This window comes from Pyrus communis, chromosome 17, assembly GCF_963583255.1.
Source record: "Pyrus communis chromosome 17, drPyrComm1.1, whole genome shotgun sequence".
NCBI lineage: Eukaryota > Viridiplantae > Streptophyta > Magnoliopsida > Rosales > Rosaceae > Pyrus > Pyrus communis.
The window spans coordinates 20,469,779-20,612,049 of NC_084819.1; the positions used below are offsets into that span (position 1 = coordinate 20,469,779).

Here is a 142,271-nt window from a genome sequence, read left to right on the forward strand (position 1 = left end):
TAAACTCCACACAGAAGCCCATTACGATAAAATGTCCTAAGCCCAGGCCCACCTCATACTACAGCATAACCGCCTCTGCTCCTTCGGATCCTAACTGCCAAACAGACTGACTCCGTCCGCCACCCACTCCCACACCACCACGTGTACTCTTCCAATTGGCCCCCTCACCAATACTCCCGCCATTATAAATTTTCCTCCCATAACCGCACTTCGCTAACGTTCCCGATCAAATTCATGAGTCTTGCCGTTTCCGATCGAAAGAGAGAAAATTTCAGAGCAAAAATGGCGGCAGTTCAAATGCAGAGAGTCGCATCTCCACCACCGCAATCGGTTGAGGCGCCGAAGAAGAACAGAATTCAGGTCTCCAACACCAAGAAACCACTCTTCTTCTACGTCAATCTCGCTAAGGTATATTTTTATTTAGTTTTTCCTTTTTATCTTCTTGCTCGTTCGTTCAGTTTTGCAATGTAATTACATGCATCTGATTAGCTTAATTTTCTGAGATCATAAGAAAAGTATGTTAAATTTTGTAGTAACACCGAGAGATTAATTGTCTTTCGGGGTATGATTGTCTTTTTCTTAGATTTTTTTTTGAGTATGATGTTCACACGTCAAATAGGAGAGGTTGGTAATAACACGTGGCTGTATGATAATCACATTGAAATGCTTTTCGTGTTTTTTGAGTAATTTTTAGTAAGATGATGACACCGTCATTTATTGTCTATTCATCTGTTGCTAATATGAGCGGATAATTCACACCGTCACTTGTTGGTAATATGAGCAGATTGATAATGCCATGTGGTTTCTCGTGTTTTCTATGCTTGTGGAGGAAATGCAGGAAATTTGGAAAAGGGAATTGAAATTTAGTACAAAAATAAGGAAGCTCAATTGTAGGGATGATTTTTGTTGATACTTGGTGAAGAGAACATCTATGTGGTCTTATTGTGTAGAGTTTTTCAAGCATATATTGTTTTCTTGAATACTAATTAGATGAATTTCGGTAAGAACTGCATTTCGTGTTTACGTTGTTTTTCTTTGACGCAGAGGTACATAGAGCAGTACAACGAGGTTGAGCTCTCTTCGCTTGGGATGGGTAAATCTTTTCGGAATCATTTCTCAGTATCTATGTTCTTGTTTAGTTTCCGAAATAGTAATAGCGTGAAGAAGGAGAACACTTTATATAACTCAGCATGCTTAGCCTAAAACTAGTTGAATTACCAGACCTACACGATTACTTTGACAAATTCAATCTTTTTACGCAATAGAGATGAGCATAACCGAAAATTAGGGATGGCGGTGTTACGCAAGTAGGCTGGAGATTTCATGATTCTGTAGCAACTCCAATACCAGAAGCTCTAAACAATTTCTTATTGACTATGCTTCCAATCTTCGACCGCCCACTCAAGCGCGAAAATTGAGAGTTCCTTTAGTTACTATGGATTTTCATTGAAACAAATTTATGGCAGCCAAGTGAAATTTGTATTACTGTGAACTTTGATGTGAAGCCTGTGATTATGTCCTGCACTTATGTTATTACAGCAATCACCACGGTTATCACTATTGCGGAGATTTTAAAGAACAACGGCTTGGCTATCGAGAAGAGTAAGAAATCTGCACTCTTAACTCGAAAAAACTTGCAAAAATGTTATAAAGGTAGTTGATTTGGCTATCTTTGTTTGTGGGATTGCACAGAGGTGTCTACATCTACCGTTGGAATGAAAGACGAGAGTAAGGGTCGCCTCGTGCAGAAGGCTAAGGTTGGTTTCTTTGGTCGAGCGTCTTTAAGTTGATGAAACATTTTATACCAAGTTTCCACCCAGCATCTGATATCGTTTCTGTTTTTTCTCTTCGTTTAAACTTCAGATCGAGATTGTGCTGGGGAAGTCTGAAAAATTCGATGCCATAATGCAAATGAATGCTGATGTACTTGCTGCAGACTCGGTGGCGACCGAGGGAACAAAAAAATGATAACGAAGCAGTTTCCGTTGTTGCACATTCTTCCTTCACTATCTGCAGAATTGTAAAGATCTTCTCTTTTTGTACCGTTTCCTTCTCGAATGTGTAAATTTTTCATCTTTTTCGCGCATAATGTTGTTCGTTAAATGAAAAATTGGGAAGAAATTTTACTGATCCGACCTGTTTGATATCACGTGCGATCTTATTATTCGTGTACATATATGTGACATAATTTAGACGAAATAAAATTGCAGAACAAACTTTTATGGAAGTTCTTTACACGTAGGCCACAACGAAGCTTCCAAAAGTGGACTCATAAATGCATATAACTTAGCATCTAAGTATTTTTCATTGTTTTATATCTTGCATTGTCTCGTTTGAAGAAATTAGACGCAATTTGTATTTTTGAGGTTATGAGTAGACATTGACTAAATTTTCTCTTCGAAAACTGCTTGGCTGCCATTAGTGATTTCGAAGGTTTTATCAAAACCTTCTTCTTCTTCCACCGCTATGTATTCATCGGAAGTTTGACAATGTCTTCGTATGACAATCTTATTAGGAATCTTTAAAGCTTTGATTTTTGGCTCTTCTTGTAATATTTTGCTTGAGTTTCGAATCGATTTGTTTATTTTCAGGCTTGTGTTAGACTTTTTGTAATTTAAAATGATTTCCGCCTTGTCCTTTCATTTCCTACACAATTATGTTTATTTACGTCTATTGATTCCTCTTTCATTTCTTCAATCTAAAAGCAAAAATAAACGAGGTGTGTGGAAAGACAAAAATGTAGCGTAGAAAATTAAATCACTTTGTTTCTGTCTCTTTTCAATTTCTTATTTTCAACGCGCCATCTCTTTTAAATTTGCGCCTAGTATTTCTAATAGAGCATAAGGAAATCTTTAAGATAAGAGATTCCTTTTTATTTATATATTTATTTATTTATAAAAATGAGGATTAGTTGTGAGATCCACACTACATCGAACTTTAACAATGGGAACCGTCTATTTTTTAAGTTGCACCTCATAGATCATCCTTGCAAAATATTAGTCAGTTCGGAAATGTTTAAGACATCTAATTGGGTTCAAAGAAATTAACAAATACTTTGTTATATAAGAAATAATGAAATTTTATCTTGATAATTAAATATGCAAATGGTTTCAGATTGAATTGAATTTTTGCAAGAATGATCTATGAATCTAGACTTACAATATAGAAAATTTGGATCGTTAAAATTTGATAAGAAGTGAACCTCACGCTTAGTTCCAATTTTTTGAAAAAAATGAAAATCTCTTTGCATAAAGGCCTGTAGAGCATAAACAGCCCATTTTCCTAATTTGGGCATATTTGTTGATAATGCATGAGCCGTCGCTCTGTCTTCTTATCTATGATTTGTATGTTTGAGGCAAGGGCTGCTTCTTCTTCTTCTTATGAGAAGAGGGACAATTGATGGTAAGTAGGGGTGGTTCGATATGAGATATCGAACTGAAACTAGTATCCTGAATCTCAAACCGAAAGTTTTCGGGACGGGAATTTGAATACCAATCCCAAACCAAATTTTCGGGAATCCCAAATTTTGGGAATCCCGAAATATTTTCAGGATTTCGGGACAAATCGGGAATCCCAAATTAAAATGTGAAATTATGATTTATTCAAGAACACATTCATGAACTAGAAATGTCATTTCATTCACACTACCATTTAATCGAACACTAGCATGCTTGACTGTTTTTATCAGAGTCAAAATTTAAATTAATTAAACCTTTTTGGCAATCTGTTGGGAGACAAAAGAATCAAGCCTTATGAAATCATCAGTCATGACATCAGCAATAATAAAATCCAAATGAATATCAAATAGAACATGAAAAATATGCAAGTTGTAGGGCATTCCAGGTTGTAGAGTATGAATTAGAAACTACTAGCATCAATTATAAAAGAATAATATATATAATATATATGTATAAATATACATATATAATAATTAATAATATATATTTTCAGTTTGGTATGGGATTTCCAAAATATCGAGAAGCTAATCTCAAATCCTGTACCTAAATTTCGGGATTGGTTTGGGATAGCATCCCGAAAATTTCGGGAATTTCGGTGGTTTGGGATCGGGATTTTTTCGGTTCGGTTTGGGATTTTCAGGAATTTTTTCCACCCCTAATGGTAAGTTAGGTTGTTCATCTCTTCCGGACCGAAGAGGTTATAAGAAATTTAACCATGTTGATGGTCATAGTCGAGCAGATTTACTAGCTTTGAGTATCGAATATGAAACCTTTAACCTTTTTTTGTTTATTGAGGAGTCACAATTTGTGCCCTTACCACTTAACCACTTACTATGATTTTTAAATAGCTTGTAGGAATTACTTTTGATTATAAGTGTTTCTAAGGAAAAGTGCTTATATCATAGATATTTTTTTCCTTGATTATCTTAAAATGTACCTGTTGACCCTAAAAATTACAAAACCTATGTGGCGCGCAGGCCGAGTAACTAATAAGCTAACTACGTCCTTCGGTAGAATGCGGGGCGTGCCAACTCGTCGGCCGAGCCTGGCCGATGAGTAAAATTTGTTGATGTAGCTTTGAGCGCGTCGCTGACTTCTTTATCTTGCGATTGCGACCGTGGAAGGAACACTCTCGGTCTCTGGGTTCTACAGCCTGAAGACAAGGTTGCTAATTCTGCGGAGTTCACAAATCGTTCGAGCCCGATTCGGTCACTGTGATTATATTCGTGAGAGTATAAGCACGTCGAATCGAGACCAAACTGTATGGGCACAGGTACTCGAACGTGATGTATGTCTTGATGGTAAACGTAGTTCGGCCGTCGGAATGCCAAACCCTGAAACTCACTTGTGAGTATCCAATCATAAAACCACTCGGCGACCAGTATGCCGAGCAATGTAATTCGTAACACCTAACTATGCCGAGAAGGCTAGCAAGGTGACCTCTGCCAACAAAGGTTCGAAAACCTTTCTCGACCGAGACTTGGATAGGTAATCGGTCGACCTCGACGCAGTGCTGTTTATCCAAACTGAAGATGCTTCTCGGTCGGCTGATTCTGCGGCAGCAGTGCTGTTTATCCAAACTGAAGGTGCTCGCCGGGCGCTTCCACAGTGCTGTTTATCCAAACTGAAGGTGTGTCGGCAGGAAAAGAAAAGGAAAAAATCTCAAGGTGTTGAGAGGTTTTGCGCAGGGCAATTGTATGCTGATCTGAAAGTCCTTTTCTGTTGCATGATTTCTTGTATTTATAGTGTCCCATTCCTTGAAAACCAATTCTGATTTGGATTGGGAATCCTTGCCCTATTTCGCCTCTAACTCGAACAAACCTATTCCTACTGGGATTCTGAATTTTCCTTCTTTTCGAGACTCCATTCCTTGCCGGTCGAGACTCCTGGTCGCACTAGGACTTCCTCGACCTCTCCTATTCATCCGGACCTCTTAGGATAGGATTTGGCCGACCCTGCCAGCTGATCCGGGATTTATTATTCGGCCCATATTATCTATCATCACCTTGAGCCGAGCACATCCTGCTGCTCGGCCCAGCAATAATATTTTGGGCCTAAACATTGCCCCCTCGCTTCTGAGGTCGCCGACCGTTAACTCTTGGTCGGACCTCGACCTTGAAGAAGCGAAAACGTTTATTGCTTTTTTGGACTTTACTTCCTTAATGACCGTTATTCCTGTGCATTTATGAGGCATGATTGCACTTTCCTCGTTGCCCCCAACGCGTGGCCACGTGTCGATTCTCCGCCGCTCTTAAAACTTTCAATCGTGGGCCTCGAAACCGTGCATTAACTGGAATGTCTTATCTTCATTAATGCCTTAAAACTGGCGTCGCACGCAACCGTGCATCCTGGATTTTCGACTCCTCGATCCCCTCTTCGCAGGTTCCCAAAATATCCGAAATGATTGAGCCTTTCCCGGTTAAATTTCCCCCCAATTTGAACCAGTGCTTTTCGAAACCCAGACGTTTGATATTCATCCTGAAAGGCCTATAAATACCCACATTTCTGCCATTCGTATCTTACGCTTTCAGAAACTCCAAAATCTCCAATTCCTCATCCTTGTTCGCTCAAATCAAACCTTCCAGTTCTTCATTCTGCAATTCATTTCTCCAGTTCTTCCAAATCCTTCTCCTACCATCTCTATAATGGCCTCCTTTATCTCGAAGCTCTCTGACGAGATCAACAAATGCAAGGATTTCATTGATCGTAGCGCCGTTAAGACGCTGCGATTTGAAAATGACATGGCCACCACTCACAGATTTTGGGCCCCCTTTTTAGAGACGAAGTGCCGTCGTCTGTTACTAATCTTCTCAAGGAGTAGTGCCTAACACCCCTGCTTCAAGGGTTTGACTGGTCGAAATGGTGTTTGGCTCGGCCTCAAGGAGCTTGGCCCTCGACCACCACAGCCTGGGCCGCCTAGGTGAACCGAATGAGGTCCTTCTTTGGCGAGGAGTGGAAAGCCCTTGGTATCTATGATGCCATCCTGCTCTCGACCATGGAGATTACCATGGACAAGGAGCTGCTTATGGCGGCCCTGACTCTATGGTGTTCGGCCACCAACACTATGGTCCTTCCATTCGGCCCCCTCGGCCCCACGGTTCTCGACATCTCGGCAATTCTTGGGACTTCCCCATCCGGCCTCCCAATCGACGCCGCTCTCTCTGGATGCCCTTCCCTTCTTGACCTGAAGGCGCTTTTCGACGAGCGAGCCGTCGAAACGCTCGGCCGAGGCGACCGGGAGACTTCAAAAGAAGAAGTTCAGAAGCTTTATAAGAACTTCTTCAACTACAACACTCTCATCCTCCATTTTGCTGGCCGGGAATGTTGACCCTAAAAATTACAAAACCTACGTGGCGCGCAGGCCGAATAACTAATAAGCTAACTACGTCATTCGATCGAATGCGGGGCGTGCCAACTCGTCGGCCAAGCCTGGCTGAGGAGTAAAATTTGTTGATGTAGCTTTGAGCGCGTCGCTGACTTCTTTATCTTGCGATTGCGACCGAGGAAGGAACACTCTCGGTCTCTGGGTTCTACAGCCTGAAGACAAGGCTGCTAATTCTGCGGAGTTCACAAATCGTCCGAGCCCGATTCGGTCACTGTGATATATTCGTGAGAGTATAAGCACGTCGAATCGAGACCAAACTGTATGGGCACAGGTACTCGAACGTAATGTATGTCTTGATGGTAAACGTAGTTCGGCCGTCGGAATGCCAAACCCTGAAACTCACTTGTGAGTATCCAATCATAAAACCACTCGGCGACCAGTACGCCGAGCAATGTAATTCGTAACACCTAACTATGCCGAGAAGGCTAGCAGGGTGACCTCTGCCAACAAAGGTTCGAAAACCTTTCTCGACCGAGACTTGGATAGGTAATCGGTCGACCTCGACGCAGTGCTGTTTATCCAAACTGAAGATGCTTCTCGGTCGGCTGATTCTGCGGCAGCAGTGCTGTTTATCCAAACTGAAGGTGCTCGCCGGGCGCTTCCACAGTGCTGTTTATCCAAACTGAAGGTGTGTCGGCAGGAAAAGAAAAGGAAAAAATCTCAAGGTGTTGAGAGGTTTTGCGCAGGGCAATTGTATGCTGATCTGAAAGTCCTTTTCTGTTGCATGATTTCTTGTATTTATAGTGCCCCATTCCTTGAAAACCAATTCTGATTTGGATTGGGAATCCTTGCCCTATTTCGCCTCTAACTCGAACAAACCTATTCCTACTGGGATTCTGAATTTTCCTTCTTTTCGAGACTTCATTCCTTGCCGGTCGAGACTCCTGGTCGCACTAGGACTTCCTCGACCTCTCCTATTCATCCGGACCTCTTAGGATAGGATTTGGCTGACCCTGCCAGCTGATCCGGGATTTATTATTCGGCCCATATTATCTATCATCACCTTGGGCCGAGCACATCCTGCTGCTCGGCCCAGCAATAATATTTTGGGCCTAAATAGTACCTTTTTTACTCAAAAACATTTTCAAGTATTTCCTCTAGATGAAAAAATGTTTTTAATTGTTTAAAAGTGCTTTTAGTGAATTTAAAACTCATAAAAATAGTTTAAACCAGACCATTAGTTATAGGTTATTTATTTAGGAAACGATGTTAAGGAATCCAGATCCTTGTTGGATCCTCTTTGTGAAAATTTCGAAGATTCATGAATCGTATCTGTTTATCGTACATCATGAAGTCATAAATTATTTTAAATATTTTTATTTAAAATTAAAATTAATATCATAATTTACGATGAACAAATACGATTTACGAATTTTTAAGATCCCACTAAAAGGATTCGAAGAGGATTCTGTTGAGATGTTAAGGTCACTAAATTTACTAAATGACGTGACAATGTATGTATCAATATTTTACAGTATACTTAGCAAATTCGTGGGGTATAAATAAAATCATATTTCCAGAGCCACAGAAATCGAACCCCAAACCCCATCTCTCTCTCTCTCTCTCTCAAATCAAGATAAATCACTCTCTCCCTGTCTTTCTATTTTCTTCAACTCTGAATCTCTCTCTCTCTCTCTCTCTCTCAAACCCCTTGGAAGCCTAATCCAACTCTCGTCGTCCTCTCCAGCGATTCGCCCCTTTCGGTTTCAGACTACTAGGTTTCGCGCTGCCACCACCAGTTCTCTTCCCTACCCATGTAATTTTTCATGATTTTTTTATTTTATTTTATAGTTTTGTGTGTATTTCTTTTCAAATTTCTGCAATTTTCTATGGTTTTAGTGTAGTATTTGCTTGATGCATTTCTGTATACAAATTGTCGATGTTGGTTCGTCATTGGGTTTTCTTTGTTTTGTGATTCTGTTACTTTAGGGCTGTTTTTTTATTTTTATTTATTGAAGGAAGGGTTTTTGTTCTTGTATTGTGAAATATGTTTACTAATTCATGGTTTCCAGACAGGTTTTCGATTCGGAGTATTTTTCTTCATTTGGGTTTGTTCATATTTTTCATGGTGATTTTTTGTTTCTGTTATCATAATTTTCTTGGTTTATGTTTGATATAATGCAGACAATTTATGGCTGAAGCTGATAAACTCTATGGGGAACTTGATGGAGGTGAAGTACCTGTCACCGTGGCTGAAATCGATGATGAGATTGAGAATGCACAGCCACTGGTAGAAGACCAGGCTACGGCTCTGGACCCAGCTCCAGAGCTGACGGAGGCCAATGTACAGGGGTATGAACAAGAACATGGAGTGACATTTGCACAAGAACAAGAAGATGCACTTGCACAGTTCCAGGCACAGCAGCAGGAAGATGCACTTGCACAGTTCCAGGCACAGGAGCAGGAAGAGGCACTGGCTCAGTTCCAGGCACAGGAGCAGGAAGAGGCACTGGCTCAGTTCCAGGCGCAGGAACAAGTAGAGTTATCAGTAGAAGTACAAGAGGAGGAGGCGCAATTACCTGAACAGAACCAAGAGCCTCATGAAGATGCTGCTGTGGCTGGTGGAGGTGAGAAGAAGTGGCCTGGATGGCCAGGAGAGAGTGTTTTCCGGATGCTGGTTCCTGCGCAAAAGGTTGGCAGTATAATTGGACGCAAAGGGGAGTTCATTAAGAAAATAGTCGAGGAGACAAGAGCTCGCATTAAAATTCTTGATGGTCCCCCAGGAACAACTGAAAGAGCTGTAAGTTTCTACTAATAACCTGTATGAATGAGATGTAGTATTCTCTTTGAAGTTTCAACGAATTTTACGTAGTTATCTGCTTTTGGTCACTTGGTTTTTGTCATTCTCTATATTGTGCTTTCGCTTTGAAATGTATTTGAGCATTTGTAGTTCCTATCATTTAGTTACTGGACTAAGTTTTCCGTGAGGGTAAATTTGCTATATATCGTAGTTGAGGAAAGCTTCCTTGGTGGCTATAAATATCTGATTGTTGTTGAGATTGCTTAATGTTTATAGTTTGATGGTTTGACCTCTACATGACTATTACAGAGTGTTGCATGCACCAAGTATAACAGTCATGTGGTGATATACCATTGTTGAAATGACCTAGGGAAAGATGAAAATGAAGTTCTTGACTTTCGACTCTAATTGTTACTATGAAGATCAATCACCAATATGATCAGTTGATCTATATGAAGTTCTTCACCTTGTTGAGTTTAAAAGCTATAGGTTGATAGTGTCAATTGATTTAATAATTACAGGAAAAAATATAAAATAATTGTCATCCTAGATGGGCAAAATAGTTATGAGGCACAATGCAATATGTTAGATTAACGTACACATTAAACGAAATCTTGATTAGTTTGACTAGAAATATAATTTCTGTTTCATAAAAAAAAAAAAAAAAAAAAATTAGGTTCTAGTGTTTCAATTTGTGTTCTAAAGTAGTGATGTTCTCATAGTTTAAATGTGTACTATGGTATAGATCTTTTAGGAGAAGAAGGTGCTATCCAAATGAAAAGGAGTCACTATATAAGTTTTTCGTAATATCTAGCCCTGTTCTCTCAAAGAGTCTGAAAATCAATGAAATTATTGAAGGTGTGAGGCAAATAATAACAAATGTGATTCAACTCTAGAATTCCTTTTCTAAAAACGTTTAATCAAAAGAAGACATAAAAGAAGCGGTATCACAAGAATCCATAAAATATGAATACATCCATTTATTGTAATAACAACAATGAATGTGTGCAGGTTTTTCGTGCAAACATTAAGGCAACGACTCAATCATCAATAAGATCCCAAACTTGAAGAACAAAAGGTCCAGATGGAAGGGATCAGCATTGAGCATTACAAATTGCTGAAAAGTTGATCTGAATAAACACATACACTATTCGAACATTTGTTCCACAAAGCTCTGCATTATCTCTGGTAACTTCAGAACCTGGATGATTGATGTCTTGCCGCAGATGATGTACACCATAAAAGAAATCAATAATCCTTAATAACGTGATTCTTAAGACTAATGATAAATTTTAAGTGGCTTATAAACTATCCTACATATCTTTGAAAACAAAAAGCAGTATAACTAACCACAGTCAATTGTCAGAGTGAATCAGTTAGTTATACGTAAAAGCTTGTGCATAACTGCTAAGCTGTTGTTTTCCCCTAGTAATTTGTCAAAATTGATCTCTTGTAGGCCAATTATGACCATATATAGAAGATTTATATTTGGTTGGAAGATCCTACATGGATATGTTCAATGCATACCTTTTGGTTTATAAAATGGTTTGATGTATCTGAACGCTGTGTACGATTTTGGCTGTCCTTGTTACCATTCACCTGGTCCATGTTTTTCCGTGTTCAGTTTTTACATTTTTGCCAAGGAATTGTTGATTTGTTTGTTTGTTTGTTTTTTTTTTTTTTTAATATTTTTTATGAAGAAGAGTATTTTCAGATGTGTGTATATGTCAGAGGCACTATGTTATGGTAACGGCCAGTGTTTATTCTATGCTGATGGTGCTTTTTATTGCGTTGATTAGGTAATGGTTTCTGGCAAGGAGGAGCCAGATTCTTCTCTGCCCCCAGCAATGGATGGCCTTTTGAGGGTTCACAAGCGTATTATTGATGGTTTGGATGGTGATTCTTCTCATGCTCCACCGGGCATGGGTGGCAAAGTATCCACAAAGCTGCTGGTCGCAGCTTCACAGGCAGGAAGCTTGATAGGGAAACAGGGAGGAACTGTTAAATCCATTCAAGAAGCATCTAACTGCATAGTTAGAGTTCTTGGATCAGGTAATTTTCATTGTATATTGAATCTCTTATGATTTACAATTTTTCCGATGTACTCTGAAACATACACAGATATCTGATCTTAGTGTAAGTTCTGAAAAATTCATCATGAGACTACCTAGCTACTTGTCTTGTTACATATAGTTTTTCTTCAGTATAACCAAATAAGGCTTAAAAGTTCATCTAATGGATATAAGATTAAATATTTAGTGGCAGTATTTGCTGAGGGCGGCATTCACCGTTGCATTTATGGGATACAACCCATCACATGATACATAGTTCACAAATAGTAAAAGCTGAAACTTTTTCTTCTTTCTTTACTGTTTACTTTCTTTAGTTTTGCATCTCTATTTTCAGCTGGACATTGGTAAATGTGTCCTCTGCTCGATTGCTTGACCTTTTGTTGAATGATTTGGTGCAGAAGACCTACCGATTTTTGCTCTTCAAGATGACAGAGTGGTTGAAGTAGTGGGTGAGGGTGTTGGTGTGCACAAAGGAATTGAACTAATTGCATCTCATCTTAGGAAGTTTTTAGTTGACCGCAGTATAATTCCAATATTTGAAATGCATGTAAGTCTGCCTTGTACTCTCAATTGCAATAAGTCAAACCAACTCTCAACACTTATGTTTGATGAAACAAATGATGCTCCTTATTTTTTATCAGATGCAAATGGCAAATCCTCAGATGGATCATGGGCCACCTCATCAAAATTGGGGTCCACCTCAAGGTCATCCCCACAATGCTGGTCATGGGGGTCCTGGATATGGGCCGCCTAATCCCCAATACATGCCACCTCCTCGGCAACTTGACAATTACTATCCACCAGCTGACATGCCTCCACCTATGGAGAAACAGCCTCATCATGGTATATCGGCTTATGGAAGAGAAGCTCCAATGGGTTCCCACCAGCCATCAAATGCTCAGTCCGCACCAGGAATGGTCACACAGGTTATACTCATGTTTCTTTAATTCATTGCAAACTACATTGGTGTTATCAAGTTCTTTCTTGTAGTCCAAATATGTTCCTGATGATGATTTTTCTTATTTTTGCAGATCACCAAGCAATTGCAAATTCCGCTGTCATATGCTGATGCTGTAATTGGCACAGCTGGTGCAAGTATAAGCTATATTCGACGCGCTAGTGGGGCAACTGTTACGATACAAGAGACTAGGGGTGTACCTGGGGAGATGACTGTTGAAATCAGTGGAAGTGCTCCCGAAGTTCAAGCAGCTCAACAACTGATACAGGCAATGCTCCTAGTCCTGGCATTTGATTCTTCTATCTTGATCATGCTTTCTGGCTTATTACATTTTTGTGAGGTCATAATAGGAGTACGGGCAAACGTAACGTGTTTTATTGGGTGTTCTGTTGTATAGTCTTTCGTGCATTAGCGCTGTTAGAAAGCTTCTGCTGTCGGTAGTAGTTGATATACGAGCACATTTCTGTTAATACATGCATTCTAATTTTCTGTTAGTACAGAGACCTTGACCGTCCTTTGTTGGTTGGTTTACAGAATTTCATGGTTGATGCTGGAGCACCGCAGCCGACTCCAACTCCTGGCTCTGTGGACCAAGGTTATAACAACTATGCAACTCATGGTTCGGTGTATGCATCTCCCCCATCTAATCAAGGACATGCAGGACAACATGGGGGCTATGGCTCAGCCTACGGCTCGCATTATGGGTACTAGACGGGAACTTCTACTGGGGTTTTTTTGTAAGAGTGAGACAAATCGTTTATCGGTGTGACTTAGTCGATCACATAGTAATTCTGTAGGGCAGTTGTATTGTTATACTGTGAATTCCCTTCTGAAACTTTGATTTTGAACTAGTTAATGTCAGATTTTCGGTGTTATTTAGGCCGGCGAACCGTAGTGTTGAGCCGATTTACTCTGAATTCGCCTTGTTCTTAATTAATGGACATGCTCTTATTAGTATCTTGGCACATTGTTTTCCGGTTGATGCATTCAGGAGAAGCCGTCATAGTTTTAGCATGTAGCTGGGAAGAAAAACTACTAAAAAGAATGTGGCTGGAAAATGACATAAAAATATGTTTTATGTTGTAATGCGACGGTGACTCTTTTGCATAATGTTGTTAAAAGTACGATTTTTTACCATTTATCAAGTCTACTTAAGTGTGTTTTAGGAAATTTTTTTGAAATGTGATATGAAATCGTACCTATTTTTTAATTTGTCATATAAACTAAAAATTTAAGTAATTTTTCATACCAATTTTCTGAAATCATTAATTTGTCATCTCAACCTACCTTTGTTAAGTTTTTCATTCAAAATAAGTCATGTGTTGTGTTCAGAAGTATTTCTATAATTTTAACAATCCACTTCCTTCTATTAAGTTGCATTCGATCAAAACAATTCTAGAGTGTTTAGTTTAGCATGTCATGAAATCAAATTTTATATGGGCTTTGTAATATAAGAAATGAGTTGAGGTTTGGTGCCAGAAAATAGATTTGTAGATGCATATACGCTGCTCGAACACAACGATTCGGATGAAAAACCTCGAACACAAAATTTAGGAGTTTTATTAAAGAAAAGTAAAGAACTTGTAAAAAGATCTTAAATGACAGAAATAATCTTGAACACAAGTCATGTGCCTTGCACATGACTTATTTTGGATAAAAAACTTAACGGAATTAGGATGAAATGACAAATTGATGATTTTAGAAAGTTGATATGATAAATTGAAAAATGTGTACAAGTTCATATGACATTTAAATTTTTTTTTTAATATAAAAAAAATCTAGTAATCCCCGAAACATAATCAAAATGCCACAAAAATTACGATGGTGTATGCAAAACTTTGCTAAACCGATTGAAAACACTCGTTGATTTTGATAAAAATGAAAATTTTCAGTTTTCGCATAATCTTTTGCATGCACAAAAGATGTAACCACAGAGAAATTCCGTCTGCTTGAGCATCTAGAATTTTGCAAAACTGAGTTAAAAACTTCGACTATTTTTTTTACAGATTTGTGGACGGTAGAAAATACACTATAAAGTTTTGGCATCTCTTTTTAGTAAAATCATGTTGGAGAAAGTTTTCCTTTGACAATTTTTCTTGGTTTTCCCACCAGAAATCCATGATGCTTGTTTCAGACGTTGCACTATAAACGCATGGATTATTTAATTATAATTACTGTTCAGAATTATTTTTTACGGTTGCCAATTTGGAAGAGCTAGGGTTTCTGTCTGTGTCAAAGTTTCAATCTTCAACCCTGATTATTCCAAGTACCGACCCAGATTCTCTATGTTTTCTGCCTAAACTTTTCATTGCTTTTGGAAACTAATTGATTAATTAAGCTTTGATACGGTGTTAATAAATAGCTGGCCAACATATTACATAATCCTTTCAATTAGAGGTGTTAAATTAATCTATTTAGTTGTTAATAAGTATCTGTTAAGACCCGTTTAATTGACATCAGTATCATATACAAGTGAGATTGGTAGTGTTAGTAATGTAAGATGAAATCAAACTAAACTTAATGAATATCTATTAATAATTCAATGAGTTGATTTAACACCTCTACTTTCAATTGCTAGTGGTTTAGTGCTGTATTAGTTGTGCTTAAAGTAGGATTTTAATTTCAAAAACCGAAGACAATTGGAGCTGAAATACCGTAGGAATCTTTTTAAAACATCACTATACCCTTTTTGGAAAAATATTGAGAAAGTTCTTCCTTCATTAGGAATCTAAAAGCAAGCTTTTTTCTTCATATCTGCAGGAATCTAAAAGCAAACTTCTCCCTTCATTTCTCTTTAAATTTTCGTGCATGCAGACTATAAATATCGCTCTCTCCATCTTGCAATTACAACATAATTTTAGAAATTGTCTTCAGTCACCACATCTTTTCCGTCACTAATCCGCTGTGTTTCCGTCACTCATATTTCCAAAACTTGCTCCGTTTTCGAATTTCACATATATCAATGGGAAATAGACAAGCAAAACAGCAAGCATACGAATTTCCGGCCTCTACTGCTCCAAAAGTTTCACTTCCGAGTCATAATCATACTCGCAATTCGAAAAGTAACCAGGTCAAACTACCCAATGTGTCTGGAGCTGAAGCTGCACAGACTGGAATGGCACGAGTGCACAAGGTAGAGATGAGAATGGAAGACAATGATGGTGCATTTTCTGACTACATTAACCGCACGAAATTCAAGATCAGTGCTACGACCTCCAATGCTGGTATCGAGAAGGCTGCATCCGCAGCAGATGGTGTTTATGAAACAAAGCAAGAAGATGATGAATATCATATGTTTACGGATTTTGTTAATCGCTCTAAGTCTAAGATTAAAAAGACCTTCAGCATCGGAAGCAGAAACAACATCTCCTTTAAGAAGTAGGAGACTCAAAGTCTACAGCCATATGCGCGGCGTGGTGATTGCCGGCATGTTCACGGATTGTGTTCTTTCTCTCTATCTCCCTTTTTAATTATTTCTCATATTTTACATGTTACGTGATGTTGTCCCATTGTCCTGTATGTTTTATGAGTCAATAATGTTAAATTATTCATGTGTTTCTAAAGCCAATGTGCTATTATAAATCTGCTCTTTTCGAGCAATCTTAGAGAATGTATGTAACGATGATGTTTGAATGAAGAAATATCTTATCGATTTACGCACATAATTAGGGATCTTTAATTATGCATACAAATCATGTGATTCAGGAAAATGTGACTTCCTAAAAAGTGTAGCTTCTATGCATTGCAGCAAGCTTCAGAGTTTTTCTCTAAATTCTGGACAATTGGCATATGATCTTCACCTCTTTGAGGAGAAATTTTTCATTGTGACCTGAACAACCTCTCTCTCGAAAGGCTACAATTTAAAAGGCGAGACTCCTCTGCATCTCTATTTTTGTACGCGCAAATTGGACCGAGATGATAGACACTAAATCTAACCTAAACTACATATATAGGGTTGATTCCATCAAGGCAATAAAACATCTAAATAGTATTTTACCTTATACGCAGTTGCTGGATGTCCCACTTTTATGAAGAATTTATGGGCTGGGAATATGATTCCCATACATTAGTTAATTTCTTCATGTATTTTTCAGTTTTCGAGCAAGGATCGCAAGGACATGCTCTCGAGATTTCTCATTAGTTCATTTCCCAACCTTATTAGTAGCTTGGCACATTGTTTTCCTGCTGATGCATTCGGGAGAAGCCGTTAGACTTTTAGCATGTAGCAACTAGCATGGAAGAAAAAGTTCAAAAATAAAAAAATAAAAAAAGGAATTTTACTGAAGAATGATGTATAAATAGGTTTTATGATGATTTTGTTAGAGACTTGCAAAACAATTGGAAGTCGTGAGTGTTAGCTTACATTTTTATAAAATATGATGATTGAGTTTTTGCAAAAATTTAATATTGTGAAAATACTATGGAAATTACAACGGTGTATGCAGAACTTTGCTAAACCAATTAGAAAAACTCACAGATTTTGGAAAATATAAAACTTATTGAACTTTTGCATGCATGAAAAATGTAACAAACCATGTGATTAATGAAATAACCCAATTTTTTTTTTAATTTTTTTTTATCGATTTCAAATTAGAAAAAAGGAAAATCAAATAAAAATAATAGCGGGCCCCTTTACAAACCACAGAGGAATTCCGTCAGCTTTAGTATCTAGAATATAACACCGCCCTTTCGCAAAACCAATTAAAAATCTGACTATCTTTTACATATTTTATGAAAAATGTTGCTAAACCCACTCGTCGTTTCCTCACCAACTTCATTTTTCACCCACCAAAAAAAGTTGAAAGAACAACACTACTTTCACACCAACCGTCATACCTAAAATACCCTAATGTGATAGCAGCGCTTGACACCTCAACTCCGCTGCAGTGCTGCACCGATTCCCAACGCCCAACCCAAGTCCATAACAATCATAGCACCACCATGGCAACAAAATTCCTCACCTCCACCCATTTTCATGTTCCCTGCATAGTCTGGGTGTTTGAATTTTCTATGGATTTGAAGGATTGCAATGGAATTCAATGAGTGGATTATGTATTTTAAAAATTTAGAAGGAGGGGAAATGAGAGAGAAGGGAGGTGAAGCTAAAGATGAGGTTGGGGTTGGGATCAGAGGCAAATAAGGGCATAACTTGGTACATAAAAATATTATTTAATAATCAGTGGAGAGATAAGATAGAGAGGTGAGAATAATAGTACTGTGTGCGAAGGGTAGTAATAACATTATAAAATTTTGAAATCTTTTCAAATAAATGTTTTTAGTAAATCAAGTTGGAGAATGCCTATTTTCCTTTGACAATTTTTCTTGTGTTATTTAGCAGATGAATACATTGAATAGGTTGGTTGTTTCCCACAGAAATCCATGATGCTTGCTTTAGATTTTGAACTATAAAAACAATGGATTATTATTAATAGTGTTAAGAATTATTTTTAAGGTGTCACCAATTTAAAAGAGCTAGGGTTTCTGTCCGTGCCAAAATTTCATTCTTCAACCTGATTACAACAAGTACCATCCTAGATTCTCTATGTTTTCTGCCTAAACTTTTCATTGCCTTTGGAAACTAATTAATTAATTAAGCTTTGATATGATGTTAATAAATAGCTGGCCAACAGATTACATTATCCTTTCAATTTCTAGTGGCTTAGTGCTGTATTAGTTGCGTTTAAAGCACGGTTTTAATTTCAAAACCGTTGAAATTGGAGCTGAAATAACGTGGGAATATTTTCCCAACATCACACCCTTTACAAAAAATTTGAGAAAGTTCCTTCATTAGGAATCCAGACCAAACTGGCCTCTCCCTTCATTCCTGCAGAAAAAACAATTACCGTCCGGAACTTTGTCCTTAAATTTTCGTTCAAGCAGACTATAAATATCGACCTCTCTATCTTTCAGTTACAACGCAACCTTAGATATTGTCCTTGGTCACCACATCTTTTCCTTCACTAATCTGTTGTTTTTCTGTAGTTCAGTCACTCATATTTCCAAAATTTGCTCCCTTTTCGAATTTCTAACATATATCAATGGGAAATCGTCAAGAAAAACCGCAAGCGTACGAATTTCCGGCCTCTACTGCTCCAAACGCTTCACTTCCGAGTCATGATAATACTCGCAATTCGAATAGTAACCAGGTCAAACTACCCAATGTGTCTGGAGCTGAAGCTGCACAGACTGGAATGGCACGAGTGCACAAGGTACAGATGAGAATGGAAGACAATGATGATACATTTTCTGACTTCATTAACCGCACAAAATTTAAGAACAGAGCTACAACCTCGAATGCTGGTATCAAGAAGGCTGCATCCGCAGCAGAAGGTGTTTATGAAACAAGGCAAGAAGATAATGCATATGATATGTTTACGGATTTTGTTAACCGCTCTAAGTCTAAGATTAGAAAGACGTTCAGCGTCAGAAGCAGAAGCAACACCTCCTTAAAGAAGTAGGAGACTCAAAGTCTACAACCATATGCATGGTGGTGATTGCCGGCATGTTCACGCGGGGATTGTGTGCTTTCTCTCTATCTCCCTTTTTAAACTTTTGTCATATTTACGTCCTGGATACACAGGTTATGTGACGTTGTCGAATTGTCCTGTATGCATTTCTGAGTCAATAATAAATTATATCATTTTTCTTTCATGTGTTTCTAAAGCCCATGTACTATTATAAATATGCTCTTTTCGAGCAATTTTAGCTAATGTATGAAACGATGATGTTAAAATGAAGAAAGATCCCATCCCACAGGGATCTTTATTGTGCATATAAATCATGTGATCCAGGAAAGTGTGAATTCCTAAAGGTGTGACTTCTATATGCATTGCAGCAAGCTTCAGACAGTTTTTGTCCCAAACCCTTGACATTTGGCATATATTTCTTCACCTCTTCGAGAGGCTACAATTTAAAAGGCCAGACTCCTCTGCATCTATATTTTTGTATGCGCAAATTGGACCGAGAAAATAGAAACTAAATCTAACCTAAGCAACGCAGTTGCTGGATCCCATTTTTGTGAAGAAATTATGCGCTAAGAAGCTGGGCATATGATTCCCATCCATCACTTCAATTGTAGAATATTTCTCCTTTATGAACAGTTTTTTACCATTCAGCCAACGTGGTTTTGCCTTCGTTTCTGTTTCTATTTTTCAGTTTTCGGGCAAAGACTGCAAGGACTGTTGGGCTTAAAAAGAATTCACTACTTTGGAGATGTTTATCTCACAAAGAAGAATGTAATGCAGGGGAATTGATAGACAAGAGAAACAAAGAACACTCAAAGTATTACACAAAATTTTTATTCACTCACAAACTAATACAAGGGGAAACACTCAAACACTCTTAGAAGTTTTGTTGCTTCTTCTTTCTTCTTACTTGACACTCTCACTTTTTACTACTTGCTCTCTTGGTTGTTACAAATGGTGTGGATGCCTTCTCCTTTTATAGCCATGGATGGAACCTTGGAGAAGCATGGAAGCATCATGCTAAAGATATCTAGATAATTCCACTACCTTCCTAAGTTAGAATTATCTACACTAATCTTGTATGTTGGTGGAATCCTCACCATTCTTCTAGACTCTTCCACCAACTTGAACTTTGCTAGAATTCTCTAGCATGTGCAGGGATCTTTCTTTGCGTATGGGCCAGATCAATTATCTTTGGACCAAGACAAGATTACAATTCAACAAAGACATGCTTTCAAGATTTCTCATTAATTCATGTCTAAAACTTATTACAAGCTTGCTCAATTATCTTCTTACATACCAATGGGAAAGGGTTAGCATATAGCTCAAACTCAAAGCATTGTTGTGCAAGAAAATCTTCAGTTCTCCCAACCCAATTTATAGATTGGCAACAGTACCAACTCATGTTTCAGTGCTGGAGACAAGCAAGACTGAGGCAAAGATGACTTCACCAACAAGGTTCTCGCTGGGTCGAGTTGAGAAGCTATCAACAGTCCAAACTAGAGCCACAACTTATAGAACTGTAAGTTTGACATACAACGATGCATTATCTGACGACATTCATCGCGCATAAATTAAGATCCGAGCTATCTGCAATGTCAGCTTGTAAAAGATTGCCTCCAGACCAAGAGATGATGGATATTGGATATGATAGAAATAAAGAAGACAGTGCCTGAGTGCCAAAGATACATTTTTAAGATTATATAAATCGTGCAAAGATGAGGATCAGAAAGACATCAAGTCTTCGAAGCAGAAGGATTATCTTTTTCAAGCGAGAGTAAGAGAGTGAAAATTAACGAGGGAGCTCTAATGATTGCTGACAGGATCTTCATTTACAATGACAGCATCCGTAATGACTATGGTTCTACTTTAAAGTCTTGATGGATAACTTAGTAGGAATGGGCTTGGATAAGTCCGATTTCTGGCCTTAATTTTGTGTTTACTACTATTGGAATTATATTTACTTCCTCTACATTTACTAACACATACTGCAGGCAAAAAGCATATGGCTATCACACTTCAATTCTTAATTAATCCAGTTCTTGATTATTGAATTAGATTGATTAGGGTTGATGTTATTTCCTCTCTTTATTTTTCTATTCTTGACTTTTCCGATTCATAACTTTCTCCACTTCAAAACAATATGCCATCAATGAAGCTTGGCCATACTATGGACAAGAAAGAAAAGTTCAATGGAAGGAATGACGGGAATATTTTGGTTGCAAAGTTAACTACTTAGAACATTTCCAACCCGTGGGTTAAAACTTAACATTTTTAACCCAGAAAATTTATGTTTTAACTTAGAAACAATTTTTTTCCTCCGACCATTATGGGTTAAACTTTTAGCCCGAGATTATTAAAGAATGAATTTAGGATAATTTGTTTCTTGTTAAAGTAACATTTAAAAAACAAATTATGTAGACTATCCTAATTTAATTTTATGAACATTTTAACCTAAAAATATTTAGATTTCGATAAATATTGAAAAATCACTAAATCGGCACCATATGAAACTCGTTAAACACTACGAAAAAATATAAAACACATAATGTTTTTTTAATTACTTTAACTGTTGGATTTAAATTTGGACCGTTAGATTTCTTTATTTATTTATTTTTATAGTTGGATTTGATCAAATTAGTTCTTAGTCATTGGATTCAATGAATTTATAAATATAAAACTAATAAAAATATACACATATGGTGGGCTAGCCCCACTAATACAAGGGGGAATCCTGAGCTAAATTTGCCTTTGAAATGAGTTTTAGGTTTTAGCTCATATTTGTCCCAAGGGTAGGAGCAAGTTGGAATAAGTCTATAACCTAAAATTTGAGTTTTACTTTAAGGGTTGAAGTAGGTCTTAATGATGGTAACCTATGAGCATGCACTAGGTTGACAGAGATGAGTAGAATTCATCCATGCGAGGTGACAATATTGTTGTATGAGATGGTAATTTGTATGTTTCATCTTAGGGCTGCTAAATGCTAATGTGAAATTTCTAAGGAGTAAGGACATATTGATTTTGGCATTAGGGTAGTTGGGAAACATCTTTCTAGGAAGGAAATCTTTTCTGTAAAATCAAGTTAAAATGTCTTTTCCCTTACATAATTTCCCTTGCGTTCTAGATCACAAAATTTACTCATTTAGTGTATATTATTTGTTGAGAACAACAAATTTTAAACTATATACTCTAAACCACGGGTGGACACATTAACAGACTGCCATGGCGAATTGGTCTAACTCACAAATGTACCCATTTAGAGTAAATGAATAGGGGTTGGTGGTTTCCCAACCGAAACCCACTATGATTCTTTCGGATGGACTTAAACAACAAATTAAAGCTGTGCGCGTTATTCAACATAGAAGAGCTAGGTTTTTCTGGATATATCGAGTTTCGTTATTCAACCTGATTCCACATACGTACCCACCTAGATTCTGTATCTGCGCGCCTATATACTTTTCATGCTTTTGGAAACTCATGAAGCTTCATATAATGTAATACAGCTGGAGAACGTCATAACCCTTTCAGTTGCTAGTGCTGTATTAGGTGTATGTATGTGTTAAAGCAAGACGTTATTTTCCAAACCAAAGAAATTAAATCGGAGCTGAATAGCGTGGGAATATTACCAAACATCACATCCTTTACAAAGAAAAAAGAAAAGTTTTCCTTCATTATTTGGAATCTAGACCAAACTTCTCCCTTCATTTTTTTGCAAAGGAAATTAATTTCCGTGCAAACAATCACTCCTAGCTAATTACACATGCAGACTATAAATGATGATTTGTGAGCTATCCATCTCTCACAACTTAACCCCTTAAACTGTTAAGAAGTTTTCAGCAACAGTCTAGTCACAACACCTTTTTCTCCACTACCCATTTAGTCAGACAGTTTATCCTTTTCGTCACACTTTGATTGTGACTAAAAGGCTTCTAGCGTCTGTACCCTCATATTTTCAGAACTTGCGCCGGTTTCGAGCTTCTTTAGGATAGCAATGGGAAATAGACAGAGTCAAGATGGATCCAACTCCAAGAGTGCTTGTGAGAAGATCTTCAGCTCTCTCTGCTCAAATTTTCAGACAAACCAGCACGCACACCACAAACAATATTCAGTTCCGGCCTCTTCTGCTCCAAACACTTCACTGCCAACTCATGACCATACTAGCTTTTCGAATAGTATCCAGGTCAAACTGACCAATTCGTCTGGAGCTGAAGCTGCGTCAACTGGACTGGCACGAATGTCCAAGGCAGATATGAGAATGGAAGACAATGATGCATTTTCTGACTACATTAACCGCACAAAGTTTAAGATCAAAGCTATGTCCTCCAATGTCAGCATTGAGAGGGTTGCCTCCATAGCAGATGATGCTTATGAAACAAAGCAAGAAGATGATGAAGGAAACATGTTTATGGATTTTATTAAGCGCACTAAGTTTAAGATTAGAAAGACATCCAGCATTGGAAGCAGAATGAACATCTCCTTTAAAAAGTAGGAGACTTGCAAGGTCATGTTGAATAATGGTGTGGTGATTGCCAGCATGTTTGCTCTCTCTCTCTCTCTCTCTCTCATATTTCTGCCCTGCTTGTGATGTTATGAATTGTCCTGTATGTTCTTCCTGAGTTAATAATACAGTTAATACTAAATAATTTTTCTTCATGTGTTTTAAGAAACCTTAGTGAACATACTAAGTAATGACGGTAAAATGACAAAGAACTAGTCAGTTTTACTCATTTAGGGATCTTTAATATGCATAGAAATCATGTGATGCAGGAAAATGTAATTAACTGAAGTTAAAGAGTTCCTAAAAGTCATGACTTTTAACTTCGAAAAGGAAGGAATCAGATAATAAGTTTCGGATAAAAGGAAAGACTTGATTATGATTGAACAAACCAACACAATGTCTTAAAAGCTACAGCTTGATGTAACATATATACATTTCCTCCAATAAACTAAGATCCATCCTCAGGAAAATGACCGTATCTGAGCTAGTGTTTAAACAAATTTATCTCTAAAGTGCGTATTCATCTCCATTTTCGTGTGCGCTTATTGAACGAAAGAATATAATCCAAACTCAGCTGCAGACTTTATCTGATTCCATTCAGACAATGAAACATATCTATATTCTAGTTTGTCTCTATAATAATGATCGAGAGTTTGGAAACCAGTAGCAATAGGGTGCGCTTTACTAAGAAATTAGGGGCAAAATAAACTGGGAATATGATCCCATACATCACTAATTCATTTCCAAAAATCAGAAAGTTCTCCTTTATGAAGAGCTTTTTTTTACTATTTTAGCCAAAGTTTTCCCTTCATTTCTACATATTTTTTTAGTTTTCGAGCAAGCATTGCAAGAACATGCTCTCAAGATACCTAACTTCTCCACCTACAAATAAGTTTAAGGTCTCTCTTCTTTCTATTAAAGCCAGCGAAAAACACTTCTCCAGCCATTCTTCATTAAGCTATCAAATTATTTCATCTCCTAAAAACCAAATGGGAAAGAGTCAGCATAGCTCAAACTCCAAGTGTTTGTGCAAGAAAGTCTTCAGTTCTCCCTGCCCCATTTGTAAATTGACAGCAGCACCAGATCATGTTTCAGTTCCGGGGAAAAGCGAGCTTAAAGAAAATATGATTCCAACGAAAAAGGTTCCTGCTGAGCCGAGTCATGCCAAGGCTAGTTCAAAAGTTGAGAAGCAAAAGTCCAAACTAGTGCCACAACTTACGAAAACAAATAGGACAGTAAGTCTGGGTTACAATGATGCGTTTTCCAATTACATTAATCGCGCGAGACTTAGGATCCAAGCTATGTCCAATGTTGGAATGGAGAAGATTGCCTCCAGATCAACAGATGATGAATATGATGCAAAGAAAGAAGACAACGCAAAAGATGCATTTTCAGATTATATAAATCGTGCAAAGATGAGAATCAGAAAGACATCAAGCATTGGAAGCAGAAAAATTTTCTCCTTCAAACGAGAGTAATTAAGGAGAGTGCAAATAAACAAGGGAGATTTGACGTATGTGTTAAATAATGATTATGGTTATGCTTAAGGTCTTCATGTGAAAAACTTAATAAGGTTGTGTTGGTGATTTGAAGTGATTATCTTCCTAGTTTGTTTTCAAGCTTAATTACCGTATCATTACTTGTAATTTCTGTATTCCTCTGAATAATATGGTGGTTCATTTTGTTTTTTATTTGAGATTTCACTTTGTGGTTATAGATTTCAGCCTCGGGCGTTAAATCAAAATCTTCAGGTTGATTTTATTTAGAGCAAAGCTAATGTCTTCTGAATAATATAATGCCTAGAGAAATTTGGAACATGTAATATGGTGTGCTTGGTGGATTCCACTTCATTTAGAAATTAGGGGTAGAGAAAGCTGAGAATATTATCCAATCCCACACATCACTTCATTTGAAGAAATCAGAAAGTTTTCCTTTATGAGGAATTTTACTATTTCAGCCAAGGTTGTTCCATCCATTTCTGCATATATTTTTAGTTTTCAAGCAAGGATCAGAAGGACATTTGCGCGCATGCTCTCTAGTTTCTCATTGCTTCATCTCCTAAAGTTACAAAAAGCTTGTTCATTTCGATTTCTTGAAAAACCAAAGGCAAAGAGTCAGCATAGTTCAAAATCCAAGTATTTCTGCAAGAAAATCTTCAGTTCTCCTTGCCCAATTTGTAAAATGGCGGCAACAGCTTATGTATCAGCCGCACAGGAGGAAAGGAAGACCAAGAAAAAGATGCCTCCGCCAACAAAGCTTCTTGCTGAGCTGAGTCACACTAATGCTGTTTCAGAAGTTGAGAAGCAAATCCCAAAGTAGAGGCACAACTTACGAAAGAAATGGGACAGAAATCTGGATGACAGTGATGCATTTTCCAACAACATTAATCGCGCAACAATTAAGATCAGAGCTGTATCCAATGTTGGCATGGAAAATATTGCCTCTGGATCAACAGATGATGGAAATGATACAAAGAAGGAAGACATGGCGAAAGATACGTTTTCAGATTATATAAATCGTGCAAAGATTGTTGGAGAGTTGACATTTGTAATTAACTTAGTTACCTGTTTGGGTCCTTGTAATCAGGATGTAATTAGGATAGATATTATTTGGTGTTTCTTTCCTTGTAAATCAATCTTGTACAATATATATTTCCCTCCTTGGTGAGAAGAATAATATCAGAAAATTAAACCCCAAAACAAGCCCTAATTAGCATGGTATCAGAACAGAGATCCTAGGATTTCTGCTCAGCCCGTTCCCTCAAGCAAACTCGGCCCTCCCATGGAGAACCTACCACCACTCCACGATGGAAACAATTTCATCCTAACCGATCCTACCCCTATACTAAACACTACTACCCTAACTGACCCTACCATGAATCCTCCTGTTTCGAGTTCTTCCGACATGTCTCCGGAGTCTTCAGGTAATTATGGTTTTGTTTTTAATATGAATAATTGTGATTCTCAGTTCGATTGGATTATTGACTCTGGTGCCACATATCATATGACCTATGATTCTACTGATTTAGCTTGTGATACTGTTCCACTTCAATGAAATATTACTAATGCTAATGGTGTCACCTCACCGGTAACTGGTGCTGGCACTGTACACCTCACGCCTACCCTCTCTTTGCCGCATACACTACTTGTACCTTCACTAAAGCATAAGTTGATGTCTCCTGGCCAAGCTATTGAGCAATTGAACTGTTGTGTACTATTGCATTCAAAGTTTTGTCTTATTCAGGATATTCTCACAAAGGAAATAATTGGTCGTGGTACTAAGAGGGGGGATCTCTATTTTGTGGACGATGTCAGTACAGGACGGGTCAATCTCGCCTAAGGAGCCGTTGATCATAAACAGCATCAGATATGGTTATAGCATCGCCGTTTGAGTCATCCGTCTTTCAGTTGTTTATAGCATATGTTTCCGGATTTATTTGTTGGTTGTTCGGTTTCAGACTTTAAATGTGACACTTGCGTACTTGCCAAGAGTCACCGTGTTTCTTATCCGTTGAATTCTAATAAAAGTGCTATTCCTTTTGGTCTTGTTCATTCGGATGTTTGGGGACCATCTCCGATTACTACTTCATCTGGTATTAGGTGGTTTGTAATGTTCATATATGATTGCACACGGATGACATGGTTATACCTTCTTAAGCATAAAACTGATGTGTTTCTGGCGTTTATGACATTCCACACCATGGTTCAGGCACTGTTTTCTACTAAAATCCAGATTTTGCGTTCTGATAATGGTGGTGAATATGTTAATAATGATTTTACACATTATTTAACTAATCACGAAATACTCCATGAGACTACTTGTCCTCAGACTCCTTAACATAATGGGGTGGCTGAGCGCAAAAATCGCCATCTATTAGAAACGGCTCTATCGTTATTGATTGGGGCGGATGTTCCTTGCTCCTCTTGGGATGTTGCTCTTTAGATTGCCACTTACTTTATCAACCGCATGTCATCCAAAGTATTGAATTTTCTTACACCTTTGCAAGTTCTTGCTACATTCGTGCCTTTACCGTCCGTTTGGTGCTCCCACCGCGAGTTTTTGGATATGTTGCCTTTGTTCATCTACATAAAAATCAACGGACAAAACTTAACCCATGTGCTATCCGTTGTGTTTTCATGGGGTATGCACTACTTCAGAAAGGGTATCGTTGTTACCACCCTCCTTCACGTTGGATGTATACTACCATGTATGTTACTTTTTTTGAGTCTGAGATGTATTACTCTCCGGCTTCTTCCAACCCTTATCTTCAGGGGGAGATACGGCATGACAAGCAGGTTTGGACCATGGTTGCTACCACTGATCTTCTGTTGCACTATTAGCCGAGCCTGCAGTGGCTACGGTGCCAGCCCAGCCAACAGAACCACCATCCCTGCCCACAGAACTAGTGGCAAGCACGGCAGTGCCATCTTCACCCATGACAATAGTGCTGCCACTTGTCGATCTTGAGACTTTTACTGATATTACTCCCCCTCGTCTCAAAATATAGTACCATTAGATGACCATACTCCAGAGAATATTCCTGAGGTAAGATCTACTATCCTTATTGATGTATCTGATGTTCCGAATTATCAGTTACCTTTCAGGCACAACCGGGGAAAACCACCCAATCGATATTCACCAGAAACAACAAAGGGCTTTAAATATCCCATTGCCAACTATGTGTCATCACATAAATTATTAGAACCCGGCAAAACTTTTGTACAACAAATATCCGATGATAGCATACCAAGTTCATTGAAGGAGGCACTATCTGATGATCGATGGACCAAGGCAATGGAGGAAGAAATTGATGCACTTCAGAAAAATCAAACATGAGATTTAGTTCTGCTACCCCAAGGAAAGAAAAAAGTGGGATGTCGATGGGTGTACACCATCAAGTACAAAGCTGATGGGTCGATTAAATGATACAAAGCACGATTGGTGGCCAAGGGATACACTCAGACGTATGGTGTTGATTATACAGAAACATTTGCTCCGATAGCAAAGATTAATACGGTAAGAGTGTTAATTTTGTTGGCGGCTAACTTGGATTGGCCATTACAGTAATTTGATGTGAAAAATGTTTTCTTACATGGTAATCTTAAAGAAGAAGCGTATATGGATATTCCACCTAGTTATGCATCAGTTTCACAACCCAGAATGGTGTGTAAGTTGAATAAGGCATTGTATGGATTAAAACAATCACCTCGGGCATGGTTTGGTAGGTTCCGAATGGCTATGAGGAAGTATGGGTTCAGGCAGAGCAATTCTGATCATACACTTTTCTTGAAACGTCGAATGGGTAAATTGACGGCACTTATTATTTATGTGGATGATATGATTGTTACGAGTGATGATAAAGAGGAAATCTCAAGCCTGAAAGATTACTTAGCAACTGAGTTCGAGATGAAAGATCTTGGTGGATTGAAATATTTCTTGGGTACAGAAGTAGCTCGATCTAAACAGGGTATATTTCTATCTCAAAGAAAATATGTTCTTGACTTGTTAGTCGAAATTGAAATGCTTGATTGTAAACTGGTTGACACCCCTATAGTCCAAAATCACCATTTTGCCCTGCACCCTGATCAAGTTCCCACTAATCGAGATCGTTATCAAAGGTTAGTTGGGAGGTTAATTTATTTATCTCATACCAGGCTTGATATTGCATATGCAGTAAGTGTTGTTAGCCAATTTATGCATTCGCCGAGTGATGCGCATATGGGTATGGTTGAACGCATTTTACGATACCTAAAGTCTGCCCCAGGTAGAGGCGTCATGTTTTCTAAGAATGGTCATTGCCGGATAAAAGGTTATACCGATGCAGATTGGGCAGGGAATATTACTGATCGACGATCCACATCGGGTTACTTTACATTTGTGGGGGGAAATTTAGTGACTTGACGGAGTAAGAAACAGAAAGTGGTTGCTTTATCAAGTGCAGAGGTGGAATACAGAGGTATGGCAAAAGGAGTATGTGAGTTATTATGGCTTCGGAGGTTACTCAAAGAACTTGGGTGTCCTTCAATGTCGGCTTCAAATTTGTTTTGCGATAATAAAGCAGTGATTGATATCTCACACAACCCAATCTAGCATGATCACATGAAACATGTGGAAGTTGACATACACTTCATTAAGGAGAAGTTGGATGAGAATATTATTCAAATCCTGTTCGTAAAGTCATAGGATCAATTAGCGGACATTTTAGCTAAAGCTGTTGCCAGTCAAGCGTTTTACAACTCTCTCGTCAAGTTGGGCATGAACGACATTTATGCACCAACTTGAGGGGGAGTGTTGGAGAGTTGACCTTTGTAATTAGCTTAGTTACCTGTTTGGGTCCTTGTAATCAGGATGTAATTAGGATATGTATTATTTGGTGTTTCTTTCCTTGTAAATCAATCTTGTACAATATATATTTCTCTCCTTTATGAGAAGAATAATATCAAAAACTTAAACCCCAAAATAAGCCCTAATTAGCAAAGATGAGGTTCAGAAAGACATCAAGTTTTGGAAGCCGAGAGGTTATCTCTTTCAAAAGAGAGTAAGAAGGGTGAAAATATACTGCGGAGCTTTACAGTTAGCTTAGAGGATCTCAATCTACAATGACAGTTTCCATATTTATGTCTATGGTTCTGCTAAAGTCTTGATTAATAGGGTTGTATTGGTGATTCCAGTGATTATCTTCCTAAAATTAATTATTATCCTTTAAAAAGTAGGTATTCGAGATTTAACTTTGCGGTTATAGATTTCAGCCTCAGTTGTTAATTCAAGATCTTTGTTAGCCGGCAATTTGGTATTAGATTTTTTTTTTTTTTTGGCAGCCATGAGAAAAGTGAATTGATTACAATAGCTGTGATTTTCAGACTTACATGATCATGCATGAAGAACTTGTAGAACATGCATATGGTTTGAAATTAAAGAACAAAATTCAGCAAAGGACGATCATGTTCTACGACTAAGTGTTTCATTCACAAGCTGGTTTGGTGTCCAAGCTGCTTAAGCAGATTGCAAACGCTTGGAAAGAGGACAGCGGGTAGCGATCGATAATCCAAGGTGAAGATGTCTTTTTCAATCTTTCGATTCTTTCCACACTGTAGGATTCTCTCTTGCTCTTCAGCCAAAACATTGTGGGCGGATCAACAGCTGCCACAAGTTGGATTTTTTTAACAGAAGCCAGTGTAACACGTCCTCTAAAGTTAAGGTACCAGCGTTGTAGCTGCTCATGACACCTAGGAGGCTTAATTATTGTTCAACACCTGTGATTCTGCACCAGGGAAGCGTCACCAAAAAAGCATCATGACTTCAAGGAAGAAAGTGAATTCTTCTTGACTATAAGCTAGTTTAAGGTTCTCCCAGAATAATTTTCCTCCAGAAAGAAAGATAATTTTGAACTTTCAATTATTTATAATTAGTGGAATCACTATGTTTTCGCGCATTTGTAAGCATCACGAAATTAACAGATTCGTGCACATGTTATGTTGTGTAAAACTGATGGAGAGCATCTAAAATGTCGTCAAGTCTTTGTGTTGCGTGAAGCGTGCTTGCTAGATTCGTGAAGATAAGGACGCATTGGGTGGGAATATGATCCCAAACATCATATCACTTGAAAAATATGAAGAAGTCTACTTTATGGAGAATCTTAGCCTAATATGTTTCTCTATGGTTTCTTTCGTCCAACCCTTTAATTATTTTACCCAACAAAAGCTTTCTTACTTATATCTCTTCTCTTCCAAACATACAACAAAGTCTCCCGTTTTTTATTTAGCAAAGAGAAAAAAGTTCAGACTCCGATGGCGGGGGGTGAAAATTTTTTCAGCTCATTTGTCTGCTGTTCTACTCGTCAAGAACATGATGGTCATAATCATAGCTTCTTCTATCGCCAACAAGGCCCTGTCCCTGCTTCTCATACTCCAAAACCTTCACTATTAACCCACGATCAGAAAGCTAAGAAAGCTAATGATCATAAAAAACCCATGTCAGAGGTTCAGAAACAGGCTACCAACGATGGATTTTCTGCTTACATTAAACGCACAAAGATGAAAATCAGAACTCGGACGAATTTGGGCGGTTGGAATAGGAGTGCCTCTAACTCCAATTTAGATGATGTACATGTACATGTTGCAAAGAATGAGGATCATACCAGGGACATATTTTCAGAGTACATCAATCGTGTCAAGATTAAGATCAGAAAGACGACGACTGGTTTTGGAAGCAGCAGAAAGAGTTTCAAAGGAGAGCACGTACGAGAAACTGGGTAGCCTTGATCAGTAGAAAATGTTGATGAATCCTGGTATTAAATGTTGGTATTCCCCCAATAATTTGTTGTGAATTTGGTTTGTCAAAGTTGAGAATGAAAAAGTTATTCCTGGGAAATAGCTTCTTCAGCTCAGTTGTCTTGTACTATATATATACACTATAGTTTGTGTTCATTAGGGTTACCGGAGGCTTGATTTCTCAAATTCTCTCTGAATCTTACCCGTTTTCGGTTTAATGGACATGTTTTGTTGTGTACTTGTCTGATTTAATTGGTCGAGTTTTAAAATATTTTTCTCTTTATTTTGCATGCTTAATTTCATGCAACTAATCAAAATAATCAAATACAAAGTAATTTAAGGACTTTGACACGAGTGCGTAGCAACTTTATTGAAAAAAAAAAAAGTAAACTTCTTTAGCTGATGAACAAGGAAGAAATAGCTAATGAACCTAAAAATTAAACAGAATTTATGTGCTAGCAAATCATAGAGAAGCTAGCTAGCGAGGATTTTGAAATCAATGGTCACAGAACCTCATGAACTGAGGAGCGCCTGGTGTTTGTAGAGGGTACCATTTGTAAAGCCTCGTATTTTCAAGTGTGCATTCAACTTCCTCACTCATCCCTTCCACTTTTCGCCTGTGGAATTCCTCTTCCTCCTGCATGCATCTCTCCTTTTTGCCTACTTCCTCCTTGACAAACTCCGTACAGGAAGCCATCCTTTCGGCCTGCAGATAACTCCTCATATTCAATCATCTCATCCGCTATCCTTTCGGACAATGCCAGTAAATTCTAAAGCTCTGATTGGAACTCGGCTGTTCGATTGCTGACATAGGCTTATGAAGTTGTGAACCGTTTGATGACTTAGGAGATGAACGGTTCTGATTTTGACTTGGAAGAAAGTAGCTAACTAGTATTTCCATTTCTATATACGATTGGGACTAATTTTCATGGTTTGTTGCATCCACTACGATCTTCTCATATCGGTAGGTGCAGCAAATTTTGATTGGAAAATTGAAGTTCTTTAATCTTTGAGCACGTACGTAGAATACCAGCCTTAGACGGCCATATATCCATGGGTAACTACCAGACTATAATACCAATATTTTCATCATATATAATAGGCATAAAATAATAGGGTATGTGGCTAGAGATTTTATATTTAATTAAACGCTTACATATTTTCTAAATATTAAGGAATGAAATCGAATTATTAGTAGCTAGAGTTGAACCTTGTCATATATTTTAGTAGGTAATCCAAGGCCAGTATTATATAGAGAATAAGCAACATTAATACAGGTGATCCATGAAAATCCCTGTTGATTTCTATATAGATGTACAGGTGATCCATGACGATCCATGTTGATTTCTATATGGATTTAGCCATCAATACAAATCTATCACCTTCTACTCCCGTTTATATTGCATGTATCTTTGCAACCAATCTCATCGCACATCTTCTTCTCTCTCTCGCTCTCTCTCTCTCGTTCTCTCTCTCTTTCTCTCTCTCTCTCTCTCTCTCTCTCTCTCTCATGGCACCTATGAGTTATTCAACCTTTGGTGCAGTGACTATTCTTTTCGTTTTTCTTGTATTCCAATCATCATCAGCAAGTATCAATGGAGGGTTCAGCGTCAAACTTATACACCGAGACTCACTGAGTTCACCCTTCTACAAAACTCATCCAAAGAGCTTAAACAAAGCCTTTCGACGTTCCATGAGACAGACATTCTATCCAAACAGCGCACAATCACAAATAACAGCTGACAATGGGCACTACCTTTTTAAGCTCTCCATCGGAAACCCGCCATTGGATGTTTATGGCATTGCTGATACAGGCAGTGACCTAATATGGACACAATGCGCACCATGTCCCGGCTGCTACAAGCAGATTAATCCGTTATTCGACCCAACAAAGTCGTCAACGTATAAAGACCTTTCTTGTTACGCACAAGAATGTCAAACAATTGGCACTATTACATGTTCACTTCGACACGCTTGCAATTACACTTATGCGTACGGAAGTGCTGCTGTAACCCAAGGGATCCTATCGAAAGAGACGATTACCATAACATCCACCTCAGGGAATGCTACTTCTCTGGAAAATATTGTGTTTGGTTGCGGACATAACAATACTGGGACTTTTAACGAGAATGAAATGGGTATCATTGGCCTTGGAGGAGGGGACCTATCCCTTGTTTCCCAATTGAGTCCCCTTGTTGGAGGCAAAAAATTCTCATTCTGTTTGGTGCCATTTCACACTGATCCTAGCATTGAAAGTAAGATCAGTTTTGGGGAGGGTAGTGAAGTATTTGGAGACGGTGTGGTTTCGACGCCTTTGGTCACCAAAGAAGACAAGACTCCATATTTTGTAACCCTAAAAGGGATTAGTGTTGGAAATAAGTTTGTGCCTTTTAATTCATCGGGCGAAGTTTCTAAAGGCAACATGTTCATGGACACCGGCACGCCTCCAACCCTAATTCCACAAGATTTTTATGACCGTTTGGTGGCGGAAGTAAGGAGTCAGATTCCGATGACGCCAATTGGTGATGATCCAAGTTTGGGAACTCAGCTTTGCTACAAGAGCAAGACTAATCTGAAAGGGCCAATATTGACTGTGCACTTTGAGGGTGCTGATGTGAAGTTAACAACAATACAAACATTTGTTCCACCAAAAGATGAGGTTTTCTGCTTTGCAATGCAAACTGTTCCTTGGGATGTCGGTATTTATGGTGGATTTGCTCAGTCAAATTTCTTGATTGGTTATGACCTGGAAACAATGGTGGCATTTTTCAAGCCAACTGACTGTACGAAACATCAATAGATAAGTTAAATTACATAATAATAAAGGTTCTTTGACCACGATCGTTATCTAGTATTTCATGTTTCGTTTAGTTCTCGTTTTAAATTGGGTGTAGTCAAGGAGAAATTCTTGGGTTCGGCCACTTGTGCCATGTCACCAGTTCGGCCATTCTCACAAAAGAGGAAAATCTTTGTATATGATCTCACCCAACTCCACATTTCTCCCACTTGTTTGAGTCTTCTGCCCTATACGGGCATCTGCTCACAAGAATCTCTCTTATTAAGTGCCCTACAAAAAGAGCTGAGATACGAGCCAACATGTACAACAACAATCAAACCTTATCCTACTAAGTAAGGTCAGATGTATGAATCTTAAAACACCACTGCACTAGAGTTTGCACCAAATCTTCCGTTAACCCCAAGTACTCCAACATGTGTTAACAATATTTAACACTGCAAGACTTATTGTGCGTTGCCCCCATTGACACGGCAAAATCTCAAGTGTAACCAATGATAAAAACATCATGATCTCACAATCAACATTGAAAATTATTGGCGCTAGTAACATTCATATTATGACTGCAGATAATAAGCCTTGAGGCACATAAACTTGTACGAAATACAGCATCAACTAGCAAAGACTACATAACTAATTACCGATTTAACTAGCAAAGATTACATAAATAATCACAAAGCGAAAATTCCTTTTTAAACAAACGAGGGACGGACTCAGATTGCACACTAATAGCCAAGTAGTGACACAATCTATATGGGAGCCGCACAAGTCGTCCTAAAGTGGCCGGTTTGATTGCACCGACTACAATGCACAACTCGCTTCACACGGCCACGGTCTTCTGCTCGAACACGCTTCTTTCGCGGTCGTCCTGGTGGGCGGAGTGACTTAGGTGGGTTGATTAGAACATCAGCAGCCATGCTCGCATTTGGATCTCCCTCGGATAACTCCTTCCAGAGGGACTTGTCTGGAATAGGATGTATTGTTTGTGAGTATGTCTTCCGATAGGTTGTGACTGTGAAGCAGCTCTCGGTAAACCGATTGACTTGCTGCCGGCAAGATTTAAGTGCGGCAACGGCATGTGCACATGGCAAACCATAAAGCTGCCAGCCCCGACAAAGGCAGCAACGGTTTCGAATGTCCACTATGTTCGTCCCTTCATGGGATATAACTTCAAATTCAGCCTCGTTAGCACGAAGGACCTGATAAGTACGTGCACGCTCTTCAGCCTCCGCGACACGCCTCTCTGCACTGGGCACAAGAATCGATGTCCACTGCATACTGACCTCTCGACGCTCATTGAACCAAGTCATCAGCTGCCTTCTGATAAATTCCATCATCTGAATGATTGGAAGCCCCGACGCCTCCAATATCCAAGTATTTAGAGATTCAACTATGTTAGCTGTCAAATGCCCAAACCTTGTTCCCTCAAAATAAGCAGTAGCCCACAAGCGAGGTGGAATTCGCCTAATCCAAAATGCAGCATCTTGTGATATCTCTTCAATCTCCAAAATTTTTGCTTCAAATTCTATAACAGTGAGAACCTGAGCAGCCTCCCATAAAAGATTAACAAGCATTGTATTGTTAAACTCTTTGCGGAAGCTATCAATCAAGTGGCGCATGCAAAATCCATGAAAAGCAGTAGGAAAGTTTGCTTCAACTCCATCTACAATGCCCTTCTGCCTGTCTGATAAAATTGTAAGCCTAGGCATGTTTTCTGTATTAATCTCAAGCAGATTATGAAGTTCAGAAAGAAACCACATCCAGTTATCATCATTCTCTTCAGCAACAACCCCGAAAGCCAAAGGAAAGAGAGCACCATCACCATCAAAACCGGTCGCAAGAAGCAAAGTTCCCAGATACTTACTTTTCAAATATGTCCTATCAAGTCCAAGGAGGGGCCGACAAGCATTCAGGAAACCATAAATTGATGCCTGAAATGATATGAAGAGGCGCTGGAAGCTGTTATCATTCGGGCATGCATAAACAGATGCAATACTCCCTGGGTTTGTCCGCTTAAGCTGTTCACAATATTGTGGAAGCAATCGATACCCTTCTTCAAAGGATCCACGCATTGCAGCCATGATACGCTCCTTGCCTCGCCAAGCTTGCTTGTATGATAAGGTGATACCGTGAACTCGGTGAATCTCCTCCAGTATCTCCTTTGGCTTGTAATTAGGGTTCTCTCTAAGCCGTTGCTCCACAGAATTTGCAACCCATTGAACTGAGGCTTGCTGATGGCCAAGATGGGAAATTCCTCCACATGTATGATTCTCATGGATGGTCCTGATTGTGAAAGTTGGAACTCCGGGAAGCTTTGCAGCATGAATACGCCATGGGCATCCCTCAGTGGCACATTTAGCAGTGAAGCGAGTTTTGTCAGATTTAATAGTCTGCATTTCAAAGTGTAAGGCAATAGCTGTATCCCTCAATGCTCTCCGGCAGCTCTTGACATCAGGGAACTCTTGCCCGACTGACAATTCATAATTGGGATTTACAAGCGCCATACGGGCCTGAATCACAGGACTGGGGCTGAGTGCAACTGCAAAATCAGATTCCTGGATACTCAAACCATGGGCAGATTCTATCCCCATTTCATTATTTTGATCCATAGACAGTTCCATATTTTCATCAAGTTCTTGGTTCTCTGAGACAGCCAATTCATTGTTCTCTAAGACCATATTATGGTTCTGAGTAGAAAGAGGCATTTCATGGTCATCATGATTAGGTTTCTGATCCACACCTAACTCATTATCATGCCCATAGCTGTGATCATCGTTCCCTTCTTGGTCATGGCTTCCTAAACCCAATTCATGATCAGCATGCCCTAAACCCAATTCATGGTCGTGGGCCTGTCCCAATTCAAAATCATGATTTTGCCCAAGGCCTATGTTATGATTGTGGCCCAGTACTTGCTGATTCTGCCCAAGTGCTAAATTGTGACTTTGCCCAAGCATCAAATCGTGGTTAGCCATTGAAGAAGTCAATCACACTGTATTAAGTATAACAAAGACGGCAACAGCTTCGCAGCCTCCCAAAGATACAACCAATTTATAATTGGAAGCACTGCCTTTCAAACTGTACTAAAGCATGCCTACAAAGCACTATAACTACGGTCAGTAATGAATCACATACCTCTATCGCATCAAGCATCTACTCTAAATCCACACACATCTCCATCACAAGACGATATTACAATAAATTTGGAAAATATAAATACACACTTAGCAAGACAAACACTCAGCAATTTCTATACATGCTTGCACTTCTAAAACCTGCATGCCTCCAAAACAGTAACCAGCTAAAACCGTGACCAGAAACAATGTAATTGAAAACACAAAGATGCCAAGAGAAACGAGAGGGGGAAGAGAAAGAGTGCAAGAGAGGAAAGCAAGTAGAAGAAACTTATATATTTGTGCGCCAATTGTCTTATAATACCACAAAATATACACACACACACAACCCAAGCTATATTCTAAAAACTGCAAAATAGTACATCCACAACTTTGAAACAAAAAAGTGCCACGACATTTTACTTTGAAACATTTAAAACATCAGCTGTGGCTGTTGGGGATCAAAACCAATCAAATAAAACAAGTATCTCATCTGCTTGTGCTGTGAAAAGTATGAAAACAAAGGAAATCGAAAAGTCTAACCAAGCCCTGCACATTCAGATCTCTTACAGCATAAGCATCACTCGGGCGGCTCACCAATACCATGGCCATTAACTAAACCGAGCTTGCATTCTTTAAAACCAAAACATAATTTCAGCATAAAAATCCATACTTTTTACTCACCTGTTCTTCGAAAAAAAATTTCGATCCACTGAAAATAAGTACTCTAATTCAGTACCTCCTGCTTCTTACAAAAGCAAAAACCACAGAATGAACACATTTATTTTTTCAATCATCATGGACATCAAAGCCAAAGCAATAATCTTTCAACCAAAAAACAATCGTTAACCCCAAATTAACAGCAAAACAAGCTAAATTAACACAACCCATTAAAGAGCCACTCAAGAAATAAACGATCATATTCATTAAACTTTCAAAATTGAAAATACTCCAAACAACACAGACCCAATTAACTAAAAGCTCTCAACAGTGGAAAATCAAACAAAAGGGTACCTGAAATTTCCGAAAACCCTAGTTCCAGACCCAATTAAATCCTACAAATTCATCTTCAAAATCGACCCAATCAACAAAACCACGAACTGGGTACTGCTGAAAACACCAAGAATCCAAGTCCCGAGGCGATGGAAGACGGATAGAGCTCGAAAGTCGAGGTCTTGGAATTGCAGGAAGAAGAGGGACGGAGAGTGCAGAAAAGAAAGGGGCAAAAAACAGCGACAGTTTGAAAAGATGGAGTGGAAGGAAATTGGCGGGTAAATTGCGAAGAAAATCGTGAAGGGCAAGAAGGAGACGAAGAGAGATTGGGAATTACAGGGGCAGAAGAGGCAGTGTATGTTTAGGGTTGAGAAGGGAAATACAGGTACGATGGAATTGAGAAAAAAGAGGGCATTTAGGTCAAAGAAATTGGGAATTGATTTTTGGAATTACTGTTTTGCCCTAATTGGTTTATGGAGGATTTGCCTTTTACGGAAACGTCGGAAAGGCAAGCACACTCTCAAGAAAAATAAAGTAATTGTTGCAGTGTGAACGCGTACTCAATATAAACATTTGAAAACGTTATCGACATGATATATCGAATCACATGTACGGTCAAATAATTTGTACAAGCGGGTTATTAAGTGGTGTGATAGCACTTAAGGAGCTTATTGTAATATTTGATTTGTATAAATACGACAATTGATATGTCATTTGTTTTTGTATTCAATATGTGATGACTTAAGAAAAAACACTGGTAGAATATCTTATTAATATAAAATTAAAATGATGAATTGCTTTAATGATTAGGGTCTTTTAATTCAAATTATTCATCGTTTATTTTATTTAGTGAATGATTAAAATAATTTATAGTAGATAAACTCAAAGATAAGTTCTATCGATTTTTATTGTCACAAACAAAAAATTATGTTAATTTTAATAACCATTTTAGCTAAAAAACCAAATAAAAATTTACTTGTTTCTTTGATAATTTTGAGATAAAACAAAATTTCCCTGGGAATCTTTGCTGTTCATTTTTTTTTTTTTGGTGGGAAAATCCTTGCCGTTGATTCAAGTCCAACCGAATAGCCTATTTAATTTTTTTTTTTTAAGTTTTAACGCAACACTACCGTTACTGTTCATTTTAACAAAAAATCACATTTGTACTCTAAAAAATCAATCCTGATATTATTCACTTGCAACACATTTTTGTCATTTTCGTTAAAACTTTAAGTTTTTAAGTTTTTTTTCATTAATTTTTTTTCTTTCTATTTTTCTTTTTATAGAGGGGACCTTTGCGTACGGTGTCGTTTTGTCCTCGATCGGCAGCCGACATTTTGGCTTCTGTCCGTCGGCTTTTGTTTCAACTCCCAACTTTCGAATTCTTGCGATGTGGCACGACAAGGTGCGTCGTCAGATGTCGTAAAGCTTCAACCTTTGGGTTGATACTTTCGTCGCTGTCTCTCTCTCTCTCTCTCTCTCTCCTCTCTCTCTCTCTAAAATTCTCTCTCACCAAACCCGTTATTCCTTTTTTGGTGTTTGCCATTAGTTCTGAAAAATTCAATCATTCCATTCCTTTTTTTTGTTCCACCACATGAACAGGTCAGTTTCTAATTTCGTAGTTACCTGACCCAATTACAATAATGATCAGTTTTTTAATATGTTGTTATGTCATAAATATTTAATCTTTATATTATAATGTGGTCGATATTTGGTTTTGGTTAACGGAATTTGATTTCTGATCATTTTAATCAAAATTTCCCAAGTTATATATGATGATCTGAAATTTTTGTTGCTAATTGAATTGGGTTTTGGTTAAATATTGATTCTTTACGTGAACCGAGTTTCTGTTGTGTAAAATTAAATCTGCTTAATTAGATTGAATCAGGCCCTTAAACCTTCTGATGGGTATTGACATTTCAAGTGATCAAATTTAATTTCGAAATTAATATTTTGTTTTATTGCTTAGAATTAATCCTTGTGGTTGGTGAAATTGCATTTGGAATTTTCGATATGGGTTGTCTCAGAGTTTTCGTTTGATCATCTGAGATGAATTGGTTAGTGCTTGCTGCTATGAACTTGTGCTTTTCAGGCGTTGACCCTTAAAAGTTTCTGCTTTTAATGGAAATGTAAACTTTTGATTAGGTGGGTTTTGATCCTGTTGAGAAATGAGATTTGGGGCATTAGCAATTGGTTCGATCTGCATGTTATCGATTCTTTTGATTTCGGTTTTTCTACGAGAAATGTGGTGTGTGTTCTTAAGAATGTTCTGTTTATGAATGTCACTTGCTTCCCTTTTTGGTTGTTGGTTTAAGATGTTTCATTTTTCGGGATCATTTTGTTATGTTTAGATTGCTCCTTGCTGCCCTCTCAGCTAACAGGAGTTGTAATGCAGGCCTGAATTCCGGTGCTAAACTAGCTGTTTTGGTGATTGTTCTGAGTATCCCGAATCTCCCTTGTCCGTTGTGGGAGATGTTGCTGTATTTCACCTTGGATTACTGATTCCAATTTGAAGGACTAGTGTTTCCTACTCTGAGCACATGGCTGCCTCGGGGACTTCATCTGCATTGACGCAGAAAGCCCCCCGGGATTGGTCTGAAGCTTTGGTACACGCTCTTTTTGAATGGCTGCTGATTTCTATGCTGTTTGTTTACGCCATATTCTCATATGTTATTACAAAGTTTGCTTATTACTGTGGATTGCGAGCGCCTTGCCCGCTGTGTTCAAGAATTGATGATGTTTTGGGCAAGGAAAAACTTGGTTATTATTGGGACTTGTTCTGCGGAAATCATAAGTCAGAGATTTCTTCGTTGGTTCTTTGCCGTGCTCACAATAAGCTTGTAGATGTTCATGGAATGTGTGAAAGTTGCCTCTTCTCATTTGCAACATTTAATAGATCCAATGCTGAGACTTGCAGATTACTGGTGGGTAAGTTGGGGGATGATCCTAAATTTGATTTCGATCAGGACCCTTTACTCGGGGGTCATAATACTTGCTCTTCAAGGAGAACGTTGTGTTCTTGTTGCAATCAGCCATGGATTTCTCAGGGGCATTCTCAAAAGTTGATTCAAACAAAAATATTTAGCGCTGATGCTGAACTCGGTATGCCCCTATCTCATTCTATTGAATATAATCAGAAAGAACCGAGGAAGGCACGAGATGAATCATATATGTCAGCAAGAACCACTCATATGATAGAGAATGGGATTCACCCTATATCTCATGTCCGATACACAGAACTCAAGGTTAACTCTGATACTGAATCGGAAGTTCATTGTTCTGACAATGAAGATGCAAGTGCTTTGATTCATGAAAGAGACAATCCCAAGGAAGATAAATCAGCTCCGAGAGATCCAGTATCTGTTCTCAAGCCTTCAATTTTGGTCTCACAGACACAAGTTGATTCTAAGTCCCATGGTAGTACATCTGTAGCATCTACTGTTGCTATCGGCCATGGACTGGAGGAACTTAACTGGCAACAAGTTGGAAGCAAGGCTGATCTCCCTTCGTCAACTGCACCCATCGTTGACAATCACCCTTCATCATCAAATGCAATGAAACCCCCAATTGAAGTATCAAAACAAAGAAGTGAGTTCGGAACTTTTTTCAGTTTCCTCTTTTCCACATTGTCTTGATTTCGCTATTTTTTTCTCTTTGAATTCAACATATTATTGATTTTTGTATGAAATGCTTCTGCATTAAGCACCCATTGTTTACTGCTGTAAATTAACTTTACAATGATCATTCTTTTCTGTGGTGGTTTCTCTCAGTTGATATTACCGGAAATCATGAAATCGATCAAACATCTGTGGTGGAATCTGGGGAATTGTACAAGGGAGAAGTCAAGCCACTTACAACATCTGAAACAGGTTTGGAAACAAACCTTGTTTCAAGCAACGCTAATGAACAAGTAACCAATGTTCTAGACCTTGGTGATGCTTATAAACTTGTTGTTGTTAGTAAAGGAAGGCATTTGTCTGGTGTGGTTGCAGAACAATGGATTGAGAAGGACTCTTCTAAAGTTACCGAAGATTTGAAGGTCTTGCTGTCACAGTTGTCTACAACTCGAGGGCTTGAGCAATCAACAAGCGCAATGAGTCCGAGATTGTCTACAAATAGTGGAAGTGCAATGAGTCCGAGATTGTCTGCAAATAGTGGAAGCGTAATGAGTCCAAGATTGTCAGCAAATAGTGGTGATTTGAAAGCTTCAGATACTTCCAATTATTTTGGAATGCAGATGCATAACAAGAGGATCTCACTTGAAAGAAATGAGTCTGGGCTGTCTGTGGATGGGAGCATTGTCAGTGAAATTGAGGGTGAGAGTATGGTTGATCGATTAAAGCGTCAGGTTGAGCATGATAAGAAAATTATGAACGCTTTGTATAAGGAGTTGGAGGAAGAAAGAAATGCTTCTTCAATTGCTTCAGATCAAGCAATGGCCATGATTACAAGACTGCAAGAGGAGAAGGCAGCACTCCGTATGGAAGCACTCCAGCAACTAAGAATGATGGAAGAGCAAGCCGAGTATGATAATGAAGCGCTGCAAAAGACAGACGACCTTCTTGTCGAGAAGGAGAAGGAAGTACAAGATCTGGAAGCGGAGCTGGAATTTTATAGGAATAAGTATCCCAATGAATCGATGCTAGATAATCTGGCAGAGACAACTGGTGATATTCAGGCAAGGGATATTGGGGTTGTTCATTCCGAATCAAGCAGCATGGAACATAGTTCAAGTGTACATAAACATGTGGATAATGGAAAGCCTCATACACACAGCAAAGTTGAAGGAGCCACTACGACTTTTGGTGACAAGGATGGTAGTAGTGTAAAAGCCACACTTTTGGATTTTGAAGATGAGAAGATACAAATCTTACAGTATTTAGAGAAGTTAGAGAAGTCACTTTCTTTGTTCTCTGCCAATGGGGTAAACTCAGATTCGTCCAAAGGTGATTGTTCTAAAAATGGAGGTTCCCAAGAAAACCCTCTGTCAGTGCAACATGAAGTGTTTGTATCATCGTCAAATGACAAGGGACAGTGTGAAATTCGTTGCAGTGGGCCAAACTCTGCAGATCTCTGTCAAGTAACAGATTTAGCTTCTCTCCGGATCCTGAGTTCCAATATGATCAAGAGGTTGAAGGCACTGGAGGCAGACCGAGAGTTTCTTGAACACACGATTAACTCACTTAAACACGGTGAGGAGGGACTGACGTTCATTCAAGATATAGCTTCTTACCTGGGAGAACTACGACAAATCGGGATAAGAAGAGATCAAACATCAGCTTGAGTATGTAATGCCGTAACAAAAAGTGAGTTCTGTAATCAAACATCCTAGTCTTGCCAGCATATCTTATATCTCTGCGTTCCAATTTACGGAATCACGAGGATAGTAGAAGCTTTTTCCCTTTCACTAATATGTAAATTGTTCTATGTCAGGTGGCATGCTTACATGACATGATCTTCGAGAAGTTAGAAGGTGGGTACCTGTTTATCGAGTCTTTGGATTGAATAAATCGAAGAAGAATCAAGAGACAAAAGGAACGGAAGGACCAGAAAATGAGAGAACGGGAGTTTGAAAATCACTACCCTCGAAGATTTGGCGTATCATGTGTACAGTAATACTTGCCTTTTTTTTTCCCCCCAACAGTCAACAAAAAGAAAATAGTAGGATTTGAGTCCCTCCCTTATACTATACAGTTGGTCGTTTTTCTCCCTCCGCCCGCCTTTTTTGGGGTCTGAGACTGTCTGACATATTTCACATTTTACTTTGGAAATATGTAGATTTGGTGAGCTTTTTATTTTTATTTTTATTTCTTTTCCTAATTGAGTTTGAGTGGGAGTTTATTTGTTTGGTTTAATATACTTCTTTTTTTCACCATTTTTGGTTTTTAATTTTTAATGGAGTGGATGAGTGATTGAAATGTAAAACGGGTGAATATTGTGTGTAAACTGTCAAGTATCAATAAGAAGATTGATGTCATTCCATTTTGGGCAACCTCATATTTTTTTGACCTTTTATTTGTACCCATAATTTATTAATAATATACCTATTTGTCTCTAAAATGGTACCATTTTGTTATATGTAAAATGTACCCATTGATTTTTTTGTATGAAATGTACCCATTAGAGCAGTTCCACCGGGAGGTGGTTAGGCCGGTACTCAGCCAAAAAACAAGATTGGCACTCAACCAATCCACTCCAGCCCGTTCCATTGCTTGGCACCCAGCCCAAGCTGGTCTCCAGGCCAGCCCAAAATTGACAGATCTTGAGACCGGTCGATCTGACGTCAGCATGGCGTCGGACGGCATATGATGTCAGCCTTTTTTTTTTCTTGCGCCAGAGAGGGCGTTGTTGTGGAGGTGAGGAGCGGAGCTGGTCGAGGCGGGAGAAGGTGTCGGGAGGGAAGGAGCCACGGAGGGAGAAGGACGGGAGGACAAAGCGACGGCATCGGAGGTGTGGAGATGCAGGAGGATGAAGCGACGGCGTTGAAGGACAGGAGGTGTAGAGGAGCTTGTTGTTGAGGTTGGCTTGGGATTTGAAGGACAGGAGGGCAACGGCGTCAGAGGAGGTTTGGAGGCGGCGGTGGGAATGGATTATCTGTGCTGGGTGGATGGCGTGCAGGAATGGAAGGGAAGGGAAGTGTGGAAGATGGGAAAATAAAAATATTTTAATAATAATAATATTATTATTTTTTTTATAAAGTCAGAGAATAAAAATAAAAATATTATTTTTTATTATTTTATAATAATAAAAATAATATTTTAATAAATTGACTAGGCTATTTTTTTTAGGGGTGGAGATGCTTTAGCCTATTACTATTCACTAGAGTATATTACTATTCACTTGAGTGGATAAATGCGCTGGGTGCTGGCGCGAAGTCTTAGGGGTGGAACTGCTCTTATATAGAACATATCACATTTTTCTGTATAAAATGTACCATTTGTTTTTATGTAAAATGAATTGTATAAAAATTACCAATTTTTTGTATGTAAAATGTCATTAATATAAGTAATGACAAATCATGGATTTTATTTAATATCTCATTAATACAAATAACTACAAATATCAAATTTTAATTTAAAAATTATAAGAACCTACATAGAAATGTATTATTGCATTAATTTCAAAGATTTCAATCAAAAATAAAAAACCACAGGGTTTTAATCAAATAACAAAAATGAATAGAGATAGCATCCAAAGTTACAAAAAAAAAAAAAAAAAAAAATTAACTAACGAGTAAGTGTGAGGGTCACGTGATTTAAGTAAAAGTCCGAGAGGTGGGGTCGCACTATTCTACCTAGCGTTATTCATCCCTTCGAAGGGAGCAAGAACGAGGAAGACAGAGAGAGAGAGAGTGTGGAGGGAGAAACGGAGAGCGCCGCCGTGAGGTTTCGGTTTTCTCTCTATACAATGTTCCAACAGAGCTCTGGCTGCTCCGACTCGCTCTTCGCTTCGCCGGAGTTTGGGTTTAGGCCGTGTTTGGCTGCGCCGAAAACGAAAAACGCATTCTCCTGCTCCATGGAAAAGCACAAGCTTTTCACTTCTTCTTCTTCTCTCTCGCTCAAGCAGCAACCCCAAACGAAGCGCAATCCTGTCCTGGCCTGTCGAGCATCACGTGACCCTCACGTGATTACTGGGTAAATGTTCCTTTCCCGAAATTCGTTTCAGTTTATGTAAAGCAACAATTTTTAACTAATTAGCGTTTGAGCGCTCGTGCATTGTATTTGAATAAATATGTAGAAAATTTGAATATTTTGTTGTGCAGGAAAGATGATGTAGCTGTTCATGGAGTTGCTGATGTAATTGTTGGTGTTCTTGGAGGAGGCCAACTGGGTCGGATGTTCTGCCAAGCGGCTTCGCGAATGGCGATTAAAGTGATGGTCTTGGACCCACAAGAGAACTGCCCGGCTAGTGAGCTTGCCCATTATCATATGGTTGGAAGTTTCGATGATAGCTCGATGGTCCAAGAGTTCGCAAAGAGGTGAAGATTCTATGTTCTTGTAATCCAATTTTGTGTTGTGTTGTGTTGTTTCGTGTAGTTGGAAATGATATGTATGGAGTGTAATCGTATTTGTGTGGTAATTAGATGTGGAGTGCTGACTGTGGAAATTGAGCATGTGGATGTGGAGACGTTAGAGAAGCTTGAGCAGCAAGGAGTGGATTGCCAACCCAAAGCCTCTACAATCAGAATAATTCAGGTTTGTCTATTCCTTTTGATGTTGCTTTTTATTTTTCATCACCGCGTTAATGCATATGAAAGTTAGTATGCTACAATAGTAATCCATTTGGACAGATCGGTTTATGTACAGAGTTTCGTTTTTCTTGAGGAACATTCACATTTAGTCATAAAATTTTATCCTTGTATTGACACGTTGCACTAACTCGACATTCCATTTATCGCTGCATTGTTATTTTGTAGTGTGCTAAGCGTTGGCTCATGTTTTGAATGTAACAGGATAAGTATGTCCAAAAGGTTCATTTTTCGAAGCATGATATTCCGCTTCCTGAATTCATGCAGGTTTGTTACTCATTTATCTATCTGATTGAAGTATTAGCATACGTGATTTTGTGAATTTGATTTCTATTAGAGAGTGCAAGATTATGTATTATTTACTGTAAAATGTGGCTAAGGCAGATAGATGATCTTGAAGGTGCCAAGAGAGCAGGGGACCTCTTTGGCTATCCTCTTATGATAAAAAGTAAAAGGTTAGCTTACGATGGACGTGGAAATGCTGTTGCTAAGAGTGAGGATGAGCTTTCTTCTGCTGTGGCTGGTAATATGTTCATCAAAATGGATTGTTATTGGCCTTGATTCAACTAGTTGAGGCTATGTGGTTTTTATAGTTCTAACTTTGTTCCAGCTCTTGGAGGGTTTGATCGTGGTTTATATGTTGAGAAATGGGCCCCATTTGTAAAGGTTGGTTTCTAAAAGTTACTATGAGACTATAAGCATTGTTTGATGATTTACAATGCCACACATTAATCCCCAACAAAATACAATGCTTCTGAGTGAGTTCATAAGAAAGAAACTTCCTTACATTTTTGGCAATGTAACTGTAGGAGCTGGCTGTTATTGTCGCAAGAGGAAGAGACAATTCTATCGTGTGCTACCCTGTTGTTGAAACAATACACAAGTAAGCTGTAGATTAAGTTTTGAACTATCTGTCAGCAGCCAATCTTTGATCTTAATTTGCTCCAATCTGTTTATTTAGACGATAATATGCACATAAAGCCGGATGAGTTCATGCATGTTTGGGGATCTGTTTTGTAGGGAAAACATTTGTCACATTGTAAAGGCTCCTGCTAACATGTCATGGAAGATCAGAAAGCTGGCCACTGATATTGCATCCAGAGCTGTTAGTTCATTAGAAGGTGCTGGTGTCTTTGCAGTTGAGTTGTTCTTGACAAAGGATGACCAGGTAGCAATCGACCTCTCTTTAACGACTTTGCATTATGGTTATTTATTCGTGATCAATTGATTGACGTATTGGAATTTTCTCTTTTAAAAGTCTACAGCATTCAACTAAGTTATGCATGTATTTACTTCTTGTCAGATTTTGCTAAATGAAGTAGCTCCTAGACCTCACAATAGCGGTCATCACACAATAGAGTCTTGCTGCACTTCACAGTATGAACAGCATTTGAGGGCTGTTGTTGGTCTTCCACTTGGTGATCCATCAATGAAAACTCCAGCTGCAATCATGTACAATTTACTTGGCGAAGATGAGGTGACGTTCTATTCAATTCTGTGCAGATCACCATCTGTTAGCACTTATTTTCTGATTTTAGTTCTAAACAATGTATAGTTATCACTGTGGTCATGAAAGATAAATCAGTTAATCAAATGCTGATGGCCGTCATGCCTCTTTTATGCATTCAGGGGGAACCTGGTTTCCTACTAGCTCAGCAGTTGATTGGAAGAGCATTGCGTACTCCAGGGGCCACTGTGCATTGGTATGATAAGCCAGGTTAGATTCTGCATATGTTCATATTACATCGTCTTGTTTATTTCGGAGTCATACTCAAGAATCACCTATATTTTTATACTGTGGCAGAAATGCGGAAGCAACGGAAGATGGGTCATATCACCATTGTTGGACCTTCCCTGGGAAATGCCGAAAAACTGCTAGAATCGATGCTAAATGAAGAAAGATTGGATAGTCAGTCTGCAGGTAGTTGTAGTAGAGTGGTTTCACATGATTACAGGTCCTATGTGGTTATATGCATTAACCTTAGGTGGCTTCCTTATTACATCCACTAGTAAATTTCAAAAAATCACAAATCATTATTGTGGAAAATTTATTGTAAATTTGGAAGGGTACAAGGGGAATGAAAATGGTTGAACTTTATAAAGAAGTCTAGGGCAAGAAAGGCAAGGCAACCACACTATCGGCAATATTGATCTTGTATATTTTGTGGTGATTCCCTTCCTTGTGCCCGTAGCTGCACCCCTTCGAAAGACCAAACCGTATAGATTCCATTTTCATTTCATTGTACTTCAATAGTCTTGGCAATTTTTGAAATCTTCGTTATCTTCAAATTGCGTTCATGTTGCTTTCTTTTTTCTGGATGCAGTCACACCGCGTGTTGGTATCGTAATGGGCTCTGATTCAGATCTTCCTGTTATGAAAGATGCTGCAAAGATTTTAAATATGTTTGGAGTACCCAATGAGGTTTGCTTCTCACATGTTACTGTTTGCTGTCAAATGATCACCTGTTGAATGCGAGCTATGCGTTTAAGTACTATATGATGTTAATGTGATATAATTTACAGGTGAGAATAGTTTCAGCACATCGAACTCCTGAATTGATGTATTCTTATGCCTTGTCTGCTCGGGAGAGAGGCATTCAGGTCATCATTGCTGGTGCTGGTGGTGCTGCTCACTTGCCAGGCAAGTCACATAAACTGTGCTTCAAACAAATTCGTCTAGTGCATTATACATTCTCTGGGGTTAATTGAAATAACGCGTGAGTTTTGCAGGCATGGTAGCTGCCCTCACTCCTTTGCCCGTTATCGGTGTCCCGGTGCGTGCTTCTACATTGGATGGAATCGATTCTCTTTTGTCCATCGTGCAGGTACATATTATTTCACACTGTTCTGCTTTTTCTCCTATAAAATTATGCTTTGTTTCATTTTTCACTTCATTGCTGCAGTTTTCTGTACTCTGTTTGACAAGAATGGTATGTGGGTTCGGTTCTGTTGTTGCGACTATTGAGGTCTTATGACTTATCAGGAAGTTATTTTGTATTTGTGTTGATTATGCAGATGCCGAGAGGGGTCCCAGTTGCAACAGTAGCTGTAAACAACTCCACCAACGCTGGTTTGCTGGCAGTTAGGATATTGGGTGTTTGTGATGCCGATCTAGTATCAAGGTTGGGTTCTGTCACTTGATAAACACGTCTGGAGATTAAATTTTTATGTTCGGTTGCCTGCATTTTCTAACGAGGTAGTTAACTCGAGTGCAGAATGTCCCAGTATCAAGAAAACACAAGGGACGAAGTTTTGACAAAGGCGGAGAAACTACAGAAAGATGGATGGGAGTTGTATTTGAATCCTTGAAGTCGAAGAGACAACAAACATCTGTTCAATTTTTGGAGTTTCACTTTCTCTTGAAGTCCACAGTTTCCTGAATATGCTATCCAACAAAGATGTGCAGGAAAAAAGTATCCGACAGCTGATCGACGCGCAGTAGAATGAATAGAAGCATGTTGTTGAGGACGGAATGTTTTTGCCTACGAAAATCGATTGAGGTCAAACCGGGAAAGAAGAAAGAGGAACAGACGACTCCGGCAGGGGGGCAGAAGAAGCCTTCTATTGATATGTTTATGTCAGCATAAGATATGTAAAACCGTGAAACATTCAAACTAATCGATTGGATTTGCATCTTTAATTGCCAAAATCACCATCCCACAGCAAAAAAAAAACACCGTTTCATTAAAAACACAGAGACCTACATGACAACAGAGACATTAAGGACTACATGCTTTAAACGGAACACGTTACTTGCATCAGATACACCAAAACCTTCACCAAGATAACAACGTGGGAAGTAGCAGCAACGGAAGCATTACTAACAAGCTGTACCGCACGAAGGAATCAACGTCTTCAATTTTATCAACTCGGTCATTTATAGTTTTCCACAATTGTCCGACAGCGCCTTGTTGATCCTGCAGCATTCATTGCTTGTAATCGTAACAGTGTATTAAAAATGCGAGGACAGAGATTTCTAGATAATCATAACGGGAATATAAAAGGGCACCTCATTTTTCAGGTCACTGATATGATCCTGTCTGTCTGAATCGGCCAAGACTCTTCTTTCGTTGTCATTGACGGATTGATCAAAGGGCATCTTGATTTCAGCTCTGCTTGAACTTGTTCTCGAAAGGGCTTTGTAAGCTGAATCAGTATGTATTGTTTCCATGACTGAACCGAAGAAGTTCGTCACAGCCACCTAGAGAGAGAGAGAGAGAGAGAGATTTAAAAAACACGTTTAGCCCTCTCTCATATTGCTTAGGACAAAACATTTATAAAACACGTTTTGATCCATGAAAAGGTCACGGAAAGTTTCATTAAGAATAAAACAAAAACATTTGATTTTTGTCTTACGATAAGAGACACGCCAAACAGTATTATAGTGGTACCAGTTGCAGGTACAAGTGCTTATATTCATAACAAGAGGGATTACTAAAAAAAGGAAATTTATCCGAGTGTTGCCAACCCAAAAAAAGTAAAGAAACCAACTTGTCAACTGAAAAAAGGTAATGCAAGCAACTTCAGTAGCTTCAGATTGAGAAGACAAGTCTAAAACTTCAATACCTCTTCCAGGTGTTGCTGGTATAGATCTGTTCGGTAGTATGCGGTTGACATCAACAAGCTTGGGTTATAGGAAGTGAAAAGACTGAAAAACAACAATCAAAGGCCACAATGAATTTTGACTTTTGAAATAAGTTACTTACACTACAAAAGTTCTGTAAAATTTAAAAGACATGAAACTTATTCAATGAGAAGAAATATACCTGCTCAATGAAGCATTATCGTACATATTTAGCCTCTCAAAGAACGCAAGGGTGTAAAAAGTAAAACGATCCACAACTGAAACACCGACCTGTATCAAGCAAACAATGTGATCATAATTAGATGAAAGTCAATAAGTGGTATCTAATACGTAGATCGAATATGAATCAAGAACATGGTATAGCATTCTCAGCCAAATGAACTTAAACATTTATGTCAAAAACTACAGCATACATCTGAGTCCAAGTGATGCGAGTATGAGTTCTCTCCTTTCATGCTACTTCCAATAGCCAAAACTCCAGGTGATTGAAGCTGTAAAACTCAAGAAATCAAATTTGATTTAGAATAGAAGCATGTAAATAGAACAATTTCATCACGGATTTTAAGTTCCAAAACAAATGCAATAGGATAATGCTAAAAAAATTAGATACGTTTTTTTCTGAGAACTTCCTAAGAGGCAGACCACAAACCTGATTAAAGAGAGTGGCAGCTTGGCAAGTGTCCACCATTATCAGCAACTCCTTGAATCTAAAATTTTGACAGATTATTATTCAGATGAATTCAGGAGTGCCCAGTAGGAACGATCACCAAAATGGATAACACAATACGTACAACAGAAAAAAAGTGCCCCAAACTACCTCAAATAGATAGTTTCATAAGAAATGTGAACTATTGTATAAAATGAAAGAACTAGATGTAATTTTGTCATCTTATAATCATCTTCTCATTGTTGCCAAGATTGGAATGCAGAAAAATTCTTCTACAAATGTCAAAGGAAACAGCGGTAGAGCTAACAACTTCTAACCTATGCTTTTCCTTCATCTGTTTAACTGCATCTGCTAAATCAGGACTCTGGAGCTCTTCTGAGTCTTGAAATTTTAAAAACTCATCTCCTCCATGTCCTGTCATATACAAAAGGATGTGGCTTCCTTCATCACTCAAAAGACGCTTAGATCTTGGAACAGCATTCTCATGGCGCCCAGTCAATACACGTAAAAAGTTTTCAACCGTCACTTCATAACCTCGATAATCCACCTAATACATTCCAATTGGCAAGTTATTCGGAAAAAAACATTTATTCAAACTAAAGTAAAAACCTAACCAGGATAAAGAAACCTTACCTCAACATTATCTCCATACAAGTTGAGTCTGTGGTTCTCGTTGTTAAAAACTTGAGCAGGGTACTTGTTTCTAGCATTACAGGCCATGTCATCAGCCAGCATGAGTATTATCCTCTCATCAGGTATTCCAAGGCGCTTAACCGTCCTGTAAATCAAAAGAAAAAGGTGCTAAAGTAACTATGACAGAAACGAAAAAAAATGACAGGCAATATGATCTAGGAGGAAAAGACCTGTGTTCTTACCGATACAGGGATAAAGTGTTGGCCATGTGTCGATAATTAAACCTGAAGAAAGGCATTGGGATAGATAAATCAAACTGGCATCGTGTAGAACTACGAAAGCCTGGAATAGGTTACAGCTCAAGACTCATCACGATGATTAAGAGAATTTAGCGGCATATATTGATCCTTTCAAATAAAACCCTTAAGATGAAAATAAGAAACACTTCAGCTTTCTTACTGCTCCTTAATGTAGCCAAGACAAATAATCGCATATCTCAATTCAGCTTTCAAAAATAACACTGAATAGGTGAATAGCAACAACTCAATTCAGATTGAAAATATGAAATGCTGAAACATTATGTGGGTTTTATACAAGTTCAAACCTATAGCGAACTCGAATGAATTCGAATAAGGTGCATTTATACATGTACAACCTGAAAATAGCTGTGTTTCACCTAGAACATAAACTCATCCGAAAACGAGAACTCAAAACGAAATGGTTATCAGAGGGGCTTTATTTTTCTGCATGATGGTACAAATAGAGCAATTAAGCTAGAAATTATATAAACAAGCATGTCCAAAAAACAAAAATTTATCATAAAAATTAAGTTGCCAGAATAGAAAGAAAACAAATTTCGGAAAAGGGTATCGTTAATCACCAAAAACTATGAAATGGGCACGATTTATTTTACACAATATATCAAAATTCAAGCTGAAAACAGCAAATTTGAATGATTTACCAGAATCGAGAGGTGCAGACCAGAACAGCCCAATTGTTAGTGTGCATAGTGGTCTCGGAAGAAGAAGAAGCAAATGCCATGGACTTGCCGACGGTGCTCGGGCCCAGAAGCAAAAACGCCGCCACCGCCACTGCCGCCGCCGCCATGGAGTTGAAGAAAGTGCGCATCTTGCAGCGCATGCTGGAAATGGAATTCTTATGAATTTTGGGTTAAAAAAGAAAAAAGCATAAATCTTTGCCTTGAGCTCGTATGTAATCAGAGACCCAAATCTGTTAATTGCAAAAAAGCCTCGCCATCTGAGTAATTATATGTTTGCCCCCCGGAGATCAGCGGTCAGCATCTCACTCTTTCTTCTTCCTACTCTGCTTTTTCCCATTTTCTTTCTCGGCCGGTTGACAAGTTAAAAACTTGACCCGCCAAACCGAAACCCAACAAACCCGGTCCGAGGATAAAAAAAGCCGATCCGCGAAAAACCCAAATTAAATTTTACAGACAATTACATCTTACGCTCTTTAATTTTTGAGAACTTTAATGAAAAGCTCTCAGTACTGTTCACCTAAACGAAAAACCACATTTTTATATTAAAAAGTCGATCCTAGTACTATTCACTTTACCTTTTATTTTTTCCTTACCGTTAAAACTTAAAGTTTTCAAGTTATTTTATTAGTTTTCCTCCAATTTTTATCGCAACACACATTGAGATTTTAAAATCGTATTAAATCATGAATTTTGGTTGTTTGCTTGACTTGTAAGTTACACCAATACCCTAACGACAGAATCCAGATTCTCACCGGATCATCTTTGTGAGGATTCTAGAGATTCATGAATCATATTCGTTCATCGTACATCGTACGGTCAGAAATTATTTTAAATATTTTTATTTAAAATTAAATACAAACAATATCTGACAAAAACTGACTACACGGTTTACGAATCCCTATGATCCTCATTAAAAGTATCCAGAGAGGATCCTGTTGGACAATGACATTATTGAGGTATTGGCTTATCTTCAATCGATGTTTCATGTTCCTAAATGACAACTACAATTGGGTTTTCAGCTACAAACGAGGTTTCAAGGCAATGTAGAAACAGAACGAGACCATGGAAAGCATTCGAAACAAGCTAAACCTACTATGCACCGACATGGTTGTTTACCTCATATCTGACACACGAGAGACGATACACGGTAAATACACATTAGATACAAATCAGATTTAACAAATACATATTTGACTGTCAAGATACGAGTATCCGACTTTTCGAATAAGAAGAAGATATCTTGGTCGTGACTCTTCAATTCAACAGGATGACACTCTTCTTAGTCTATAGCTCGCTGAATTATCATTTCCAACAAGAAAAATGTTTGAAAATCTATGTCGTATGATCCCTGCTAGTGACTTGAGTTTCATTTAGATTTTTCTTTTTACGGTTTTAAGGAGATGTTCATGTATATGTGTCAGACAATGATTTTATATTAAAGAGACAAGCAGTGTAATAATTTATGTATGATTGTGAACTTGTGATTAAAGTCATGTTACTAAGTAATTTTATGAAAAACAAACTTGTGCTTATGTTTCTTTTGTTTTACACAAAAAAATTAAGATGGACAAACTCAAATTTTTTCGTGCCAACGTTTACGCAAAAGAGAAAATAAGTTTGCGAAAATCATTTTCTAAACAAAAAACATATTGGACGAGAAAGAAAATCCAATCCGTCAAAATCAGAAAGACCACGATTTCGATCCAACGGCACAAACGAAGAGTAACAAATTCTTACAATAGATCCGGACACACAAGATTTGAACGTCCCTTGAACATGAAAGAAGAAATGTGACCGTTAAGGAATGAGAAAGAAGACTTGGTTAGCAGCCACTAATTGGCGCGAAAACAGCGGAAAGCGAAGCGAAACAAGAGGTCCTTGTGAAGAATGTCCACTCCCTCAATCCACTCGATCCACATTCACTTCCCACACACACAAAACACACAGCAATCACACGAACAAAACTTTCCCACCTCGCAAATCGATCCATTTCCGTCCCCCATTTCGGTTTTCCTTCACTTTCTTGCCAATTTCCCGGGAAAATGGAGCTTCCTGCGCGTTGATCCGACATCCCTGACCCCCATCAAGCTTGATTCGCGTTTCGTTGCGAAAGTTTGATGCTTTCGAGAAAAAGGGTCTCTTTTTCTTATGGTGTCTGGTGGAGAGGAACACTTATCTGCTGGAGCTGGGAGCTGATGGTTGTTTGTTGTCACCCGGCTCAAATGTTTGATGAAAGTGCCTAATGAATTGATGAGCTTTGGATTGGCAGCTTAAAAGGATAAAATGGTATGTTGGGTTTCGGTTGAATTTTCGTAAATTTGTGAAAGTTTTTTTTTTTCTTTTTCTTGCTTTAATTTGTAGACTAGATCAGGTTCCTTAAATTCAGGTTGAAATGTACATGCGGCCGAAAACTCGTTCCAGGGTATGAATGATTGTTACAGTTTAAGGAACTTCACTTTGGAGTTTTGCTGTATATCGAAATTGGGTTTGTTAATTACAAATGATTAAGTTTTGTTTTTCGGTCAAAGATATGATTTAGTGCTTGCAATACAAAGCGGAACAATCGTTTAGTGTGTGGGTTAGTGCTAGATTGTGGACAGACTGGGAATCTGTTGCTTCTTCTTGAGTGAAAGAAACTCGAATGACACAATTTATGAGACAACTCTGAGTGAAGCATTGAGCAAGAGAGACAAGTGCACTTACCATCACACTATGCTTTTGGTTGTGGGGATAGCTCACATAGTCCTCATAGATAAGCAACAGAAATAGAACAAAGGCGTTGGCCACATAATAATTTTTCCATTTAGTTTTTGCCAGAATCCATATAAAAACGATTCAAATTAGTCTTCGGAAATGGTTATTGGTGAAATTTATGTTTGTGATGGCACTTCATCTGCATAACTAATACTATTCATTCTCTTATATCTTTCGATAGGGAACGCCAGTGAATATCATTGTAGGTTCTCATGTCTGGGTTGAAGACCCAGAATTGGCTTGGATCGATGGACAGGTGTCGAAGATTACTGGACAGGAAGCTGAGATCGAGGGTAGCAATGGGAAGAAGGTGTAAATCCTTTTACTGATACATCAAAAACTAATTTTATCACAACTGCAGATCAACCATTTCATCAGAAATTATTTTTATGATTTGGTCTTCGAAATTTGCTTATTTTACAAAACTTTCTAGTATTACATTATTGTACTCTAATGAGATTCCCGTTCATTTTTTTGGTGCTATTAAGATGGTTGTCAAATTGGCAAAAATATATCCAAAAGATATGGAAGCTCCTGCTGCCGGAGTTGATGACATGACAAAGTTATCTTATCTGCATGAGCCTGGAGTTCTGCAGAATTTAAAAACTAGATACGAACTTAATGAAATCTATGTACGCATTCCTCCCTTCATCTTAAAATACTTACAGAGTTTTTATTCAAATCGGGAATTCTTACTCTCTGTAATCCTGCAATGATATATGTCTCCATTGCTATCATGATAGACATATACTGGAAATATCCTTATTGCCATTAACCCATTCCAAAGACTTCCCCATCTTTACGATGGTCACATGATGCAACAATACAAAGGAGCACCACTTGGAGAATTGAGCCCTCATGTTTTTGCAGTTGCAGATGTTGCATATAGGTTACTTTCAATCCTATTATATATGCTATATATTGCTCCGTATATCAATAAACCAAATATTTAAAGTTAATACTTTAAACAAATCAGGGCAATGATCAATGAGGGAAAAAGCAATTCAATTCTGGTCAGTGGTGAAAGTGGAGCAGGTAAAACTGAGACCACAAAAATGCTTATGCGGTACCTTGCATTTCTTGGTGGCCGGGCTGCAACTGAAGGACGGACAGTTGAACAGCAAGTTCTTGAAGTATGATTGTTATCATACCTTTGACTAGTGTCGATATTAAGCTTCACTCACTCGATATTATCTTCTTTATATCAAGCTCTATAAGTTTCTGATGCAATTCTTATGGAGCTTATTTCTTTTCTGAGTGCAGTCCAATCCAGTTCTTGAAGCATTTGGCAATGCCAAAACGGTTAGAAATAACAATTCTAGGTAAGACAATATCAAGTTATTACATGTTAGTGTCGAGTTTGTCTTAATTTCAGCAATTATTTTACTGGCATAAATTACTTTTCCCGAATTATTATCATGTTCTGATAAATTCACATCGGTATTCTCTTTGTTTGGTACTGGTGTAGTCGTTTTGGTAAGTTTGTTGAAATCCAATTTGATAAGCAAGGAAGAATCTCAGGAGCAGCCATTAGAACTTACCTTCTGGAACGGTCTCGTGTTTGCCAAATCTCTGATCCTGAACGGAACTACCATTGCTTCTACCTTCTTTGTGCTGCACCACAGGAGGTAAGATCCTGTAGGAACAGTGATTTCGATCAAGACAATCAAAGTATTGCTGCAAATTTCTGTTCTTGCAACTTCTTGCTAATATTTGTTGATCCTGACAGGAAATTGATAAATACAAGTTGGCAAATCCTAAATCATTTCGCTATCTTAACCAGTCACGCTGCTACGAACTGGTTGGTGTAAGTGATGCCCATGAATATCTTGCCACAAGGAGAGCTATGGATATTGTTGGGATAAGTGCGAAGGAGCAGGTACAGCCTGTTCTTAATACCATTTAAACATGGAACCTAGAAAGACCGTCGTCTCACACCCCCTTTTTTCTGTCCTTCTCTCTTAGGAAGCAATTTTTAGAGTAGTTGCTGCAATTCTTCATGTCGGAAATATTGAGTTTACCAAGGGCTCGGAAGTTGATTCATCAGTTCCAAAAGATGATAAAGCGAAGTTCCACCTCAAAATGACTGCAGAGCTTCTCATGTATTTATTCCTTCGTGCTATTGCCCCCGTAGTTTGTATTCCAGATTGTTCACTTTTCATATTGTTATAATAGTGATGATAACATTACCTCAGGTGCGACCCTGATGCACTGGAAGATGCATTATGCAAGCGTGTGATGATCACACCTGAAGAAGTTATCAAGAGAAGCCTTGATCCTCAAAGTGCAGCTATTAGCCGTGATGGTTTAGCAAAGACAATATATTCTCGATTGTTTGATTGGTTAGTCAAAATCATCAAATTTACACCTGGTTTATGAAAAGCATAACGTAGAGTAAGGATTAAATGCTGATGTGATGCTAAGCTATTTCTATCTATGCAGGTTGGTGGACAAAATTAATGTCTCAATTGGGCAAGATGCTAGCTCAAAATCGCTTATTGGGGTCCTTGATATCTATGGTTTTGAAAGTTTTAAGACCAATAGGTAACAACTATTAAATATAATACCATAGTTCGAGTACTCGCATATCTGTATATATGTGCATTCTGTGTCTTTTTGAGTAAAAGAGAAACTGAAAATGCACTAATGATGACATTTCATATCCCTTATGCATTGATGGTATTCCGCAACTTAATTTTAGCTTATCATCCTGTGCAGTTTTGAGCAGTTCTGTATTAACTTCACAAACGAGAAACTACAGCAACATTTCAATCAGGTAAAGCCTCAGATCATGTTGAATTCTTTAGCTTTCTCTACTTTTATCTTTTAGGTTATTATTATAACTAGTATTATTTTGTAAATTAAGTTTTTCCTGTATATTTTCAGCACGTCTTCAAGATGGAACAAGAAGAATACACAAAAGAGCAGATTGATTGGAGCTACATTGAGTTTGTCGATAATCAAGACGTTTTGGATCTTATTGAAAAGGTTATTCCTATTCCTTCATATACATCTACCTGCACAATCAGCCACCTATATGTATACTTATATAGTTATACACACACATTCAGATGATAATGACTTCTCGAATATTCATTATATTCGGTCATATTAGTCTACAATCAACGTTTTGCTTACAAGTTTTCACATATGATGTTTCCTTGCACAGAAACCTGGTGGAATAGTTGCTCTCCTTGATGAAGCTTGGTAAGCTATTATTCTTCTGCTGTGAAAGTTTTCTCGTTCTTCCTTAAATGCAATGCCGTCAATGTTTTCTTGAGTTCATTCCTCCAGTGTTAAGAATTTATTTCAGAAATAAAAATAAAAAGTTTCAGCCAATGGCAGATTGGACTTGTTTTCTTTCTTTTTTTTTCGTTCTTGCTAACTGCTTGTCTTTTCTTTTCTTTTCCTTTTCCAGCATGTTTCCAAAGTCGACCCATGAAACATTTGCAAATAAGATATACCAGACATTCAAAACTCATAAGCGCTTTATAAAGCCAAAATTGTCTCGCACGGATTTTACCATCGCTCATTATGCTGGAGAGGTAAATTAATTACGAAAGCAACTATTTCTGAAAGTATGATACTTATACATTTTGGATTTTAACTGGTAAACACTTGCAGGTCCTGTATCAGTCTGACCAGTTTTTGGATAAAAACAAAGACTACGTGGTTCCTGAACATCAAGACTTGTTGGGAGCTTCCAAATGTTCCTTTGTGGCAGGCCTTTTCCCTCCACTTCCAGAGGAGACAGCCAAATCTTCCAAGTTTTCTTCGATTGGTTCTCGTTTTAAGGTACTTTCATATTATTTTGGTGAGCATGAAGGTCAATTTAACCCTAGATAATCAACTATCAACCTAAAGCTACATGCAAGCTCTCGTGTGGTTTCTTTTATATTCTGCAATGTCAATTTGTGCAGCAAGGAATTGAAACTTTAATTTTTCTCTGTTTTAAATGGTGCAGCTTCAACTGCAATCGTTAATGGAGACCCTAAACTCTACAGAACCTCACTATATTAGATGTGTAAAGCCAAACAATCTTCTAAAACCAGCCGTATTTGAGAACGTGAACATTATGCAGCAACTGCGCTGTGGTGTAAGTAAAAAGTGTTCCTTTTCCCTTCTACCTTCTTAAGAAAATTAATTTTAATTTTATTTATGTTTTTTTTCCAGCTGCTGCTGACAGTTTCCCCTTGTAGGGTGTTTTAGAGGCAATCCGAATTAGTTGTGCTGGCTACCCTACTAGAAAACCATTTTTCGAATTCATAAACAGATTCGGACTTCTTGCACCAGAGGCCTTGGAAGGAAAGTAAGTATTATCTCCTAGGATTTTCCGTTAAAGGTTTACTTAATATCTCAACTTTCTGATTAAACTTGGTGGATCTGCATTATGAGCCTGTTTTACTTGTGTGCAGCTATGATGAAAAGGTTGTGTGCGCGAAGATACTCGAAAAGAAGGGTCTTAAAGGGTTTCAGGTAAAGTGAGGTGTTCCTTGCAGATTTGGAGGCCTCTAGTAATGTATATAATCGTTGTTTCACCTAGTATTTCCTCCAAACTTTATAACATGGACATAATCTGCAGTAGGACTGACGCTCATGCATATGGACGATATAGGTGTAAATATAGCTAATGGTCTTCATCCATTCACATACTAATCGTAGAGACTTTGTTTTGCAGATAGGTAAAACAAAGGTATTCCTAAGAGCTGGTCAGATGGCCGAGTTAGATGCACGAAGAACTGAAGTACTCAGTACTGCAGCTAAAACTATACAGCGGCGTGTACGAACCCATTATGCTAGGAAACGGTTTATTGCACTGCGACAGGCAACCGTAGTTCTGCAATCGATATGCAGAGGTGAGCCACATAAAAAATGTATTAGAACCAATGCAGTGCTACTGAATTCTTAGAGAGTATCTTAGCAGAAGGATGCAGCTAATTTGTTTCTATGTTTGTTTGGTATTAACTTGTAGGAAGCCTGGCTTGCAGAGTCTTCCACGGCATGCAAAAAGAGGCAGCTGCAGTGAAAATTCAGAAGCACCTACGTAAACACCAAGCCAGAAAAACTTACAACAAACTCCATGTCTCAGTTCTAGTTGTGCAAACAGGTTTAAGAGCAATGGCTGCTCGTAAAGAATTCAGATTTAAAAGGCAAAGCAAAGCAGCAATTATTCTTCAGGTTGCATACAAAATATCCTGCAAATTGCATGATTCATTTTATTATTTAACGACATGAAACTTTACTGATTTGCTATTGCCATTGCCAAAAAAAATGTACATGAAAACTGCAGGCGGTGTGGCGTTGTCATAGAGCTGCCAAATACTTTAAGAGGCTCAAGAGGGGTTCAATAGCTGCACAGACCCAAATGAGGGGGAAAATTGCAAGGCGGGAACTTAGGAAGCTCAAAATGGTAAGCATATATAGTTTTCGGTGAAACAATCATCAATCTATAGGGTAGTGACCAAGATGAAGGGGAATACATAAAATTTACTGTATAGAGGACGGAGCATATTTTCTTCCAAATACTGCAAATTATGGCCATAAATTGTATTATGTACACTTACCCCTTTCTAGCTGACATTTTAAAATCTTCTTCTTACGTATGTTTCTCTTTTTTCTTCCTCTCCAATTTTCCGCAGGCTGCAAGGGAAACAGGAGCACTTAAAGAAGCAAAAGATGCACTGGAAAAACGAGTGGAGGAACTAAATTGGCGACTACAGTTGGAAAAACGTTTAAGGGTAATTTCTATATCTTGCAGAGTATTTCTGTTTGGCAGAGAAAATGCTGTGTGGACATCTGATGAATACTTTCTTCATTTCATGTCCAACCGCCAAAAACTACTATGCTAATGCATTGATGTACTTTCCACGAATGCAGTGAAGTTCGTAGATTATAATTTAGGTATTTTATGCATAAAAAATTCATGCTAAATATTCGTGTCATGTTTGCAGACTGACCTAGAAGAAGCTAAAGCACAAGAGATAACGAAATTGCAGAATTCATTGCAAGAAACGCAGACCAAACTTGATGAATCAAATGCATTGATTGTGAAGGAACGAGAGGCTGCAAAGAAAGCTCTTGAAGAGGCACCTCCTGTGGTTCAGGAAACCCAAGTTATGGTTGAGGACACTGCAAAAGTTGAATCTCTAACTGCAGAAGTTGACAGTTTAAAGGTAAGAATGTTCCGTCCAATAAACAGCACCTATAACACTATGTCTCGCATAAGTCTCTGGTTGCAAGACTTTAACATGTTTCGGACTGTTCTGTCATGTGTCATCGTCATTTATTTGTTCATATATGCAGCGACAGATTTTGATCTTTTCATTTAGTTCTTCTTGACCTTGGATTTTCTCTACCTGACATTGTCCCGCCTCACCAGGCCTCTTTGGAGTCAGAGAAACAAAGAGCAGAAGAAAATGAAACTAAATATAATGAAGCTCAAACATCAGGCGAAGAACGATGCAAGAAATTAGAAGAAACGGAGAAAAAAGTTAGTCAGCTCCAGGAAAATTTGACCAGGTAATATGACACCTAAAGCATGAGTTTTCTGATGCTGAGCATCAAAATGCACGGTGTCTTATGTGCATTTGAGATGATAATTACAAAAATTGTAATTATTGGAGAGACATGAATTACCAACTCTAATTTTCGTGATGTGATTTACTGAAAATTTAAACTTTCTTGATTAGGCTAGAAGAGAAGCTTACCAATTTAGAATCAGAAAACCAAGTATTACGCCAACAAGCTGTGTCCATGACGCCTAATAAATTCCTTTCTGGACGGTCCAGGTCAATTATTCAGGTAATTTTCAATGCAAAATATGGATTTCTATAATGTTCAAACGCTTAAGATTTTCTTGTTGTTTGATAATTGGCAGAGGGCGGCTGAAAGTGGCCATATTCCAGGGGATGCAAAGACACCTCTGGTAAGTTTCCGTTGAGCTTCAAGTATTAACCTGCAAAAAAGGCAATGTGATGCAGTATTTTTTTACCTTTTCACTTATGCTAATGTCCCGATGAAATGGATCAGGATCTGCATAGTCCTTCAGTAAACCACAGGGAGTCGGAATTGGAGGATAAGCCACAGAAATCATTGAATGAAAAACAGCAAGAGAACCAGGAGTTGCTCATTCGATGTATCGCACAACATCTTGGCTTTGCTGGGAACAGGCCTATTGCTGCCTGCATCATATACAAATGCCTTCTGCAGTGGAGATCATTTGAAGTTGAGCGGACCAGCATTTTCGATAGGATTATTCAGACCATAGGGAATGCCATTGAGGTTTCGAAATCCCATCCTTTAACCCTTTTGGTATTTTGGTTTTCCGTTTATTCATTACACAAAACGAACCTCTTTTAACATGAATACTACCACTTGGAATTCAGACCCAGGATAACAACGATATCTTGGCCTATTGGTTATCCAATGCCTCAACACTTCTATTACTCCTCCAGCGCACACTAAAAGCAAGTGGTGCTGCTGGAATGGCACCCCAACGACGTCGATCATCATCAGCTACTTTGTTTGGAAGGATGACACAAGTAATTCATCGTCTCTTGGCAATATTGTATATTTGAATTCATAGATCTTCAATTCCTCGGTTGCTTCACATTTTTTCAATTGTTTTCCTCTAGAGTTTCCGTGGAGCCCCTCAAGGTGTCAATATCTCCTTAATAAATGGTGGAATGAGTGGCGGAGTGGATACTTTACGGCAAGTTGAAGCCAAGTACCCAGCTTTGCTTTTCAAACAGCAACTTACAGCATATGTAGAAAAGATTTATGGGATGATTCGAGATAATTTGAAGAAAGAGATTTCTCCATTGCTTGGATTGTGCATTCAGGTCCATTACATTGTTCATCTACAAACAAGAAAACAATTTACTGATAAAACAAATTTGTGCTTCCATGATTTTTCAAGAACGAGTACTAAATTTGTAACTTTAACAGGCACCAAGAACATCCCGGGCAAGCTTGGTTAAGGGATCATCGCGATCAGTTGGCAACACTGAGGCCCAGAGAGCTTTGATTGCTCACTGGCAAGGAATCGTTAAGAGCCTCGGAAACTTCTTAAATACTTTAAAAGCAAATTATGTTAGTACTCTTCTACCTCTCAATATATCGATCTTTGCAGACCACTCCCTCTGTTGGTTAAGTAAACTTCAAGAGAAGTTGATTGTTACCACAGATAATGATCATACTCGCTTGATTTTGCAACGATCTCCCTCTTTCTCATACACACAATGTTCCTTTCTACAGGTACCACCATTTTTAGTTCGTAAGGTGTTCACGCAAATATTCTCCTTCATCAATGTTCAGCTATTCAACAGGTATAAAGTCTAAGCTCAAATTTGAGGTTTCCTTGTTTGCATGCTATTTAGCACTAAAATTTTTCCTAATGTCTTCCATGTATTTTTCCATCTCCACAGTCTTCTATTAAGACGAGAATGCTGTTCGTTTAGCAATGGTGAATATGTTAAAGCTGGATTGGCTGAACTGGAGCATTGGTGCTATAAAGCAACAGATGAGGTACCTTGAATCTAATTCCTCTTTTAGCTGTGCGATAACTGTTATACCAACTGACTGACTAAATAAACGAAAATGCAGTATGCAGGATCAGCTTGGGATGAACTCAAGCATATTCGGCAGGCTATTGGATTCCTGGTATCGTTCATTTATCATATTCCATTTCGACTGCGAGTGTTTACCTTTGAAAATGATGAAACGCAAAAAATGAACAATTAGTGAAGTTGTCCTGAAATTTTATGCTTTCTATTCAGGTCATACATCAAAAACCGAAAAAGACGCTTGATGAAATAAGCCATGATCTATGCCCGGTAAGTGATGTGTATCTAAGGATACACTAAACATCTTTAAGTCTAGTAACCTCTCCCTTGAATCTCAGTTGACACAACTTGTACTTCAACAGGTCCTCAGTATACAGCAGCTATATCGTATCAGTACAATGTACTGGGATGACAAATATGGCACGCACAGCGTGTCCTCGGATGTAAGTTTTTATGGATGCCATTACTCAACTAGGTTCGAGTCATCTTCGTCACAAGACAGTAAAATAAATTAGAAACATAACAGCAAACATGCATCTACCAACTCACTCACACTTTTTTTTTCAACGGTTCATCTAGGTTATATCGAATATGAGAGTGCTGATGACAGAAGATTCCAACAACGCCGTCAGTAATTCTTTCCTGCTGGATGACGATTCCAGGTTATGACAACGTTTAAACATGTCTTGGCCGTTATACATCCTTTCTTTATTGACTCCTCCTCCTCTTTACATCCCGTTTCACTAGTTTTTCCTGTCAAACTGATATGTTCGTGTTCTTCTAAGATCTCGATTACTTGTTAATTCAGTATGCGTAAAATGAGACGTGCATCAAGCATGCATTGTTTCACAGTGCTTGTTATCATTCCTAAACATAGTTGTTTCCATTTTTACTTATAAATTCTGGCCATACGACTGACGCTAGCATTTACACTGCAGCATTCCATTTTCCGTTGATGACATATCAAAGTCGATGAAGCAAATAGACATCTCCGACATTGAACCACCTCCTCTCATCCACGAGAACTCAGGCTTTAGTTTCTTGTTGCCGCGCGCAGATTGAGTCTCGGTCTCTCTACGATGAGCCTGTAGCTGTTACTGTCAAGTAGTGGATTTCTTCACTCATGGGATACATTATGGGGTTGTGCATTGTTCATGAATCATCAATTCTTTGCCCCACAGATTTTCTTTTGGATCCCCACCAAATGTAAGTTGAATACGACAAACGTTTCTCCGACCCTAGCAAAGCAGGGAGTTGGCTTGGGATCGTCATTTTTTGTTGTAAAACTAGCTGATTTTAGGGAAAGAAATTAAAAGCTTAGTGCATTTTTTTTTTTTTCATTTAATTAATCAAAATTTTCAACCAAACTTTGTTATGGTAGTCAATAATCTCGTCCAAGAACTACATCATGAACTTATAATTTCAGTTTGAACGTCTTTCTGGTGAAGATAACGACCTGAAAAAATGAATGATTTACGCACGTCCTTTTTTCTTTACATGCTCTTTTTTTTTTCTAGCAAATGGATTGGACAAATCAAACGGAGTTCGGTACTAAAATCAAGAACTGTGCAGAAGATAAAAAATGATGTACGGAGATAACTCTCTTTTCGAGAAAAAAACTTCACTCTTGTGGGCGTGAAAACGACTCGTTAGCCATTGCGTGCTCCCATTTCATTGTACAAATATTTTTTAGTTGAATTCTTCAGGTTCTTCCTTTGTTGGTCAAATAACTTAGATCTTTGAACGTTGAACATTCAGATAAAAATTAATTAAAATATGTCGGCAAGTCTGACACTTCAAGCATCATGTGATTTTATAAATGGGAACTTGGAGACCCAAAAATTGGAAGATGAATGAACAAGAAATCTGAATATTATTGATCCAAATAAAGATGCTCCATGTCCTTATCCATCTAGAAATTTGTTTTCAATTGGCCATTGGAGATTGCCTTAAAGAAGGCATAAAACATTTTATTTTATTTAAATTATTTATTTAATGGGAATAGATCCGTATTTTTTTTACATTATTTTTTATATATGTTTTTGTGCGGCCTCATTCTGTAATATATTTTAACAATCTAAACCGCTTATCTTTTAGAACATCATTCATGAATCATCCTTACAAAAAATTAGATAAATCCAAAACAATTAAGACATTCATTTGTACTGAAGAAAATGGACGAATATGATTCTACAAAGAAACCTTTAATCCAAAGGTCATCTAGCTTCAAATTTGAGTGAATTTTGGCAGACATGATCTTTGAAAGTGGACGTAAAACGTGTGTTAAAAATTATATAAAGAAAGTGATGCCACAAATCCGTTATTATATTTAATTTATTCATATATTTAAATTTTTTGCTACAATGATTGTTGCTAATCAGAGACAAAGTCAAAGATGGAAATGTATAATTTTGTCAGCATTACTAGAAGGGGTTGTGCTGTGACAAATTGTAGATTTACCGCAATATAGTATTTGGCACGTGGTCAAATACTAAGAAAAAAATCACCTCTAAAGTCCACATTTTATCCAAAGTGACAAAATTGCTTTGCTATTTCCATTTGTTTTATGACCATGCGTTATTCTATTTTAAATTTTGATATACGAGAAAGAGGTTTGAATCCGAATGTTAAGGGGAGCAATTACGCTTCCTTGATCAATTGGTTGAATCCTGATCTGTAATTTCTTCTATACCTTTTAGTGTGTTAAAAAGGAGTTGCGGGGATTGAAGAGGAAAATGAATATTATTTTCAAATTTTATCCAGGTTGAAGGTAGAGTTGCGGGGATTGGAAAACGATAACTTTTCTTCATGAGTATTTTTTTTTTTTGGTAATGGTATGTGGCACTTAGTGTACTAAAAATGAATAGTTAGAATTTAAAATAAAAGATCTAACACTCGGGGATTGGAAAACGACAACTTTTCTTCATGAGTATTTTTTTTTTTTTTTGGTAATGGTATGTGGCACTTAGTGTACTAAAAATGAATAGTTAGAATTTAAAATAAAAGATCTAACACTCATAGAAATAAAATAGAAACGTTCGTAGCAAGAGTGCTACGTAGTATTGAAGCCACACCGATAAGTAACGCGTATTTTACTAAAAATTGACAAAAAGTTAAATAAAACAAATTTCCTCTTAAGATAATCTGGTTCTTTGGTCTCTCATTTTTTTTTTATAGAAATTATGTTTGTATTATATATGAGAGTAGCTTATTAGAAATCATTGTTTGCATCACATGTCAGAGACTCAGAGAAGCTTCTTAGCAGAGATTTCGTTTTATTGTAACAAAATTAAGATAAGTATATGACGATAGTGGGCTTTATAAGACTTCTTATATTATTTCGTGTTTTATCATTGCTTCAGTATAGTCTTACATAATAAATACATATTTTATACGGAACTCTCGTACTTTGTTTGAAAAAACCACTCCCTGTACGTATATTATATATATTAATATACAAAAATATATAATATATATTTGATATGATGCTGCAAAATTGGAATTAGACTAAAATATTAAGCAGCCATTTTAGAACTTGTTGACCATAAAATATCTTCTGCTGCATATATCTTTAAATCAACTTCTTTCTGTCCTACCTCACTTTTCCACATTTGTTTCTGTCCCATAGGTTCCTTCTTCGTTGCTTCCTCCCTTCAAGAAGCTCCACATACTTACCCTCCATCTCTATCTATATACATAAATATATATATATATATATGCATGTGTGTGTATATATATATGTCAAAGCATATAACCAAGTAAACATAGATCACAGTCTTCTCTCTGTCTCTCTCCCCTCTTTCTCTCTGCAGAAAAAATGGAATCACTCAAAAATCATCACCAACAATCTCAGCCTGAGCAGAGCAAAAAACCCACCAAATCAAAAGCACCTATGATCAAGTACATCTCCAGCCCTATGATGGTCCAAGCCAGAAGTGCTTCTGAGTTCAGAGCAATTGTTCAACAATTCACAGGCCAAAATTCCAACACTGCCCTTGATGAAGATTGCACTACTGCTCATGAACAAGAACAAGCTAGATGGGTTACTTCTTCTAAATTCCAAGCTTCGAAACCCGGTACGATGATCAGGTTTTCGAACCACCCTCCGCCGGCGGCTGTTCTCGATCAGACGGATGAAAACAACTTATGGGAAGCAGTTGCTGAAAGCTTGAGCAGTTACCAACCTCCATGTGTTTATGTGTGATGAATTAGAACAGAGGACTGTTTTTGTTTTCTTTGGGACAGTTTAATGTGATTGTGATTTTCTAGTGCTCCTAGCAATTTTTGCACGTAGTGTTGTAAGCTTATGTTGTATTTCGGGTTTAATTCACAAGCACCTACATTTGCAGCGATCGCCACGTTGAAGAAAGTAAAAAGCTTCACATCGGAAAATTGACACACTAAATTATGATCTCCTATCTGTAACAAAACTTGTGTGTTGTGATAAACCCCGACAACTGATGTGTCGCACGTGTGACAATGTGCAAGCTAATTACAACATCAGACTATCAGTATTGATTAGTAGTGGACCGCTGATCCATCATCTTGAAATCCTGACACGACTCAAAGGCGGTTTTGTGTTAATATGGCCACCATATACATGGCTAGGAGGATCTCAGACTGATTGATTCAAAATAACCAACGAATCGAGCACGAAAATTTCGACATTAAAATGAAAGCGCATCAAGAAGATAGCCTACAAAAATTTACATGATATGCTACCATAACTGCATTGTCTCACTAAAAAAAAAAAAAACCATAGTTCAAGTTTTGAGGATAAACGCTCAAAGATAAAACACTAGTCCCTTAAGCAGCAAGTCTTTTTTCCCCCCTCTAATTTCATTTCCTCACCTAATTCCCTAAGTTCAGATGCTAACAGACCAAAATGTCCATCTTTTGCACCTCTTAATTCCCATCATCGGTTGATTTCAGGTAAAGAGTCTCACCCCCATCTCCGGGGTGGCTTCCAGAGCTCCCACCTCTCCCATCCATATCTTGCTTACTCCCGCCAGCCATCCTCCTATGCATGTCTTCTCCAGGAGAGCTGCGTCCATAATCACCAAACCCTCCAGCCCCAAGTTGCCCGCTGCCTCCAGCATTATTTCCCTCATTCCCGAGCATGTGAAGTCCCGCGCTTCCTCCAGCACTCATGGCAAATTGGCTGTGCAGGGCTTGTTGCTGTAGAGCTGAAAACGGCTGCTGGGAGTACATCATGGAAGAGCGCGCAGCCATGAGCGATTGTTGTGTCATCTGTTGAGCCGCTTGTTGCTGCATGTAATGCGCTCCTGGTTGCATCATACCGGTGGAAGAGTACTACAAAGCATTTCATAAAAACAATCAGGAAACATACAATTTTGGGACACTGAATTACGCGGTGATATGCCCTTCAAGTTTTTAAGTTCTTTGCAAATGAGGTTTTGTACCTGAGGATGCATGGTAGGAGGCTGGGGTTGAGAATCAGCAATGGCAGCCAGGTACATCAGATTCCGCTGTAGCTTTGCTTGGTTCCTGCAAGCAATTGCAAAAGAATTACTGACCTGTCTAGTGCTTTAAACATAACAATTCTGTGTTTTGACACAAGCTTAAGAGCTTGTCATAAGACTGAACCATCGTACAAAAGCCAGGCATGTGACAAGCTTATATCGGACTTTTACTATGCTAACAGGAAGAAGATGCTACGCCATCAGATGCAACCATGCTGTATCACAAAGGCATATATTGTTACCTATGTTCGTGCAAGTCAACTAAAAGAACTTTTCTGCACTCAAAAGTGGTTAAAAACGGCATCCATCACTTGCAGTAATTTAGCGGCATTCTTCAAAAAGAGACTTAATTTACGCTGCGATGAGAACTTACAACATGCTTCCTACAAAGTACATACTCAAATAGAAATTTGCCAAACTAAATGAATTCGTTAAAATCGACTGTATCCACTAAACTAAATTATGTGTGCTCATATTTCCAATATTCTACACAAGACGGTGTCAATTTACAACATTCAGCCACAAAATAGCACTCAGTGATAACAAAAGATATGCAAAGCAGCAGTTAAGTAAGAAATAAATGCTCACTCTGCACATTCATTCAGTTTCCCAGAATTTTGGCTCTCAACAATCTTCAAGATCAACGACTTGTTCTCGTCCAAGTACTGCAGTAAAATTTAATGAAAGTAATTAACAAAAGGATAACAAGAAGATAATACAGACCACAAGTGCAGTAAAACCAAAATGTTCTAAAATTTCTAGAGTAAGAAATGCACGATAATGCTAACAAACGGAGCCAAAATACGGTCATTACTAGTAGGTGGAACAGAACCAACAGTGCTACTCAAATTTATGAGAAAGACACAGTAAGGTACTGGGGCAAGTGACACAGTCCAAAAGACACTCGAAGAAAAAACAGACCTCATTGCTGTACAAAAGAAAGATTATTGGTCATTAGTTCCTATTACTACGCAAACTCTTGTAGAATCGACAAAAGAGCCGCACACTCACGTGATTCAGAACTGAAAACCGACACTGGAAACAGGCTCAATCGCAAGATGAAGATGTGACTTGTGTTAGAAACATTCAAGGGAACAAAATCCTGTGGAATTCGCTGTTTTGGCCCCAACTCAAAGAGAAGAACATGCCAAAAGAGTACCTTAAGCAGATTTCCTTAGTTTTAAACCAATCCATAGTTTCCATTTCGCTGAAACTACAAATAATTGATCTTTGAGTATGCTTACATTCCCTTTCTTTCTTAATTTCAATGCCCTTCCCAGACTAATTTTCTATTTGCAACGATTTTTTCGGTGCAACTCAGAAATCTAACTAGATCAGCTCGCTGTATTCTAAAAGGAGAACGATTTAAAGGAACTACCAAAATCTTCAACTTATGCCCTATAAAGTTGGTGGCACAGTAATTAGATTTTTGTTTAAAAATAAAACAAAAATCGAGATCTAATGGTTAAAAAGTCCGGAGTATCCTATAATTCGGAGCACCATAGGATTTCTGCCAAAACAGATTCACATAATATAAATGCAATCAGTAAGAATAAAGCTAAAAGGTTCATACTACTAGGGATGCTATCATAGATTTTTCGAGATACCGACTCGCAAATGAAAGAACAAAATATTAGTTCACTAGTCACAACTAATCAAAATAGAACCAAATCACCATTCTTTCACTCAGATTGCAGCCAGAAGGCCCCTAAATACACTCATGATATCGATTAAGCATACAAAAATGCTCGATGATGTGAGCTATTACTATTTCCACCAGATAGAACATGGAAGAAACAATATAAAGAGAAGAGATCCGGAGACCAAGGCTACCGGATCAAGTGATCCGGACCTTTCAAATTTTATCCAACGGTAAAAAATTACTACAGTTTTAAGAGATCAAAACAGGTAGGCCGTTAAATGAAATTTGAAAGGCCCATATTATTTGATCCAGTGGCCTTGCTGAAAGAGATTCGGTATAAATAACATAAGAGCAAAACAAGATAACCAACATAAAAGAAGCAAGATTGGGAGGGGAAATCGAACTCGGGACCTCGGGAATGCTCTTAAGCAACTAAAGCTGCAAGCGCCTTGTATTCTCAACACCCATTTAAATATCACTAACGTAACCGAACAGAAATATGGTAACAGAAAACTATAGCTTGAGGAGATTATGAATTGTTATGTGTGGGAAAATCAAACAACAAAAGCCCATGAACGTTCTGAAGCAAATATTAATCTGCATGAAAAAATGGGATAAAAGAAAGTGCTTGGATAAACCATATTAAAAAGCAGAAGAAACAAGCATTCATACAAGTTCATACAAACCAAAAAACAAAGAAAAATCAAGCAAGAAATCATTAGCCTATCAAAAATCCATTAGAGCTCAGAGGAAAAGGGTAAGTTTAATTCTTGTAAAATAAATAAAAGTGGATACAGAAAGTGGCAGGAGAAACCAAAAACCAAATGGAAATGCAGAAGCAAAGCAGCTGAAGAAAAAAAGAACCCAGCAAAAAGAAGAAGAAGAAGGAGGAGGACCTGCTGAATGTGATCAGTAGTGACGTTGTTAGGATAATAGGCTGCCATCATGGGCTGCATCTGCATCAGGTGCTGCTGCATCTCTCTTATATATGTCTACTACCTCTCTGCACTGCTCCTCTACCACAAACAGAAAGACACTTCTCTCTCTCTCTTTCTCTCTCTCTCTCTCTCTCTCTCTATAACTTTCTCACTCCTAAAGTATGAACAGGGCTTTTTTTACAGAGTTGAGAGGCCACACTCACTGCGAAGGGTGCAAGCAAATAGAGAGACAGAGTTTTTGATCGAGGGATACCTTTGCCGTTTCTTTTCTTCTATTTTTTATTTTTTTCTCTCTGTTCTTTCACCCTCTCTCCCCTTACATACAATGACACTACCACCGCACAGAGATATAGGCACAGAGAGAGAGAGAGCTAGTGGATTATAAATGATGGAAAAGCGTGCCCTTTTGGGGTTTTGCTTGGTTTTGGTTTTCTGGGTCAGTTTCCTTCTCTCTCCCCTCTCTCTCTCTTGTACATGTCGAGGAGAGAAATTTACAACCACCGCTAAGCATATAGCTCAAGTCCATTAGTTTACAGTGTTTTAATTTTTTTCACACGTTACTGGCTGGATGAACTGTTTTAGTGACATGCTCAGTGTAGATGAGCTGAACTTAACCATGCATGATTGAATTTAAAAATGACTATAATGGCAACTCGTTGGAAGTATGCAAGTTAAATTTAATTTTGTGTGATTGAGTTAGAAAATTATCACAAATACGTATGATTGCAATGCACAAATTCTGTTCAGTTGGACATTTTGTCAAGCATGTGGTGTGCATGTTGTCCTCTATTGATCGACCCAACTGAGGCCTGGTTTGATACTGAGGTGATTCTGAAAAAAGTTGGTATAAAAAAAAGCTGGGAGCTGTTTTTGTGTTTGGTAAACATTCAGCTTCAGCTTTTTTTCACAGTTTTGGGTGAAAAAAAAGCAAAAAACAAGAAGCTGCAAAACCCAACTTTGAAAAACTGGTTTTTTTTCACATCTGTTTTACACAAAAGTTTACCAAACACTATAATACTGCTTTTTTTTTTTTTTTCAAAAGCACTTTTACAAAAAAGTTTACCAAACACTCTGCTGCTTTATTTCACAGCTGCTTATTGTTACAGCACAGCAGAAGCAGCTTTTTTTCAAAGCACAGCAATACCAAACCAGCCATGAGTCCTCTCAAGACCTCATGCCAAGTGCTATTAGATGTGAACAACATTTCATCGATATTAGGTGAGCACAAAAGGGTCTCGTATTAGGCATTCGAAGGATCCTTAAAGGACCTACTCTAGCTGTTTCTCTAACCTCCGAAGGGTCTTGGAGCCACTCGAGTCCCTATATGAATCTGCCCCTGTATATCGATATAAAATATCATCACAATAATATCTAAGTTGAATAAGTTAGCCTTTTGAAAAAATGTTGATGCTATCATCACATTTACATATCGCTGATTATAACGTCTCAGTTATATCTTCGTTTCAGCTAGATTGTACTTTCACATTTAACATGTAATTAACTTACGCTATAGTTACAATAACATGCTCGTTACAAAGTAACTAGGGTAACGTGACCTACCATAAAAGACAAAATGGATCAAACATGAAGATATGTTAAATGTTAATAGGATTTTCAATAGGTGACAGGTCACAACAATGTCTGTTGAGTTATTTGGAATCACAGCTCGAATCCAAACTCTTGCGGTCTCTCATATTAATGTTGATGACGTATTGGCGTTGTCAAGAGATTCCATGAAGGCTCCTTCCCCTTGCATGAATGCCCGCGCTCTCCTCTCCAGATGACAGGCACGTGATCTCACTTGCTTGCCTCCCTACTTTTGTCTGCAACCGCAAGTTCTGCAAGCGGCAGCAAACCATTGTTCTTTGGATATTTAGCTGCACATTAATTTGGAGTGTGGTGCGTCGCCAAAACTGGTAAAACAATATGTTTACTGGACTGGCAGTGATTAAGGAGTTTGGCGTTTAGCTTTGGATGGACAGTTCTGTAGTAAACTCATCTGTAATCAAGTACAAGTACTGAGATTTAGCTTATTTGGTAGGATTTTATGGCATTTAAGAAGATATTATATCCTGTAACCAGTGATATATGTCGGTCTTCTGATCTTTCTTTATGTATATGATTTTGTGTCCAACTCTCATGTTATTATAATTGATATTCGGTTCGTTTGAAAAATGTTTTTAAATAATTTAAAAAAGTTTTTAGATAAAATATTTTTAAATTTCAAAAACACTTGATGTGTTTCGTGTAAAAAGTACTGAGTTGATTAAAAATACTTCACAAACGAACATACACATAGACATATGTATCATAGAATAGGTTTTCTCCTGAAAACGAAGTTACTGCATCGACTGACCATGGAATTTGTGCATGTGTTTTAATCATTTCCATTTAGCTAGGTAAGAAAATTTACTGTAAAATGTCACAGCTAGCTGACCTGACAGCACTACCATCAAATGCACAATAATTGAAGTGTAGATATTTGCTGAACTACTCGACCAGCAACTTGAATACCTCAAAGGAAGATATTTATTTGCTTTTATCTCATATCTCAGTTAGGCCAACTCCAATCCATGAACTAAAAACTATAATGTCCCTTTTATTCTCCTCCAATTCATTCCATTCCAAGTTTTAATTTGGGCTTAAAACCTAAAATCTAAAAAATAGATAGAAATCGGCCTAGATTTAGCCTATAAAATAGTGTCGGCCCCACCAGCACAAGTGAAACTCGACGCTTGAGCACCAGAAGCCCTAGGAGACGCGTGCACGCGGGCGACATGCCAAGGCTGAGACCGGCGTGGCCCCACCCACGTGGGCATGTTGGCCACTTGTGCTAGAGACCCAACGGCTATTTTTAATCCAACGGTTGAGATAAATAAGCCGTTGGTTGATCCAACGGCCTACATTCAATTTATTTATTTATTTATTGAATCCGACAACTGAGATTGAATATAATCAAATCTAATGGTAAAAAATAGATCTAACGGCCCAAATTCAAATCCAACAGCTAAAATAATTAAAAAAAATTTATTTAAATATTTATCAGAATTTAAATATTTTTAGGTTAAAATGTTCATAAAATTAATTTAGAATAGTCTACATAATTTTTTTTTAAAGTTAATTTAAAAAAAAAAAAAAACTTAAATTCATTCTTTAATAATTTGAAGTTAAAATTTTAGGCCAAAATAATTAAAGTAGAAAAGCTATTTCTAAATTAAAACCTAAATTTTTTAAACTAAAAAATTTAATTTTTAAATCAAGGATCGAAGATGATCTTAGTAACTAGTCGAATATCTAGAAGAAATGTATTGGCATCTGCATCATTAAATCCTGGAAATTATAATCTCGCTAGGATAGGGACCCCAAAGAGTTCACATGCCCCCTGTACTCTGGTGTCCTCCCCTCCTTTCCAACTGTCCTATCTCTCCCTCATTAGGCCCCTCAATGATTACCAATGCTAAACCTACTTTCAAGAGTTGTCCCTCTAGCTATACACCTCCAAAGGGAGAGCATCTAACCATCTTAAAACTTTATAGAAAGATGATTCTTTATTCTCTTAATTTCTGTATCCTTTCATGCTCTCCTATTTGAATAACTACGGTTAAACCACTTAGAAATAATAAGACAAAAAGTAATGTGTGAGAGGAAATAATGAAAGAAAATAAAAATAAGAGAGTAAAGAATCCTCCTCCAACTTTATAAGGGTCAGCTGGGCAAGTTCTTTTGAGGTTGTTGAGAAGAGTTAAACATGATAGTACGAAGGGAGAGCATTGTGCCATCTAACTGTCTTGAAAGGGACATACTAGGCAGCTTCACTTTATGGGCCTGGGACGAGATGCTAAAGTTGCATTATTTCAAGCTAATCGTGTAGTCATGTGAACAAATTAAAAGACATTTTATCCGGTTCAAGGGGGTACTTTCTTGATCGCCTTATTCAAAGATCTAAAAAAGAAATGACTCACATCCTTCACGTTTCATTCATTTGTGCAGAGGCATATTTTTTCCTTTAATGATTTTAGATTTTTTTTTGTTCGGAAAGCGTAGAATCGTGAAAAAGAGGAGTTCATTCTCATCAATTCACTCCGTGATTGATTTACGAAACTTTATACTTATGATTGGAATCGTTCATTTATGAAGCATTTTGTAAATATCATTTTTGCAAAAAAAAAAAAAAAAAAAAAAAAAAAAAAAAATCAATAAAATATGAGACTATTTAGTTAACGAATTGTTAAAAAAAATGTATAGATTCGGTAAAAAGTATTAAAAATCATCTATATATTTGGTACAATTGATTGACTAAACAACATTTATTTTAATTGATTTTTAATATAGATAATCTTTACAAAATATATATATGAACAGTTCTAATTATAAACACAAAATTTTATAAATCAGCTATTCAGTGAATTGGGGAGGAGCTCCTCCTCATCCCTGAGAAGCCAAGTATGGATCAAGTTAAAAAAAAAAAAAACACCATCATAAAGGGTTAGTTGTGCACCTTCATTTTGTGGTTGTGGGATAGAAAGTCACTGAACCATCAACCATATGATGCTTTCCTTAGAACAGTAACAAGTTGCCTTACTTTCTCCAGCACGTGGAGAAAAACTTACCTAATAGACTAAATTAGATGTCAAAGTACGAATATTTCAAAACAGTCACACATTGTTGAATCGTGAAATCCGAACACTTGTCATATTACATGTCTCTACACTTTACTTATTTTTTTAGGAGAAACTTGATGTAGGTCCAATTTTTTGAGCCAATAGTAGGAATAGTCTAATTTATTAAAATAAGTCCAATTCCTTAAATCTTATTATTTTATTATCAATAATTATCTCTTAAATGATAAGATTTATTATAAAAATCAAATTTCTTCCTAATTATCTCGTTGATTATTTATTTATTTTGTTCTTTCTTGTTCTTTATCCCGTTTTAAACCCCATTTATAGATTTTAGTTTTTATTTTTATAATCAACCTATATCATAGGTTAATTATATTTATCTACCTATATGACATTCTTTTTTATAATCAAGTAAGATTCATGTGTCTTGCTTTTAGATATATTATGTTTTTTCTACCTTTTAGTTAAGTTTCATATCTTACTTATAGGTATGATATACGTACATTCATATATTTGTTACTTGAGTTAGGGTAGAATGATTTGCAGATAGATTTATGTCAATATATTATTATTTTGTTATAAGATATTAATTATATTTTTTGGGGTTGAAAATTCATAATATTAGAAGATTTTAATTGATTTTTAATATTTTTAGAAAATAGAAAATGAGCATTAAAAAAGAAAATAAATATAATTAGGTAATTAGACTCACTCCTAAAAATCATATATGTTTTTGGACCTGGATCTAAAAGTTCTTTTTTTTTATTGTTAAGAATTAAAGTTATAATTTTCGTTATGATAAAAAGCTAGGTCATATGAATTGCTTTACTTAAAGAGGGACCCCAGAGTCCCCTGTGGTGTTGGAAACTTGGAAAGAACAGGAACATGTTATTGGGTGAATAAATAGTGAAGTCAAATCATGAAGGAGATGGATAGATAGGTAAGGTTGGTGGTGCTCCCAACTTAGCTAACATAATTTTCGTTATGATAAAAAGCTAGGTCATATGAATTACAGTGCTTTGCTTAAAGAGGGATCCCAGAGTCCCCTATGGTGTTGGAAACTTGGAAAGAATAGGAACATGTTATTGGGTGAATAAATAGTGAAGTCAAATCATGAATGAGATGGATGGATAGGTAAGGTTGGTGGTGCTCCCAACTTCGCTAACATGATGGGTGGTTGGGGTGTCTCAATTGATTTGTGTACTCATAGTCCAATCCTGTCCTTTCCTTTAGTCCTTACCTTCTTTTTTATTATTTTCACTTCCATGCTTTTGCCACCTTTGTATATAGGCTCCGGGGCTTGTCCCTGACCCTTCCTCCCACTCTTCGACCCGTGATTTTAAGTCAGGGTTGACCATTACAACAATGCATCAATGACGAGTGCTGGTTTTGATTTGTTCATGCTTTCGGAATCACAGAAATATGAATGGTTTGAATAAGCTCATGTCAAAGTGACTGATCTACCATTTCTACCTCATGATATTTGGTTTGTTTATTGCTATTGTACAAAAACTATGATAACCATTAGGGGATTAGGCATTTTGACTCTTGCGAGGCTATATCTCATAACCAGAGATATATCCTTTGTATTTATTTAGTCCTCAATATTATCATGTAATTGTCCCAAGAGATATAGACACAGTAATAAATCAAAATAAAAATGTTAATTTGGAAATATTCAAATTAATTGCACATTATCTTGTATTATAATTTTCTAACACGATAATACGGTGATTAATTTGAAATAGTGGAACTCTCATATTCTCATTGTAAAACTGGAACTCTGATATTCTCATTGTATAGAAGTAAGTTACTGACAAAAACCCTAGCCTATAAACGATTGGTGGTTTGCTGCATTTGAACAGAGATATCAACCAAATTACAAACCCTAATTTTACTCCATAATTTGATCTCGTTTTTGTTGTTTTTTACTGACGACTGAGGAGGAGTCAGAAGGGAAAAGTTGTGGAGGAGGATTAGCCTTTGCCTTTGGACTTGTACAGAGGTCGAATTTTACTGGGCTGGCATACTGCTACAGAAGACTCCCACAAACTTCAAACCATATATACATACTTTGACTCTGTACTTTATTTTCTCAGGATTCCACTCGGCCTTTCTGGTGATAAATATTATTTTGTCTCCTGTCCGGATCCCACAAAGTTTGTTTCCTCGATAACAGCCACATGACCGTATCTCATCTTATTATATTAGGGTTTCGCCAGATTAGGGTTTGCTAATATATATTTTATTAGCCCAGTAATCGCCAATGACGTGATGGAATTACACCAGAATTTATATATTTATACAACTTACAACTTACGAAGCACAAGATGATTATCCTAATCAAGAATATCTGGTCTGGTTCCATTTGCAAATACAAATTAAATAAAACTTAAAGTAATTAATTAATAAAACACAGTATTTAAGAATAAGATTCGTGCACAGTTGTGTAAGGTTAAGAGTACGTAAACAGACCAAGTCCAAAAACCTCCGTTTTATGAGTATCTGCAATACTGTTTCTTTAAAGATATAAAAGAGTATATTTAGAGAAAAAATAAAAAGAAAGAAGAAAATTGAAAGAGTATCAAATTCAAGGGAGAGTAGTACTGCTCTTTGTCACTGCATATATTGATTCCTTTATATCAAACCCTAGCTAAAAGCTGTAATTGATATTTTCGGACCAGGATCCTCTCCTAATCTAAGGATGAGGATCCTCATGACTAAGGGATGTGGGCCGTTGGATGAAAATCTAATGGCTACAAACAGGGGATCCTTTTAAAGTTATAATATCCAACGGCCCATATCCCTTAATCATGAGAATCATCATCCTTAGATTAGGAGAGGATCCTGATCCGATATTTTCCTCAACTTAATTTACTATGAAGAGAATCATCAAATTATTTTTTGAATAAAGTTGAGGTTCTACCATAAAACCAATTGACAATATAAAAAGTAGCCCAACCTTTTATAAGCTCATACAAGGTCCATTCTCCCATCAACGTGAGACTCATTCTCAACACGCCCCCTCACGTGTGGCAAATTTGCAAGCCTAACACGTGAACAACACAACGGGATGACGTGAAATATGTGTAGCCGTTGGGCTTCACATGTGAGACAACCTGCTCTGATACTATAAAAAAAGGTTGAGGTTCCACCATAAAACCAATTGGCAATATAGGGACTATCCCAACCTTTTATAAGTCCATGCAAGATCCCTTCTCCCATCAATGTGAGACTCATTCTCAACATTCTTTTAGTTTTTCTGTTTTGTTTACTGTAAATATTGATACCTTTATATCAAACCCTAGCTAAAAGACAGACTTGCATAGAAGCATTCAAGCATCAAAATTGACTTCCCATGCAATGTTCAAGGCAATCTGTACTGGGATGAATTTTTTTTTGTTGGAGTATTATGAATTTAGGATGAATATGGATGCTTACGTAAACACTAGGAAGTGCCATATTTATGGGGTGCGACACACAATAACACTTCATACCAACACACACATTTGACATGTTAGAACTCAACTACTTAATTTAAGTCGTTAGATATATTTGTCAACATTAATCTGTAGGTGCTCAAACACATGTGGCTGGTTTTGCAAAATGAAGAATGATGGTTGTCATGACATGACTCAAATACAAGTCCGAGTTTGTAATAAGAGTAATGCTAGACCAATTTTTATACCAAACTTGCAAATCACATGATGTATCACTAAAATGAAATAAACGTTAATCTATACTTATGTAGTAATCCAATCATCAACAATCACATACATGATTTACAAAATATGTTTAAAAAGATAGTTTTCTTAGCATTACTCTTATAATAAAAGTTGAATTTGAGTTTTGAGTTTATGTTGCAATGGAAAACCCCTAATTTTATATTTTTACGTAATTTAAGATTTGAGTCTTTTAGTATCAGAGAACGCTTAACTCATAGAGATCACATAAATTTCTAGTATTAGCATTGGAAACGGCAAGTATAACAACTCATATAATCACATGATCTTAGTCATTGATATTGATCCCCTATTATTTTATTTTTGTTCATACATTATCCATATATGCACATTCACTCGTTCTAAATCATGCATGCAATCGTTTTAAACAATTTCGATGATACTCTCGTTGCTTTGTTCTCCTCCCCATAGCCTTGAGTGGCTGAGGATCCTTAAAGGTTCAGTTGTTTACTGAAGTAATAATTTAACCAAGCCACCAGCCATTTGTTTAGAATTGAAGTGGTGGGAGGTGGGATTGTGGGAGTCGAAGCACATAGAAGAGGGTGCCAAATTTTATGACTAGGTTTTGCGGTCAAAACGACAGCTAAGCTGCTGCAGAGACTGTTCAATATGACATGCACAGTTCCACATGTCTGTAATTTTTCGGCTTGAAATGTCACACCACATTCCCATTTTCGCACAGCAATCCCATGGCCATTGGGCCCTAGCCCATGGAGAGATTTTTTTTAACGGGATTGTATTATGCAATGTTAATATTTTACTTGTTATAATATAGATACATGACATAATCGTATTAATGGTAAATGTAATTGTATTAGAAAACAGGCGAATAACAGTTAATATGCCATGAAACTATAGTATTAATAAAATGACGTAATAGTCAGACTACGTAGAGCGTCGGCTGAGTCCATTTGATGCGCCTATGGCAGGTTGACTTTTGTCAAAAGGTTCGAGATTTGTAGCTGGGTCCAGATGTGGTTCTTTAACTTGCGACTAACTGTTTTTTAATGCGGCGTCGCTCTTTCATTTGACTTGGCTTTTGTTGATGTCGAAGACTCTAGGGCAGTATCCAACGTCCTATGGTTATCCCTTTGACACTCCTTGGTCCTCACCAGCCGTATAACGACAGTCATGGGATCATATAATCAAAGTATAATGTTAATAGTTAAATGCACCATGATATGATATAGGGGTGTGTTATCCACACATCCCTTTTTACTTCTTACACACTTCTTGTTAATTTATGTCTGTTGATCTTCCTCAATTCATCCAATCCGACGGCCGAAAATTAAAAAGGTGTGAGAGAAGTAAAAATGAATATGTGGATATCACATCCCTATGATATAATACTACATCAGAGGGTCACTTATTTCGATATGATAGTCAAACTGAAATTATTATATGCTTGTAGGTCCTACAGGTGGGGGCAGGACCCTTGCCGAGCAAAACTTGTAATTATATGGTACTTTGTTTTTTTTCCCTGTGCTGCACTAACCATGTGACTGGCCACAGAAGCATGTCCCATATGTTTGACACACTGTTTTTGGTAGGACACACACAACACAAACTTGCTTTTCTTGCACATAAAAATGAAAATAATGTTTTCAGAGGGGAGGACTTATTGTACAACTGCAAAATAAAGCTTTCAAGTTTCATTCCTCATGGCTTCGAATAAAAAGAGATAAAAAAGAGAGCCAGTTTTTTCAAATTTTTTATGCTTTTTTCGTGAATGAGAGGAGTCTCCTACTACCTGCACCAATGAGTCGATATGAAAAATGGCAGGGGGAATCTGTAACTGCAGGCAACAGGTCCTTAATTTGGCATCGGATATGAGAAAGTGAGATTGTTGTCTATGGGAAGGAGGCACAGACTGTGAAGCATCTCATTCTCAGAGGACTAACAAGATGGAACATATATGAAATGAGGCAGCCAAAAATGTTTATTAGGGAGAAAAGAAGTTTCTTTTGAAATAATTTCTTTATTTTTTTATTTTTTGATTAAGTTAAGCTAATTAGTCGGGTAAGAAACTTATAATGAAGAAACTAACAAAGATATTCTATATTGAGAAATATTCAAATCAATTACCTACATCATTGAAGACGTCCTTTTTTGGCCCAATCAAACATCAGTCCACCATATAAAAGAAAAGAAAAAAGCCCTAAATTCCTCAATCGAACAATGTCGCTCAAAAATTTCTATAGAGAGGTACCAACTATTGTCACTACAATACTGTCAATGATTTTCTCCACCGCTTATACGAACAAAAATACCTCTTTGGAAGTTTTGGTGAGCTCTTGGGAATTTGTGTCAGAATTGTCGACAAGCCATACATGTGATCTTCGATGGTATCTTTGCTTTGGGTATTGTTGCTCGCTTGCGGTGGAGCAAGTCATTGATATGTAGGAGTTTGAGACCCTTTTGTTTCACATTGGTCAACAGTATTTTTTTACTAGCCTTTATATAGGCTTATTCCTTCTTCTTAGTAATTAGAACTTTGACCATTTGGAAATGAATTGAAAGCTTGGGCCTTATGGTTGTGTGGATTAGGCTTGAATATAATATAGCCTAAATACAATTAATATTAATTAATCAAGACAAGGGGCCTTGGAATTTAAAATTAATCAGATTCATTAATTTTAATTTTCGGATTAAGTTTTTTAATTAATTTATTAATTAAAAAACGTTTTGATTAAAAGACACATCTATTAGAAAGAGTTGTACGTTTTGATTAAAAGACACAGCTATTAGAAAGAGTTGTACGTTTTGATTAAAAGACACAACTATTAGAAAGAGTTGTGTACTTTCAAATACACTGAACATGTATTTGAAAGGGTGTGAAACATCCTATATATTTACAATCACAGTATCCAAGTTAGTATCATTTTAATTTTTTGTAATTATTGTGTTATTGCATTCTGTATTGCAAGTATTTTTTAATAATAAAGTATAAGTATTTTGGTTCTGTATTTCTGTTATTTTATTATTTCTAAATTCTTCTCCAACATGATAGCGTTTGGTAGGTACCCTTCTTTTGAAATTTCTAAGTGACATTGTTCGAATGATAGTTTTTTTTTCTTTCTTTTCCACGTGTGATGAGATAAGCGGGAAGGTAGGAAAAATAAAAAGGCAAATTATTATGATAAAGAGAATCAACATTTCAAAGTATAACATTTGTAAATAACTAAATACCAAAAAAATGTGCAAATGGCCCTTTATCACAGTGGTGGAAAGGAGTTGAATCCTTGCATGACGGCCTGGGTTCAAATTCCGTCAGTGATTAATCTAAAATCTAATATAACAAAATCTATGTGCGAAGAACACTACCCAAAAATAAGAAGAAATTCAATCGATTAACATGACAAAAACTGTGGTTTGAATCGCTGATCTTTTTTGGACCGTTAGCAGCAGCAACAAGATAGGCCCATTTCCAACCATTAGAGCTTCCACTTACAGCTAGACCAAATCGAAAGAAACAAGCCCAGAAAAATACCCCCCCATCCCACCTCCGCATTCAGGAAGTAGTTAGAATCCAGTGGAGTTCTTGATGTCCTCACCAAAGGTTTGTTAAAGTTTGAGACTTTTCCTGGTTTATTTTGTGGGTTGTGTTCTTTTTATTGACTAATTTGAAGCACATTTTCTTTTTCTGTTTTATTTTTCATATATTTTTGTGATTTTTTATGTGGGGAAGAGTCCTGGTTGCATTGTATGAGCACAATGAGAAGCCTTCCTCTGCGCTTGAGTGAGTTCATTTCTTTGACCCTGTGATCTAAAATTTGTTTGAGCCTAGATTCAAGTTTTAGATTTTTTGCTAGCTCAACCCAATTAGGCTAAATTCATATGGATTTATTGAATATTGCTCAAGAATTCAGATGTTCTTATTAGCTACATATTCTTCCACTTCAAAAGTTAGATGTTAGCTTTTTCGTTTTAAATCTCATTGTCATTGCACACATTTTTGCTCGTATTGTCAACCCTTACTATATTGTTTCTGACCAGTTTATAATACAACTAGAGTAAGTGTGAACCGTGTTGAGAGTTGTGAGAGCTTTGAACATATGATCGTTTGTATGCAACTAAGCGGTCAGTATTCATGGGGTTTAGTCGAAGGGGTGTGCTATCCTCACACCCTATTTTACTTCTCACATACACAGGTTAATGGTTGTTTAAACAATAAGCTTAATGAATGTATGAAAGTGTCCCACAATTATTATTTTAGGTATTAGATTGGAATAAAAAAACTTAATGTATAAAATATTGAAAACGAAGAAACTTCATAGTAGTATACTGAAAATTAGATTTGCATGATAAATATATGTGATTTGTATAGGCTTGGCGTCTAATAAACTATTATTTTATTGGTGTGGCATGATCGTAAATTTGCATACTCTTCATTTTGCACTTTATTCATGAATTTAAGCTCAGCTTGTGACGCTTCCACAACAATTTGACTTTGAGACGGGATTGGGCTTGTGGGTGACATTTTTGGGCCCAACAATAAACGTAGCCGTAAACAGAGTTTTGAATATGGGCTATGTAATGGGCTTTTGCACTCCCTTGGAAATTCGCCCAGGCTAAACCCTAGTTACCAACGCTGGTTTTAGGGATCAGGGAATCGAGATTGAGAGAGGCGAAAATGGCGAGGAGGAATTTCGCCCCCGGGGGGGGGGAGGACCAGCTCTGCGCACGTCTCATTTCTAATTCTATCCAAACCCTAAATTCCTCTAGACCATTAAAAACTTCACCAGCACAACCATCACAGACAGCAATTAATTGGAAATTAGCCGCCGCCCTTGCTGCTGCCACCTCCTCCGTCTACTACCCGTATTCGCTCCTTCACTACCACCCAAACCCAAATCTTCATTTTGTGCGACACAAGCACTCGGTTCCACTTCCAGATTAAAAGCAAATCTCCTAAAAACATGGATTGTTTGTCCATTCCTCTTCCCTAGTTTAAGGGTTGTGTTGTCGATTCCTTTTCCCTAGCTTAAGGGTTGTGTTTAACTTTCCTCCTTTTCCCTTGTTTAGGGTTGTTGTTTGTGCATTGGCCTTCTTGTGTAGTCTCTTACTCGAGTGGGGATCCAATCTTGAATTACATGTGTGTGTTTTACCCACACATAACAAAATTTAGGGTTTGCTTTTTTAAGGTATGGAATTTAGTTACCGGTCTAAATTAAGTTTAATGGTTAGTTCCTCTATTTTTGAACATTAAAAGTATCATTAAAAAGTGGATCGAGAAATAGTATCATTCAGTGTTCCAAATATTTTTATGCCATGACACACAAATAGAATGACGTGCGTACGTATACATTAGACAATCTTGTACGCCTTACCGAGGGAAACAAGTAATTAAATTAGTATTCGATATTAGAATGATACAAGCATGTACAATTGACAATCTTCTATGCCTTACTGAGGGAAACAAGTAATTAAACTGCTACTTTTTATCTGAATCACTATAAACATTTCCTACAAGAATAATGGGGTATGCTATTGCCGCAACATGGAATGTGTAACATGTGGTCAAGATATAATTCACACAACAACGCATCAATACCTGCTTCTGTCAATCCCTAAACCAAAATTAATAAAAATATTACTCATAAAAACTCAAATAAAAAATAAGAGAACAAAATCCAAATTCCATACCCTTGCTTTATGCTCCCCAAGTTCCTTGCAACATCTATGAAGTCAAGCAAGGAGTCTTCCTTGCTGTGATCAAATCCTGAATCGAATAATGTCTCAGACCTTTCTTCTACTCTGGAAATACAAATGTCTCATGAATAGTCTTTTCATAACTAATCCATGAAGCTTCCAGTTTTGCTCTAGCCGCCTTCACTAATGTATTCGGCCTGTCACAAAGTGGGCTCTACACTGATGTCTTGCAAGAGCATCATCCATCAATGATGGATGTTTGTCCGGCTAGAACTGGATTGTGTTGCTCAATTAAAGAGAAAACACACATTATTTTCAGTTACACTAATCAATATGAAATTAATGTCTTATAAATTAAGATATTTGGGATACTCACAATTTTCCAAAGACGACACATGTTCCCATGTCGTGCAACTCCGAAGAAATTTTGTCCTTAAAAATATCAATCAATTGTTGATCAAATGCTTGATATCCCATTTAACGTCACCACTAGTAGGTTCTTGCACAAGATATCTCTAACATGATATAACTACTACAACATAACATGATACAACAACAACAAAGAAGGCCTTATCCCACTAAGTATGTTAAGTCTCGAAATTTACATTACTAACAGTAGCAAGTTTGGAAATAGAAGATGGGGATATCTCGTATTAGTAGGGTTATACTTAACCCATGATTTTAACTAATTGTCTACTCTGGTTGTCAATAAGAATACGCAAATACGTGTAACTCTTGATAAAGGACGAAAATGGTCACGTGTTCTTATTGACAACCAGAGTAGACGATTGGTTAAAATCATGGGTTAAGTGTAACCCCTGCTTTAATGCGAGATATCCTCATCTTCTATTTTCGAACTTGCTACTATTAGTTAGGTAAATTTTGAGACTCAACATACTTAGGGGGTAAGGCTTTCTTTATTGTTGTTGTATCTTATGTTGTTGTTGTATTATGTTAGGGATATCTTGTGTGGTATGAGGGATATCGAGCTCCAGACAAAGAGTGATCATTTAAATATTAATCTTGTGACAATATTTTTAGTGTTTTTTTGCAGGCGATACAAAGTTATGCTTTTCGCATATGCTAGAATCTACAAGTCGTGAAGCTAAACGAGATCCTAAGCATTTGATCAATTACTGAATAATATTTTTAAGAACAAAATTTCTTCATAGCTACACGACATGAAAACATGTGTCGTCTCTGGAAAGTTGTAAGTATCCCAAATATTTTAAATTATGAGACATTAATTTCACATTGATTAGTATAGCTGAAAAATAATGTGTGTTTTCTCTTTAATTAGACAACACAATCTAGTTCTTGCTGGAAAAACATTCATCATTGATGGATGATGATCTTGCAAGACATTAGGGTAAAGCCCACTTTGTGAGGGGCCGAATACATGAGTGAAGGCGGCTAGAGCAAAACTGGAGAAGGCATGGATTGGTTATGAAAAAACTATTCATGGGCCATTTGTATTTCCAAAGTGGAAGAAAGGCCTGAGACCTTATTCGTTTCAAGGATTTGATCGCAGCAAGGAAGACTCCTTGCTTGACTTCATAGAAGTTGCAAGGAACTTGGGGAGCATAAAGCAAGGGTTTGGATTTTTTTTCTCTTATTTTTTATTTGAGTTTTTATGAGTGATATTTTTATTAATTTTGTTTTAGGGATTGACAGAAGCAGGTATTGATGCGTTGTTGTGTGGATTATATCCTGACCACATGATACACATGTTTGATGTTGCGGCAATAGCATACCTCCAGTATTCTTATAGGAAATGTTTCTAGTGATTCAGATAAAAAGTAGTAGTTTAATTACTTGTTTCCTCAGTAAGGTATACAAGATTGTCAAGTGTACACATATCATTCTAATATTGAACACTTGTTTCCCTTAGTAAGGTGTGTACAAGATTGTCTAATGTGCACGTATGTACGCACGCCATTCTATTCGTGTGCCACCATTGACATAAAAATATCGGTTACCAATATCGAATACTAGTTTAATTACATCCCTAATATCATATTTGAAACTACTATATTCAATTTTCTGTCAACTTAAGTCATGTTACTTGGATGTGACACACATTACAAAGGTAGATTAGTAATTTTCCGTAAAGAAATAGTGTATGAATTTAACTTTGGAAGATGAATTAGATGTAAGATTCGCAACATATATAAAATGTTTAGGGCTTTATAGGCGAGAAAATGACGGTATTAAATTCTAAAGTGTGTCAAGTGGCTTAAGTTTACGAAAAATTAGATAAAATAGCTTTGAATATAATATTAGGAATGAAATTAGCAATTTTTAATAAATTTAGGAACTTATTTATCGCAAAAATTATTAAGAGACCTAATTTTCACTGAGAAGATATTTTAGGGATTAAATTAGCACTTCACCCTTAGAAATAATGGGTTAAAGTAGGAAAACAAATGTTTGAAATATAAAATCTTTTTTTCTTTTTTCTCATCATATTTGTTTTAGCAGTTTTCAAGAATCTAGTTTTTTTTTTTTGTGAGGTTTGGGGATGGGTGTTGTTTCAACTTTAAAGAAGCTAGTTTATACATATCTCAATGTTGGTTTGAGAATGTTGTGAATCTAAAAAAAAGCAGCTCATTAAAAAATATGAACACCGAATGTGTTATGTAAAACAAATTTTTTATTTTATTTTTAAAACTTGTCAATGACAGTAGAAAAGTATATTCTCACATATTTTACAAAATTACAATTTTTACCCCTGAATTATTCTCTTTTTGCGATTATTATATCACATTTAATATCATATCATTTAACATATTGACAATAATTTTATATAAAATTTATCAAACACTTAACAACTTTTACAAAAAAAAGTTTTATATTCACAACTTTCACGATAGGTTTTTATTTTTATTTTTTGCCTTAAAACACATTTACAAAAAAAAAAATACCAAACACTTAACAAATTTATTTTGCACAGCAAAAGTAGATTTTTTAAATGTTTTTTTAAAACAAAAACTAATAAAAAATATTTGAAAACTTTGAATTTAATGATAAAGATAAAATAAAGGATAAAGTGAATAATACAGGTTTAACTTTTTAGTGTAAAAATATGATTTTTCGTTAAAATTAACAGTACCGTGGACATTTCGTTAAAAGCCCATTTTTTAAAAGAAGCAAGATTGGGAGGAGAAATCGATCTCGGGACCTCACGAATACTCTTAACCAACTAAACTACAAACCCATTTAGTCTCAATACCCATAAAGAACAGCAAAAGTAGATTTTTTAAGTGTTTTTTTTAAAACAAAAACTAATAAAAAATATTTAAAAACTTTGAGTTTTAATGATAAAGATAAAATAAAGGATAAAGTGAATAATAACAGGTTTAACTTTTTAGTATAAAAATATGATTTTTCGTTAAAATGAACAGTAGCGTGAATTTTTCGTTAAAAACCCATTTTTTTAAAAAAGCAAGATTGGGAGGAGAAATCGATCTCGGGACCTCACGAATACTCTTAACCAACTAAACTACAAACCCATTTAGTCTCAATACCCATAAAGAACAGAAATATGGTACCAGAAACTAGCTTGAGTAGATTACGAAGGGTAATGTGTAGGAAAATCAAACAACAAAAGCCCATGAACGTTCTGAAGCAAATATTAATCTTCTGAAAAAACGGGGATAAAAGAAAGTGCTTGGATAAACCATATAGAAAACAGAAGAAACATGCATTCATACAAGTACATACAAACCAAAAAACAAATAAAAATCAAACAAGAAAATCATTAGCCTATCAAAAATCCATTAGAGCAGGAAAAGGGTAAGTTTAATTCTTGTAAAATAAATAAAAGTGGATACAGAAAGTGGCAGGAGAAAGCAAAAACCAAATAGAAATGCAGAAGCAAAACAGCTGAAGAAAAAAAGAACCCAGCAAAAAGCAGAGAAGAAGAAGAAGAAGAAGAAGGAGAAGGAGGACCTGCTGAATGTGATCAGTAGTGACGTTGTTGGGATAATAGGCTGCATCTGCATCAGGTTCTGCTGCCTCTCTTTTATATATGTCTACTACCTCTCTGCTATGCTCCTCTACCACAAACAGAAAGACACTCTCTTTGTTTCCCCCTCTCTCTCTCTCTCTCTCTATAACTTTCTCACTCCTCAAGTATGAACAGGGCTTTTTTTACAGAGTTGAGAGGCCATCCTCACTGCGAAGGGTGCAAGCAAATAGAGAGACAGTTTTTGTGAGAGGGATGCCTTTCCCGTTTCTTTTCTTCTATTTTTTATTTTTTTTCTCTCTGTTGTTTCACTCTCTCTCCCCTTAAATATAATGACACCAACACCGCACAGAGATATAGGCACAGAGAGAGAGCTAGTGGATTATATATGATGGAAAAGAGTGCCCTTTTGGGGTTTTGGGATTTTTTTTTTTTTTTTTTTTTTGAGAACTAAATACATCCATAACCAGGGCGAAAGTCAGAAATACAGTGAAAGCCCACTTGAGGGACAAGCAAAGCAAAGCAAACCAAGCAAAGCTCTTTTGGGGTTTTGCTTGGTTTTGATTTTCTGGGTCAGTTTCTTTCTCTCTCTCCTCGCTCTCTTGTACATGTCGAGGAGAGAAATTAATTTACAACCACCGCTAAGCATAGCTCAAGAAAATTTACTGCAAAATGTCACAGCTAGCTGACCTGACAGCACTACCATCAAATGCACAATAATTGAAGTGTAGACATTTGCTGAACTACTCGACCAGTTACTTGAATACCTCAAAGAAAGATATTTATTTGCTTTTATCTCATATCTCAGTAACCTGTCGAATATCTGGAAGAAATATATTGGCATCTGCATGCATGATTCATCGTATAAATTCATTAAATCCTGGAAATTATAATCTTGCTAGTAGGGACCCCAAAGAGTTCACATGTCCCCTGTACTGTGGTGTCCTCCACTCCTTTCCAACTGTCCTATCTCTCCCTCATTAGGCCCCTCAATAGTTTAGCAATGTTAAAGCTACTATCAATAGTTATCCCTCTAGCTATACACCTTAAACTTTAAAAGGGTCAGCTGGGCAAGTCTTTTTGAGGTTGTTGAGAAGAGCTTATATAACATGTTAGTGCTGCGGTATTTCAATATAATCATGCATTATTATGCGGAACAATTTAACATGATAGTACATAAGGAGAGCATTGTGCCATCTAACTATCTTGAAAGAGACATCCTGGGCAACTTCATTTTGTGGTTCTGGGACGAGATGCTATAGTTGCATTATTTCAAGCTAATGTGAACAAATTAAAAGGACATTTTATCCAGTCCAAAGGGCGGACTACTTGATCGCCTCATTCAAAGATCTAAAATGAGAAGGGACTCACATCCTTCACGTTTCGTTCATTTCTGGAGGCATATTTTCTCCTTAATGATTTTAGATTTTTTTTTCTTTCCGGAAAGCGTAGAATCGTGATAAAGAGGAGTTCATCCTCATCAATTCACTACGTGATCGATTTTTGAAACTTTATACTTATGATCAGAATTGTTCATATTATGAAGTATTTTGTAAAGATCATTTTTGCAAAAAAAAAAAAATCAAAATCAAAATCAAAATTTGAGACAATTTAGTAAATGAACTGTTTAAAAAAAAAAGGATAGATTCGATTGAAGTATTAAAAACCATCTATTTATTTGGTACAATTGATTGACTAAACAACATTTGTTTTAATTGATTTTTTATATAGATAATCTTTACAAAAAAATTATAATATGAACAGTTCCAATTATAAACACAAAATTTTTTAAATCAGCTATTAATGAAATTGAGGAGGATCACCATCTTAAAAGGGTTAATCGTGCAGCTTCGTTTTGTGGTTGTGAGATAGAAGGTCACTGAACCATCAACCATATGATGCTTTCCTTAAAACAATTACAAGTTGCCTTACTTTCTCCAGCACGTGGAGAAAACCTTGCCTAAAAGACTAAATTAGATGTCAAAAGTAACAATATTTCAAAACAGTCATGCATTCGTGAAATCCGAACACTTGCCATATCACGTGCCTCTACACTTAAGTTAAGAATTAAGGTTATAATTTTCGTTATGATAAAAAGCTAGGTCATATGAATTACAGTGCTTTACTTAAAGAGGGATCCCAGAGTCCCCAATGGTGTTGGAAACTTGGAAAGAATAGGAACATGTTATTGGGTGAATAAATGATGAAGTCAAATCATGAAGGAGATGGGTTGATGGGTAGATAGTTAAGGTTGGTGGTGCTCCCAACATAGCTAACATGATGGGTGGTTGGGGTGTCTCAATTGATTTGTGTACTCATATTCCAATCCTGTCTTTTCCTTTAGTCCTTAGCTTCTTTTTTTCTTTTCACTTTCATGCTTTTGCCACCTTTGTATATAGGCTCTGGGGCTTGTCCCTGACCCTTCCTCCCACTCTTCGACCCGTAAGTCTGAGTAGGGTTAACCATTACAACAATGCACCAATGACGAGTGCTGGTTTTGATTTGTTCATGCTTTCGGAATCACAGAAATATGAATGATTTGGATAAGCTCACGTCAAAGCAACTGATCTAGCATTTCTACTGCATGATACTTCGTTTGTTTATTGCTATTGTACCAAAACTATGATAACCACAAGGGGATTAGGCATTTTGACTCTTGAGAGGCTATATCTCATAACCAGAGATATATCCTTCGTATTTATTTAGTCCTCAATATTATCATGTAATTGTCTCCCAAGAGATATAGAGACAGTAATAAATCAAAATAAAAAATTTAATTTGGCAATATTCAAATTAATTGCACATTATCCTGTATTATAATTTTCTAACACGATAATACGGTGATTAATTTGAAATAGTGGAACTCTCATATTCTCATTGTAATACTGGAACTCTCATATTCTCATTGTATAAAAGTAAGTTATAACCCTAGGGACTGACAAACCCCTAGCCTATAAACGATTGGTTGTTTGCTGCATTTGAACAGAGATATCAACCAAATTAGAAACCCTAATTTTACCCCATAATTTGATCTCGTTTTTGTTGTTTTTTACTGACGACTGAGGAGGAGTCAGAAGGAAAAGTTGTGGAGGAGGATTAGGCTTCGCCTTTGGACTTGTACATAGGTGGAATTTTACTGGGCTGGCATACTGCTACAGGAGAGTCCCACGGTTCAAACTTCAAACTTCAAACTTCAAACCATATATACATACTTTGACTCTGTACTTTAATTTTCTCAGGATTCCACTCGGCCTTTCTGGTGATAAATATTATTTTTTGTCTCCTGTCAGGATCCCACAAAGTATGTTTCCTCGATAACAGCCACATGACTGTATCTCATCTTATTATATTAGGGTTTCTCCAGATTAGGGTTTGCTAGTATACATTTTTTTAGCCCAGTAATCGCCAATGACGTGATGGAATTACACCAGAATTTATATATTTATACAACGTACAACTTAGAGCAAGTCCAGAGGGGCCTTTAGCCCAATGGACCGTGGACAGAACAGGACCAAATCGCTAGAGCGATCAAGTCCAGCCCATGTGGGCTTCGGCGCCGGAGGGGGCCCGAGCGACAAGCCCGGCATGAATCGCTGGCCCAAGAGCCCGAGGTGAAGATGATGCAAGGCTGACGTCAGCCACGATTTAAAACATAGGTCACCGGACCCATTGAGGGAGAACATCGGAAAATTTGGTAAGGATTAATCCCGATTCCGATATCGACTTAAAACTCCATTAAAAATTGTAATTTAAGCACAAAAAGTGATGCTAAAATGAAAAGGAACAAGATTCTACCACTATGAGTAACAACCGTGGTCGAGATTGGCCGGATTTGGTCACGAAGCTTGCTGGATTCTGGAAAAACGAAACAGAAAGCATGCACAGCGAAAAGAACAAAATTTAACCATTAAGTCTTCACTCGAAATTACAACACCAACAAGAAAATCCCAATTATTCAAAGGAACAAGGAAATCTCACCTGAAACTACAAGCTAGAGCTTGAAGCTCTTGGGTCTACGATCACTGCACTTCCCAGTGCACCGATGGTGCATGCAAGGACCCAATTATGTTCCTAAAGTTGTCAGGAGTCCAAATATACAAGTTCCAAGTTCACGATGTGAAGAAATGGTAGGGAATTATTGTGATGTTCTCAGTGTTTTATTTGAAATTATAAATAAAATTATTTTATAAAATAAAAAATATTAATATTTTATTGCCTATTGTCAGGGCTATTCAGTTTTAGGAATGAGGATGCTAAAGGATGTTACTATTCATTAAGGACAATTATTGTTCACTGGGTGGATTCAATAGTGAATAGCCCTAGAGGGCCTTTGCAACGCTGGAGTTGCTCTTACGAAGCACAAGATTATTATCTAATCAAGAATATCTGGTCTGGTTCCATCTGCAAATACGAATTAAATAAAACTTAAAAGTAATTAATTAATTAATAAAACACAGTATTTAAGAATAAGATTCGTGCACAGTTGTGTAAGGTTAAGAGTACGTAAACAGACCAGGTCCAAAAACATCATCGTTTTAAGAGTATCTGCAAATCTGCAATGTTGTTTCTTTAAAGATATAAAAGAGTATATTTACAGAAAAATAAAAGGAAAAGAAGAAAATTGAAAGAGTATTAAATTCAAAGGAGAGTACTGCTGTTTGCTGCTGTAAATATTGATTCCTTTATATCAAACCCTAGCTAAAAGCTGTCATTGCCACTGTCTTTAATTTGATATTTTCCTCATCTTAATTTACTATGAAGAGAATCATCAAATCCTTCTTTTCATTCTGTTTTCTTTACTGTAAATATTGATTCCTTTATATCAAACCCAAGCTAAAAGACAGACCAGGTGCATAGAAGCATTCAAGCATCACAATTGACTTCCGATGCAATAGGTTCAAGGCAATCTGTACTGGGATGATATTTTTTTTCTTTTGTTGGAGTATTAGGATGAATATGGATGCTTACTTAAACACTAGTCGGTGCCATATTTATGAGTGCGACACACGATAACACTTCATACCAACACACATTTGACTATTAGAACTCTACTATAATTAATGTAAGTCGTTAGATATTTGTGTCGACACTAATCTGTAGGTGCTCAAACACATGTTGACTGGTTTTGCAAAATGATGAATGATGACAACCATGACATGACTCACTCACATACAAGTCTGAGTTTGTAATAAGAGTAATGCTGGACCAACTTGTTAGACCAAATTTATAAATTATGTGATGTGTTACTAATATAAAATAATTACGTGAATTCACATTTAAGTAGTAATTCAATTATCAACAACCACCAGTGGCGGATCCAGAATTTGAACCTTGGGTGGTCCCAATGTTAAATACAAGGATTTTAGATAGGAACTAGAGCAAAAGCGCGCAAAAAAAAAAAATCAGTTTATTTACTTGGTGGGCTTGTTGTGCACATGTCAACAGAGATTGACATATGCCGAAATAATCTGATGAGTGATATAGAGAGAACTTGTCAAGTGTTGTTGACACAACATGTCGATATATGCCTATTACATTAAACATTTAGTAGGCACAAAAATAACTCATACCAAACATTCGGAGAATCGTCGAAAGACCTTCACATGTATATTCTCTGGGATCGGGTGGTCCTAGGACCACCTTGGTCTCTATTTTTATCCGTCCCTAACAACCACATCATTTGAAATACAAAATATATTTAAATAAATAATCTCCTTAGCATTACTCTTATAATAAAAGTCGAATTTGAGTTTTGAGTTTACGTTGCAATGGAAAACCCCTAATTTATATTTTTACGTAATTTAAGATTTGAGTCTTTAAGTATTAGAGAACGCTTAAATATACAACTCATAGAGATCACATAAATTTCTAGTATTAGCATTGGAAACGGCGAGTATAACAACTCATGTAATCACATGATCTTAGTCATTGATATTGATCCTCTATTATTTTATTTTTGTTCATACATTATCAATATATGCACATTCACCCGTTCTAAATCATGCATGCAATCGTTTTAAACAATTTCGATGATACTTTCGTTGCATTGGTCTCCTCCCCATAGCCTTGCTGAGAATCCTTAAAGGTTCAGTTGTTTACTAAAGTAATAATTTAACCAAGTCACCAACCATTTGTTTAGAATTGAAGAAGTGGGAGGTGGGATTGTGGGAGTCGAAGCACAGAGAAGAGGGTGCCAAATTATATGACTATGTTTTGCAGTCAAAACGACAGCTAACCTGCTGCTAGAGTACTGCTCAATATGACATGCACAGTTCCACATGTCTATAATTTTTTGGCTTGAAATGTTACACCACATTCCTATTTTCGCACAGCAATCCCATAGCCATTGGGCCCTAGCCCAGGGAGAGATTTTATTTTATTTTTTTTAATGGGATTCTGTTACGTGATGTTAATATTTTACGTGTTATAATATGGATAGATGATATAATGGATAATGTAACTGTATTAGAAAACAAGCGAATAACAGTTAATATGCTATGAAACTATAGTATTAATAAAATGATGTAACATTTGAACTACGTAGAGCGTCGGCTGAATCCATCAGATGCACTTATGGCAAGTTGACTTTTGTCAAAAGGTTCGGGATTTGTGGTTGGGTCCAAATGTGGTTCTTTAACTTGCGACCAACTGTTTTTTAATGCGGTGTCGCTCTTTCCTTTGACTAGGCTTTTGTTGACGTCGAAGACTCCAGGGCAGTATCCAACATCCTATGGATATATCTTTGACACTCCTCAGTCCTTACCAGCAGTATATCGATAGTTGTGGAGTCATATAATCAAAGTATAATGTTAATAGTTAATAGTTAAATGCATCATGATATGATGAATAATTCTACATCAGAGGATCACTTATGTCGATATGATAGTCACACTGAAATTATTATATACTTGTAGGTCCTATGGCGGGGGGCAGGGCCATTGCCGAACAAAACTTGTAATTATATAGTACTTTGTTTTTTTCCCTGTGCTGCACTAACCATGTGACTGGCCACAGAAACATGTACCATATGTTTGACACACTGTTTTTGGTAGGACACACACAACACAAACTTGCTTTTGTTGCACATAAAAATAAAAATAATGTTTTCAGAGGGGAGGACTTGTTGTACAACTGCAAAATAAAGTTTTCAAGTTTCATTTCTCATGGCTTCGAATAAAAAGAGAAAAAAAAAGAGCCGGTTTTTTCATTTTTTGGATGCTTTTTTCGTGACTGAGAGGAGTCTCCTACTACCTGCACCAATGAGTCGATATGAAAAATGAAAGGGTGAATCTGCAACTGCAGGCAACAGGGTCCTTAATTTGGTATCAGATATGAGAAAGTGAGATTGTTGTCTATGGGAAGGAGGCACAGATCTCATTCTCAGAGGACTAACAAAATGGAACATATATGAAATGGGGCAGCCAAAAATGTTTATTAGGGAGAAAAGAAGTTTCTTTTGAAATAATTTCTTGATTTTTTTATTAAGAAGCTAATTAGTTGGGTAAGAAACTTATAATGAAGAAACTAACAAAGATATTCTATATTGAGAGGAAGATGTTCTAATCAATTACCTACATTATTGAAGACACCTTTTTTGGCCCAACCAAACATCAGTCCACCATATAAAAGAAAAAAAATAAGCCCTAAATTCCTCAATCAAATAATGTCGCTCATAAATTTCTATAGAGAGGTACCAACTATTGTCACTAAAGCATTGTCAATGATTTTCTCCACCGCTTATGCGAGCAAAAATACTTCTTTGGAAGTTTTGGTGAGGTCTTGGGAAATCGTGTCAGAATTGTCGACAAGTCATCCATGTGATCTTCGATGGTAGCTTTGCTCTGGGTATTGTTGCTTGCTTGCGGTGGAGCAAATCATTGACAGTGTCGTAGTGACAATGGTAAGTACTTTTTTTTTTTTTGAAATTTCTAAGCGACATTGTTTAAATGAGAATTTTTTTTTCCTATGGTGGACTAGTACTTGGGTCGGGCTAGAAAGCACTATCATCTCCAATGATGTAAGTAATTGTAATACATTAATGAGTGGTAGAGACACAATAGGGGTTGGGAATCAGCTAATTCCCAACCTGATTTCGAACCAAATCAGATGGGTTAGAAGAAAGAACAATGCGCCCAAACCCAACCTGAAATCAATCCCATCATTTATTAGGTTGGGCTGGGTTGATGCCTTGCCGCCCATGTTATCCCAAACCTAATCCGATTTTGAGCTCAAAATCGCTCATACACATATTACCCATCCCTCATCATATTATAAATTATGTGAAAGTTTGAAATGATTATATTTGAAGTTTATTGTTGGTTTTAATATGGATAATGAATGATAGTGTTACTTTTACATTTCCTTTGGTTGAAGCTTTGGTAAACGTCTTGTAATTTAATTTCAACTTTGCATGGTTGAAACATTAGAAATAGTCTCCAAGTTGTTTGCTCTAACTTTTGTGTGGATAGTGATATGTAAATGAAATTTTAACTGATATTGACATAGTTTGATTGCAAATTTGAAAAATCATGCAGCATAAGGTGTTATAAAATTGAACTCGACATTTGACTTAGAAAAAAAAAGGATTGAACTCGTAAAGTTGGACTAACCCGAACCAACTGAAATAAGCTTGAACTCAATTAAACCCAACTGAAACCTGTATTATGAAGATTGGGTTGATTGTCTAACCTTCTCGACCCATCCGAGTTGCACCTCTAATGAGTGGAGACAGGTGTCAAATTCATCATGTCTATTGAGAAGGAAATGTTGTAAAATACAAGTGCTTGTAGGGGTTTTTAGACCCAGAAGAGGCCCCACGAGCCAAAGAAAGACAAAAAAATTTAAGGCCCCATCCAATGACCCAAACCTTGCAGGCTATACCAATAACCTACATAATTGTTCATGCATGACAAATTTGCATTCTCTAAGTCCATATCAATAATAAAAAAAGTGTCCGGAAAATTAAAAAGAAAAATCATCTAAATTTCATTCAGCACTACTGCCTGTAAATTGTTAAACAATGGATTCCTTAAATGGGGTTGCAAAACAACCAACCATGCTTCTTGCTTGAGCTTTAACATTATGCTTGCCCTCAAAGGTAATAAAGAATAAACAAATTTAAGGAAAAAAAAAGTAAAAAGAATTACAATGTCAATATTTTTCAATTTATAGCTGAATTCAGCTACCTTGGGAGACCATGATCATCAAGAACTAATTTGGTCTTAGCTTCTTTGTGTCACTGGGAACAGAAGCAGTAGCCGCTGCAAAACTAACAACGTGACCTGGGAAGGCTTCTTGCGTTGCATGTCCTCCACCGGCAACGTCCATTCCAAATGCGCACCGTCCGCTGCCGCGTCCCGGAATATGAGTGCAAGGATTGCCCCCGGTCAGAGGCACCTTACCCCGAAGTGATTGAAGAGAATCATTTTCGGTCCAGTGATCTCCCTCTAATGACCTCATAGCCAAAACTTCATGGAAACCAGATACGCATAACAATATTGTGAAAGCAAATGCAACATTTTGGTACTTTTTTTCAAGAAAGTAGACCATAGTTATTGTCACATCCCAGACCAGCTCCGCCGTAGCACGATATTGTCCGTTTTGGGCTCCGGTCATGCTCTCACGGTTTTTTTTTTAGGACACATCTCGACCCGGGCTCCACCACATCCCAGGCTCGACTATGTCGTAGCATGATATTGTCCGCTTTGGGCCCCGACCACACCCTCACGATTTTGTTTCTGGGAACTCACACGAGAACTTCCCAGTGGATCACCAATCCTAGGAATGCTCTTGCTGGAACTCGCTTAACTTCGGAGTTCCGATGGAACCCGAAGCCAGTGAGCTCCCAAAACGCCTCGTGCTAAATGGAGGTGAGCATGTACATATAAGGCAAAGAGGATCCACTCCCTGAGCGATGTGGGATCTAACAATCCACCCGCCTTAGGGGCCTGACGTCCTCGTCGGCACACTTCCAGCTAGACCTGGCAATTTCTGACACGACACGACACGAAATTAACAGGTGTTTGGGTCGACACGATAACGAATCGGGTCTTATCGGGTAACCCGATAAGCACCTGTTAAGATAACGGGTTGGGTCGGGTATACACGTGGGTAAACACGATACACGATAAGCAGAATATTATTTTTATAATTTTATAACCCTCAAAAAATACTGTAATAATTATATACATTAATTTTACAATTTTATACCCCTAAAAATTATAATAAATATATATATATATATATATATATTAAATTAACTATAAAATTTATAATAATTATAATAATTATATATACTATAATAATTATACCCCCAAAATATTAAGTCTATCTATACTAATTATATATATATATATTAAATTTTATAAAAACTATAATAATTATTAATTAATAATTTAATATGCATGATCATGCATTGCATATTTGCATGATTTTGCATCCATTGAAATTTGATGCGTCAGGACTCATATGTGATTTGTTTCCATTCTCAAATTTCAATAATCAATTTCTTGCCATTGCCATTTGCCAACTTGCCGCCCTTTTTGAAAAAAAAATTGGAGAGAAAATGAAAATGTTAAGAAAAGTTGAAAATAAAACAAAAAAGTGAGGGAATTCAATTAGGGAAAGATGTTGGAGGGAAAAGTGAAAATGATAAGAAAAAGTTGAAAAGGAAACAAAAAAGAGAGGGAAAAATGAAAATTAATAGAAGTGGTGAATCTAAGTATAAATAAACTCTAAGTGTTAGTCAATCTATCGTTTTACGAATTCTCCAAAACTAATTTCAACGATCCAAACCGTCAAAATTGTTTGTATATGCTTGGAGATCACATCAGCAAAAAATCACAAAAAAAAAACATTCAGAGATCAAGTAACGGGACAAAGCTTTTCAACGGTTATAAATGAAAAATCACGATTTAACGGTTATTTTAACTCCGATTTTGATGATTTTTTATAACTACACTCCTTGACCCTATATGAATACAATGAATGAATTGGATCTTCAATTTAAAATATTTACACAAGTGGATACCACAAAATCTTATGTTATACTTAATAAAAGTATAAATAAACTCTAAGTGTTAGTCAATCTATCGTTTTACGAATTCTCCAAAACTAATTTCAACGATCCAAACCGTCAAAATTGTTTGTATATGCTTGGAGATCACATCAGCAAAAAATCACAAAAAAAAAACATTCAGAGATCAAGTAACGGGACAAAGCTTTTCAACGGTTATAAACGAAAAATCACGATTTAACGGTTATTTTAACTCCGATTTTGATGATTTTTTATAACTACACTCCTTGACCCTATATGAATACAATGAATGAATTCGATCTTCAATTTAAAATATTTACACAAGTGGATACCACAAAATCTTATGTTATACTTAATAAAAGTATAAATAAACTCTAAGTGTTAGTCAATCTATCGTTTTACGAATTCTCCAAAACTAATTTCAACGATCCAAACCGTCAAAATTGTTTGTATATGCTTGGAGATCACATCAGCAAAAAATCACAAAAAAAAAACATTCAGAGACCAAGTAACGGGACAAAGCTTTTCAACGGTTATAAACGAAAAATCACGATTTAACGGTTATTTTAACTCCGATTTTGATGATTTTTTATAACTACACTCCTTGACCCTATATGAATACAATGAATGAATTCGATCTTCAATTTAAAATATTTACACAAGTGGATATCACAAAATCTTATGTTATTATACTTAATAAAAGTATAAATAAACTCTAAGCGTTAGTCAATCTATCATTTTACGAATTCTCCAAAACTAATTTCAACGATCCAAACCGTCAAAATTGTTTGTATATGCTTGGAGATCATATCAGCAAAAAATCACAAAAAAAAAACATTCAGAGATCAAGTAACGGGACAAAGCTTTTCAACGGTTATAAATGAAAAATCACGATTTAACGGTTATTTTAACTCCGATTTTGATGATTTTTTATAACTACACTCCTTGACCCTATATGAATACAATGAATGAATTGGATCTTCAATTTAAAATATTTACACAAGTGGATACCACAAAATCTTATGTTATACTTAATAAAAGTATAAATAAACTCTAAGTGTTAGTCAATCTATCGTTTTACGAATTCTCCAAAACTAATTTCAACGGTCCAAACCGTCAAAATTGTTTGTATATGCTTGGAGATCACATCAGCAAAAAATCACAAAAAAAAAACATTCAGAGATCAAGTAACGGGACAAAGCTTTTCAACGGTTATAAACGAAAAATCACGATTTAACGGTTATTTTAACTCCGATTTTGATGATTTTTTATAACTACACTCCTTGACCCTATATGAATACAATGAATGAATTCGATCTTCAATTTAAAATATTTACACAAGTGGATACCACAAATCTTATGTTATACTTAATAAAAGTATAAATAAACTCTAAGCGTTAGTCAATCTATCATTTTACGAATTCTCCAAAACTAATTTCAACGATCCAAACCGTCAAAATTGTTTGTATATGCTTGGAGATCACATTAGCAAAAAATCACAAAAAAAAAACATTCAGAGATCAAGTAACGGGACAAAGCTTTTCAACGGTTATAAATGAAAAATCACGATTTAACGGTTATTTTAACTCCGATTTTGATGATTTTTTATAACTACACTCCTTGACCCTATATGAATACAATGAATGAATTCGATCTTCAATTTTAAATATTTACACAAGTGGATACCACAAAATCTTATGTTATACTTAATAAAAGTATAAATAAACTCTAAGTGTTAGTCAATCTATCGTTTTACGAATTCTCCAAAACTAATTTCAACGATCCAAACCGTCAAAATTGTTTGTATATGCTTGGAGATCACATCAGCAAAAAATCACAAAAAAAAAACATTCAGAGATCAAGTAACGGGACAAAGCTTTTCAACGGTTATAAACGAAAAATCACGATTTAACGGTTATTTTAACTCCGATTTTGATGATTTTTTATAACTACACTCCTTGACCCTATACGAATACAATGAATGAATTCGATCTTCAATTTAAAATATTTACACAAGTGGATACCACAAAATCTTATGTTATACTTAATAAAAGTATAAATAAACTCTAAGTGTTAGTCAATCTTAAAAACAAAAACTCTTTATCCTTGCACATTTAATATTTGTAATAGATTAGTAGTGTATGTATTATTTTTTTTATTAGGCTTTCATTTTCGAGTGTAGATATAGTACTTGAACGAGAAATGTTTTAATGTTTTCAAGTAATATTTATGTCGCAATGTGTGGTATGTGCAAATTTAAAAAAAAAAATATTTTTTTCTTAACGGGTCATAACGGGTCGGGTCACTTTACCCATTGGGTAAAGTGACACGACCTGTTAAGGACCCGTTAAGATAACGGGTGTGACACGACACGACCCGTTAAGATAACAGGTGTTACACGAACACGACAGACACGACCCGTTTGCCAGGTCTACTTCCAGCCATGGATTGGCTCTAATACCAAATTGTCACATCCCGACCCGGGTTCGACCACATCCTAGGCTTAACTCTACCGTAGCACGATATTGTCTGCTTTGGGCCCCGACCACGCCCTCACGGTTTTGTTTCTGGAAACTCACATGAGAACTTCTTAGTGGGTCACCCGTTCTATGAATGCTCTTACCCGAACTCGCTTAAATTAAAAGTAAAACAAAACAAAAGAATAATTAAAGTCTTTGCCATATGAAAACTTCCAATCCAACACACCGCTTTGCTGCTTTTCTTTCCGACAAACAACTCGTACATAAAGATATCAAGAGTACTTTTAGTCGATTAGCTCCTTATGCGTTTGACTTAAATAGGGAGGAACCCTTTCTCATTCAGTTTGTGCTCTTTTGAACCAGAATGGTTTGTTAAAGATGTAGAGACTTTTTCGGCAATGTCCTTGGACAGAATCTCGTCTCCACTCGTGTGCTGTGTTAGAGTTTGGACAATATCTAATCAAAATTTAACCATCTATCTTTAAGCGTCCTAAACACTTAATTGTTAGAATTTAGCAAGAGGAGTACATATGTTTCTCTCGAAGATGAGGGACGGAATGCATGCTTTTGAAATTCTAATATCTTAACCTATACAGACAGTTCCAAAGGTGGCAACCTATTAGATGAGTCGCAATTGTTCTAATTTAGACCTTAATTGAGGTAACCTTTCAAAAACAATTTAGTTAGTTCAACCGCGGAAATGTATGAATAGACCCGTTAAATCCTTTTATAGAAATACGCATCAACATGTTGTTTATTAAGGCCGACTGGTCGCCACTGTTCTTGGTCTGTATTAAGAGGGATATGTTCAATTCATTTGGTTAAAAATGGTATATAAGTATGATCTGACATTGTTCATTTTAAAATAATTTTTTGTATGACTATAATTCTAAATAAGAATATATTTAATCGTTTCGTTTGAGATGGCCTAACTGATCAAGCATCGAACTAAAGGACACAAATTCTATAGGGCCATGTATCTTCCTTTCGATACATTGCCTGGCATGATATATGTAATTTGAGTAATTAATTATAAAAAAATAAGAATATTTTGGAAGTTTTTTATTATCGAAACAACAAAAGAGGCAATTTAAATTTCCTTTTTAACCGATCGAAAGTCGGCTCTCTCCCTATTTATACATCACCATTGACAATCCAAATAACGCTAAACCCCTAATTTGTGAAAATCTCTCTCCCTCTCTCTCTCTCTTGACTCTCTCTGCCATCTTTTCTCCGTGGAAAGCCATGGCCAAATCCAAAGGAAAAACTAGAACCAAACCGATATCCAAGTCTCACCTCCCTCACACTAAAACCCTACTTGTGCAATCTCTCTTTCTCTCTGACGACGACGCCAAGACAAAAGTGAAAGCCAAATCCAAATCCAAATACAAATTCGGAGCCAAACCCAAATCCAAGTATCGTGTGAGATCCGGGTCCTTGGAGAAACCCCGACGAGAAGGCCTCCATATCCAGAGACCTAATCATGGTATGGCTTTTGATTTTTGTTTTAGGGTTTGTGCTGGGAAGATTACCTTGAATCTTTTTTTATTTGACTAATTGAGTAATATAAATAACTCTCAACATCTCCCATGCATCTAATGTTCTTCAGATTCACAATTCTATTCAACTCAATTGCTACTTAATAATTGTGTAATTGGCTCATTACATGTTTCTTATGACTCTATTGTATACATAGTGTGTTGCAAGAAAAATTAGGCTATGGTTATAACCTCTATACGTGTGATTTGAATATTTTCTTTTGCTTCTTGTTCTTGTATTTAACAATGGAACTTCTAACAAACAGAAAAACAAAAATGTTTACTAAAGAACGTTGGAGACTCAAAGGCTGAACTCCAGATAGAGGGAAGAACTGAACAAGAAGAATGTAATTTCGGGCGCTGTAGAGTTTGCCGTAAGGAAAATAAGCACTTCAGTTCTGCCTGCCCATATTGGAATGGTGTCCCCCCGGGCGCCATTGTTGGCGATGGCTATGGTGTAGTTTGTGGTCTTTTTGATCGTAGACTCTATAAAAACACCAACCGTTGTGCCCACCCTGGTGGTTCCTCGAAAGGACGTCTTATTGTCGCATATTGTAACTACTGTAGGAATAGTGGTCTCCACTGGTAGGAAAAGTGTCCTGAACGTCCCAAGGACAAATCATATAAACCTCTATTCATCTCATCCTCTAAGCCGAAGCTGCTGAAGAAAACATATTGAAGGATTAAGAAGGGTGTCAAGTCCTGCCTTTTGGTAATGGTGTTTAATAATAAATGGAATGCAATACACAATGCATTTGCAGGTCTTCATTGCCTTTTTTTAGTCGTTGAGTTTTTCTCCATGTGACTCATAGTTCTTTTCAGAATTCTTAAGCTCATTACTTTGGGTGTACGTTTGTTAATTACTTTCCTCCTGAACATTATTTTTATATTTGATGAGATTAAGTTGGTGATAAAATTTCTATTAAGTTTTGTGACACTTGATTGCAGACAATGAGTGAATCGTGGATAGCAGATTGACTAAAGATGCCTATGCAGTCTGCCTATTAATCGCATACTAATTGGTTTATCATTCATGAGACAGAAATTCTCTTTATCATTATAATGGGCGCTACTCGCCTTTAAAATAAAATTTTAATTGTGCACTCCTCGTAAAAGTATTTTTTATTGAGTACTCCTTTTTTTTTTTTTTTTTTTTCCTAACAAATATTTGTTTGATTTTTGTGTGTTTAATTTGTTTCATAACTTATGAAGTTCTTGATGTAGGCCTTGTCAATTGAGTTCTTCGCGTAATAGTCTTTCTGATCACAATGTTGATGGGGCCGAGTTAGAATCATTTATCGCCTTGATTAGAAACGAGAAAATGCTACAAACCAAGTTCACTTATAAAACTACTATCAGTAATCCTTTTATGTATCCTCTGTATATACTTTGCAAAGTATTGTGCACTGCAGATTGTTGCCTAAGTTTGGAATTTTAAATACAAACATCGAATTGAAGAGAGTCGTCAATTTATACATAATTGTAAGACACCTTTTTTAACATGACATTTTTCTTCTTTTTTCTCGAGCTATAGTTGAAACATTGAGTCTCCGACACATCCCTTTTGTAATTTTTTCTCTTGTTATGTTTGTTTGCAGAATTGTAAGACACCCAAATCGTCTAAGCAGGAAAAAACCAAGGGTTTCAAGTTTACAGAATTGTAAGACACCCAAATTGGCTAAGCAGGAAAAAACTAAGGGTCTCGAAGAGATTAGGGATGGATCGCCTAAGATTCACTCAACCAAGGGTAGGCGGATTTGGTAATTGGTCTGTCCCGATTTTGATAGATCCCGAAAGAGGCGAATTGCCAGAAAGTTAACGGAGCTTTCTCCGTGTTGCTAATCGTGGATTCGCTCACACGACCAAACCAAACACTTGATTTGAGAAGGAGAAATCACTCACTTCAAGTTCACAAGGCAAATAAACTAGTTTTTATTCAATCAAGTCTTTCATTCAATGATTTATAGTACAATATTTATAAAGGTTTACAAATTAATAGACCTCAAGTTTCTATGACATCCTTACAACTCTCAAAACAACTGTACAAATTCCTAAGTAATTAAAATACAAAACCTTTAAATTGTTTTCTTCAAGGTATACCTCACACATCATTCTCCTATTCTCGCAAAAAAAAAAAAAAAAATTCCACAAATTTATATTAGTCTTTCCTTGATCTTTTAGATGTCCGACTGGCATGTTCCACAATAGCCAATTCAGCACCAAACTTTTCCAAATTCCTATAGACCATGCACACATTAATCTTTTCTTCTTGAAAATAATTACATTGAAATAATGCTTCCAAATCACTTCTTCATATTCATGACTTGTGAATGAGTATAGATAATTCAAATCATGTTGAAGAGTTCCATGTATGCATCAGCTAAATAGCAAATTGGACCAAACGTAAGAGTCCATAATGCCTCCATGTGTATGTGATATGTGTAATACAAGGAAGATTGAGTCCGGTAAATTTTTATTTCGAGCTGCTAGATTCATCTCTTTGTCTTGTTTTCTCAATCACCCATAAAAATGCAAAAAATTTACTTCTCTTTCTTCACTTACTGTTATTCCTAATGTATTTTTATTTTTAAAACTTATAACAAAAACTTAAATAAGATAGAGAAAAAAAGCATAAATTCAACCGCCACGTAGCATCATAGCGTTGGAACTCATTACCCGCCATCAACCAAACTCACCACCGCACCTGCTGTCGTTCTCCTTGCTGCCGGCCGATTTTTTTTTCCTGCCTTTCTCTTCTTCTCTCTTTCTCTCTTCCCGTACCAAATCCAAATATAAAGACCGTCAAGATCAAGAACTATGAGATTTCAAATTTTTAGAGATTATTGTCAAGACTTGAAGCCTCTCACCATATCCGTTGTAAATCTTTCCCAACAGCTATCAATCATAGAGAAGAGTAAATTTGGAAAGAAAGTAAGAGAGGGCAGGAGGTGAAAGAGAGAGAAACGGGAAGAAAGAGATTGGAGGTTTTGGGCTCTCCTTTTTAACTTCTTTTTTATTTTGTTCTTATGGCTTTTTATTAGGGTTTATAAGTCATTTACAAAATATAAAATATGTCATTAGAATTTTTTATTAAAAAGTGGGTGGTGAAATAGGACATGTGACTATATGAGTGGCTTTAGTATTCATTTAATATCATGAAAAGAATATTTATCCAGACTTATTTTTTCCTATGCTCTTGAAATATTATTTTGATCTCGTCTTGCCTTTTGAAATTTAAATTTTGTCAGTTAACCCTTCCACTCTACCAGCTGGATTCAATCTATTTCGTTAAATATCAGTATAATTATTGATGTGTCATTCAGAAATTATACGGCAAGCAATAGGAAGATGAATAGACAGATAAATATTCTTCTTATAATATTAGACATTAGTCAAGAAAGCACCTTACAAGATCTTTAACATTTAAATATATTTAAAAAAAAATTGAAATTCCACTGCAAAATCAATCGATAATATAAGGAGTATTATTTATAAGCACATCAAGTGTACTAGTGTAGTTCCTTCGCAAATGAACCTCAAAATACCAAGAGCACCATTCCCTTATGCAAAGCTTTCAGATAGTCTCATCTTGAGATCCATCTGAGCTCTCTGCATTTCAGGGAAGGAAAAACTTTACTTTTAGTGCTGGTGCCCTCCATGTTGAATTATTATTAAGTTGAAATGGGACACCACGACTTAAATTGATTTTGAGATCGTTTATGTTAGTTTTTGGGATGTGCACTTGGTGTATATATTGATCTTATATGTTTAATTGTTGATATATGAAAGTGTGATTAACTGAAGAGTTACTTTATATTTGTTAAAAATTGTAATTTTAAATCACAAAAGAGAAAATATTTGATTCATCACACGATGTTCTCTTAATAGCTATCTGAATTGACATATGTGACCCAAGTGATTACAGCACATATTAAGGTGACAAGCAATGATTACAACACCACTTATACATTTAATATGTGATGAAAAATTTACGTTACTTTGCATCCAAAAAAAAAATATATATATATATATATATATATACACACGTCATTGATAATTCGTCATATATAGTAAGAATTTTCATATTTATGTACGAATATTTGTCGTCATAAATACCATATAGGTGGAGGAAGAATAATTAAACAATGTATCGGTATTTTTCTCATGATGTCACACACATAAAGAATTTCTTTATTCTTCTTAGTAATGATATTTGAGAGGAAAACAACAAGATGTGAGATTACCTGAAAACGGGAAATACGTATCATTCTTAATTGCACAAGCAAAACTAAATCCACGAGAATAAGGAAACTTATATTATTGATTATTTCCTCCTATAGGCTAACATAGAAAATAAAATATAATTCCAAAATTTTATAAAACTTGCCTATAGGTTTTAGGTTGTATATATACTCACATTCTATTATTTGGAAAAACTTTCCTGCTTTCCCATTATCCAACAAGAAAATTAATAAAACGTGTGTGATTAAGATATTGAATTTTGATAAAACTTACTCTAAACACTATACGCTCACATAATAACATCGTACGTATTAAAAAATTACGCTTACATGATGAGGATCTTCTTGGATCATTTATTTTTCCAAGACTTGTGAGAGTTGACTTTCCTTTGTTAACTTCTTCCCGAGTCCAAATAGGGGGTTGACCTTGTTATAATCTTAACTATAAAGAAGAGGCGCATGCACGTCCTGAACACACCATCAAATATCACCTTTCATACTTCTTGGAATTTCTATAGAGTACTCCCAACGTAGTCGAGACAATTTGCCTCGGACAAACTCCCCTCTGTCTAAGACTAGCTTGCACCGTCGTCGTAAAAAAGAAATCAATTAATGGATATACCTCATTCAAAAAAACCTCATCATGAACAGGTATATGATGACACAATTGTTAAAATTTCTCTTTGTTTCTTTACTATATAGAATATCTTAATAATTCCCTATGGTTCTACTTAATATATAGCATGAAGGAACCACAATTATTATCGTGGTCTTACGTAAAGGAGTAGTAATCGGTTACGATTCTAGGGTAACAAGAGATGAGGGACGTCGCATAGGTAATTGTTTTTATTTCCTTCTCCTTCTCCTTCTCATTCTATTATTATTTTGTTTTTGTTTTCGTTTTCTTTACAGGTTTTAGGGTTTATTAGCTTCACCTTAATTTATTTAGTCTTTGAATATTTCATATTTTCAGTTAGAGAGACACAGGAAAAAGTTTCAAAAGATTCAAAAGTAACTCCAACCAATATAGTTGTAACGATGGCGGGGAATGCTGAAGAATGCGAAAAAGCTTGTAAACACTTGGAGGAAAACGTATCAGCTAAAGATTTGAAAGGCTCTAAACCTGTTACACGAACAACAAATGTTGGACTCCGTTATATACAGACTATTAGTCCTCCCTGTACATTTGGATTATACATTGCCGGAGTGGAATTGGAAATTTAAGTGTTTATAATATACCACTTTATACTACAATTTAATGGTATTCTTCTTCGCATGTAAACTCGAATCTCGTGGATGTGACGAGTTCATGACCAATTTATTCATTCAGTCCTCAATGTAATCGTACATATAAAAAATGTCTATAATATAGTTATTTAATTATCTTGTTATTATTTATGTGCAGAAGCCAAAGGTGTCTCTTATCGGGTATGCTTACGACGAAAATAAGCAAAAGGGTAAATTGTTTTCTAGGAACATCACTACAATTGATGCATTAGGTGGAGGTGAGGAGGCTGCTAAGGATGCAATGACTGAAGAATTTTCTAGGTTTAAAAATATCAACAAAATTTCCATAACTAAAGCAAGCGAGGAAGTCAGCTATGTATTGTTACAAGCATCTTTGCTCGATCGCAGTACTGGAGGAGATTTGAAGGGTAATTAAGTAATCTCTCAATCAATTTGTTTCCTCAGTTGAGTTATCAATCAATGTATTAATTTATCTGTTTATCGATCGGTTGGCAGTGATATATGTGACATCGAATCAAATCGAACGTAAATCCAACAACACTGTTGTCCAATTGTATATGAAATTTTTTCATCGATTAAAAGCTGTTAACAAGACGTCAGTGTTTATTGTTTATAAGCCGAAAGGAAAACTTGCGGAAGAAAAACTAACGGGTTGGCTTGAGTAAGTTACTTCTCTCTTGTCTATATTTATGATCTTCTCTCTTCCCTGTATATACTCATAATATTTTCAACTTGTCTAGGCACGGAAGAGATATAAAAAATTACGGGCATCCCTTAACAAAATTGAAGGGCAACTATTATCTTCGCCTTGCGACTTTCACTTCAGAGTCCTCTGTTAAAAAGTTGCTTCGATTAACAACCGTTGTAGATGAAGTGGTTAAGCTTCCATTTATTAGATCTTGGTGGAGAAATATGTATTTTGATGTTGAAGGCGACCAAGACAATCGAGTTTATATTGCAACGGTTTCGAAAAACTTTTTGGGAAATTTGTTAACAGTTAGCCAAGGGACTTGGCGGGTATTTTAAGCCAAGGGACATGGGAACATAACATGCCTAGTACGGAGAAAGCACTATGACATTATCAATAAACTGTTGCTTATATGATAGCCAGATTAATGTATACTTATACAGCTGGTACACAATATGTATATAGAGTTATGCATGGCACGGCCTGCTTTGCTTGAAATACTCTCTCCAGGAAAGGAAAAAAAGGTTATTTAGTAGCAACTGAGTTAAATATGTATGGAATTGAATTGAAATTGTTTTGAAGGATGGTATAGATGCACATGTATATTTATTTGGGAGATGTTAATAATTATTTATAATAATATCTTCTCCATCACAAATTAATCCTAAAACAAAAATAAAGCCATACAAGGATTCTTCCACACACCGGCTCCTGATCTCATGCGGTACTGGAAATATTTGGGTTCTGTTGTGGAGTTGTTTTTGGATTTGGATTTTGCTTTCAATTTTGCCGCCATGGCGTCATAAGAGAGAGAGAGGGATTGTAGAAGTAGCGTTTTTAGCGTTGTGAAGTAGAGAGATTGTAGAAGTAGCTAGGGCTTTTAGTGTTATGAAGTAGAGCGATTGCACAATTGGGGTTTTAGCATTAGGATGGTGTGAGAAAGTAAATAGTAGAATCAAGGTTTTAGCTTGAGAGAATTGTGAAAACCATCCATACATTTTTCAAAATAGCCCAAAAACTCGACCAAAAAAAAAAAAATAAATAAAGAAAAGAAGGCCCTATACAACAAACTTGAAAGTATTGACTTTTTAAGCTGTAAAATCAGTTTCTTTTAAAATACAAAAGAGGTAATTTCCTATTAAACCGAAGTCGGCCCTCTCCCTTTTTATACATCACCATTTTCCTAATAACCCTGAAACCCTAATTTGTGAAATCTGTGCCTCTCCCTCTCCTGACTTTCTGATCTGCAATATATTATCTGTGGAAAGCCATGGCCAAATCCAAAGCAAAAACTAGAGCCAAACCGAAATCCAAGTCTCACCTCCCTAACGCAAAAATCCTACTTGTGCAAACTGTCTGCGCCAAGGCAAAAGTGAAGGCCAAAGCCAAACCCAAATACAAATCCGGAACTAAACCCAAGTTTCGTGTGAGATCCGGATCTGTGGAGAAACCCCGATGGAGAGTCCTCCATATCCAGAGATCTAATGGTATGGCTTTTGCTTTTGTTTTAGGGTTTGTGCTGGGAAGATTACCTTGAATTTTTTTATTTGACTGAATGAGTAATATTAATAATCCTCAATATGTCCCGAATGAATATATATGCATGCAGATACTTTCCTTCAAGCTCACAATTACATTCAACTCAATTGCTACTTAATAATTGTGTAATTGGCTCAATACATTTTGTTTATAACTCTATAGTATGCATGTTGTGCTGCAAGAAGATTTAGGTTATATATTGTTATAACAATACGTGATTTAAAGAATTTTCTTCTGCTTCTTGTATTTAACAATGGAACTACTAACAAACAGAAAAAGAAAAATGTTTACTAAAGGACGTTGGAGACTCGAAGGCTCAACTCCAGATCGAGGTAAAAACTGAACAAGAAGAACGTAATTTCGGGCACTGTCGAGTTTGCCGTAAGGAAAATGAGCACTTCAGTTCTGCATGTCCATACTGGAATGGTGTTCCACCTGGTGCTATTGTTGGCGATGGCTATGGTGTAGTTTGTGGTATTAATTTTTGATCGTCAACTCTACAGAAACCCCAACCTTTGTGTCCACCCTGGTGGTTCCTGGAAAGGACGTCTTATTGTCGCATATTGTGACTATTGTAAGCATAGTGGTCTCCACTGGCCGGAAAAGTGCCCAGAACGTCCCAAGGACAAACCATATGAACCCCTATTCATCTCATCCTCTAAGCCGAAGCTGCTGAAGAATGTATTCAAGGATTAAGATGGGGTTAAGTCCTGTCTTTTGGTAATGGTGATAAATGAAATGCAATCCACAATGCATTTGCAGGCTTTCATTGGCTTTTTAAATCGTTTGAGTTTTCCTATGTGACTCATAACGTTCAATCGAAGTTTTTTTTCTTTTTCTTTTCAGAATATCTCAAGCTCATTAATTTGGGTGTACGTTTGTAAATTCTTTCACGCTTGAGCATTGCTTTTATATTTCAGATTAAGTTCTGATCGCAGACAATGAGAGAAACATCGATATTAAGTTTTGTGACACTTGATCGCAGACAATGAGTGAAACATGGATAGCAGATTGAATAAACATCTGTACACAACTAAATACTAGGAAATGTACAAGAGAAAAATGAAGTAAAAATTACTTTCCAAAAATAAAAAGAAATTCATTCTAATCATCTTTTGAAATGAAGGCCCATATGTCCAACGCATGACGAAAACAATGGTTTGAGCCACTGATCCTCTTTGGACCGTCAGCAGCACCAACAAGGTAGGCCCATTTCCAACCATAAGAGCTTCCACTTACAGCTATACCACATCGAAAGAAACAACCCCAGAAAAATTAAAACCCCCCACAATAAATCCCCACCTCAGCAGATCGACGAAGAATATCAGAGATGAACAATTCAACAAGTAATTGAAATGAATTCAAAGATTGAATATCAGAGATGAACAATTCAACAAGTACTTGTTGCTGTCACAAAAATATCTTTGAATCCAAAATGTTAATGTTTGAGCTACTTTCAAGCTAAATTTCTCTGGGTAATTGTAATCAATTCAACAAGTAATTGAAATGAATTCAAAGATTGAATATCAGAGATGAACTTTAGAGAGATGAACTTTGAGCTACTTTCATAGCTCGAATCTACATGGTGGGATTTATAGCTGTTGCATACCCACACTCACACACTTGCAGCGTGACTATTATCAATTTATCACATGCACAACACATGTTTTCATTTAACTTCTAACAAAGTAGACATGTGGCAGAATATACATCCTAGAAATGATATAATCCTGGCCGTTCATTACATTATTTGAACTTCAGCTATTCTAACACTTAGAACCTTTCGAACTCCATTTCTTTCTTCCATTCTTCAACTGCAATGCATCTGTGATCCAACTCCCATGCTTATCCACCAACACTCCCTTCTAAGCTGGTAGCTGGCTTAACTCCAAGCTTCTCTCTGAGTGTGCATAATCTATCTTTTGGCAGAGCCTTGGTGAAAATATCAGCAAGTTGATCTTCTTCTGATTTACAGTAGATTAGATTGATAATGTTTGATTGCAAAGCCTCACGAATGTAATGATATCTTCTCCCAATGTGTTTGGTTCTTTGATGAAACACAAGATTTCTTGTCATAGCAATGGCATATGTATTATCACAGTAGAGGGGTAGCTTCAGTTTGTTTTTCACAAAATCTTGAAGTACAAACCTCAGCCACACAGCTTGAGTAGTTGCCTCAGTTGCACTCATGTACTCTGCCTCTGTTGTTGACAAAGCAACACTATGTTGTTTAACTGAGGCCCAAGAGAAAACTCCACTTCCGAATGACAAATGATAAGTAGAGTATCAAAATAAAAGATTGATACTCCAACAAATTAGCTTTATCAGGTATGACAATATTTATGTATGTTTTACCAAGGCCATGTACAGACCATGGTAAGCAAAAGAGATAAAGATGCACCTAGTTGCACCAAGCATTGTGATTTGTGATGCGATCACAAACTGCCAAGAAAAACTCTGAGAAGAAAGTTGATTTATGTTAGAAAACCTATTTCTTCTTAGTATCACGGACTGCTAAATTCTATTTACAACAGTCTTCCTTATTATAACAAACGTAAACAAGTTTCTTACCTACAATCCATACCAAAAGGACATAGGTGTATCCATGAGTTACAGCCGAGATGCAACGAGTAAGTGTAAAAGGACGAACTATATATATATATATATATGGAAAGTAAAAGGTAAAATCTTAGAAGTTTACAATCTTTGGTCTCATATTTATATGAACTCTTGTGGGTGAACTGTATACCTCCATGTCATGTTAAATCAATGATTTTCACTTGTTATTCATTAATTTGTTTTTGAACTTATGCACTACAGAAGTTATCATGTAATCCAAAACGAAGTTCCCTTTGTTCGCCAACTTATCCATGAAACCAAAAGAAATTTGAATTTTATTTTGGTACAAAAGAGCATTTTACATAGAATCTGTGAAATGAATTTAAATATTCTTAACATTAAGAATTTGTGAAATGAAATTAAATATTCTTAACATTATTTCTAATACCTAGCTTAACATTATAATACCATCATGTCTCAAAAAAAATGTTGCTTTCACAAATAAATGATTATAAAAAAAAACAAAAGTTAAAAACTTTACTTTCAAACAATATAGCAACTGCCAGATAGCCAGGTAGTGAAAAACAAAGTTAAATACTTGTCTAGTAATTTATTAAGATTTAAGATTCAAAAAACTAGAACCCACACGTTGTTTTCACCTTAATCTTAAGATGGGATACAAACAGTTTACAATATGAAAATATAGTTCCCAAATGATCCAATCAAGTTAGCAGAAGACAAGATTAGGACACCATACCTCAACAGCAAGCAGAACCTTATATAGTTTTACATGTGGAAAATGCTCCCTGATCTTTCGAATGATTGAAATTGAGTACTGTATTGCATCACAACTTACTATTTGGGCAAGCGGTTGTAGTAACGCAGGAAACTGCTGGCAAACGTCCACCTACAAAATAAATAAGAAGCTGCATAGAATAACAAGCAAGGTTTTGAAAGTTATTTGTCCATGTTAAATGTGCAAAGGTGGTCCTTTTGGAAAGCCAGCCAGCAAGGGAGGAATATCCGAGTTCCAACTTAACTGAATATGCACTTGCAGGTGGGAATTAGGAAGCAATTCTGATCAGATTATGGATCATTTTTTCTCATTTTAATGTAATTAACTAACTAGTCCAAAGCAATACTAGGTAGTAATCTGCAGTTGTTTACCTTTAACTTGTTTAATTGCTCTCTTATATTCCTTCTTTTCGGGTCAACATGATCATGTCTTGGGGACTCAGAAACAGAAGTTCTGTAGAAACAACCGGCAGCGCAGTCAGTGGCAGATAGATGATAAAAAACAGGAAGAGAAAGAGCGGGAGGGGGTACTCACTTGATAAGGCCGAGACCCTGGCTGGGAGTGAGGCGGATGCGTTGGAGGAAGGAATGGCAAATGCTGCCGGTTGTTGGCATTGAATTTGGGGAGCTAGGGTTTGGACCGTAGGGTGATGATGAAGAAGACCTGGGATTGGGGGGTTATAGCGATTGCCAATCGCAATCATCGTCTCTCGTATCAAAACCCCACAATTCTTCCTTGCCTTCACTTTCATGTGTTTGAACAATAAGCTTTTGGGGAAATAAACATAATTTGCTAAGTTCTTTTACTTGAAATTAAAACTTGGCTAGTTGTTAAATTTCTCCCTGTAGATACATGGATTTTGTTCATAATAGTTCTAGAACTTATCACTCCTGTTTCATTTCTTGCTGAGGGGGATGATAACTAGACACTTTTTTCACGATGGTTTAGTAATGTAGTCTATTACTTGAAAAATATGAATTTTCTTCTCTTCTGAAAGTACTTGTTAATGCAAGCAAGGTTTTACACCAAATTTTTAAACAATAGCTGCAGGGTAAACTTGAAGGGGATAAATTTAGTGTGCATGGTGGAAATAATCGTGAGGCAACTGGTACAGTTGATGGGCTTTGCTTGACACACTATATGTACACACTTCGCATTCCACATGTCACTAGTGGAATGTTAGACGGTCACCCCGTTTCCTTGCATGAAGTTGATGAGAGCAAGTCGATGGAATGGTATGCACAGTCGTGCGAACTCAGAAATCATCATATTTTAAGTGCTGATGTCAAAGTAAAGGACGAAAAGGGTCGCGTGTTCTTGTTGACAACCCGAGCAGACGGTTGGTTAAAATCATGGGTTAAGTGTAACCCATGTTTTAATGCAAGATATCCCCATCTTCCATTTCCGAACTTGTTACTGTTAGTGAGGTAAATTTCGAGACTTGACATACTTAGGATGATGCTTTCTTTTTTATTGTTGTTGTATGATGTTATGTTGTTGTATCATGTTAGAGATATCTTGTGTGGTATGAGGGATGTCTAGCTGTAGACAAAGAGGAATCATTCTAATATCAATCTTGACCTGATTTTTTTAGTGTCTTTTGGCGGGCGATATAGAGCAAATGCTTGGGAATCCAATTTAGCCTCCCGACTTGTAGCTACTAGCATATGCAAGAACATAGCTCTATATTGCCCGCCAAAAGACACTAAAAAAATTGTGTCAAGATTAATATTTAAATGATCCCTCTTTGTCTGCAGCTGGACATCACCGTACAAGATATCCCTAACATGATACAACAATATAAGATACAACAACAACAACAAAGAAAGCCTTATCCTAAGTATGTTAATTCTCGAAATTTACCTCACAAACAGTAACAAGTTCGAAAATGGAAAATAGGGATATCTTGCATTAAAACATGGGTTACACTTAACCCATGATTTTAACCAACCGTCTACTCAAGTTGTCAACAAGAACACACGACCCTTTTCGTCCCTTACTTTGACATCAGCACTTAAAATATGATGACTTCTAAGTTCGCACGACTGTGCATACCATTCCATCAACTTGATCTCATCAACTTCATGCAAGGAAACGAGGTGACCGTCTAACATTCCACTAGTGACATGTGGAATGCGAGGTGTGTACATATAGTGTGTCAAGCAAAGCCCATCAACTGTACCAGTTGCCTCACGATTATTTCCACTATTCACACTAAATTTACCCCCTTGAAGTTTACCCACTGGAAGTTTACCCCTACAGCTACTATTTAAAAATTTGCTTGCATCCTGCATTAACAAGGACTTTCAAAAGAGAAAGAAACATTCATATTTTTCAAGTAATAGACTACATTACTAAACTACCGTGAAAAAAGTGTAGTTATCATCTCCTTCCTCAGCAAGAAATGAAACAGTAGGAGTGATAAGTTCTAGAACAATTATGAACAAAACAAAAAGAGCTTGCAAAAGCACAAAATCCATGTATCTACAACCCAGGCCAAGTTTTAATTCAACTAAAAGAAGTTACCAAATTATATTCTGTTTATTCCCCAAAAGCTTATCGTTCAAACACGTGAAAGTTATTCTACTACCATTTCCAAAACAATAATGCCAACTACAAACACCATTTGGAAATAATTGAACTCAACACTTCCGAAGGTTAGTGCGAGAACACATAACAATGCAACCGAAAACAATTATCAGTACAAGCAACAATACCACAAGCCCATAAACAACCCTACACCAATTCATGTACTAACATAACACAACAATCCCTCCTCCTAGTACTAATAATGGTATGTACTCTTATCTGTCAGTCCAACTTGTGCAAAGCAATTAAAAATTTTGAAACCGAAAAACTTACGGAAACCAACCAATCCACAATGGCAGCAACAACAACAAAGCATGATTAGAAACAAAACATGAATGAATTCAGAGACATACAAGCACTCTTAATCTTCCCCTACCCATTTCTCTCAAATTTAACACCCCAAAAACTCCTGTTGCCTCTCAATTTCCCATAAAAGAAATTTTGGCAAAAGCCAAATCAATCAGTCACTAAGCAATAGCCATGTTGCTTAAAAGAATTAATGAATGTATGTGCACTCCGGAATACCAAAAATACCAAAGAGAACTCAATTATGAGACATGAGACAAATAAAAACAAATGAATACAATTTGGTAACAAAACCCGCTTCTAATCATGGTGTAGGTCTACTTTCTAGCTTTGTCAATAATCCTATGCAACACCGACATGGAGCTAAGCTCACAAGACTCAATTTTTTTTAGTTAAAAAGCCCTTGTCTTAAAGTGATGGCATCATCCACTACCACATTTGGTAAATAAGGCTGATGGACATCTCAGCTATAAAAGTTCCCCTTATCTCATCCCTTTCTTGCAACTCACAAAATCCTTTCTTTGAGTGTGGTGAGCGAGCATCTAGGTTGTTATTCAAAACTACTGAGTGAGTATGCATGGTAAGGAAGAAAATGTGCAATTAAAAATTTTGAAACAGAAAAACTAACGGAAACCAACCAATTCCACAATGGCACCAAGAAAAAGAAGCAAGATCAGAAACACACACATCAACAAGGACTTTCAGAAGAAAAGAAATGCTCATATTTTTCAAGTAATAGACTACATTCTTAAACCACCGTGAAAAAAGTGTCTAGTTATCATCGTCGTCCTCAATAAGAAATGAAACAGTAAGAGTGATAAGTTCTAGAATTATTATAAACAAAACAATAAGAGCTTGGAAACCACAAAATTCATGTATCTACTTAGAGAAATTTAACAACTCATGCCAAGTTTTAATTCAAGTAAAAGAAGTTACCAAATTATATTTTGTTTATTTCCCCAAAAGCTTATCTTTCAAACACGTGAAAGTTATTGCACTACCATTTCAAAAACAATAATGCCAACTATAACCACAATTTGGAAATAATTGAACTCAACACTTCCGAAAGGTTAGTGCGAGAACACAGAATAATGCAACCGAAAACAATTATAAATACAAGCAACAATCCCACAGGCCCATAATCATCCCTACACACACACGCCCATAATCAACCCTACACTGATTCATGTACTAACCTAACCCAACCCAACAATCCCTCCTCCAAGTACTGATAATGGTATGTACTGATCTGTCGGTCCAGCTTGTGTAAAGCAATTAAAAATTTTGAAACAGAAAAACTTATAGAAAACAAGCCAATCCACAATGGCAGCAACAACAAAAAAGCATGATCAGAAATAAATCATGCATGAATTCAGAGACATCAAGCACTCTCAATCTTCCCCTACCCATTTCTCTCAAATTTAGTATGGAGAGCTAGAAAGAAAATGTTAAACTAGTAACAAAAACCTGGACTCGAAAAAATTACTATTGGAATATAATACAAATTGCAAAGACCCAAGTAACATAGTAAACCATGAAGCAAGCGTCCTTCGTGCTGAAATCAGAAATTGACCTCAAATATAAAGAAAACAAACCAGAAATTTGTGAGTAATAATTAATTCACTAAAGAGCATCCCAATTCATCAAATGACAGCAAACAAATAAATTAATTCAGAAAAATTAAAAATACTCATACCTTTCTAGTTTGAATCCAATCAACTTTGGTTGTCGATTTGATGAGAGACTAGGAGCAAGCGAAAGAAAAAGATACACTAAGGACTCGGCGGTACGCCCAATCGGTTCAGGCAGATGGAATCGGGGAAATTAAATAGAACAGTGCAGGAAATGTAAGAGGAAGGGAAGAGAATTGAGATTTAAAAGGAAAGAAGGTTCATTTCATTCATCAGATCCCCTTTAACAGAGCACAGCCACATTTACTTATATTCAGCTGGAAGGGAAAACCCTAGCTAGAAGAATAAAACGCAGCCATCGTGTGTCGTCCTAATAGCCTGGGCCTTGAGCAACAAAGCAAGTTGAGAACTAACAAGTATGGGCTGAAAGAGAGCAAATAGGCCCAACAATATGGTTCTTAACACTCGGAGTTCCGAGGTCCTCCTCTGCAAGCAGAGTGTCTTAAAAACATAGTAATATCAAAGTAGCCCTTAGTCTAGGAGCATAAAACTAGAAGCCCCTCTAAAAGAAGGAGTATTGTGTAGGAACGGAGTTTTGTTACTTAGCTTTCACTTGTCACGCTGAAGCGGTCCAAGATTGGATCGTCGTCCATCCATAGCCTCTCTACGTAACAACACACACATACAGAGTTAATGAATGGAGTAAAAGAAAAGGGTACAAAGGAGGGAAAATAAAAAAAATAAAAAACAAGTGTATATGAAATAGTTAATACTAGAAATTTGTACTCGCGCGGTCCTGCGGGATTTAAAATTATATGAGATATTTTATAGCTTCAATTTTCATAAATAATGTTGAGAGAGAACAGAGAACTACGAATGGCAATGCAATTTATATGTATTATCATGAACGGATACCAAGAGAAAAATCTATTCCTTCAAAGTGCAAAGAAGAAGATAATTGTTCATTCAAAAAGTTGGACTAATGATAACTGCATAACTTACAAATGCAGTATTGAGAGTATACCAGTCAAACAAAGCTTGCTACATGCTAAATAAAGTTGAATGTAAAGCTTGGATACCAGACTTGTTCCTAGCTTGAGGAGTTTCCAGGGAAGGAAAATTTGACCTTTTGTTGTAATAAATTCCAGAGTGTCTTGGATAGTTGTGAATACAACTGCAAAACGTAACAAAGACAATTAGGCAATGATTAAAAAAAAATCAAAATTGAGTTTGGGAGCGTGGAGAGAGAAAGAGAGAGAGAGGTGGTAATTTGACTTGTGAAATTCTCAAATCAAACATTTAAATGAAGTTTAATCAAAATTTAGAACAAAATGTTAATTAGAAATGTGTTAAAATGGAAGTAAAAAAGATTGAAACTTGCCTAATGTGATGTGTACAATTTTACCATCTGTTTGTGAAAAATATACTGCTGTGACATGCCATATGTTGATCTTGCCTTCTTGGAAGTGATATTAGTCGTCGATTTCCAAGTAGCTAAAATCTGTACAATATTTTAAATTATGAGACAAATTATTATGTCAAAGTTGTGCGATAAAAAATAATTTATATTTCTATATTGACGCAAGTTATGATTTTAATTTGCATATACCTTGGTGGAGTTATTCTGTGTATGAGTTTCTTACATTCATCATCCATGTTATGTGAAAAGCTGATTCCAAGTTCTGCAAGAAGTCACAAAGAAATGAAATATAAAATTGGACCAAAAGGAAATTTGAAAAAACAGAAGGAAGAAAATATTATTTCAGTCATTTTCCAATCTTTGAATTGGAATGACACAGAACATATGACTAAAACTTTTAACTTTCTAGTTAAAGTCTTTAACTATTTTATAAATTTTTATCAGCCAATACTGGAAAATGAATGTAAGTAATGCTGAAGGAGGCAGACAATAAAAGTCGATATAACATGTAAAACCCAAAACGTTAAAAACATAACATACCTTTTTCAAAGACAAAAAATGTTGCAAAGGGAAAAAATGTGGTCTGCAGAAAATCTGAAAATGAGAAAAATCGAATTTGATAAAACTGTATTTGAAGAGAACTATTAAATATGCAGTGAAATCAAAATTAATACAGTTTTTGCAAAACAAACTCCATGAGTGATTTATTCAACCAACCCGAGTTTATTTGACCATAATGTATGTCATCTTTGATTAATATCATCTGCGAGAAAACATTTTGTTTTCTACACATCAGTAACCACTCATCTCTAGAGGCAGTATCTTTCTCTAGCTCCGCGAAATCCATGCATTGCCTTTTTATGTTTTGGATTTCGCTTGGCTTGGATGAGAGGTTTTAGATCTGTTGAGGTGGAGGTGGATTCTACTACTGTTGTGACTCTTCTTAATCAGCAGGATAATTTTCTCCATCCTCTCCACATCCTGATCTGTGGCTGCCAAGCTTACTTGAAGATGGACTGGCAACTCTCCTCTGCTTCTTCAAAGCTCAAAACTTTCACACTCAATGGATCAAATAAGCCTTGTTTTTAATACCCTTTTGGAGTTTGATCTTTAAGTCTGTTAAATTTTTTATTTATTTTTTGTCTGATTTGAATTTGTGGGTTTTGTCTCCCAATATCAAAAGCTTATAGTTTTATATATGTCAGTAATAATCCACAATATCTCAATTTTTTTCCAAGCAAAAATAAATATCTCAACAAATCAGTGCTTCATTTGGTATTCTTCTTTCCAGTTCCATATCAAAATCTATTTACATCCCTATGTTCTATAAAGAACAATTGATATGAAAAAATTATCTTATTTACATCCATGTAGTATAATACACAGTAAAAAATTATCTGATTCGTTGCCAAATATTTGATTTTTCGCTACGGTTTGTTATTTTAGCGAATTTGGTTGTTGATAATTCGTATTTTTTATCGTTCATTTGTGTTCTATTGGGGTTGTATTTTGCTAGAATTTCATAGAATTTGATTTGGCTGCGTAACTGATTGGCTTAAAATTTTGTGAGATTAAATATTTCTTGAATTTGATCATTAGATTTCCCTTTTTTTTTTCTTTTTTTTTTGTTTTTTGCAAATATCTTGTTTTCTAGGTCCCACCTTTTAACATTGTTGTTCAGTACTTCACTCTTCTTTGCAGCAAAGAAATGTTTTTCTTGTACCCTGCATAGGATTTTTAGAAATGGATCAAAACTAACATGAGACATAGAACTTCTGTGTTTCACTTACTTATTGATTGGGTTACAATCTCAGCATGAGAAACTCACTCCATGATCTGAAAAACATGGAAGAATTATATAGCTACAGTAGACAAACTAACCTACGATTTTAGAAATACAAAGTAGGATAAATTTGCTACATGGAGATCCCACAACAGAACCAACTTACAAATATTCTAAACTCTCATCCAAAATTCAAACCGTCTGCAATTCTATACAAAAATATAAAGTTGTATGACAATTACTACAATTTGAAGCAAAATTTAACCTATGCAATAGTTGAATTTAATAACTCAACAATATTAATATTCTCAAGAGAAAAAAAAAACACAAAAAAATAAAACCCCATATAAAAAAATCCAAGACTTTGTACAGAACATAGGCTTACCTTTCTTCAAGAACTGCAATTGAAATTGCAGCAGTTGCGTTTGTTGGCTGGTGGGAGTCATTTCGCTGTGCAAGAGTTGCTGAAAATTTACCAAAATCTTAGTAAGATAAAGAACAAAAATAGTAATCACAAACTCAAATTTAAAGCATAGTTTTGTAGCTCCTAATTTTTTTCTAAATAATGCAAACACTCTTCCCTATCTCAGATGGCTATAACTCATGAATCCAAATCTCATTGAATCAAGCCTATTCTCTTAAACCAAAGATGAAATTGTTTCATGATCTGCAACTAATATGATTTACAACTAAAAAATAAAATTAATCAACTCGAAATCAAATATAAATCCAATTCAATTTAAACCTACCAAGCATAACAGAACAAATCATAGATAGACAATCAATCAAACAGAACTGAATGAGATTTAGCTCCTTCAAAAATTTCACATTAAACCCAATTATAAAGCACAAAATCCTACCCAAAAATGAAAACAGAGATAAAACAAAGCAAAAATCGAACAAAAAGGGATGGGTACCTCTGTTTTTGACTCGAGATCTCTGCGCGCTTTGAATTTCTGCACACAAAATATATTACTTTATGTAACACTTGATAAAATTTGGAAGGTCCTTATATAATAAGATTCATGTTTGCTTATGATTTTTTTTTTAAATTCCCAAGCAAGAGGATTAGTAATGGTAAAGCTAAAGTTTGGGGATTCATGTGTGATTTGGCTTTTGATGTTCAAATGACGGAGAATGAATTTGTCAATGTAAGTTGGCAAATATTTGATCGAGTAAAAACTATGTTTAGCCACAAAATACTATCATGTAGTCAGATGGAAGCATTAAGGATTAATTTTCATTAATAGTATTCGATCTATTTGCAGACATTTTGTATGATAATCCTTTTTTCGTGGTTAGTCAGATCAATTAGGGATATATTTAACTAAAATGGTAACACATTTTAACTAAAATGATAATACAATTCAATATCCTTTTCTTTGAATTGGAGATTAAGTAGAAAATATTACCCACAAATCATCCACATATTCATAATTATGCATGAAAAGTAGAAATTCGAAAAGCAAAAACTAAATCACTTACATGGCAGGTCTTCAGCAAGAATAGCATTGCTGCAACCAAAATTGATACCAATAAGCCGTATGAATCTTATTGATTATGAGTACCAATTCTCTAGATTGAGCACTGCGGGGTAAGATCTGCACTTGTGGGTAAAATCAAATTAGGTTCTATTTAATCACAGGTGCACCAGAAAATTATAAAAAATTTCATACCTTTAAGTTTCAACGTTTTTACTCTGGAATCCAAGAAAAACCCATATCAGATTCTAAGTGGGTTTATCACAAATAATAATTTAATCAGAAATTAACACTGAAAATAAATCAAAAACACAAAAAAAATTGAACTTTTCGTACCTCTAAGTTTCTGGGTTTTTACTGTGAATCATATTGAGAACTAAGGGCGCAAATTGCTGGAGGAGAAGACGAAGAGGGAGGAAGCACGGGTTTGTTTTGGCGATGAATGGGAAAGCACGTCAACTTCCAAAAAAAAAAAAAAAGAAAAAAAAAAAGGGAAATCTAATGATCAAATTCAAGAAATATTTAATCTCACAAAATTTTAAGCCAATCAGTTACGCAGCCAAATGAAATTCTAGCAAAATACAATCCCAATAGAACACAAATGAACGATAAAAAATACGAAATATCAACAACCAAATTCGGTAAAATAACAAACCACAGCGAAAAATCAAATATTTGGCTCCTGGGTAGTTGAGAAGAAGTGAGATTTAATTACCTGTTGAAGGCTAGAGAAATTGGTTGCACGATTAGGCGGCAAGGAGATCGCAAAGCAGAGACCAAAAAGATGAGGAAGCAGAGATCGAAGGGATCACGAAGGAGAGATGGAAAGGAACAGGAAGCAGAGATGGAAGAGATCGCAAGGCGGAGTGTAGGACGCATGATCGAAACCGCCAACCCGTTGCAGAGCAGCTGAGAATTCTGTGTTTCGAGTGTTTTCGGCAGAAGTCGAGAGATTTCTACTGGAAACCATGCGGAAACCATGGCCAAAACCGTCATTTTACTGTGGAAAACACGAAAAAAGCAAGACTTGAAGAGCAGCTGAGGGGCAAAAACGGAAGAACACTGGCGAAGGAACAGTAAAAAGGACACAGAGGGAATTAAACAGAAAGTTAGGCGTTTAGTATATACTAGATAGTTTTGCCCGCGCGTTGCTGCGGGATCACAAATTGTGTGAAAATTTTGTTTCAAAGATATAAAAAGATTGTATGACAGAAAATGCTGAATAAATCTTTATATACGAAAGATTTGATTGATACAATCTATATACAAAAGATGATGTGCATGTGAAAAAGATTAATCTTTACTTACATTCCTGCATTCTTACATTTTTCGAACTCACCTACTTTAACTCCTCCACACTCAATAGGCACGAACTTTCATCTTTCTTGTTGGATTAAAAGCTGGCAAATCGGAGAGCTGAAACCATTTTCATTCAATTACAAAGTTGTAGAATCAAAATATCAATTTTATCAATTTACGAAATCACAAATATGCAGATTAAATTGCATGTAAAGAAATGTGTAAATAGAAAAGTATCAAATTGCAAAAGAAATGTTAACACAACACCACTACAATAATAAGAAATCTCAAATAATAACATCTACCACATATGATTTTTTAAAATGGATACCGGTAATAGATAACTTATAGCTTTCACTTGCTTACTGTTGTTAATGAGATACAAAATACAGCCAACAAAAGAAAACATAACAAATACCAAAAGAAAGATTAAGCTCCCAATCAAGTATTTAAATGAAAGAGATGTAAAGGTAGTCAAATAACTGAAAAACATCAATGTTTCAAATAATAACCATCACAAAATTATTCCACTCAAAGTCCCCTAAATAACACATCATGGGCATCCTGCCACGATTATCTGAGAATATATCATTGGTTACTGTTGAAAATATACTGCATTATCTTGAATTCAAAGTACAAACAATGAAGAATGCACATGAAGAACACACAATTTCTTTGCAAAACAATTTTATAATGTTATAATGTTGAATTGGAAATTCAGAATGAACTTCATTAGTTCAATATGAAAAATTCAAGAATTTAATTACACTGAAAAATGAAAATCACGAAGCAACGAAGAAGCAAGCAAACTACAGAATTCAAAGAACCAAACATGCCAGAACTGAAACATTAAAAATAGCATTTACCTATTTCAAAGATAAAAAATCTCAGATATCAGTATATCAGCACTCCCTGCAAAACACCAAAATCAGAAAATTAGAAAAATCTAATTTGATATCATTGTATCTTAAGAAACCACCAAATTTCCAATCAAAGAAAAAGTAATAAAAACCCCTGCACAAAATAATCAGAAGATAAAAGCTGAAATTTGTAAAGCATTTGTGCAAAGCACTTATTAGAGGAACTTACATATGGATGAAAGTGTTGGTCTCTTGTATCATGTTAGAGCAGCATTAGCTGGAATTTACAAATATAATACATTCTGAGCATTCGAATGATTCACTTTGCACAAAACTTAATCATCCAACTGTGCAGAAAAATAAAAAATGCACAATGACAAATTTGAATCTATAGTACTACAAATTTGAATCTATGCACAATGACAAATTTGACCAGTTTTTATTGGTGTCATTACCCCCAATCTTGTACCATATACCAAGATACTGAAAACATACTGTTTCACATTTAATTACACTGTTTCACATTCAACTGTGCACACATAAAATTGGTATCAAATTTATTTCAGTAATGGCTCAATGGTGTAAGGATTCTTTATCGCTTGTTTTGACTTAGACAAATTTTTTCATCATTGCGCCTGTATTTTTTTCTAATACCATCACGTAAAATAAATGCAAACCAAGAATATCTAGAACAATATAAATAAGGAATTTCAAAACATTATAGCAGAAAATCAATTACATGCAACTTTTCTTTAAACACTCTTTAAATGTAGAAAACAAAACTAACCTTTTTTGTAGTAGCGATGATAAGGAATTAAAAACCAAAACAACATCTGCTAAAAAATACAAAAAAGAAAAATCAAAATGAAAAAAAAAAAAATCAATCTTCAAAACCATATGCAAAATAGCGGATTTGTGTCATCATCATTATCCTCACCATTATCATTATCATTACCCACTTGCAATTCCTTGATGTCTGGTTTCAAATTACTCTTAATTCTCATCCAAGTTAATGGGTTTTGAATCGCCACCAACTTCTACAATTCCCAAATCACAAAATTCTAGTAAAGGGTATGCCAAAAACACAAATTCAAAATTCAATTTCTTTTTGTACAGGACAATAGAAAGATTGAGACTTTTTTTACTTCTACAGTTCTACACACTTTCGAGCTCTAAATTTTCTCGGAAACAAACAGAAAGTCAAAGAAGTTGTACCTGGTCCAAGAGAAGAGCAGTGCTAGAAGAGATCTCTGGTGAGAAACTTAATAAGATGGACCAAACCATTGAACAAAGAAACCCAGTAAGACTAAAAGAATGATAATCAACCATAACAATTATAGTTAACAATAAATGTAAAAACCCAGAACCATTAACCTTCCTTAAAAATATGAACTATTGTCCTTATTACTATGTATTTAACCAGATCGCAAACAATCTCATTAGATCTCATGATATCATGAGGGGGCATAAACACATGCAATTATCAAGAAGTTAATTCTCCAATTTCTAATCACAAATTCCAAACATAAACAACGGAGTGCAAGGGATAAGAACATATTGGACTGATGAACGAAATAGCTAATGTGATGAAAATGCTCAAACCTTACTAACAACGCTGCAACTCCTGAAAAATCATAGACTCACAAAATCTGGTTTTACCAGGCAAACCGTGGACAACCCATTGCAATTTACTGCAAAACAAAATTGTTAGTATATCCAAAACACGATTAAAACCCACAAATCCATCACCAAAACAAATAATTTCCCTAACAAAATTAATCATATTAATAATTTTTTCAACCTGATATATAGATACACAACGACATGTATAAACATATCAGAGATATAGAGAGAGAAAGAGAGAGGTAGAGGTAGAGGTAGAGAGAGACCTGATGGTGTTGATGAACATTGGAGAGTGAGAAAAGCAGAGGACAACTGGAGGTTGCTAAAAGAGATTAAGTACAGTGAAAAATTAAATATTTGACTTCTGGGTACTTGAGAAGAAGTGAGATTTAGTTACCTATGTAAGGAGAGATTGGGAAATACTCTGAAACCCTTGCATCAGCAATCGCAAAATCAGGAAGAAAAAAAACCTTGGAAACCAATTTTATGACCTTCCACATAGCGCCGACAAATCTAGGTTTACAGGGATGCAAAACTCATCTGAAAAAAGAGAACCCAAACAAAATCTCAAATAAAAAAAAAAATTTAAAAAGAAAAAAGAAAAGGAAAACCACGATCACAAAACCCCATATTTGAACAAAAGAAAACCCCAGATGTAAGATCCGAAGAACTCACCAAGAAATGCTATCCTTTATGGGTAAAATTTTTCTTCGAATCAAATCGAAAGCGTTTATTGGTTGGGTGGTTTTTCAGCAAAACGGAGAAAGTGAAAGAGAGAAAATCCCTTAAACCACGAAAATCAGCAACCCTTTCCGCGAAAGAAAGCACGGTTATCACAGGAACAGAGGATTGGAAGAAAGAACATCCAAAACGAAAAGAGCAAAAGCCGAAATCAAGAAAAGCAACGAAGGAACAAAACCCTAACTCAAGATGACTCTCGAAGTCGAGAGAATAAAATGAGCGCCTCGTGGAAAACAGGTACACAAACGGAAAGAAAACAGAGAAGCGAGGGCAGTTCCGTCCGGACACTGGTCATCCACAGTACCCAACCCCTACGGGTTTTAGTATATATGATATAATTTAATATGGAGAAATGTAAAAAGTGGTATCTAAGAAATGAATTTTTCTACCTAGCTAGGGTTTGTTGGGGAGTGTAAGGTACAAATTTTTGAATTTGAATTTCATCCGAATTTAAGTTGTGGGAATCCTAGGATCCTCACATTCCTAACCGTTTATTTTGAATTTTTTTATTTAAAATTAAACATAAATAGTACATAACAAAAACTGACCGCTATGACTAAGATGTGAGGATCCTAAGGTTTGGATATCTAACCCACAGCTTCCATGACACGACAAAAATGTGAGGCTCTCTGCCTTCTATGTTCATCATCTTCATCATCTTCCATTGCAAAAGTCTCATCTCCACCTTCCACGAGATTGAGCAATTCTTCATGTTGTGCCAACAATTTTTTTTGTTACTCATACAATCTCCTCGAAGAAGACATTGTAAGAACTCAAGATTTAAAAACGATGAATAATGATTATGAGCTACAAAAGAAGGATTGAGTTTGGTGTATGAATGATGATGGATGTAAGGTTTATATGGACAAAAAAAGAAAGGATGAGGTTCTGGACAATATCACATGGCACTACATGATTGGTTGAAAATCTATCGAAACCTTGACTAAATTATTGTAAACAGATAGTGACACATGATGCGTTGGGATTGATTGAAAATCTTATCGAAATCTATCCACAATAATAATTTCGAATAATGACACGTGGCATGACAAGATTGGTTACAAATCCTATCCAAAATTAAAACTAATTTTTTTTTTATTTTATAAAAAATAATAATATTTTAAATGGGTTGAGTGCCAGCATATTTTTTAGACTTTGTGCCAGCACATTTTTTAGGAGTGAATATGCATTTGGCCAATTACTGTTCATTGTGGTTAATCACTATTCATTTGAGTGAATTAAATGGGCTTGGTGCCAACGCATTTTTAGGAATGAAGTTGCTCAAATGTATGTCTATTATTAAGCATACGAAAAACTTAATACTTATTTAGCACTAACAAAATTCGAAAAGATTACTTTTCAAGACAATTTTTTTCAAATTCATTAAAATTTCATATGCGAATTCTTGAATATCTACTGTGGTACAATATTCATGTCATATTTTCTCAAATTTTGGCATGGCAGCAATAAAATTCTAGCAGCATCGCTGCTACCAATATGATTTATATACACCTAAAAATGAAGAATAACAAACAAATAAAAAATTGCAATAATAATAATATGAACTGTGAGCGAATGTTTACCCCAATAACAAGGGTGGATGTGCTTGTTTTTCCTTTTCTTCTTTTCTCCATAATCATCATCAGCAATCGATGCATCCACCTATCAAACCAATACAATGCAATACAATACAATTCAATATAAAGATGCAAAAGGAGAAAATAAAATAAAAAACATAAAGAAAATAATAATAATATTGTACCTAGCCCCCAGAATTGTAGAATTTTCTTGACTTTGGTGGATGAATATTGGGCAAAATTCACATCTTTTGAGAAAATTGAAGATTGAAAACCACAACCAAAAGTAGATCTGAAGAAATCAGAATTTGTTGCAGAGGACATGGTAAATCTGGGAGTTGTTGGGAGACCAGAGGTGTGATTTGATTTGTGATAAATTTGCTAACGATGACAGGATCAGAAAGTCTGACTGCTTCCGAGTGGATTGGATTTGACTGGTTTGCTATAACAAGGAAAGGAAAGTACAAGGCGTCTCTCTCCTCTCCTAGGAGGAGGAGGCGGAGGAGGAGGAGGCGGCGGTGGTACTCTCAAGTATTGTCTACTTTTGCTTTTCAAGTTTTAATTAGGGTCTGCAAACGGGCAGAACCCGTGATACCTGTTTTCAAAGCTAAACACAAAAAGGGAAAGGAGGAGCCTCGGGATTCTATGGATTTTATGATCGTAACCATTCATTATACATTGTATAATTAGAAATTATTTTTAAATTTAAAATTAATCATACGATACACGATCACGATTACGAAATTCGTAGGATTCTCAGGAAAAATATCCAACGATAATCCTTTTCCAAACAAAAAAAGAAAAATAAAGGAAACAGTGTCTGTGTCACAGTTATATCCTGTGATATTTTATAAAACAAATAAAATAGTTAAGTAATTGATAATTTAGTGTGTTTACTAGTTCGTTTGTAAGTACTTTTAAAATGATTGAAAGTGTTTAGGTGAAATTAATTTTAGGTTTAAAAAACACTTCAAATATTTTTTCAAATAAGCTTCAGATATGCATCTACTCTCCTTCAAACTCACAGTTATATTCAACTCAAGTAGTACAGTAATAATTGTGTAATTGGCTCAATACAAGTTGTGTATGACTCTATAGTATACATGTTGCGTTGTAAGAAAAATTAAGCTACGGTTATAACTCTATTCGTTTGATTTGAAAGTTTTCTTCTTCTTCGTGTATCCTAAATGATGTTGAAGACTCAAACACTCAACTCTAGCTCGAGGAAAAAACAAAAAAAAGAACATAATTTCGGGCGCCGCAAAGTTTACAATGATATATTTTACACTAAAGAAACGGGCAGTTTGGCTAAGCGATATAATGGGCAACCTGATTTGATATCGAATTCGTCATATACGAGATTTGAACCTAAAACCTCTCGCTTACAAGTGTAGAGAAATACCACCAGACCGTAGTACTGAGTGGATGGGCACTGTAGAGTTTGCCGTAAGAAAAATGAGTTATGCAAGAAATTGCGATCCTTTTCGAGCTCTATTTTCCAGTGGTTACAAATATAATTTTGAGAGAGTAAAAGAAAAGGAATTGTTACTGACAGTCCAAGTTTTTTGTTCATGTTAGATGCAAAGGTGGTCCTTTTGGAAAGCCAGCCAGCAAGGGAGGAATATCCGAGTTCCAACTGAACTGAATATGCACTTGCGGGTGGAAATTGTGAAGCAATTCTGATCAGATTATGGAGCATTTTTCCTTGATTGTTTTTCTCATTTTAATGTAATTAACTAACTAGTCCAAATCATACATGTTGTGTTCAATCCAATGCAATACTAGGTAGTAACCTGCAGTTGTTTCAATGCAATACTGGGTAGTAATCTGCAGTTGTTTAGCTTTAACTTCTTTAATTGCTCTCTTATATTCTTTCTTTTCCGTCAACATCATGACTTGGGGACTCGGAAACCGAAGTTCTGTCAAAACAGCCGGCAGCGCAGTCAGAGACAGATAGATGATAAAAACAGGAAGAGAGAGAGAAAGAGCGAGCGAGAGGGGTACTTACTTGAGCCTGGGCCTACAGCCAAGGCCGAGAGTGCACCGGAGGCGGAGACCCTGGCTAGGAGTGAGGCCAAGGAGGAGGCGGATGCGTTGGAGGAAGGAATGGCAAATGCTGCTGCTGTGGTTGTTGGCATTGAATTTTGTTGGGGGGGGGCGCTAGGGTTTGGACCGTACGGTGATGATGAAGAAGACGACATGGGATTTGGATTCGGGTGTTATAGCGATTGCCAATCCCAATCCTGATCATCGACTCTCGTATCAAAACCTCACAATTCTTCCTCGCCATCTCCACCTCTCTTTCTCTACTCTCTCTGTCTCTCTCGTCGTTGGTCTCTGCTACGAATGTAACATGCCTAGTATGGAGATTGTAAGATGCCACATCGTCCGGGGAGGTGAGGTGAGGTGAGGTGATGTGCCTTATATGTACATGTCCACCTCCTTATAGTAAGACGCGTTTTAGGTGAAAGCCCAAGAATAAATCTGTGAGGTCATGGCCCAAAGCGGACAATATCTTACTATACGGACTAAGATGTGACAATTTGGTATCAGAGCCACTCTCCAGCCGGAAGTGTGCTCTCTGGCGGGAACTGAGATGTGACAATTTGGTATCAAAACCACTCTCCGTCCAAAAGTGTGCCGACAACCCTAAGGGGGGTGGATTATATATATGTCCACCTCCCTATTGTAAGACGAGTTTTGAGTGGAAGCCCAAGAACAAATCTGTGAGGATGTAGTCCAAAGCGGACAATGTCTTACTATACGGATTGAGATGTGACCGAGATGGTCGGAAATAGGTCTGCACAAGCACTATGACATTTTCAATAAACTGTTGGGCATATATATACTAGCCTCTCTGCACGCACTAACGTGCGTGCGAGAGGCATTTTTGCATCACGGGCGCTACGCGCCCCTAAATGTGTATTGTGTTAGTTTTGTTCCATTGTGGTTGTCAATGTATATGCTTTAGAAAGTATGATACCAAGTTTGGAGGTGAGGTATGAAATCTAGAAGATGACTGCACCTAATTGGAAGCAATAAATTGAAGTTGTTGACGTGGATACTCTCTCACACGCAGCAATGCCTATTACGGTGTTCTCAAGCACGTGCGAAAGACACTTTTTAAATCACGGCACGCTACATGCAACTTACACATTTTAGATGTATTTATATGCGAGGATTGGTTCAAAGTATAGAAACATAAAATAAAGGCGATTATCATCTCTAATAATATAGGCGGAATCTAAAGTATTTTGTCTAGAATATGTAAAAAATAAAAAAGTAATAAATAACAGAGAAGATCCTTATAACTTAGTTGCAACTAAAAGTTAAATAAAAAGTATAAAAACAATCCGAGAAATTTAATTGACCTTGATGCACATGACACCAAAAAATATCATGAACTCATATCATTCCGTCCTGTTGAAAATTTAATGTGTTTGGTTAAAATCAAATATTAGCATTATTTGTAATTGAAGTGCATTAAAAGTTGAAAAAGGGAATTAAACATTAAAAGAAAGAATGTAACCTTATGTTGAATTCGAGGGAAGCAAAATATCTTTGTACACAACATTTCTTGTGAAAACTCCTTCGTTACCGTGTAACTCTCCTTTCTTTACCAATACTTTTGTTGTAGACGCTGAAACTCCTCTTGATAAAGCCACGTACAATTGTCCATGACTGAATACGTGATCTGGTAGATAAATACCCACATTTGGTATTGTCTGCCCTTGTGATTTATTTATAGTTAGTGCAAAACTCAATTTCATTGGAAACTGTTTTCTCATCATTTCGAATGGGAGTCCTGCACTTTCTGTGGTCTTTAAAGAAATTCTTGGTAAAAACACTCTAGTTCCAGCAAATTGTCCAGATAAGATTTCGGCATCAATTAGATTATTGTAAGCTCCATGGCAAGCCAGTCTTGTACCATTGAACAACCCCATCTTCGGATCGATATTTCTCAAAAGCATTATCGGGGCACCTTTTTTCAAAGTTAACTGATGAGGGGGCATTCCACCAGGTGAGATTGAATTCAAGAATTCTTGTTGATACAAATTTCTCACATCGTCCTCAACTGAATCGAAAGAGTATAAGATATGTTCAATCCTCGGAAATTTATCGATGATCATTTTATTGATTTTGTCAGCATCCTCATTTTTTGGTGTTATAATTGCTTTTTCCACCAAGTATCTTGCATCACATACATGACATTCCAAATCGGGGAAAACTTCATTAACCAATTGGACAATGGATTCTTCACCATTCCATGGAATAACCATAGATGATGGTAATTGCATCATGTCGTCTATCATAGTTTCTTGTTCCCCATTACCAACATGAAGTAAGAAATCTGAAAAGTCTTGATCATTGATGGATCTCATGTTATGCCTAAGACAAATGATTTTCACGTGTTCCCAAAATGAAGCATTAATCATACTTGTTTGCATCAATTCAGATCTTGTACCTTTTGGAACAACTAGAAGAACTTGTCGAAAATCTCCTCCAAAGATTATGACCTTTCCTCCATATGGTAGGTCAACGCCCATTATATCTTTGAACGTTCGATCAAGAGCCTCAAATGCAAACCTGTGTGCCATTGGTGCTTCATCCCAAACAACAGCTGATGTTTTTCTTATCAATTCTGCCAAATCTGACTGGATACTAATAGAACATGTGGAAGATGCATCTGGACTGAGGGGAATTTTAAATCTAGAGTGTGTTGTCCTTCCACCTGGCAATATGGTTGCTGCAATTCCAGATGTTGTTGTTGCCAATATAATATGACCCTTACTCCTTAAGGTTGCTAACAAAGCACGATATCAGTATGTCTTTCCTGTCCCTCCGGGACCATCCACAAAAAATATGGCATTGTCTCGTTGTTCAATAGCAGACACAATCGAGTTATACGCTGCCATTTGGTCTTCATTTAGATTTTGTACCGCATTGAGGTCTGCTTCAGAGATGTCAAGTGAAACTTCATCTTGTATTCTCCTTGGAATTGTGTTGTCTCTAACACAATCTTGTGTTATTTGTGGTAAATCGTAATCAGATACAGACTTACTATGTTGCACTAATAGTCCGTTCAAGTCTTGCAAAAGCTTGTTCAAGATAGAAGTATTATTTGTGGTACTTGAAACAGAATAATCTTCCACCATAAATGAATGAAATTCATCCCATAATCTTCTTACTCCATGTGGCTCACAATAAACTAAGATGGTAACAAACAACCTTCGCAAAGCTGACGGCATGTGAATGTTAGTGGCTTCACAGAGACACTGTCTGATGCTATCATCATCTTCTAGCAAACCTCGTTGTTCCACTGCCTTCTTAAATGTTGGTTGTACAATGTCATTGACTGTTCTTAAATTCTCAAATGATGTTGGTCCTCTAACATGATTAAGAAGAATGCGTAAGTAGAATTTTTCACCCTCATTCGGCTAGACTGCATATATCCGGCCAATAACTTTATGGTTATTCATCCTCTCACTCCAGAGTTTATCTCTTTGACTCCATTTGAACCGTTCAGGGAATTCCCGGTATAAGTATTGTCGGGCTTCCGGGCAAGTGGTATTCTTGGTAAAAAACTCTGTCAGCATAGTCATCGAGTTAGTGTCATCTGCCAAAATATCTGCTACTCTTTGGTGAGGGTAAAAAAGAATAGTTTGTCCTTCAGGAAGATGAATTTGTAATCGTTCCACCGATGGATAAAGTCGATTAGTTACAAATTTGAATATTCTCCATAAAGCTTCAGGTGCACAAACCCATCTTGCATCAACAAACTGCTTTATTTCATCTTGAATAGGTTCATGATGGACTTCAAAAGCTACTCGGTCGGGACCTTTGTAAACATATTTGTACAGATACTTAACACTCTTAATGCTGCAACAAATCTCAACATTAATATGACAATCATATCTGAGGAGTAGCCATGAGTTATACGGAATGACCCACCGATTATCCACCATTATACATGCATTATGATCTAATGGGATTGGATCATGATTGTCTCTTCTACGATAGACTGGATAAGAATCATTTCCTTGAACTGTAGTTGGTGCAAATGGCTTAGGATAATTTCGTTTACAGCTACCACGTTTCATACAGGGTGACCGTGAATTGTGTATTCCACATGGACCATGTATCATATGCCTTAAGACGGCACCATACAATTCAGGCTCTTCATTTGGATTTGGTATTTCAGCCCGTACCACCTGATCATAATCATCTGGACTATTAAGCTTATCATTTTCTTCTAACATGAGAAGCATGTGAACATGGGGGAGACCGCGCTTTTGAAACTCAATGACATATACATATGCAAGAACTTTGCCTAAAACACCTTTTTTTATAACATCATTCTTCAACTCTTCAAATTTTGCACGAAAAACCCTTGTAAGCAAATCTGGTCGATCTTGTGGTGTTTGGCCAGGTAGTAGCTCATCACTTATTTCTTCCTAAGTTGGATTACATGTCATTGTTAGGAAAATATCTGGTCTTCCATATTTTTGAACCAAAGTCATTGCATCTTGATACCTTTGATACATGTCTCGGGGACTACCAACAAAAGATGATGGTAATATAGTCCTACGACGACCGACGTCTCCTGTATTTGTTTTGTTATAGGTCGTTAATAAGTCTAAATATGTTTGTTTTGTTTCAACCCTTTAATAAGTCTCATTTAATATGACAGAACATGAACTTAAAGAATATATGTTTTATTATAAACTGATTAGCTTCATACCTGCATTATTTTGTCCTGCAATTAATGAGTCTTGCAGTCCTCGATAAAATTCAGATCGAATTGTGTGTTGATTATTACGCATCCATCTAAGCTTTTGTGATTCGATCTTGATGTAATTATCAACTACATATTGTTGCAATAGGCGGCCACCACGAAGTAGAAGCGATTCGTCGTGTTGACGGATCTAAAATGATAAAATTCATTGTTCAACACAATATAAGTTTTAAAAATTAATATTGTATTCATAGAGATGAAGGTCTTAGGTTACCTGAAGAAGATACGAATAATAGTCACAACATGTCACTTTTCTGCTGTTGTTATTTCGAGTATTCACATCCCATCCATATGTTCCATAAGGTAACAACAATGGATATTGTAAAGGGTCATAGTAGCCGACACAGTCTTTGATACTCTTAAGTTGACCATCTGTAGTTTGCACAACAATATCTCGACCTCTAATGTTTTCTGATCCTTCACCACCTACTATGATTGCAGCAACCTGAGATGCAGACGGTAAACAATATTGTCGTTGATTCGCGGGCTGCTCTTTGATAATCAATCTACAACTTTGCAAATCTTGACGTTGCACAAGGTGGTGAAATGTTTGCACAAATGGATTATATTGATTCAAGATTTGTTGGATTTTTTCAACCACATCTCTGTTTAGTGCTTCACTTTCTCTCATTCGATTGTCTATTTCATGAGCTATGTCATATATATACATTTGTAGGAATCTCGGTCTACTATCTCTAATAGGCAAAAGACTTCCAATCTTATGATATATGGAACCTTGAGCACGAAATGTGTAAATACCACGTCTTCCTGTTGCTAGGTTTTCGTAAACATGAACTCCCATTGAAGTGAAGGCAAAAATGTGGTTGTAAGCTCGTATATTCTGCCTAAAATGTCTTCCCTCGGCAGATTGGTTGCAAAAAAGCTCAGTCATTTCAGGAGGGGACGGTGCCAATGGTAGAGCAAGCTTTCCACGTAAGCAACACATTTCAGATGTTTCATGAGAGAACAAACGGGCATGACAATCTGGACATGTGGTTGGATTTGGCATGTGAAATCTTGGGATTTCCATGTTTTCATTAAAGTTTCTAGCACAATTATGAATTGGCCTTCTTCCCATAGTATGATGTCGATGTGGTACGTTCTCGTTAGGCTGGATCTCATTTTCATTAATGAGATTAAAAGCATCTGCTTAAAAAGGAAACATTAAAGGTGTTTCATGATTTAGAGAGCATAGTTGAAATTGTAGGTATTAATATTTAAAAAATGATACCTTCATTGATGATGGGCAGATAACAATGACTCATTGGAGTATTCGAATTGAACGATTGCGCTGTTGTATTTTCTGTTATAATCAAATGAAATGGAAGTAAGGTAATAAGTAGTGTTTACAGTAATGATGATATTGATGTTTATCTTTTTCAAAGTTGTACTATGGTAGTTTGTGTGATTACCATTATTAGTAAAACTTTGTATTAGTCCATCCCTAGGCAAGCGTGTCCTATTCGATCGGGCAATTTGCCTTATATGAGTTAAGCGCATTGTTCTTGGAACTTGATTGATGCTGCCTTCTCCAAACGGCACTATGTTTAGTCGTTCAACATGATTGCTACTGCCTTCATCGAATTGCACTATGTTAGGGTGTTGAACTTGATCGGCCTCACCACCAAATAACATTATGTTTGAGCGTTGAATTTGTTGAACACGATAATTGGATCGTCCCCGTGCTAAATATTCGTGTCTTTGGCTTGAACTCATTGAATTCCGCCTCATACGTTGTTGATCCCGCCATTGCTCTCGTTGGCTTTGTGTCTGATCAGTAACATATGCATTTCGTTGCTCTAAACCAAGAAACGTAATGGTGCACGAAAAATATTAGTAAGCATAGAATATTATTTAAGTACCTACATACGTATTTTTTTTCCTTTTGTTTTTGTAATTGAATCATTGGTATACATTACGTTTTTTTTTCTTTTCGTTTGATTGAGACTGCCTAGGTCGCATAATAAGTGGCAGAGGAAGAAGAAAACAAAGAAAAAGTGAATGTTTTGTATTTTGAGTTATTTTCTCTTTAAAGTCTGTAGCTTTTAGTGATCAGAAAAGCAAAAACTGTGGATTGTTTTGGATGCCAGACCTTGGATGAATAGTAATGTTTATTTTAATTGATCACAGAAAAGAAAAACACATTTTTTTTGGATGAGAGTGGTTTTCTTCTTGCCGTTTTCGGATGAAAATGAATGCAACGCCAATATCTCTGAATCTAGGGTTTACTAAAATTTAGTGAATTTCATGCACTGAATCATTGATTTATGATTTCATTTCTCTGATTTGGGTTGTGCTTTTTGCTTCCTTTGATTTTGCATATGTGTAATTATGTGCTGCATGTTTTTTTTTAACTTCACAATTTTTTCCATTTAGTATCGATGTACTATATCTTTATGTGATGTTATTTTTATATTTTTCTCTTGACTATTATACTTGAACTGTTATTCCAAGTTTACATAATATTCCTTTCCTTCTTTGTTTATTTTTATTTTTATTTTTTTATTTATTTTTCTTGTTTGGAGTACTTGTTAAAACGTTGGTCACTATGGTAAATATATACAATCCAAAATATTGAAATTATTATAGACATAACAGAATTATTAAATGGATGTTTGCATTGATAGTACAAAAAGGCAATGACAACTTAGAATCACTGATTTGTTCAATCTTAATATATTTGTCTTAATAATTTGTACAAAAATGTTAATACAACGTACGAATTGAATAGAGACAAAAAAAATAAAAAATCATAGTTACCCGCAGATGTCGATCCTATGTTTTCTTGGTTTACTTCCGTT

General features: G+C 36.5%; 13 protein-coding genes across 25 annotated transcripts; 7 read left to right on the forward strand and 6 right to left on the reverse strand.

Annotated features, from left to right (window-relative positions):
• Positions 1 to 262: 262 nt before the first annotated feature.
• LOC137721758 (uncharacterized protein At2g34160) lies at positions 263 to 2,052 on the forward strand. Its single transcript, XM_068460780.1, has 5 exons — positions 263 to 408; positions 1,045 to 1,093; positions 1,540 to 1,602; positions 1,693 to 1,757; positions 1,864 to 2,052. The coding sequence occupies exons 1-5, from the start codon at positions 283 to 285 to the stop codon at positions 1,966 to 1,968; spliced, it is 408 nt and encodes a 135-aa protein (XP_068316881.1). The 5' UTR covers positions 263 to 282; the 3' UTR covers positions 1,969 to 2,052.
• A 6,341-nt stretch (positions 2,053 to 8,393) lies between these two features.
• Positions 8,394 to 13,570, forward strand: LOC137723356 (flowering locus K homology domain). 2 transcript variants are annotated; one of them, XM_068462529.1, is made up of 7 exons: positions 8,394 to 8,599; positions 8,968 to 9,583; positions 11,383 to 11,635; positions 12,054 to 12,202; positions 12,297 to 12,581; positions 12,687 to 12,881; positions 13,148 to 13,570. In XM_068462529.1, the coding sequence occupies exons 2-7, from the start codon at positions 8,975 to 8,977 to the stop codon at positions 13,322 to 13,324; spliced, it is 1,668 nt and encodes a 555-aa protein (XP_068318630.1). In that variant the 5' UTR covers positions 8,394 to 8,599; positions 8,968 to 8,974; the 3' UTR covers positions 13,325 to 13,570. The 2 variants fall into 2 exon arrangements, with proteins under 2 accessions (XP_068318630.1, XP_068318631.1); XM_068462530.1 differs by having other exon boundaries at positions 12,057 to 12,202.
• Positions 13,571 to 23,068: 9,498 nt separating this feature from the next.
• Positions 23,069 to 23,566, forward strand: LOC137722207 (uncharacterized). Its single transcript, XM_068461170.1, has one exon. The coding sequence runs from the start codon at positions 23,069 to 23,071 to the stop codon at positions 23,564 to 23,566; it is 498 nt and encodes a 165-aa protein (XP_068317271.1).
• A 9,972-nt stretch (positions 23,567 to 33,538) lies between these two features.
• LOC137722208 (aspartic proteinase CDR1-like) lies at positions 33,539 to 34,645 on the forward strand. Its single transcript, XM_068461171.1, has one exon. The coding sequence runs from the start codon at positions 33,539 to 33,541 to the stop codon at positions 34,643 to 34,645; it is 1,107 nt and encodes a 368-aa protein (XP_068317272.1).
• Positions 34,646 to 35,148: 503 nt separating this feature from the next.
• On the reverse strand, positions 35,149 to 39,181 carry LOC137722982 (uncharacterized). 2 transcript variants are annotated; one of them, XM_068462123.1, is made up of 2 exons: positions 38,764 to 39,181; positions 35,149 to 37,730 (listed from the first exon to the last, which is right to left on the reverse strand). In XM_068462123.1, the coding sequence occupies exon 2, from the start codon at positions 37,609 to 37,611 to the stop codon at positions 35,389 to 35,391; it is 2,223 nt and encodes a 740-aa protein (XP_068318224.1). In that variant the 5' UTR covers positions 37,612 to 37,730; positions 38,764 to 39,181; the 3' UTR covers positions 35,149 to 35,388. The 2 variants fall into 2 exon arrangements, with proteins under 2 accessions (XP_068318224.1, XP_068318223.1); XM_068462122.1 differs by having other exon boundaries at positions 35,149 to 37,740.
• Positions 39,182 to 40,226: 1,045 nt separating this feature from the next.
• On the forward strand, positions 40,227 to 44,724 carry LOC137723249 (myosin-binding protein 1-like). Of its 3 annotated transcripts, XM_068462404.1 has the most exons (5): positions 40,227 to 40,344; positions 41,138 to 42,330; positions 42,513 to 42,611; positions 42,735 to 44,026; positions 44,176 to 44,724. In XM_068462404.1, the coding sequence occupies exons 2-4, from the start codon at positions 41,283 to 41,285 to the stop codon at positions 44,024 to 44,026; spliced, it is 2,439 nt and encodes an 812-aa protein (XP_068318505.1). In that variant the 5' UTR covers positions 40,227 to 40,344; positions 41,138 to 41,282; the 3' UTR covers positions 44,176 to 44,724. The 3 variants fall into 3 exon arrangements, with proteins under 3 accessions (XP_068318505.1, XP_068318504.1, XP_068318503.1); XM_068462403.1 differs by having other exon boundaries at positions 42,513 to 44,048; XM_068462402.1 differs by having other exon boundaries at positions 42,513 to 44,026.
• A 1,334-nt stretch (positions 44,725 to 46,058) lies between these two features.
• On the forward strand, positions 46,059 to 50,488 carry LOC137722686 (phosphoribosylaminoimidazole carboxylase, chloroplastic-like). The gene is made up of 16 exons (XM_068461747.1): positions 46,059 to 46,376; positions 46,505 to 46,720; positions 46,826 to 46,937; positions 47,195 to 47,257; positions 47,375 to 47,513; positions 47,601 to 47,656; positions 47,800 to 47,873; positions 48,011 to 48,158; positions 48,294 to 48,467; positions 48,620 to 48,707; positions 48,795 to 48,911; positions 49,315 to 49,412; positions 49,514 to 49,631; positions 49,721 to 49,815; positions 50,006 to 50,112; positions 50,206 to 50,488. The coding sequence occupies exons 1-16, from the start codon at positions 46,150 to 46,152 to the stop codon at positions 50,297 to 50,299; spliced, it is 1,926 nt and encodes a 641-aa protein (XP_068317848.1). The 5' UTR covers positions 46,059 to 46,149; the 3' UTR covers positions 50,300 to 50,488.
• A 110-nt stretch (positions 50,489 to 50,598) lies between these two features.
• On the reverse strand, positions 50,599 to 54,185 carry LOC137722685 (uncharacterized). The gene is made up of 10 exons (XM_068461746.1): positions 53,837 to 54,185; positions 53,118 to 53,159; positions 52,876 to 53,020; positions 52,560 to 52,789; positions 52,225 to 52,282; positions 51,989 to 52,066; positions 51,757 to 51,845; positions 51,557 to 51,638; positions 51,000 to 51,191; positions 50,599 to 50,907 (listed from the first exon to the last, which is right to left on the reverse strand). Exons 1-10 carry the CDS (start codon positions 54,013 to 54,015, stop codon positions 50,767 to 50,769), a joined length of 1,236 nt encoding a protein of 411 aa, XP_068317847.1. The 5' UTR covers positions 54,016 to 54,185; the 3' UTR covers positions 50,599 to 50,766.
• Positions 54,186 to 57,138: 2,953 nt separating this feature from the next.
• On the forward strand, positions 57,139 to 66,430 carry LOC137722428 (myosin-9). Of its 2 annotated transcripts, XM_068461424.1 has the most exons (36): positions 57,139 to 57,261; positions 57,373 to 57,518; positions 57,606 to 57,762; positions 57,893 to 57,951; positions 58,098 to 58,257; positions 58,359 to 58,508; positions 58,595 to 58,731; positions 58,825 to 58,971; positions 59,072 to 59,173; positions 59,348 to 59,405; positions 59,516 to 59,617; positions 59,799 to 59,836; positions 60,048 to 60,174; positions 60,254 to 60,424; positions 60,594 to 60,725; positions 60,829 to 60,938; positions 61,045 to 61,105; positions 61,308 to 61,485; positions 61,602 to 61,807; positions 61,920 to 62,039; positions 62,269 to 62,367; positions 62,581 to 62,802; positions 63,009 to 63,148; positions 63,319 to 63,430; positions 63,507 to 63,554; positions 63,659 to 63,910; positions 64,015 to 64,170; positions 64,264 to 64,470; positions 64,577 to 64,720; positions 64,886 to 64,956; positions 65,056 to 65,155; positions 65,234 to 65,290; positions 65,407 to 65,463; positions 65,556 to 65,636; positions 65,773 to 65,855; positions 66,132 to 66,430. In XM_068461424.1, exons 1-36 carry the CDS (start codon positions 57,154 to 57,156, stop codon positions 66,253 to 66,255), a joined length of 4,422 nt encoding a protein of 1,473 aa, XP_068317525.1. In that variant the 5' UTR covers positions 57,139 to 57,153; the 3' UTR covers positions 66,256 to 66,430. The 2 variants fall into 2 exon arrangements, with proteins under 2 accessions (XP_068317525.1, XP_068317527.1); XM_068461426.1 differs by lacking the exon at positions 63,507 to 63,554 and having other exon boundaries at positions 63,319 to 63,434; positions 63,642 to 63,910.
• A 2,495-nt stretch (positions 66,431 to 68,925) lies between these two features.
• Positions 68,926 to 73,696, reverse strand: LOC137723583 (GRF1-interacting factor 1-like). The gene is made up of 4 exons (XM_068462782.1): positions 73,215 to 73,696; positions 71,265 to 71,341; positions 70,617 to 70,701; positions 68,926 to 70,506 (listed from the first exon to the last, which is right to left on the reverse strand). Exons 1-4 carry the CDS (start codon positions 73,293 to 73,295, stop codon positions 70,099 to 70,101), a joined length of 651 nt encoding a protein of 216 aa, XP_068318883.1. The 5' UTR covers positions 73,296 to 73,696; the 3' UTR covers positions 68,926 to 70,098.
• Positions 73,697 to 115,528: 41,832 nt separating this feature from the next.
• On the reverse strand, positions 115,529 to 127,588 carry LOC137721857 (uncharacterized). Of its 8 annotated transcripts, none has more exons than XR_011066732.1 (10): positions 127,290 to 127,588; positions 126,911 to 127,033; positions 126,770 to 126,792; positions 126,579 to 126,694; positions 126,011 to 126,049; positions 125,479 to 125,557; positions 117,899 to 123,064; positions 117,736 to 117,817; positions 116,411 to 117,475; positions 115,529 to 116,210 (listed from the first exon to the last, which is right to left on the reverse strand). XR_011066732.1 is itself a non-coding variant. In XM_068460882.1 (10 exons), the coding sequence occupies exons 7-10, from the start codon at positions 117,976 to 117,978 to the stop codon at positions 116,196 to 116,198; spliced, it is 327 nt and encodes a 108-aa protein (XP_068316983.1). In that variant the 5' UTR covers positions 117,979 to 123,064; positions 125,479 to 125,557; positions 126,011 to 126,049; positions 126,579 to 126,694; positions 126,770 to 126,792; positions 126,911 to 127,033; positions 127,290 to 127,587; the 3' UTR covers positions 115,529 to 116,195. The 8 variants fall into 8 exon arrangements, 2 of the variants coding, with proteins under 2 accessions (XP_068316983.1, XP_068316984.1); XM_068460882.1 differs by having other exon boundaries at positions 117,326 to 117,475; positions 127,290 to 127,587; XR_011066733.1 differs by lacking the exons at positions 115,529 to 116,210; positions 116,411 to 117,475; positions 117,736 to 117,817; positions 117,899 to 123,064 and adding exons at positions 123,116 to 123,391; positions 123,500 to 123,572; positions 123,851 to 123,904; positions 125,101 to 125,146 and having other exon boundaries at positions 127,290 to 127,531.
• Positions 127,589 to 136,204: 8,616 nt separating this feature from the next.
• Positions 136,205 to 137,272, reverse strand: LOC137722209 (uncharacterized). Its single transcript, XM_068461172.1, has one exon. It carries the CDS (start codon positions 137,270 to 137,272, stop codon positions 136,205 to 136,207), a length of 1,068 nt encoding a protein of 355 aa, XP_068317273.1.
• A 222-nt stretch (positions 137,273 to 137,494) lies between these two features.
• LOC137722211 (uncharacterized) lies at positions 137,495 to 140,500 on the reverse strand. Its single transcript, XM_068461173.1, has 3 exons — positions 139,685 to 140,500; positions 138,195 to 139,129; positions 137,495 to 138,062 (listed from the first exon to the last, which is right to left on the reverse strand). The coding sequence occupies exons 1-3, from the start codon at positions 140,498 to 140,500 to the stop codon at positions 137,495 to 137,497; spliced, it is 2,319 nt and encodes a 772-aa protein (XP_068317274.1).
• Between the last annotated feature and the right edge of the window lie 1,771 nt (positions 140,501 to 142,271).

Excerpts from the sequence above, each read along its gene's own strand:
- LOC137722209 (XM_068461172.1), bottom strand. The coding sequence starts at position 137,272 with ATGGCACACAGGTTTGCATTTGAGGCTCTTGATCGAACGTTCAAAGAT.
- LOC137722428 (XM_068461424.1), top strand. The coding sequence starts at position 57,154 with ATGGAAGCTCCTGCTGCCGGAGTTGATGACATGACAAAGTTATCTTAT. Across the intron at positions 59,837-60,047 it reads GCTCTCCTTGATGAAGCTTG|CATGTTTCCAAAGTCGACCC; the intron begins GTAAGCTATTAT and ends TTCCTTTTCCAG. Across the intron at positions 63,431-63,506 it reads GGTCCAGGTCAATTATTCAG|AGGGCGGCTGAAAGTGGCCA; the intron begins GTAATTTTCAAT and ends GATAATTGGCAG.
- LOC137722211 (XM_068461173.1), bottom strand. The coding sequence starts at position 140,500 with ATGGAAATCCCAAGATTTCACATGCCAAATCCAACCACATGTCCAGAT. Across the intron at positions 139,130-139,684 it reads ATTATTCGTATCTTCTTCAG|GAAGAAATAAGTGATGAGCT; the intron begins GTAACCTAAGAC and ends AATCCAACTTAG. Across the intron at positions 138,063-138,194 it reads TACCGGGAATTCCCTGAACG|AGGACCAACATCATTTGAGA; the intron begins GTTCAAATGGAG and ends TAATCATGTTAG.
- LOC137722207 (XM_068461170.1), top strand. The coding sequence starts at position 23,069 with ATGGGAAATAGACAGAGTCAAGATGGATCCAACTCCAAGAGTGCTTGT.
- LOC137722686 (XM_068461747.1), top strand. The coding sequence starts at position 46,150 with ATGTTCCAACAGAGCTCTGGCTGCTCCGACTCGCTCTTCGCTTCGCCG. Across the intron at positions 46,721-46,825 it reads GTCCAAGAGTTCGCAAAGAG|ATGTGGAGTGCTGACTGTGG; the intron begins GTGAAGATTCTA and ends TGTGGTAATTAG. Across the intron at positions 47,874-48,010 it reads GTTGTTGAAACAATACACAA|GGAAAACATTTGTCACATTG; the intron begins GTAAGCTGTAGA and ends TCTGTTTTGTAG.
- LOC137723583 (XM_068462782.1), bottom strand. The coding sequence starts at position 73,295 with ATGCAGCAGCACCTGATGCAGATGCAGCCCATGATGGCAGCCTATTAT. Across the intron at positions 70,702-71,264 it reads AAACTGAATGAATGTGCAGA|GAACCAAGCAAAGCTACAGC; the intron begins GTGAGCATTTAT and ends AATTGCTTGCAG. Across the intron at positions 70,507-70,616 it reads CTCCTACCATGCATCCTCAG|TACTCTTCCACCGGTATGAT; the intron begins GTACAAAACCTC and ends AATGCTTTGTAG.
- LOC137722982 (XM_068462123.1), bottom strand. The coding sequence starts at position 37,611 with ATGGCTAACCACGATTTGATGCTTGGGCAAAGTCACAATTTAGCACTT.
- LOC137722208 (XM_068461171.1), top strand. The coding sequence starts at position 33,539 with ATGAGACAGACATTCTATCCAAACAGCGCACAATCACAAATAACAGCT.
- LOC137723356 (XM_068462529.1), top strand. The coding sequence starts at position 8,975 with ATGGCTGAAGCTGATAAACTCTATGGGGAACTTGATGGAGGTGAAGTA. Across the intron at positions 12,203-12,296 it reads TTCCAATATTTGAAATGCAT|ATGCAAATGGCAAATCCTCA; the intron begins GTAAGTCTGCCT and ends ATTTTTTATCAG. Across the intron at positions 12,582-12,686 it reads CACCAGGAATGGTCACACAG|ATCACCAAGCAATTGCAAAT; the intron begins GTTATACTCATG and ends TTATTTTTGCAG.
- LOC137721758 (XM_068460780.1), top strand. The coding sequence starts at position 283 with ATGGCGGCAGTTCAAATGCAGAGAGTCGCATCTCCACCACCGCAATCG. Across the intron at positions 1,603-1,692 it reads CGGCTTGGCTATCGAGAAGA|AGGTGTCTACATCTACCGTT; the intron begins GTAAGAAATCTG and ends GGGATTGCACAG. Across the intron at positions 1,758-1,863 it reads GCCTCGTGCAGAAGGCTAAG|ATCGAGATTGTGCTGGGGAA; the intron begins GTTGGTTTCTTT and ends TTTAAACTTCAG.
- LOC137722685 (XM_068461746.1), bottom strand. The coding sequence starts at position 54,015 with ATGCGCTGCAAGATGCGCACTTTCTTCAACTCCATGGCGGCGGCGGCA. Across the intron at positions 53,160-53,836 it reads GTCTGCACCTCTCGATTCTG|GTTTAATTATCGACACATGG; the intron begins GTAAATCATTCA and ends GCCTTTCTTCAG. Across the intron at positions 50,908-50,999 it reads TCAGTGACCTGAAAAATGAG|GATCAACAAGGCGCTGTCGG; the intron begins GTGCCCTTTTAT and ends TGAATGCTGCAG.
- LOC137723249 (XM_068462403.1), top strand. The coding sequence starts at position 41,283 with ATGGCTGCCTCGGGGACTTCATCTGCATTGACGCAGAAAGCCCCCCGG. Across the intron at positions 42,331-42,512 it reads TGAAGTATCAAAACAAAGAA|TTGATATTACCGGAAATCAT; the intron begins GTGAGTTCGGAA and ends GGTTTCTCTCAG.
- LOC137721857 (XM_068460882.1), bottom strand. The coding sequence starts at position 117,978 with ATGCCAACAACCGGCAGCATTTGCCATTCCTTCCTCCAACGCATCCGC. Across the intron at positions 117,818-117,898 it reads CAGGGTCTCGGCCTTATCAA|AACTTCTGTTTCTGAGTCCC; the intron begins GTGAGTACCCCC and ends TTGTTTCTACAG. Across the intron at positions 117,476-117,735 it reads AGCAATTAAACAAGTTAAAG|GTGGACGTTTGCCAGCAGTT; the intron begins GTAAACAACTGC and ends TTTATTTTGTAG.